Source organism: Triticum dicoccoides, chromosome 5B (genome assembly GCF_002162155.2).
Source record: "Triticum dicoccoides isolate Atlit2015 ecotype Zavitan chromosome 5B, WEW_v2.0, whole genome shotgun sequence".
Lineage (NCBI taxonomy): Eukaryota > Viridiplantae > Streptophyta > Magnoliopsida > Poales > Poaceae > Triticum > Triticum dicoccoides.
The window spans coordinates 493,439,529-493,583,707 of NC_041389.1; the positions used below are offsets into that span (position 1 = coordinate 493,439,529).

The 144,179-nt window shown below is 47.1% G+C and overlaps 2 protein-coding genes across 2 annotated transcripts; both read left to right on the plus strand.

Moving 5' to 3' along the window:
- Positions 1–5,775: 5,775 nt before the first annotated feature.
- Positions 5,776–63,358, plus strand: LOC119309849. Its single transcript, XM_037585752.1, has 8 exons — positions 5,776–5,995; positions 60,432–60,628; positions 61,485–61,557; positions 61,647–61,720; positions 61,820–61,889; positions 62,176–62,339; positions 62,414–62,486; positions 63,014–63,358. The coding sequence occupies exons 1-8, from the start codon at positions 5,776–5,778 to the stop codon at positions 63,316–63,318; spliced, it is 1,176 nt and encodes a 391-aa protein (XP_037441649.1). The 3' UTR covers positions 63,319–63,358.
- Positions 63,359–69,891: 6,533 nt separating this feature from the next.
- Positions 69,892–73,024, plus strand: LOC119305878. The gene is made up of 7 exons (XM_037582281.1): positions 69,892–70,210; positions 71,063–71,135; positions 71,225–71,298; positions 71,398–71,467; positions 71,755–71,918; positions 71,993–72,065; positions 72,633–73,024. The coding sequence occupies exons 1-7, from the start codon at positions 69,953–69,955 to the stop codon at positions 72,809–72,811; spliced, it is 891 nt and encodes a 296-aa protein (XP_037438178.1). The 5' UTR covers positions 69,892–69,952; the 3' UTR covers positions 72,812–73,024.
- Positions 73,025–144,179: the final 71,155 nt, after the last annotated feature.

Sequence of the window (144,179 nt, forward strand, 5' to 3'; positions counted from 1 at the left end):
TTTCATTCCGTTTGTAATCCGTTTGATATTCCTTTTCTTCGAAACACTGAAATAATCAAAAAAACAGCAATACAGGCTGGGCGTCCGGTTAGTAGGTTAGTCCCAAAAATGATATAGAAGTGTAAAGTAAAGCACATAAACATCCAAAACAGGTAATATAATAGCATGAAACAATCAAAAATTATAAATACGTTGGAGACATATCAATTGTGCCCTCCTTGGCCCACCTCCGGTGCCCCTCTTCTGGTATATAAGTCATTTTGACCTAGAAAAAAAATAAGGAGAGGACTTTCGGGATAAAGGGCCGCTGTCTCGAGGCGGAACTTGGGCAGGAGCACTTTTTATTGAGAAACGTTGCATGGAAAACAAAAAAAATTCTACCCACACGCAAGATCTATCCATGGAGATGCATAACAACGAGAGGGGAGAGTGTGTATACGTACCCTCGTAGACAGTAAGCGGAAGTTTTTGACAACGCAGTTGATATAGTCGAACTTCTTCGCGTTCCAACCGATCGAGCACCGAATGCACGACACCTCCGTGTTCAGCACATGTTCAGCTTGATGACATCCTCCGCCTTCTTGATCCAGCAAGACGGCTAGGTAGTGGATGAGTTCCGGCAGCACGATGGCATGGTGACGGTGACGGTGAAGTGATATCCACAGTGCTTCGCCTAAGCACTACGAAAATATGATCGGGGGTGTAAACGGTGGAAGGGGGCGCCGCACACGGCTAAGACAATGTTCTGGTGTGCTAGGCGCCCCCTCCCACACACACATATATAGGTGGGGGAGGAGGGAGCAGCCAGGAGGGTGCCCAAGTAGGCCGAATCCTACTTGGGGTCTCCTCCCAAGTGGCGCCCCCGCCATGTTTAGGTGCGGGGAAAAGGCAGGGGAGGCAAGCGCCCCCCTTTCCTTTCTCCCATGAGAAGGGGAAGGCAGGAGGGGCTAGCCCTCCCCCTTTCCTTCCCTAGGGCCGTCTGACTAGGAAGAGGGGCGAACCAGCCCCTTGTGGGCTGGTCTGTCCCCCTTGGCCCATTAGGCCCATAACACCTACCGGGAGTGTTGGAACCCCTTCCGGTGACCCGATAAGTACCCAGTGCATCCCGAAACTCTTCCAGTGTCCGGATACCATTTTACTATATCAATCTTTACCCCTCGACCATTTCGAGACTCCTCGTCATGTCCGTGATCTCGTCCGGGACTCCGAACAACATCGGTCACCAAATCATATAACTCATATAACACTATACCGTCAACAAACGTTAAGCGTGCAGACCCTACGGGTTCGAGAATAATGTAGACATGATCGAGACACCTCTCCAGTCAATAACCAATAGTTGAACCTGGATGCCCATATTGGCTCCTACATATTATACGAAGATCTTTATCGGTCGAACCGTTATGACAACATACACAATTCCCTTTGTCCATCAGTATGTTACTTGCCCGAGATCCGATCATCGGTATCTTCATACCTAGTTCAATCTCGTTACCGGCAAGTCTCTTTACTCGTTCCATAATACATCATCCTGTAAATAACTCATTAGTCACTTTCCTTGCGAGGCTTCTTATGATGTGTATTACCGAGAGGGCCCAGAGATACCTCACAAGCTTGGGGGAGGCTTCTCCAATTGCTTAATGCTTTGCCTGATCATCCTCTTAAGAAAAAATGAAATACTTGATATCTTCTATAATGGACTAACCGATGCTTCTAGGGACTTCCTAGATAGTTTTGCTGGTTGTGTTTTCAAGGAATGAACTGTTGGACAAGCTGAGGAATTATTGAATAATATATTGAAAAATTATGATGATTGGACTCTTCCTGAACCACCGCTTAAGCCCACTCCGAAGAAGAGGGGTATCTTAAATCTCAGTGCTGAATATATGCAAGAGGCAAAGAAAAGTATGAAGAAAAAAGGTATTAAAACTAAGGATGTTAAAAATTTACCTCCTATTGAAGAAATACATGGACTTGACACACCACCACCAAAGGTGGTAGAGGTAAATTCTTTAACGCAATTTGATGAAAGTGACATCCCTTACAATAAACATCCTAGTCAATGACTTTATGAGTTTGATAATTACATTAGAAAACAAGATCACTTCAATGAGTATGTTATGAAACAATTGAAATATAATTCCAATATGATTGCTTGTTTGAGTGACTTGTTATTTAGAATCTCCAATGATGTTAGAGGTGTAGGAAAACATGCCTCTACGGTTCAAACTCAACTAGAACAAGTCGCTAAATCTCAAAGAGAATTGCTTGATGAAATGAATAATAATATGAATGAGGATCATGCTATAAGAGTAGTCATTGGAGGAGGTAGAATTACTCAGGAACCACTTTGTCCTGAGGGACACCCTAAAATAATTAAACAAGACTCTCAAAGAATTAACACTGATGCACTTAGTCCTTGTAAAAAGAAGAAGAAAAAGAAAAATGATAGGACTTTGCTTACCTCTTGTGAACCTGAGATAGGAAAACCTCATGATAATAAGATGTTTCTATTTCTGATGCTGAAACTCAACCTGGTAATGAACATTCATCTAGTAATAATGAAAAAGATAATGATGATGTTCATGGAGACACTCAACCAGACAATGATAAACAACCAGATAATGGTGTTGAAATAGAACCAGATGTTGATCTTGATAACCCACAACTTAAAAATAAAAGTATGATAAAAGAGACTTTGTTGATAGAAAACATGGAAGAGAAAGAGAACCATGGGTTCAAAAACCCATGCCCTTTCCATCTAAATCAACTAAAAAAAGGATAATGAAGAATTTGAATGTTTTGCTGAAATGCTTAGGCCAGTCTTTTTGCGCACTAGCTTGACAGATATTTTAAAGATGGCCCCTTATGCAAAATATATGAAAGACATCATCACTAATAAGAGAAAAATACCGTAAGTTCAAATCTCCACCATGCTTGCTAATTATTCTTTTAAGGATGGAGTACCTAAATAACTTGGAGGCCCAGGAATACCAACTATACCTTGCTCCATCAAAAGAAATTATGTCAAAACTGCTTTGTGTGATTTGGGAGCTGGTGTTTGTGTTATGCCTTTCTCCTTATATAAAAGACTTGATTTGAATAAACTCACACCTACTGAAATATCTTTGCAAATCGATGACAAGTCAACTGCCATACCTATCGGTATTTGTGAGGATGTGCCCGTTGATGTCTACTACACAACTTGTTCTTGTCGACTCATGTTGGGCCTCCAAGCGCAGAGTTTTGTAGGACAGTAGGAAATTTCCCTCAAGTGGATGAACTAAGGTTTATCAATCTGTGGGAGGCGTAGGATGAAGATGGTCTCTCTCAAACAACCATGCAACCAAATAACAAAAAGTCTCTTGTGTCCCCAACATACCAAATACAATGGTAATTTGTATAGGTGCACTAGTTCGGCGAAGAGATGGTGATACAAGTGTAGTAATGATAGTAGATATTGATTTTTTTAATAGGAACAATAGAAAATAGGAAGGTAGCAATTGATAAAATGGAGCACAAGCGGTATTGCAATGCTTGAAAATGAGGCCTAGGGTCCGTACTTTTGCTAGTGCAATCTCTCAACAATACTAATCTAATTGAACCATATAACCATCCCTCAACGTGTGATGGAGAATCACTCCAAAGTTCTTATCTAGCAGAGAACATAAAAAAATTGTTTGTAGGGTACAAAACCACCTTAAAGTTATTCTTTCCGTTCGATCTATTCAAGAGTTCGTACTAAAATAACACAAAGTTATTCTTTCCGCTCGATCTATCCAAGAGTGCGTACTAATATAACACCATATGATACGCATCAACTAACTCTAATGTCACCTAGATACTCCAATGTCACCAGAAGTATCCATGAGTTAATTATACGATACACATCAAACTATTTCAGATTCATAATACTCGATCCAACACAAACAACCTCCAAGAGTGCCCCAAAATTTCTACCAGAGAAACAAGGACAAAACCGTGCATCAACCCCTATGCATAGATTACCCCAATGTCACATCATGAATCCACGAGTTGAGTGCCAAAACATATATCAAGTGAATCAATATAATACCCTATTGTCACCACAGGTAATCATATGCAATACATATATCAAGTGCTCTCAAATCCATAAAAATACTCAATCCGATAAAACAAAATCTCAAAGGAAAAGTCAATTCATCACAACAAGATAGAGAGGGAGAAACACCATATGATGCGACTATATTAGCAAAGCCCGTGATACATCAAGATCGTGCCATCAAGAACACGAGAGAGAGAGAGAGAGATTATACACATAGCTACTGGTATAAACCCTCAGCCCCGAGGGTGGACTACTCCCTCCTCATCATGGTGGCCGCCGGAATGATGAAGATGGACACCGGTGATGATTTCCCCCTCCGGCACGGTGCCGGAACGGGATCTAGATTGGTTTTTCGTGTCTACAAAGGCTTGCAATGGCGGAACTTCTGTTCTAGGGTTATTTCTGATGGTTTCTCTATTTATAGGATTTTTCAGCGTTTGAATCACATGAAGATGGTTCTTGAGGTGAGCACAACCCACCTGCACACGGGTTGGGCTCGAGGCGTGGCCTGGTGGGTTGTGCCCTCCTCGTGGCTCTTCTGGCCCTCCGATGAAGCTTCTAGTGTCTCTTTTGTTCCAAAAAAACATCAAAAAGTTTCATTGCATTTGGAGAACTTTTATTTCTGCACAACAAAAAACACCACAATAGTTCTGTTGAATACAGCGTCAGTCCGGGTTAGTTCCATCCAAATCATACCAAAACCATATAAAATTGTTGTAAACATGGCATGAATACTTCATAAATTATAGATACATTGGAGACATATCACCCATTGTTGTTGCAAATGTTACTATCTTAACTGACTTTGTTATACTTGAGATTCCCAAGGATGACAACATGTCAATTATCCTTGGTAGACCCATCTTGAATAGTGCAGGGGCTGTTATTGATTGCAATAAAAGCAAGGTCACTTTTGATATCAATAGTAATGAGCATACGGTGCACTTTCCGAAGAAACAATTCTAAGTGAATGGTATTAATGTTATTGAAAAATCTCCGACACTCACTATTGGAAGTTTTCAACTACCTCTACCTACTGCCAAAAATAAATATGGAATGCTTATTGTTTGGGACATGCATACCCCCTTTAGGTAAGTTAGTGTTTTACGAGAGTTCTTCGATTGCATGCTAATCAAAGCTGGTTGTTAATGAGACTTGATCAACCTTATTAATGGATCGTTTTTGAGAGGTATGAAGTTGATGAATTTAGTAAGCACAACCATTTGCCCCAAACTTTTGTTTTCTGTTTTTCTTAGTTAAATAAAATAGAAGGGATTTTTATTTCTGTGCCCCTGGTTCCTTAGCTCTACTCATTCATCCCCACTCTGTTAACTTTTGCTCACTTTTCCCCACTCCCTTGCCCGAAACCCTCAGAACAGGTTATACCGGACGTTGTCGTCGGGTCAATGCCTTTGACCATTAGCTGATGAGTGGGGCCGCATATACGTGGGTGCATGCGAGACCGTGGTCGTGGGGTAGCACATGTCCATGGACATGCCCGAAACATCCCATCATATAAAGAGGGTAACCACCTCCATCGCCCCTACCATTTACCCCCAAATCCCCTCCCTGCCGCATCGTCTTACTCTCCCCCACCGGCGTCGTCTCGCTCTCCTCCACTGCCTCCACCGCACCATCTCGCTCTCCCCCACCCCATCCTCTTCCTCACCTTCATCGCCTCCACCTGTAAGATGGCCGACGCTCATGGCGACACCGGCGCAGCAGCTGGAAATGTGGTGGAGCTACAGGGTCCAGGCGCAGCGACCGTGGATGTCGGCGGCGTCCATGGCGGTGCGGGGAAACTCGCAACCGCTGCGGATGTGGCGGGCTCTGCCTCATCACTGCAGAAGGTGAAGGCGTCGAGCGGCGCAGTCAATCCTGATGCCCTCGTTGCGCCGCCTGGAGGAGCAGGTATTTGCACTTGCTTAGCTTGCTCACTAGTTGCATTGGTTAGATTGTGATTCATATGGTAGTTCAGATGGTTAGAGTATTTGGTTTGACGGATGGGTGGGGGTTTTCTGTAGGGTATGGGTTGGGGGGACGGGGGGTTTTGTACTAGGGTTTGTTGGATAAATTCGTTGCAAAAATGCTATGTTGTGAACTATGATTTTAGGTGCTGCAACGATTGGGGTTTTTAGATTTGGATAAATTCGTTGCAAAAATGCTAGATGTTGTGAACATATTGGATTTTTTAATGCTATGATGCTTATTAGATTTGTTTTCAGTGCTCACAGATTGGCGTTTTTAATGCTAGATGTTTTTTAATGCTACTTAGATTGGGGTTTTGAATGCCATATGCCCAAATGGAATCCATTGATTAAGAAGTTATAATTTTGATTCAATGTGTGTAAATTTGTCATATTGGGGTTTTTGATTCATTAGTATATAAATTTTTAGCTCTGTTCTTCAATGTGTGTGCATGACCAATGATCAATGTGTTATTTGAATGTCATAATGGGGTTTCTGATCAACGTGTGTACAAATCTAATACATTGATATACTAGTGATGGATGTGGTTTTTGAATGCATAGAGCTAAGGGGCACAGAAATAAAAAACTCCACTTCTAAAACATTTCTGATATTGGGAGTATATTAGCCCTATGATCAATGTGTCATGTGTGCATATCTAAATTTTCAATTGGCTATTAGTGATGGATGTAATTGTATATTCAGGAGGAGGATGGTTGGGGGGGGGGGGGAAGAGGAAGCTGGCCGACTATGACCCATACGATGGGGAGTTTAGTGACGATTCTGAATATGAGGTAAGCATATCCCTTGTTCATTTAGTTCCTTTGACATGGTGTATATGAATCTAATGCAATTCATTCATGTGTGCAGTATGATTCTAGAGATGTGGCGATTCGCGGGGAGGACTACATTATCAAGGGGAAGCATGCCGCCCTCGCGAAGGCCCTGACTCCGACGTGATGTGATCGATGATGTGATGCTGTGTTAGTTTTAGTTTGGTTTGTTGAACTATTGGGTTACCTTTGGTTTTTTGAACTGAATGTCATTGGTTATGGTCTGTTGAACTGAATTTGGTTATGCTAGTAATCTGGTTATGCTATCTATATTTGTCTGTCCTTAAATTTGCATGTGGTATATTTGTCTGTCCTGAATCTATGGTTAGTTATGTTTAGATGTTGTGAACTATGATCTTAGGTGCTGCAATGATCACACATGTTGTGTAGGAAATCAAATGCATGCTCCAAATGAGATCATGTAAACCTTGGCAAACCTGGACAGTACAAATTCAAGAAAATGCAAAAACAAGTAAAACCTTGGCAAACTATCTATGTTTCTGTAGGAGATCATGTGTGCAAAATTTGAAGTGATTTAGAGGAGGTCAAATAAATTTGAATTTGAGAAAATGTGCTCCAAATGAGCACCCAAGCTAGGGTGAACAACCCATTTGTAATCAAGTTTTTTTTGAACCTACTCTAAATGAGCCAAATGTTTTTTATTAAGACATATTCACTTTCCATAGTGTAGATTCGAAGTCTCACTATTTTTTGAATTAATCTTCATATTTTTACATTTTCTTTTGAAAACATATGCTTTAATTAAAAAACTATTAAAAACACGTTTTGAAATATGAAAATGGAAAACTAACTTCATATCCTTCTTATTCGCTTTAAAATAAAGCTTTAGTGATTTCTTGTTTTTTAAAATTTTTCAAAAACAGAAGGTAACACCACCTCCTCTCCTTGAACTCTATGAAATCATGTACATGATAGCTCATATGTTTGAAGGTTTTCTCATGAAAATGACCATAGACCAAGTTTATGATTTTTGGTTGGTAACATGTCACATAAGACAACATTGTGCGCAGGTTTTATATTTTTGATCTTTTTACAATTAATGTTGCTCATTTGACCTTGATCATGCCAGCTAGGGTTTTTTCATGAAAATGACCATAGACCAAGTTTAGTATTTTTCCTCGGTAGTTTGTCTTATAAAATGACGAACGATGAAGGTTTCATATTTTTTTGATTTTTTAAATTAGTTATGCTCAGTCAAAGCCATCGAAACCCCGTTGACCAGCTCAAACCCCTCTAAACCCCACGGGGTTTCGCCTAACCCTAGCTCCCAACGTCAGTCATCCGATCATACCCTCGCACCAAGTGACAACCCTTAGATCTAGCCTTCTAGAAGGAACTAGGTGGGCTGGTTGTGTGCAGGCTCCGCGCCGTTGGATCACAAGGACGGCTCCACATCATTGGATCGTGGGGAGATCCGCGAGAGGCGATCCTATTGGTTGTGCTCGGCTGATCGCCCACCACTAACTCCGTGAAAAAAACATTGTTATTGGGCCCAAAAGGAAACCAAGCTCTGGTTGGGCCGTCGAATTGTGTCGTTTTTTTGCATCATTTGCTCTGTTTTTTGTGAACATGCTGGCTCTGTATTTTTGCATCGTTTACTCTGTTTTTTGTGAACGTGCTGGCTCTGTATTTTTGCATCGTTTGAAATCAATTGACATTGCGTAGCAAATGACCAATTTTTAAGGGCCAAATTTATTTTTATCATGCAAAATGGCCACAAACTGTTCAAAAATTGTCTGTTTTTGTTCATATAATATATATGACCATGGAATCCCACGCGTGCAATTAGCTTATTTTTCTTCTGCCTCTGCCAAATGGCCACCCGTGCAATTTATTTTTATCATGCAAAATGGCCACAAACTGTTCACACGGCCAAATAACACGTAGCACTATGGCAGTTTAAGCCAGCCTCTGCCTCTGCCATCCCTCATCCATCTCCCTTCTTGCTCTTCGACCCCTTATTCGTCTTCTGCACATCCCTCAGCCATGCAGTACACCAGACCAACCTATCGCTTCCCACCCACCGTGCCGCAGAGGCTCTACTCTACCGGCGTGTACGTTCATCGCACACTACATGTGTGGGCGATATCAAGGCTGTGGACCACAAGGAACTTCACCGAGTTCTTCCTTGCATCCGGCTACCACCACCTCCCGAGGGGATCTCCAACGATGTTCCGCGTCGAGGAGGTCATCCAAAACCTGGTGGTGGTTGCTCTCCTTGCCCACTTCACCAACACATGCGATGCCTTCTACCTCCTCGGCCGGGTGTTTTGGTGTGGCTCGGAGTTCATCGCTTTCACCACCCACAACAGGTTCACGGAGTACAACAACATCTTCCCCACCGCGATGCGCATGCATATTCTTCTGTACCCCATCGACAACGCCCCGGAGGAGCAGTGAAAAGGGCGCCCGGAGGAGGAGCGAGGTGGAGAAGGCGGCGGCTAGGGTTCTAAACCCTCTATCTTTTTAGTCTATGTTATGTTAAGTTGTAATTGAACTATGTTGGAGTTGCTATGGGCTTGTTGGCCCTTTTCTTAATTTCTATTATTAAGTTTTCTATCTATTCTATTATTAAGTTCTTCCTAGTTTGAGATATGTGATCGTGCTATGGGCTTGTTGGCCCTATACTGGGACTACATATTTGTTGATTATTTTCTTAGAGAGCTCGGCTTGTTAGTAGGGTTCCCTTGTTTGTAACCACCTAGTGCATGCAAGAAAGCTTTGTTAGTAGGGATGAATGAGTACAACTAAGAAAGGGAGTGGCTCCTTTTTTACACAAGCCACAAATATGTAGCCACCTAGCTAGAAGAGAGGAACCAGCGGCAGTGACCGTCGCTGCATCCGTGGCGGCTGGCATGCAAGAAAGCTGCTCGGTCAGTCCATCATGGCAGATGCATCGGCGCAAGCAGGCTCGGTTGGCGCATGCAGGCTCGATCGGCGCATCATGGGATCGTGGCATCGGCGCATGCAGGCTCGATCGACGCATGCAGGCAGGCTTTGTTGGGTGCATCCATAGCAGGCTTCTGTCCTGGCGGCGCGCGCAGACGTTTAATGCAAGGGACGGCCCAACGAAACCACGACCCAATGGTCGAACAATGACACCAACCAACGCGGCCCCACTTGTCAGGTTGAACGGACGACACAGTCCAGTGTGGCCCGACTAGTCAGAGTTAACGGTCAAGCCTTTGACCCGACGGCAACGTCCGTTGTGCCCAGTTATGAGGGTTTCTGGCAAGGGAGTGGGGAAAATTGAGCAAAAGTTAAGAGTGTGGGAATGAATGAGTAGAGCTAAGGAACCAGGGGCACAGATGTAAAAAACCCAAAATAAAATGCCATGTTTTATCGGTTCTCTGAATTTCCCGTGCAATAAAAAATGACCCAAAAATAAAAGTTCTCAGAATGCCCTGAAAATTTAATATGATTTTTTCTGAATATTTGATACAAATAACATGAGAGGGTGGTGCACCAGGTGGGCAAAACCCACCTGGGCGCACCAACAGCCCCAGGCGCGCCCTGGTGGGTTGTGGTTCCCACGTGGCCCCCCTCACTTATCTCTTTAGCCCATGTCATTGATACGTCTCCAACGTATCTATAATTTATGAAGCATTCATGCTATTATATTATCTGTTTTGAATGTTTATGGGCTTTATTATACACTTTTATATTATTTTTGGGACTAATCTATTAACCGGAGGCCCAGCCCATATTGCTGTTTTATTGCCTATTTCAGTGTTTCGAAGAAAAGGAATATCAAACGGAGTCCAAACGGAATGAAACCTTCGGAAAAGCTATTTTTCGAACAGAAGCAATCCCGGGAACTTGGAGTGCAAGTCAGGGAAGCGTCGAGGAGGCCACAAGATAGGGGGCGTGCCCTCCACCCTCGTGGGCCCCTCGAGGCTCCCCCGACCGACTTCTTTCACTTATATATTACCATATACCCTAAAAACATTGAAGCGAACAATAGATCGGGAGTTCCGCCGCCGCAAGCCTCTGTAGCCACCAAAAACCTCTCGGGACCCCGTTCCGGCACCCTACCAGAGGGGGGATCCCTCACCGGTGGCCATCTTCATCATCCCGGCGCTCTCCATGACAAGGAGAGAGTAGTTCACCCTCGAGGTTGAGGGTATGTACCAGTAGGTATGTGTTTGATCTCTCTCTCTCTCGTGTTCTCTCTATGGCACGATCTTGATGTATCGCGAGCTTTGCTATTATAGTTGGATCTTATGATGTTTCTCCCCCTCTACTCTCTTGTGATGAATTGAGTTTTCCCTTTGAAGTTATCTTATCGGATTGAGTCTTTAAGGATTTGAGAACACTTGATGTATGTCTTGCCGTGCTTATCTATGGTGACAACGGGATATCACGTGATCCACTTGATGTATGTTTTGGTGATCAACTTACGGGTTCCGCCCATGAACCTTTGCATAGGGGTTGGCAAACGTTTTCGCCTTGACTCTCCGGTATAAACTATGGGGCACCCTTTGAAGTACTTTGTGTTGGTTGAATAGATGAATCTGAGATTGTGTGATGCATATCATATAATCATGCCCACGGATACTTGAGGTGACAATCGAGTATCTAGGTGACATTAGAGTTTTGGTTGATTTGTGTCTTAAGGTGTTATTCTAGTATGAACTCTATGATAGATTGAACGGAAAGAATAGCTTCATGTTATTTTACTACGGACTCTTGAATAGATAGAACAGAAAGGATAACTTTGAGGTGGTTCCGTACCCTACCATAATCTCTTCGTTTGTTCTCCGCTATTAGTGGCTTTGGATTGACTCTTTGTTGCATGTTGAGGGATAGTTATATGATCCAACTATGTTATTATTGTTGAGAGAACTTGCACTAGTGAAAGTATGAACCCTATGCCTTGTTTCCTACCATTGCAATACCATTTACGCTCACTTTTATCGCTTGCTACCTTACTGTTTTTATAATTTCAGATTACAAATACCCATATCTACTATCTATATTGCACTTGTATCACCATCTCTCCGCTGAACTAGTGCACCTATACAATTTACCATTGTATTGGGTGTGTTGGGGACACAAGAGACTCCTTGTTATTTGGTTGCAGGGTTGTTTGAGAGAGACCATCTTCATCCCATGCCTCCCATGGATTGATAAACCTTAGGTCATCCACTTGAGGGAAATTTGCTACTGTCCTACAAACCTCTGCACTTGGAGGCCCAACATAGTCTATAAGAAGAAGGTTGTGTAGTAGACATCAGTCATCTCGTACCTCCAGAAAAAAAACCACCATAGCTCTCTCTCTCTCTCTCATGTTCTTGCTCTCAAACCCGCGGATTTCGATCTCTTTGCTCTAAGCTCCATTTTCGAAACTGTTTTAGTGGTTCATATTTTGAATAATTAGCTATTCTCGGTGCTGCTGTAGATGAGCTTGTATGTTGAATTCTTAGTGTTCTAAGTAGTTTGAATGCTTAATATGGCCTGTATGCACCCCTATGAGTAGTTGCTATCAATCTTGTGAAGGTTTGTTAACAAAAATTTTGTGACCCAAAAATTTCATAAATTTGTACGCGAATAAAATGTACCGTTTTGGAAGGAGTTCTTCGACGAGGAGGTCCTCGGAGGCATTGTCTAGTGGTGGCTCGGTACGCCGGTCTTATGTTGAACCAAGTGCAAGTTCAATATGGGATGCCGCTATCAAGTCATGCTTATGGTCGTGCGGCGATTTCATGGTGAGTGCAGGTATTAAAGAAGAATTTGAGCAATATGTTCACAACTCCGAGCTCGGTCCCTAGATTTAAGATAAGTGCATCTAGCATCTCAGCCTCACAGAAATGTTTACTAAAGCATTTAAATGTCATCCTCGTAAGTTCAGAGTTTCGTTTAAACTTTATGACCGTCCATTTACCATGCCTCTAGAAGTGTTTTGTGGTATTTGTAAAATTCCATTTTGGGGTTCGCTGGATGAGACACCAAGATCTGAGTATGAGTCATTTTTGATTAGCCTTTGCTACGATGAGGATAGAGGAGTGACACAGGGTAGAATAAAAAGTATTCATTTCCCATCAATTCAATACTTTATGCTCTTTAATGGCAAATGCATCATGGGCAAGCAACATTGTAGTACACTATGTGCTCCTGACTTGAGCCTCATACACACCGCTCTCACCGGTATTAAACGTTATAACCTTGGAGCGATTGTTGCACGCCGATTGCAACACAACACTGGTAGTGGTTATTTTTATGGTGGGATTTATGCTTCTTGTTTAGCTAAGGAGGTTGGTGTTACACCTCTGCCATATGACCCCATCCTACCTACTCAGTACTTAGACTTTGATGCCATGAAACGTCATAAGTTCCTTAAGGGCAAAATCACTAATTATGCTTATAACTTGAGGTTCAATAAAGAAACCATTGTGGATATTGCTTTCCTGCGCTTGCCCTTTTTGACTATGACAGAAAGGGAAGATATTAGGGTTAATTATCCTTTTGCCCTCAGTGGTGTCTCTATGCTCAGTTTTGCCCTCAGATGCAAATTGTGCTCAGTTTTGCCCCTAGTCCATGCACAACTACTATGACGAGGCCAAACGGCCATATTTGAGTCCATTCAGTCCGCTAGCGTTAGTGGTTGTGGGTCCGGAGCTTACACGTGGGACCGCGTGGACGTGGGTCCGGAGCTGACATGTAGGCCCGTGCAACTAAATCCCCAAATCATTCGTAGCTCACGCTGCCCATCCGCTTCCCCACCGGCCGGTTGACCTGCGTCGCCGCCGCCACGTGCGCCGCGGCCAGCACCTGCCCCACCACCAGCTGCACGCCTACTCCACCGCTTCTGTCCCGCGCCTATGCTCCACGGCTACCTGCGACGCCCGCCACCTTCCTGCGATGCCACGGGTGGGGCGCCCGCCACCTGCTCGACCCACGGAGTGGCCTCCTTCCGTGCGCCCGGCCGGAGCGCTCAAAGGTGGGGGGCTGCTGGAGCTATTTGAACTAGGAGGAAGAACCCTAGGGTGAAATGGAGAGCAGCGGCGACCCCGGAGAATTTGGCGAGGTAGGCATCGGTCCGGAGATCCGCCGCGTCCACGACTGGGATCCCGAGGGGTAAGTCCCGCCTCCTGTTTAGATTGAGCTTAGTTGTGCATTTGAACACTCGATTCGAGTAGGTTTGCCCAATTAGTGTGCTGATTGCGTCTCTGTTTTTCGCCGGTTAGGATGGAGTTGCGGTTTGCTTTCTTGATGCACATTAGAAGGGACCGGTACACGTTCAATGCAAAGGATCAGAAGAAATACCAAGGAGGTTTTGATTATCGGTTGCCAATGGCTAGTAATTGGAGTTTCAGACAATTTGGGGAGGTAATTTGTAGCCAATATCCTTGGGGTTTGCTTGATGAAGTGGTATACAAATACTATGATGGGGAAAAGAAATGGGTGACAATTAGTAATGATGAAGAGCTAGCTACCATGTTTGTTAGGCATAAAGAGAAAGATAATTGTCATGTGAGGCTGCAAGTTGATGTGCTTGAGCAGGCATTTGGACCTAGGATGATGGGTGCAACATCTCGGGGAGAACCAAGTCGTCGTAATGGCATCTCTAGCCAGAACAGTTCAGTTGGTGCACGGCGACGTGGTGGCTCGACAAGTGTGGGCAACAGCAGTAGGGTCCCCCTTGAAGTGGAGCCTGATGACTACAATTCTGGAATTGATGAAGAGAAGCTATATTCTGATGTTATTCGGAATTTACGACGAGCACCTCGGGCTGATAACCAAGATGAGGCTCACAATGCAGTCCATGTGGATGATGACACGGTGGGTGAGGACGAAGACCTTGCAGCTATTGAATGGGACCCTTTGAACCCTCATATGGAAGAAGTTACAGTTTTTGCATCCATGAATGAGTGTAGAAATGCACTTGTGACATACTGCATCAAGGTAGAACGTACATTCAAAGTTGACAAGAGCGATCAAGTACGTTACAGAGTGCACTGTCCGACTGAGGGTTGTCCATGGAGGCTGCTCGCATCTAAAATGCGAAATAGCACTAATGTTTAGGTCAAAGTGAACCCTTTTAAGCACACATGCCAGGAATCAACCCTTAGGAAGGATACAATCAGTAGAGCCAAGTCAAGATGGGTGGCAGAAGAAGTAAAGAAGTGGGTGAAAGAAAACCAGCAAGTGGGTCCAAAGGAATTGCAGAAGAACATCAAAGATAAATTCAAGATAGATTTACCATACATGAGGTTGTTCAATGGTAAACAACACGCTATGGATTCTATTTATGATAACCGGCAGGAAAGTTTTCAATTGTTGTATTCATTCAAAGGTGAAGTGGAGAGGACAAGCCCAGGTAGTATTGTAGATATTGATCACCACACCGTGGAGTACACATTCAGGGGAGTGACAAAGACCAAGGAATGCTTTAGGAGGGTTTTTTTCTGCTTTGAGGCTTGTCGCCGGGGTTTTTTGGCAGGTTGCAGGCCTTATTTGGCTATTGATGCAACTTTTCTCACAGGAAGGTTTAAAGGACAGTTAGTAGCAGCTTGTGCAGTTGATGCACACAGTTTTGTATTTCCAGTTGCCTACGTTGTGCTGGAGACAGAGTCTGAGGAGAGCTGGACTTGGTTTTTGCATAATCTGCGCCGAGCTATTGCACATCCCAATGGGTTGGTCATTCATACAGATGCCTGCAAAGGTTTAGAAGTGCCCGTGGACAATGTGTTTCCTGGAGTAGAGCATAGGGAATGAATGCGTCACCTTGCTGCAAATTTCATGAAGAAATTCAAAGGAAAGGTGTATACCGACAATTTATGGCCAGCATCTTTGACTTGCAGTGTGAAGAAGCACAACTACCACCTGAGGTAGTTATACATGAATCCCAAAGTGAAAGAATACTTGGAAACACACCACTCCAAGTTATGGGCCAGAAGCCAATTCAGTGAACTGAGCAAAGTTGACTATGTGCACAATAATCTAGCAGAGTCTTTCAACTCAACGATCCGGAAACTAAAGGGTCATTATGTGGTGGATTTGCTGGACAGGATAAGGATAGAATACATGCAGAAAATTCCATTATCATGTAGGAATAGCCGAGACAAAATTCATGGGCCACATTATCATCCATGCCGTGATGAATGAACTGAAGCAGAAAACAACAGGCTTGGAAATGAACATGACTCTTTGCTCGGGTACCACAGCAGAGATATCATATTTGGATAAAGAGAAGAGGGAATGGAGATATCCAATGGATTTAGAAGCTAGAACTTGCAGTTGTAGGCAATGGCAGATAACTGGGTTGCCATGCATTCATGCCTTGTTTTCCATCACTTCTATCCTAGGTCCAGCAGGGAACATTCAGCAGTATGTGCATGATTACTACTCTGTTGCAAGGTTCAAAGCCACATATGCTTATGCCTTGCCTGCTATGGAGGGAAAGCAACAATGGGACATGGTGGATCCTGGATTCAAGCTTTGCGCTCCAGTTCTGAAGAGAGCAGCAGGTAGACCAAGGAAGAGTCGAATCAGACCTTGCAGCGAAGGAGCTGGACTTGGAGCGAGGAAGCGTAAGTGCACAAGATGTGGTGGGTCTGGTCATTTCGGTAAGTACTATGATAACACAGTAGATCCAGCGTTCGGAGAGAGTTTTGATGAAGGCTTTGATGAAAATGTTGGTCAGCAGCCGGTTGCCTCAACAGATGATGAAAATGATGGACAACAGCCAGTTGCATCAGATGAGGATTTTGACGAGGTTCGAAATGATGATGGTCAACAGCCGCATGATTTTGACGATGATCCAAAATATCCTCCAAATAATGATTCAAGTGAGGCTCCAAATGATGATCCAAGTGAGGCTCCAAATAGTGATCATGGTGATCCAAGTGAGGCTCCAAATGGTGATCCAAATGATTATCATGGTGATCCAAGTGAGGCTCCAAATGATGATCCAAGTGAGGCTCCAAATGGTGACCAACCTTCTGTTGTTGTGAGTTCTGCTTGGTATGTAAATCTTGCAAGGGTCAAATACTACTGTACATTTATGGGTCACTTGACATGATCTCATTACCCTTTATGTTTTGCACAGCTCTGTGATAGGTTTGAAGAAGATGCACAAGGTACCGACATCCAAGAGGAGAAGAGAAGAAGCAATGAGCACAAGGTGCACGAGGAGCAAAGTGATGGCAAGAAGCTCAAGGAACAAATAGAAGCCCGAACACTATATATGAATAATTATGAAACATTATGAATAATGTTGTATTTCTGTTGGATGATGTTGGCCCTTTGTTAGAACTATGTTTGACATGATGTTTAAATGTGTTGGATGATGTTTGAATGAGCACATGGTTTTTCCTTTTTTTAATTTTTTTTAATTTTATTTTGCTCATTTGAATTCTGGTCAAACCTAACTTTGACCAAGATTTAAACAAGTCTAAAACATCAAAATGAATAACTAAGCCTGGATCCTTCTTAGTCAATCCAAAATGAAGCTGTGGTGAGGTTTTTGAAATTTTCATAAAAAATGTGCTAAAATGAGGGGTCCAAAGGTAGGGTAAACGACCTCATTTCTAAGCAAGGTTTTTATCGACCTTATCTAAATCAGCCAAATAACTTTCCAAAACATATATTCTATATATACAGACTATGTGCGCTGGGTTTTCCATTTTTTGATTTTTTTTAAATTTGTTTTGCTCATTTGAATTCTGGTCAAACTTAACTTTGACCAAGATTTAAACAAGTGTAAAACATCAAAATGAAAAACTAAGCCTGGATCCTTCTTAGTCACTCTAAAATGAAGTTGTGGTGAGTTTTTTGAAATTTTCATGTTTATTTCCCCAAAACACTTCTCTTCACTTCATACAAGAGAGTTTGAGATACTCGAGATATCATACAATACACATGAACTTATCGTTTAAATGTATGTAAACCTTGTTTATCAACTTAAATCGTTAGTATATGACATAAGAAGACTATGTGCGTAGGTTTTTTATTTTTCTGATTTTTATTTAATTTATTATGCTCATTTGATGTCTGGTCAAACATAGCTTTGACTGCTCCAAACCCCTCCCGAACCCTGCTAACCCTAGCGTTGAACCAGGACCGTTCATCTAACCCTAACGCTGAACAAGAGCCGTCGATCTAACCCTTCTAGAAGGAATCTGTGGGGAGGAGGGGGGTGATCCGCAAGATGCAATGTGATTGGCTGGGAGACTCTTTTTTTTAAAACAAATATCGGGCACACTGGATGGACCGTTGGGTCGTCTCGTTGTCTGGGCCTGAGACCGCAGTAATTAGCCCGTCTTAGCCTTTCCAGGCCTTGCATGCATGCATGGGAGGCGACGACGTGCATAGGCTGCGGCGTGGGTTTGCATGTGCGGGAGGCTACGACGTGCATGCATGCGAGCAAGGCGAGCGAGGCGTGCTAGGTGCGCTAGGCTAGCGAGGCCAGCTAGCTGGTTCAGGGCACCGAGTCAGATGAACTGTCCGGTCAAAGAGCTATGCAGTGATTCAAATGCACGCACGCGCCCCATGCATCGTTTTTGTGCAAAAATTTAAGAGTGCAAAGCGTAACGGATACGCACACGCGCTCGGATACCCACACGCGTTCGGATTCACACACGCACCATTCTCATCCTTTCCATCTTTCTCTCCCACCCACAGGCCTATAAATGGGGTGCCTATCTTCCTCTCCCACCCATAAGCCAGATCCGATCCATTCTCTCCAACTTCAAACACCTAATCGACCGAGCCCTCCCCAAGCAATACCATGCAGTTCAATGGGCCGACCTTCAGCCATCCGCCTGTCGTGCCGGAGCTGCACTACCCACTGGGCATGCTCGTGGAGAGGGAGCTCCGTGTGTGGGCTATTTCAAGGTGGAGGGGTTCCGTCGAACTCACCCGCACCTTCCTCAGAGCTGGCTATGCCCACCTCCCACGAGGCTCGCCGAGGATGTTCACCCTCAATGAGGTTCTTGACCGCGGCGGCATCCTCCTACTGCTCACGGTCACCTTCACCAACCCGTTTGACGCGCGCGAGCTCCTCGGCCAAGTCTTTTGGTGCGGCTGCGAGGCCATCTTCTTCACTGTCTACAACATCTACACCAACTACGAGAACATCTTCCCTACTCCAGCCGGGATGCACTCCCTTCCCTATGACGACGACGAGGAGGTCTGAAGATGAAGATGGCGTTGAAGGGGCGCGCGCGGCCAAAGTGGAAGGAGGAGGTCAAGATGAAGAATGTTTTTTATTTGTTGCTTTTCTATGTCGTATCGTGTCGTGTCATGTTTCGTCATGAGTCCGTGAACTGTCCGTGAACTTATTATCCTTATTGTAATGGTACTTGTGTTGCATCTTATCTAAGTTATTTATTAGGGTTTATTATGTGTGTTAAAAAATGTTCATGCCCAAACATATAATTTCTTCCCTAAACCAAGTCATGAAGCTCGAGAACTTGTGGTTTTCATTAATGAAAATCGGAGGGGGTGAGAAGCCCACCGTTTCATTCAAAAAAAAAGTCATCAACTAACATGCAAATTTATTCCCTTTAAATCCTAAACCAAGTGCCACTCTAACACTAAACCAAGTGCCACTCTAACCAAAATTTCCGTGCAAACATATGTTTTCAACATTCCAACCCTCCAAAAATTCAGTGCAAAACAAAGGAAAACCACTCTCACGCATGTGCAAACATTCACGGTCTCACTATTTTTTTGACAAATTTCACAGTCTCACTATGTATACCTTCCTTCCCTACCCATGTCAAACTCTTGCCATCTCTCCTAGCGGTTACCAGCGCAGCCCTAAACACCACAAACCCACGCGGTCCTGGGTTCGAGTCCCCATCCGCACCAATTTTTTGTGCATTTTCCACCCTTCATTTTTTAGACAAATTAGTTTTTACTCAATGTAATGCCCTTAAAAATGTTCATTTATTTTGGCACTAGGTGTAAACCTCTACCAGAGCTGGGCACATTTTCCATGACATTTTGGTCTTTGATTTAAATCACGGTGTATTCGAATTGGATTACTTAAATTGCTATTAAATATTTAACAGCTCCAAAAAATATCTAACCTTAATTGTTTGGCTCTGGAATAATTCATTAGCTGCATTTCATTGATCAAAAGTTTCTGAATTCCTCATATCTTCTCCTTTTTTCAACATATTTAAATGTTGATCACTTCTTCTTCTTTTTCAACATTTAAACAACTTTGACCAACATTTAAACTAGGTGAATTTCTCATACAATTTCAAGATTACAAATTCCTCCATAATTCATGCCTTTCCATACATTTTCAACATTACAACCAGTGCGATTACCATACCTACAAATGCCCAAAAGTATTTGCAAATGGGTATTGGTAGTGCTTGATCTTCAAGCTTCCTAACCTTCTTATTCAACATCCTAAGCTCAACAGCTAGCTCTCTGTCAGTGCGTGCTTCGCCCTCCATCTCTTCTTCCGGAGCTCGTGCTGCGGCCACTACGGTTCGGGGCAGCATGCGCAACCATTCTTCATGCTCTTCTTGCAGTTCATTTATCAGAGTCTTGGCCAGAGCATCGACCCAAAGAAAGAAGCATGTAACCTGCATGAACACGGAACAGATCAACCCATTGCTCAAAGATCCCGACCACGAAAATGGTGCAATTGCCCCGATTCTTACCCCATTCTCGCTGCACACGTAGAACGGACGATTATAGGTCCTCAGTGTGTGAGAAACCCTCCGATCAACGCTCGCCCGGCACCGCGGACAGACGAAGACAGGCATCTCCACACGCGCCCGGCTCTGCATCCGCAAGGTGGCGCGGGAGCTTGCGGAAGACATGGAGCTCGAAGCCGAACGGGATCTCAACGCCGCCGCGCCCTCCACAGCTAGCTTCCCACCGCCTCGCCCTCCACAACTAGCTTCCCACCGCCATCGTGCTCTCGCTCTCTCGCCATGGTCTAGGTCGTGCTCTCTGTCGCCATGGCCACCGCCGCTGTCGCCCGCTTATATAGCACACCCGCAATGGCTCTATGCTCAACGGATCGCTGCTGGGTCCCGCAAGCCACGCATGCAACGGTCTGAATAAAATTGGCTGCCTCTGCCGCCTGGTCCCACCTGTAAGGGCCAAGTCAAAACGTTGACCTGACGGAGACGCCAAAGTTCACAGAACGAGTCGGTGCGCACGGACTAGGGGCAAAACTGAGCACAATTTGCATCTGAGGGCAAAACTGAGCACAGAGACACCACTGAGGGCAAAAGGATAATTAACCCCAGATATTATGTTCTTGAGAACGAGGCCCGCTTGTACAAGGTGGAGATCGAGGCAGCTAGACGGGTTGAGGAGGTTACACCAAAAGCCTCCATGAGCTATCACTCCGACTACTATGCAGGTCACGGATGGTGATTACCAAGCTAGGCCAAAAGCCTAAGCTTGGGAGAGTACATATTCCCACTGACATTACATTTATGTTCACACATTTCATTCCAATTGTCGGTGTTCACATTTTTCATTGTATTATCCATGCTAGATTTATTTTCTCTCTTTCTTCTTGTGTGTTTTAAAAACTTTGAGAAAACCAAAAAATGTTTCTTGCTTCTTTTTGGGTTTTCTTTCTAGTTTAATTAGTTGTCGTATTAAAAAGAAAACCGAAAAAGATTTGTTCTTCTTTTGCTTCTAGGGAGCTCTCCCGTGTAAATAGTTTTTCTCGTTTTTGTTTTTCTTTCTCTTTAATTTGCTTTCTTCAAGAAAAAATAAAAACTCCAAAAATAGTGTGTTTCTCTAAAATTATTTTCTTATTGAGTCATACCAAGGAGAAGACCACGATGAAAATGTTGATTGGCTCTCATATTCATTTCTATTGATCTAACGAAGAGCCCATATTACCTTGTTTTCTCCTTTTGAATAAAATGTTTGCAGATTCCAGCTTAGTACACGACACTCTTGCACTATTATTATTTATACCATTCAGTCATGCAAGTGAAAGGCAGTAATGACGATATTTGATGAACTGGCTATGGCAGAGAGAAACGGGCATGAACTCAACTTGTTCTATTTTTGTAAATATGTTTAACCTGATGTCCATGATTCAACATATTATGATAAAACATGTTTGCAATGACAATTAGAGATTATAGTTTCTCATGCCATGCTTAAGTAGCTAGGAGTGGATAATAATTTATCTTGGATGTCAACATGCATTAAAATGATTGTGATGTAGTATGATGATATGGTATTCTCTTCTGAATGCTTCAATTGGCTTGATTGGCACATGTAGATGAATCAAAACCAACATAGCCTCTACGATATTTATGTTCATGATGTCCATATCCTCCTCAGACTAGTTTCCTATGTTAATTATGCATAATGCATGTTCATGGCCGTTTTTGCTCTCTAGCTGGCCGCTTCTCAGCCTATTTGCTAGCCTTCACCTGTACTAAGTGGGAATACTGCTTGTGCATCAAATCCTAAAACCCAAGTTATTCCAGATGAGTCCACCATATCTACCTATATGCGGTATTACCCTGTCGTTCTAAGTAAATTTGCATGTGCCACCTCTAAAAACTTCAAATAAATATCTGTTTTTGTGTGCCTGGATTGTTCATAGAATGACAGGGGGTTGTCAGTATCTTCTATGCTAAGTGGGTTATTCTCATGATGAGTGTTTATTCACTCGTCCTAGCACGACAGGGGCGGTAATAGGGATTCCCAATCCCAAAATCAAAAATTGCAAATGATTAAACAAAAATCCCCAGGACTGATGTTGGTATGGACGGTACCCATGGATTCAGCTAGCCGTAGAGTATGTTTGTTGGTGGAGGGGGAGTAAACCTTTACTTTTATCGCTTGGGAACTGCCACTAATGTGTTTAGCATGGAAAATATTGATAACTTTTGGTCATGATGTAACAGGAACGGTACATTTCTCAAAATTTCATTCATCTCTGTTTTAAAAACTTTGAGCTCTGGCACCACTGCAAATCCCTGCTTCCCTCTGTGAAGGGAGTATCTATTTAATTTGTGTTGAGTCATCACCTTCTCAAATAAGCGCCAGATCTAAGAGCACTATTGTCATCCTCATGCATTGTGTATAGTTAATGTTGGGTGCATCATGACTGGATCTTTTCTACCATAAATTACAATGTTTAGTCGCTGCTTGAACTTTGGAGGTGCTCTGCATTTATGTTTTGCGGTCTCAAAAAGGGCTAGCGGGATACCACTGTTGTTATATTATATCATGATTGTTTTGACAAAGTGTTGTCATTTGAGATATCTAATTATTGCTTGCTAGTTGCTTATGCCATTGATATGAGTTAACATAATTTCCAAGAGTTATTGTTGACATGGTTAATCATAATATTTGTTGAAAACATGGGTGCTACTTAAGCTTATTTATGTAAACAAGAACAAAAGAGTTTGTAAAAGTTTTTCTTTTTCACTTTCAGTTTATCAACTGAATTGCTTGAGGAGAAGCAAAGGTTTAAGCTTGGGCGTATCTACTTTTTCTAACGCGTTTGCTCTTGTTTTGGACTCTAATTTGCATGATTTGAATGAAACTAACCCGGACTGAGGTTGTTTTTAGCAGAACTACCATGATGTTGTTTTTGTGCAAAAATAAAAGTTCTCAGAATGGAACGGAACTTTTTGGAGAACTATTGTGCGATAAAAGAAAAATACTAGAGCCAAGAACCACCGGAGGGGGCCCGTGGGTGAGCACAATCCACCAGGACACCCCCCTCCAGGCGCGCCCAGGTGGGTTGTGCCCACCTGGTGGCTCCGCAGACCCTATCTCCGATGCTATAAATACCTATTTTCGGAGAGAAAAATCAGGGATGAAGAATTATCGCGTTTCACGAGATGGAGCCACCGCCACCTCCTGTTCTTCATCGGGAGGCCAGATCTGGAGCCCGTTTGGGGCTCCGAAGAGGGGAATCTTTGGTCTTTGTCATCACCAACCCTCCTTCATCACCAATTCCATGATGCTCCCCACAAGGAGTGAGTAATTCCTTCGTAGGCTCACTAGTCGGTGAGGAGTTGGATGAGATTCATCATGTAATCAAGTTAGTTTTGTTAGGGCTTGATCCCTAGTATCCACTATGTTCTGAGATTGATGTTGTTATGACTTTGCCATGCTTAATGCTTGTCACTTAAGGCCCGAGTGCCATAATTTCATATCTGAACCATTTATGTTTTCACCATTATATCTATGTTCTAGATCCGATCTTGCAAGCCATATTCACCTATTACATGTTATGATTCGTAAACCCCGGGGTGACAATAACTGGGATACTTTCCGGTGATGACCGTAGTTTGAGGAGTTCATCTATTCACTACGTGTAAATGCTTTGTTCCAGCTCTCTATTAAAAGGAGACCTTAATATCCCTTAGTTTCCTTATGGACCCCGCTGCCACGGGAGGGTAGGACAAAAGATGCCATGCAAAATTTTTTCATAAGCATGTATGACTATTTACGGAATACATGCCTACATTATATTTATGAACTGGAGCTAGTTTTATATCACCCTAGGTTATGACTGTTATATGACGAATATCATCCAACGAATTTACCGATCCAATGCCTACGAATTTTCCACATATTGTTCTTGCTAAGTTACTACTGCTGTTGCTACTATTATGCTTGCTACAAATCATTGCTATCACTGTTACCGTTACTGCTACTGTTACCACTACTATCAAAACTTATCATATTATTGTGCTACTAATCACCTTGCTGCAGATAATTAATCTCTAGGTGTGGTTGAATTGACAACGCAGCTGCTAATACCTACAAATATTCTTTGGCTCCCCTTGTGTCGAATCTATAAATTTGGGTTGAATACTCTACCCTCGAAAAATGTTGTGATCCCCTATACTTGTGGGTATCACAGGCTTTGAGAGGCCGGCTTTTGACAGCCGATCAAATTAAAAAAGACATGGGCCAGGCTCGGAGTTCTACTGCCTTTGTGGGAGATTGGAGGACACTGATCACATCCTCTTTCGCTGTCCCTTGGATACCTTACTATGGAGCTGCCATAGGGATTGGTTGGGTCTCTCTTGGGCTCCTTCCAACTTTTACACCCTTCGCTTGTTTCTGCCCCCTTTGGTTGGGCAACTCAAGAGAGATTATTCTGGTTTGGCTTCTTTGCCATGTGCTAGGTCCCGTGGACAACTAGAAACAAGTTTACTATTGAACAAGTGTTCCCTAACCCGGCAGCTAATGTCATATTCAAATTGTCCATATTCTTGCAGCAGTGGAAATCTCTGATTAAGGAGGCAGATAAGGCGGCTATGGAGGTCCTCATTGGTCGTGTGCGTGCTACTACAGCTTCTATCTCCGGGAGCTATCGGGCCAGGTCGCCGTAGTTGATGTTTCGTCTTAGTCTTCATCTGCCTCGTCTAGGTCTTTGCTTTCAATCGTGGCCTGCGCGCCCTACTTGCCGGTTGTAGCCGTCTAAACTTTTTTTGGTGCTCTCTTGTACTCTGCTTGGTTGCTACTATTGTTGACGTTTGGCTCTGTTAATTTAAAGTCGGGCTGAGGCCTTTCCTCTAAAAAGGGTGTGAACTTCAGTATGCATCGTCGTCTCTTCGTGCCTTGGTTATCTCTTACACGAGCCCTTTACTTATGCACTTTACTTTGTGATAGCCATAGTGTTTCATGTTATATATCTTGCTATCACTTAGTTGTTTATCTTGCTTAGCATAAGTTGTTAGCGCACATAGGAGAGCCTAGTTGATTTAGGTTTTATGCTTGACAAATTAAACGCTAGTTTTATTCCACATTTCTTCAAGTCTAAACCGTAATTATTTTAAAGCAACGCATTAGGCGTTGGAAGGAGTTTATTGTACATAGCAGTAAGTTGTGGTTGTGTGAGTTAACCTATTTTTGTTGTTTTTTACCTTATCTAATAAGGATGTCATCATGTGATAAAAAGTTTCATCTCATTTTGTGTGTGCAAGAGTTATGTGAAGAGGCCCACTTGGAATGTAGTATTCCTATAGGCTTTATAATCGAGATCCAAGATTATTTTTATCCTATTTGTATGACCATTCCTTTGAATCAAATGAATGAGTACGCGATGCCATGTCCTATGAATTCAGGAGGCATTATTGTTCAACATATTCAAAGCACAAATTTCTAACTCTACTTTGGCACTCTGAAGGAGGAGTTTCATACTACGATGAGTTTACCATTGATTTCTCGCAATATTCATAAGAAAAGCTCTACAATGAGTGCTTGTCGAAGGAAAGCCGACAACATTGTGGTTTCTCCTAAAGTTGGAGTTAACACTCATGGTCGAATGTCGAATGTAAATGATATGAATTCATTGGAACCAAATCAAACTATAGTTCCAAGAAGTATCTTTCTTATTTCCATGCCACAATTACCAAATATTAATTCTAGTGAAAATATTACATATACATTAATCTTATGGCACATAATAATATGCCAGAAAGTTGTTTGAAACCTACCTTGTCAATATGCATGGAGTTAGATGAGGGGGTTGATCTTTGTGTGGATCTAAATTCCGATCAACGAGAGTGGACTAAAATGTATTCACAAAAAATTGTGGATGTTCCTAGGGAGGCTCAACTTGAAGCTCCAACAAAAATGAACATGTAGATGGAATGGCTATGGAAGATGATATAGATTGCGGTGACATGTTACTAGTTCCTAGAAGGGCACAACCTGAAGTCCTAGTAGCAAATGAAGGGATGGAAGCAGAAGTTGTGGTGACAAGTTGGCACTTACTGGAGGGTTCCAATTCAGCCTTAGCAGTGAGAAACATGAATATCGTGTGACAAATGAACTAGTGGCCCAAGAAGTACTAATGGAAGAAGATATAGGTTGTGATGAGAATTTACCAGATTCTTATCAAGTGCCGGTCACACATGCCAATCAAGATACTGGCCTCACAAATCATTCTCCCGACGAGGAACTAAACCACAAATGCTCAACGCTACTGCCTTTGCTTCGGTAATTTCATCAAACCATTTATAGTACTATTTTCTACATTTGGTTCTAATATATAATTTACTTCCTTACATCAAAGAAATATTGTTGGGACCTTTTTCATCTACTTTTAATTATTGCCATGATATCACAATTTTCTTCCTTCCAAACTAAATATTTACTTGTTACTAGTAAAATGAAAAAGTTTAGCCTTTATTCTTCCTTATTAGATCCCTTCTTTTACTCTGATAGTATTGCGGATTGTTACTAGGTATGGTTGTTTGATCACTCTTAGAAAATGAAAAAAAGTGAAATAAACAAAAATGAAATACGACTTTAGTAGGAATTAACCATCTTCCGAACATATAGATCGTATACGGTAAAAGAACATGTATATGCTTCTGCCTCTCTTCCATGCGCTCGCACAACATTAACGATCTTTGTCCAGTTGTGCTCTTTTCGCTTTCATCCTTTCCCATCGCGAGCAAGCGCGTTCCCTGACCACCTAGCCACCCAACCACTGCGCCGAGCCCCCAAAACCCTATCTAGGTATTGAAGATCGAGGCGAAGATGGTGACGCCGCAGGCACAGGAGCAATGCTTGGCACAACCCCGGAGAAGCAGCTCATCGTTGTGCAGGAGGTGAGTGGATCACTTACACACGTATAGGTCGACTGTGTTCTTTTTGGTTGGATGGCTGGTAGATCTGATCGTGGTTTACACTACGTAAGGGTTGGGCCTTAGGGGTTCGGATGCCGTAGGAGGAAGTTCTTATCTTCTAGCACACACACTCATATTGCTTGGCTTTGGCAGCTCGATCTAGCAGATATTTTAATTTTTTTTGTTGGGCTGGCTGGTCAATCTGAATCTGATCGTGGTAGGGGATAGATTGACAATGCATCATCATACATATAGAACTGCTCGCGCGTGGTTAGTTTTGATTTGATGATTTCTTCATCGGTGCGACTATGGGTGGTCCTTGGCGTCTGAATTTTGTCGCCACAGTTTTGCTCGAGTGCGTCCTAGTTGTAGTTTGTCTTTTAGTGCATCTTGTTAGTGACGTCTGTTCGGGCACACCCTCGGCAGGTGGTGGTGGCCGAGTTGCGGGCGGCTTTCCTTCTCGGCGAGCAACAAGACACTAAACAGTAGGAAGCGGAGATGCATCGGGCGCATGAGGAAAAAGGTGGTGGCTTGCGCTAGCCATGCTGAGGACGAATCAACATGAACCCAAGGAGCTATGGCCTCTGCCCGACCCCACTGCCGCCCCAGCCCCAACTCCGGCTGCCTCCTCTCCCTCCAGCGCCGCCGCTCCACCCCTCTCCCACAACCCTCACCTTTATGCCAAGGGAGGGAAGGGAAGGGAAGGCCCAAATCCGTAGCGGCGATCCGAAACCTAGCCGCCTCCCAGGTCGCCTCCGCCCGGGCGACTCCGGAGGATCCTCCCCCGTCCCCTCCTACCCCCTTCATCAGCGTGCCCCTGGCCGGCGGCGCCCTTCTCGCATATAGAAAGAGGGGAGGAGAGTGCACTATGGCGGCGGCTCCATGGGTGGTTATGGAGTGGTGGCGGTGGTTCAAGGGCGGCACGTCTTGTAGCCGTGGCTTGAAGCCGAAGCGGCATCTTTGCGGCGAGTAGTGCGTAGCGTCGGCACCAATCTCTGGCGGTGCGGTGGTGCGTCGGATCAGGGCCTATGGGTCGATCTGGGTCGCCCACTGCCATGGAATGTGTGTGGTCGTGCACTGCGGTTGCCTTCCCTGATGCTGCTCCGACCGACGGTGTGGGGGCCTACTGATGTGCTTGAATAAAGGCGACGGTCCTTGGGTTCCTCTTGCGCCAAGACAAAGATCTGCCTGACACTTGTCCTTCTTGATCTGGCCGGAGTGGCGGGTTCCGGAAGGCTCCACCGGCGAACTCCCATGGGCGTGTTATGCCTGGAGAATGTTGGATCGGGTTGGATTCGGTCGTGTTCATTGGTTCTCTGTTAAGGAGTGAGTGGTGCGAAGCTCTGCTATCTGTTGGCATCAGGAGATATGTTTAGCTCCATGGTGAAGTCAAAGGCGAAGAATGTCATGGAAGCCGAGATTGGAGGACTAGTAATGTTGATTGGAGCCTACGGCATTGAGGAACTTGCGTGGAGTTTCGGGATTCATAGAAGCGGTATGTAAGTGGGCACGACAACACATGTGAAGTTCAAAATCTGGCCTTTCAGGGTGAAAATCCAAGGTCTGGCCTTAATTGGTTGTGCCTGGCAATGATCTTGTTGAAGGCATTGTTTTGAGAGTGAGGATTATCTCCTGGGTGAAAACCCAACATCTATGATTGGGCGACGATGGTGTTGGTGCACTGTTTCCTCCTTGGGGATGTCGCTTTTGGAGAGCCTGGACATCAGGTGTTGTCTTGGTAGTGGTTGTGCTGCTGCTGTAGCAGGACTTTCTTTTTTAGTTTCTTCTTTTTTTTGGATGTGTGCTTTCGTGTAACTAGGGCATTACGTTGTTGCAGAGGCTGGATGTAATTAGTAGAGTAAATAATATAAAACTACTTTTTACAGGCTAGGGTTCCAAAAAAACAATCGAATATTTTTTCTCTAATAACTACCAAGTCAGAGGTCGGCTGTTTCAAAAAACTCTAATCGTCCACTGATTTACTACTGACCGTGATTATGACAGCTGGAGCTCGCATGTAAGAAAACTGATTGTCTGACTATTTGTTTGACTGTTAACTGACATGTGGGACCCACATGTCGGTGTCTCTTTGTCATAATTTAATAAAAAAATCAATAAAGCAATTGGGTCCTTGTAAAATTTGAAAAAAGCAAATAGGTCCCTGCAGACTTAAAGAAAAAGCAATCAGGTCCCTCCCGTGCTCAAGCTCGAGAGGAGCTGCGCCACCGCAGAGTTCCCTCACGCGCCCGTAGTAAGGGCCGCCACGGAGCTCCAATCGGCCGCTGCCTCCTCCTCCCGGCAAGCTGCGCCTGGAGCCACCGTGAAGTCCCAGCCGCTCGGACTTTCTCTCTCCTCCCTCTTCCTGGGCGCGGTGGCCCGAGCCCGAGCCCCTGGCCATGGCGCTCGGCTCGCAACAGGGCGTGCTCCTAGGAGCGTCGGCCTGAACCCTGGCCATGGCGCGCGGCGGCCCTTGCTCCTTGCTCCTGGGCGCAGCTCCCGGCGCTCTTGGGCGCGACAGGCCATGCTCCTGGGTGCGGCTTGCATGGTCCTTGTTCGCCTTGCTCCTGGGCGTGGCTCACGGCGGCCCTTGCTCCTGGCCACGTCGCATGGTGGAGGTGGTCGTCGGTGAGTGGTGGTGGTGCCGGAGATGGGGCAAGGAGGAGAGAAGAAAGAGACAAGAGGAGAGAAGAAAAGGCAGGAGAAAGAAGAAACATCTTACATGTGGGTCCCACAATAAGTTAACGGTCAAACAAAATGGTCAATAAACAGGTTGTTTAGGAGCGGGTTTGACATGTCATAAACCGGTTTAAAATGTTACCAACGAGGAATTTGAGTTTTTTGAAACAGCCGACCTCTGACTTGGTAATTATCAGAGAGAAAAATATTCGGTAGTTTTTTAAAACCCTAACCTGCAGAGTAGTAGTTTTATGTTATTTACTCGTAATTAGTATCTTCAGTATATTAATATATACTCTTTACCGAAAAAGGAGCTATGGCCTGACGAATAGGCATGAGATCTGACGTGCAATCTAGCTAGCTTTGCATATGGTTGTGCTCCCCTTCTCCCACTTACCGTAGCAAGTCCTTGGGAAATAACTTCGATGGACAGAAAAAGGAAGACGTTAAGAGCGACGAATAGGCATGAGATCTGATGTGCAATCTAGCTAGCTTTGCATATGATTGTGCTCTTTTCCTCTAACTACCCGTACCAGATCAAACCGACCAGTCCATCAACAAACTAGCTTCCTGCTGCTCTTCCTCGTCCGCTTCAGCCCACATGCCGCCACATCGTGCCCCAGATCACCACTCGACACATACAAGCTGACCACATTGAAAACATTTTTAGGCAAATGCACGGATGGTCGAGCTTGGCTGTAGCGCTGCTGCGGCTGAGTGGCTCGGCCTCCGACGACCCCCACCACGCCGACACTCACGTTGTCTTGGACTGTCTAGAGGCCGCTAGAGGTACGACCAACCAGAAAAAAAAAAACGGTGTACATCAGTTGAACCGGTGGACAATACTAGATCAGGGGAGATAGAAACCTGGTTCAGTTTTTTCTTGAAAAACAACAGCAACTTTATTAAATAGAAATAGTTGTTACATCGTCTGTAAGAAGAGATACAATATATTCTATAGGCTCCTTGAATCAATCCCTTGTCACGGAACATTTCGCTAATCTAGCATGTTCATGAACTACTTTATTCGCTTTCCTATTATAGTGTTTAAAACTAGTAAGGTAAAAATCACAAGCCATAAATAACAATCATCAAAAACTAGCACCACCACTCCTGCAGAATGTCCTCGTTCTTCATGTGTCAATGACATTCATGTTATCCGACTTAATAACTAGCCGGTTGCAGTCCGCCCTTTGTAGTAGCACTAAGCCAAACCTAAGTGCCAACGCTTCCGCTGTCAGTACATCAACACATAAATCAATCTTCCAATTTTCGTCAACAATGAGTTTTCCTTTGTCATCCTTAAGTACGACACCGGCTATGCCCTTAAGCAGATCATGATCAAAGGAAGCATCCATATTCAGCTTAACAATCCCATAGGAGGTCTGCTCCATCCTCCATTTCTACAAGTTGCATTAGGGAACTAGGTATTTACATAGTTTGCCATTATAGCGCGAATCCCGATCAAGGTTTGATACTTCTCTTTCAAACTTTCCCTCATGAATCAGCTTACATCTATCCCATCATAAATATCAAATGGTTATAACAATCAATTCACGTGCATTCTGGAGGGCCAAGGAAGATAGTTCTTGATCTAACATAAGGAGTAATAATTCAAGTACTGTCTTTCCCGCACGATCAATAACACATGCTTTCTTAATCCCCTGATACATCCCCAACTTATCCCACACCTCTTTTGCCTTCTGACACACAAACAACACGTGTTTTGTATCCCCTGGCCTATTCAAGCATGATGGGAAAATTGGCAAAACTTTCATGTGTCTATTGACAAGTGTAACTCGACGCATGAGTATTCCATGTAAGGTACGCCAAATACAGATTTTTACCTTTGTCGGACAAGCTAATTTTCATATCTTATCCCAAATAGGATTGACCTTGCTTGTACCCATACCATTTGTGCATTGCAATTTCCTACCATGTTGTTGGTTCCATTCCTCCAAATAAGTTGATCGAACAGTGAACAAACCATTTTTGGTATAGCTTCAAGCAATGAAAACCCGACATATTATGCATAGAAATGGGAATCTCAAGGACTCGTTGAGCATCAATTGGCCACATCATTTTTCTCACCAAATCTTCTTCCCAAAAATTCATGATTGGATCAATAAGATCAGAAACCTTTGACAGAAGATGCCTCATCTTGGAGTAATAACTTTCCTATTCGCACAATTCGGGATCCCAGCATCTCTCTAGATATCAATACTTTCTCCATTTCGAACTCGCCATATATAACCATTTGTGAGAGAGTTTACTCCCGCCGTAATGATTTGCAAAGTAAAAGAGGAGTCCTTATTTCAACTTACGTTCATCAAATCACCCTCAAGGAAATACTTGACTCTCAAGATTATGGCACATAAATAATTAGCGTTATTAAGAAGACGCCAAGCTTGTTGAGCTAACAATGCCATATTAAAACAGTGTATATCTCTAAAGCTCATACCCCCTCGGTATTTTAGAACACACATATTCCACCATGCCATCCAATGCATCCTTTTCTGGTTGTCTTCGCCACCCCATAAAAATTGCGACATCGCGTCAATGATTCCTTTGCAAAAAATTTAAGGAATTTTAAAGACGGACATAGCATAGGTGGGCGTAAGTGCATCAAGTGCCCCTTAGTGATTTTGGTGTATTGAAGACTTATAGGTTAAGGGACTAATGTGTTTGTGAGTGTACACAGGTTCTATAAGTCGATGAGGAGTTTGATATTTATAGTGAAAGTCGACCGCTAAAAATGAATGTCTTCGACTGAAGACTTTGGTTCTCCTGAAGACTTTGAAAGTGAAGAAATTGGTGTGACCTTGAAGACTTGGATATTCATGCGAGGAACCTGAAGCCCGAAGACTTTTGTTTTCGTAATTTCATTTTCTCTTTCTTGAATCATAGGAAACACCGTACTGTTGAAGGGGGTTGAGGTAATACTAAGGAAACAGATTTCCAAGTGATGCTCATCTCAAAATCCTATACCTAACAAATCCTTTGAGTGAAGCCATTGGAAATCTCATATCAGTTCAGTCAATTTCTTCAGTGACAGAGACAAAGATCTTCTGATCTCTGAGGAATTTGTCCTGGCTGAGGAGTTAGGAATTCGCCAGTGCGAATTGCCTACACAGTGAGGAACATGATAGCCCTGAGGAATTCGAACCTCAAATCCGACCGTTGCTATTCCACACGCCAGCTGTCCCAAAATATCCTACCACCTAACGGTCATATCATTGAAGGGCATTTATGTCTTATCATGTCGGGTTGCTCCCTAGGCAATAAATAGCCGCCCTCCTACAACCACTAGCTGGTTGGCTGTTCCGAGAGAAACTAACACTTGTCATTTGAGAGCATCCCATCCTCCGAGGACTTTGAGCAAAAATCATCAAGTGAGGAAAACCCAAATCCCAAACCCAAACCGACAAACCCCAAAGTGATTGAGCATCACTGAAGAGATTGTTCTTGTGTGGAACCGACGCTTGTTACCTTTGAGGACTGTGTATCCTCCAGACGATTAGGCGTCATGGTCTGAGCATCCAAGAGGAATTGTGGATTGCCGAGTGACCTAGTCTGTGAAGGTTTGTATGTCACCTGTGAAGACTTACCACTACTGTTGGGCGAGGTCTGTGTGATCTTAGCTCAAGGAGAATACGGTGAGGACTGTGTGGCTGGGACTATGTGTCCTCAAGTTTAAATACTCAGCCGCTCCAACCAGACGTACAACTGTCACAACAGTTGGAACTGGTCTACCAAATCATTGTCTTTTACCAAGCCTACTGGTTCTATTTCCTCAGTTATGTGTTGATGAACCTGATCATTACTGTTTGAAGACTTTGACTGAAGACTTTCTCTAATTCCTCAATCCTATTTCTTCAGTCTATTTAGTCTTCATCCTGCTTATCCAGTGTTTACACTTTCTGTACTCTGTGTTTGTCTTTCATTTCATCATGATGACTATGCTGTTGCTCTATTATCCTTATACCTGAGTACTTATTCCGCTGCAAGTAGTTCTTCGCTTAGGAATTTCCTCTCCCTAAAATTCCTCAGTGAAGAATTCATAAAAATCGCCTATTCACCTCCCCCCTAGTCGACGTAACACACTTTCAATTTGTATCAGAGCAAGGTACTCCCTTGTTCTGTGTGATTTTGGTTTAACTGCCTGGAGTTTTAGTTATGTCGACCTCGGGAATGAAGAAAGTGACTTGCCCCATCTTTGAAGGTCATGAGTATCCCAAGTGGAAGGCCATGATGAAGAAGCGACTCATGGTGATGAATAGCAAACTATGGACCGTCACTGAGATTGGTCTTACCGATCTATGCAAGATGGCTGAGGCAAATGACATTCGCAAGTACACTCTACTCAACTTCACGGTGAAGGATGTCATCTGCTCCTGTTTGTCCCAAAATCAGTTCAGGAACATCATGCATCTCAATCATGTGAAGCTAATCTGGGACCGACTCTCTGAGGTCTACGAAGGCCATCGTAATCGTCATGATCCTTGGTTTGAGGATTTCAAGGAATCACTCAAGGAGATGACTTTCGCACCTGAATCATCATCCTCTTCACCATGCCTTATGTCAAAGGGTGCCAAGGTAACAGAATGCTACCTTTCCGAATCTAGTGATGATGAATCAGGTGATGAATTTGGACCTAGCTATGTCAAACTTGCTTCCCTTGCCACTAAAAAACAAAGGCTCTTGAAAAAGTTCAAAACATGCTTGATGAAAGCGATGATATGTTGGGTGAGGAATGAGATCGTACTAAGGCTTTGACTGGTAGCTTGCAAAAGCTTCAGTCTAAGTTTGACAACCTTCAAAATCATCATAACACTCTCTTAACTGATCATGAGAAGCTTTCTTATGAATTTCTTCAGAGAAAGCAAGATCTTGAGAAGTTAAATGTGAGTTATGAAGATCTTCAGAAGGAAAACGATTCATTGCTTGCTCAACAGATCAGTTCCGCTCAGGAAGAATTTATTCTACCATGTTTGAAATGCATTGAGCGTGAATCTGCTAATTCATCACCTGAATGTTCAAATGCTTCTATTGCTGCAAATTCTTCAACTGTCTCTGTGGTCACAAATTCCTCATATAAGGATACCACATGTATCACTGACAATAATGCAGGGCTGAAGGAATTGTATGTGACAGGCATTTACAAAAGCCTCAAAGGGCATCGGACTCTATGTGATGTGCTCAAAAAGCAGATCTTGAACAGGAACCCTAGGAAAGAGGGTATTGCCTTTGAGAGGAAACTCAATGCTGATGGGACCTACTGGAAACCTGAGCAGTATTCCAAAACCTCATGGGTTGTTGCGAAAGGACCTCCTGTAGATCCATGCACTTTATCTGGCTTTACCTGTGATTCTTCATATTCCTCGGATGAGTCATTTGACTCCAACTATAGACTGTTTAAGAATCAGAATGGTGAAGCATTTGCTTGATATGTTGGAACTAACTACAGGAATGGTCCCCCTATGAAGAAAATCTAGGTTCCCAAAAGGTGCCTTGAAAATCTTCAGGTGAATGTCATCATGACACCACCTATGAAGAATAGGAACCCCAGATCAAATTCTTCATATGGATCAAAATCTTCATATGGATCCAAGTCCTCATATGGACCAAATTCCTCACATGGATCAAAATCCTCATATGAACATCATCATGCTAACACTTCTGTTTCGCAGGGAAAGCCTAAGGGCCATGAATATGTGCATTATTCTTCAAACCATTATGTTCATAAGTCCTCGAAGAATTTCTCTGCTTATTCATATGCTTATCATAACCACTCTTCTGTGAAACAAAGTGCATCGGCTTCTATGCCATCTTTTTCTTATGGAGCTCACAAAATGATGAACTCTTTGCCACCCCTCCAGATATGGGTGGTGAAGAATAAGAACTAATCTCTTATGCAGGGTCAGGTCTCCAAACGAACTTGATCGTCTGAAGAATTTGCTGGAGACCTGAATGTGCTTGAAAGGATGCAAGCTAATCATGAAGAAATGAATTATTCATTTCTCACGTCCTCATACTGCTATATCTGTTACTGTTGATGAAATTGATATCATATTCTTCACTGATGAAGTATACGGGTTCGTAAGTTGTACTAATTCATCTGCAGGATGAACAACCCAAAGCTACTGAGTGGGTCCTCGGCAGTGGATGTACAAATCACATGACTGGTGAAAGGAACTTGTTGATGGACACTAATTTGTCACCATCTCATCTGAAGCATATCACCTACACTGACAAAAGGCAAAAGCAAGGTATTGGGTCTAGGTAAGGTTGCAATCTCAAAGGATAAACACACGGACAAAGTCATGCTTGTCGAGTCCTTAGGATTCAACCTCATGTCTGTCTTAATGCTTTGTGATCTTGATATGGTTGTTGTCTTTGGAAAATATCGTTGTCTGGCGCTAATGGAATCTGACAACTTTCCAAAGTCTTCGAAGGCTTTAGGAAAGGAGACTTGTATATTGTTGATTTCTCTGCAGGACCACAGCCTGCCACATGTCTACTTGCAAAAGCTTCAGAATGTTGGCTATGGCATCGACGACTTGGTCATGCTGGGATGAGGAACTTGCATACACTCGCGAAGAAGAAGCATGTCATTGGCATCGAGGGTGTCAAATTCCTCAAAGATCATCTTTGTGGGGCTTGTGAGGCTGGAAAGATCACCAGAGCCAAGCATCCCTCGAAGACTATCATGACCACTTCTCGTCCCTTTGAATTACTTCATATGGATCTCTTTAGCCCTACTCATTATGCCATGTCCTCTAGTTCTGCATCATTATATGGCTTTGTCATAGTTGATGACTATTCTCGTTACACATGGTGCATATCATCACTTACAAAAATGAAGTGCAGGAAGTCTTCAAACGATTTTCCTCAAGAGCTTCCACTAACTTCGGTGTGAAGATCAAGCATATCAGGAGTGACAATGGAACCGAGTTAAAGAACACTGGCCTCGATGAATATCTCGATATGCTTGGTATTACTCACGAATTATCTGCTCCTTATACTCCTCAGCAGAATGGCGTCATGGAGCGCAAGAACAGAACTCTTGTTGAGATGGCTCGCACCATGCTTGATGACTACAAGACACCTCAACGCTTCTGGCCTAAATCAATTGATACAGCATGCCACATCATCAATAGGGTATATCTTCACAAATTCTTGAAAAAGACTTCATATGAACTCCTCACTGACAAGAAGCCCAATGTAAGTTATTTCAAAGTCTTCGGTGCTAAATGCTGGATTAGATATCCTCACCATCACTCGAAATTTGCACCAAAAGCACATGATGGTTTTATGCTTGGTTATGGAAAGGACTCGCACACCTACAGAGTCTTCAACATCAATCATCACAAGATTGTTGAAACTGTAGATGTGTGGTTTGATGAAACTAATGGCTCGCAAAGAGAGCACCTACCTCCTGTGCTAGATGAAATGTCACCTAAGGAATCTATCAAGTTCAAAGCAACTGAGGACATCATCCCTACCGAACAATCTAATGAAGAAGTCATTTCGGATCGTGAAGAAAATCCCGCTGGTGCTGCTGAAGAAACTGGTCCTGAAGAAACTGTTGGGCCTAAGCAAAGTCGTCACCCCGCACATCCTCGTGTTGCAAACGAAGTGCAGATCAAAAATATCATCAATGACATCAACGCACCAGGTCCTCTCACACGTTCAAAAGCTTCACATCTATCTAACTTCTGTGGGCATTTTGCATTTGTCTCTAAGCCCACTAAAGTTGATGAAGCATTCATGGAATCTGAGTGGATTCAAGCCATGCAAGATGAATTGCATCAATTCGAGCTGAACAATGTGTGGGATCTTGTCAAGCACAATATCATCGGTACCAAATGGATCTACCGCAACAAACAAGATGAAAATGGCCTCGTGGTGAGGAATAAGGCTCGTCTTGTAGCACACGGCTACACACAGGTTGAAGTAAATGATTTTGATGAAACTTTTGCACCTATTGCTAGACTTGAGGCTATTTGCATATTGCTTGCTTATGCTAACCATCATAATATCATCTTACATCAAATGGATGTGAAAAGTGCATTCCTCAATGGTAAGCTTGAGGAAGAAGTATATGTTGCTCAACCACCAGGTTTTGAGGATCCAAAATTTCCAGATCATGTCTACAGACTCAACAAGGCCCTCTATGGCCTCAAGCAATCACCTCGGGCGTGGTATGACACACTAAAGGAATTCCTCATGAAGAAGGCTTCAAACCCGGTTCACTTGACCCAACTCTTTTCACCAAAACATATGATGATGAATTATTCGTGTGCCAAATATATGTTGATGATATTATCTTTGGCTGTAGTAACCAACGTTATAGTGATGAATTTGCCTATATGATGAGTGAAGAATATCAAATGTCTATGATGGGAGAATTGAAATTCTTCTTAGGTCTTCAAATTCGTCAACAATACAATGGCATATTCATATCTCAGGAGAAATACCTCAAGGATGTGTTGAGGAAATTCGGCATGCAAGATTGCAAAGGCGTCAAAATCACTATGCCCACAAATGGCCATCTATGCACTGATGAAAATGGTAAAGACTTTGATCAAAAGGTATACCGCTCCATGATTGGCTCTTTGTTGTACCTATGTGCATCTAGGCCGAATATTATGCTTAGTGTTTGCATGTGTGCCCGATTTCAAGCTACACCGAAGGAATCACACCATAAGGATGTGAAGCATATTCTTCGATATCTAGCTCACACACCAACACTTGGATTGTGGTATCCAAAGGGCTCTTCCTTTGATCTCATTGGATATTCAGACTCTGACTATGCTGGTGATCGGGTGGACCGCAAGTCAACGTCAGGTACATGTCATTTCCTCGGACGATCCTTGGTATGTTGGTCCTCGAAGAAGCAGAACTTCATATCACTCTCCACTGCAGAAGCTGAGTACATTGCTGATGGATCTTGCTGTGCTCAATTGCTATGGATGAAGCAAATCCTCAAGGACTATGGAATCAATGTGAAGAATGTGCCACTCTACTACGACAATGAGAGTGCTATCAAGATTGCACACAACCCAGTTCAGCACTCGAAGACAAAGCACATCCAGATTCGTCATCATTTTCTTCGTGACCATGTGTTGAAGGGCGACATCTCCATCGACCACGCAAATACTGAAGACCAGATGGCCGATATCTTTACAAGTATGAGAAGAGATTTAGCAAGTTGTGGTGTGAGATAAATATCCTAGAATCTTCGAATGTTCTTTGAAAAGGACACACATCCTAACACTTATGCTGACTTGATGACTTAGATGTGCAACACACGAAGTAACGTTTTTCTTCAATCAGTGAAGACTAACCCTCTAAGTGTGAAGACATTAATGAAGAAATTGATTCTCAGAACCCTACAACAATTGTAGGCGGTGCCTGAAATCAACTTTCTTATACAGTGGGTTACGCCATCAACCAAAGTTGAAAATCTTCAATTTGAGTTTTCTTCATTTTTGAAATTCCTCAGTTTTTCAAATTCTTCAACTTTGCATTGTCTTCACTTCTTCCATCGTTGTTCTTCATTGACTATACATATATATGAGTTTATGTCCTATACAGCATTCACTTATTGCTAATTCTTCAAGTTGACTTTTTCTGCTAAGTGAATGTGATCGAACCCTTTCCCCCTCTACGCTAAACTCAACCCAATCTGTTCACAAATTCTTCATGTGTGTTCATTTGAAACTCGTTCAAATTCTTCACTTTGTCCTTGTCAGCTGAAGAAATTGCGAAAGAAACATTAAAATATTCTTATCTGAATTTCCGGCTTTTGCCGCTCAAACCGTTACACCTCCCACGATATACTTATCTATTCACCCACGATCTCACACAATCGCCACCTCTCAGTACTTGGGTGACACATGTCACGCGAATGAGAAGGGTCAGGGGCACGTTGTCCAATTTCCTAGGACGAGTGGGTTTTCACCTCCGCTATAAATACTCCCCTTCCCTCCTCACTTCGTTTTTACTCCGCTCGACCTCACTCCCTCGCTCGAGCTCTCAAAACCTAGCACCGCCGCTACTTCCATCGTCGCCAGTGAGGAAGAGCTTCACTGCCTCGACCTCGTCGCCGTCGTACTCGTGCCGGCCGCGGACATCTTCTCTCTTCCGCCTCCGTAGACGTCTTCCGCCGCCAAGTTAGGGCGTGGAAGATCTGAGCCGACGAACTTCTCAATCTACACTTCCAGTTCGTTGTGTTATTCGTCAAGGGTAATTAAAAGTTACTTTTATTGCCTTTTTACTACTGATGATTTTCATCAAATCCTCAAAAGGTGTTTATTCCTCAACTTCTACACTCTAAACACCTTGCACAAATCTTCTGCTCTTGATATGTTTATCTAAATGACGTTTTTCTTCATGATTCCTCAATTGTGTGAGTCTCACAATCTGCACAACTCTGGAACCTAAGACAAAGAACGCTTAGTGAAATTCTTCAAGACACAACTGGTCAATTTCCTCAAATTTGTTCTATTTTACAAAAACTTCTGAGAACGCATATGACCTCTCCAAATTCCTCGCACCTATACTCTATTCATAGGTACACATGTCAGCTGCTAAATCACTAGGTTCTCATCAACTTAATTCATTTGCAGCGTTCCTCGAAGAAAAGCTGCATACTTCTTTACAGAACTCTATTGTTCAACTTCCTCAGCTGAAGAAAATAGCAGACGGTAAAAGGCCTTAGAAAGGAGGAAAGAAATTGGAAGTCAACACTGCCTTTGAAATCCCCGAAGACATTTACTCAGGGTACTACACGCCTGATGAGGCAACCCACGGCAAATAAACCCAGAATGAGCGCAAAGTGCGCATACAGAGGATTGAAAGAAGATGGGCACGAGAATGAAGGGAGTATAGATATGTCACTCCCAAATATATGAAGAAATTCACTCTTCATCCTCCATGCTCAAGACCTCCTTTGGCACCTGGCCAAAGAGCTGATCCAACAAGCCTTAAACATGGTGAGGATTATGCTGAAGATGGGCCAGATGGCAAGCTAAGTTGGCCAAGCAGGCCAAAGAAGCAGTGAAGAAATTCAATGAAGATTCTTCTGCTTCCGCTGCTGAGGACACCACGAGGAAGAAGGCTATGCCTAAGAAGCCTGCTCGCAAACCAACTTCCTCAGCAATGCCCTCACGGCCAAGTTCCTCAGCTATGCCCTCACAGCCAGGCTCTTCTGTGCCATCAAGGCAAATTCCTCAGGCTGCCCCAGTTCCTCAGGCTGCACAAATTCCTCGGGCTTCAAAACCCTCAGCTCCTCCTGCAAAGTCCTCAGCACCTGTGCATCTCGCCACGTGCCAAAGGACCACTGGCATCTCAATTGCCTCAGGAGCTTCAGCGAGTTCTTCAGCTCCTCATCTGTCTTCAAAGAGCCCAACTCTGCTGAAGACTAAGGCCACTACAGGACGAGGCACTAGACCTAGTCCTCACAAGAAACAAGTTGCTTTTCAAGTGCCCTCTGATGATGAGGCTGATGATGATGAATTAGCTGATATCATCAAGGACAGACAGCAGCGGGCCGCTAGAGCCAAAGGGAGTGATGTGCCCCTTCTACTGGATCCAAAGAAGATCCTGGATTTCATCGACCTCTGGCACAAAGATCCCAATGCTCCAATGCCAGAGCTGGGCCTCACTCCTGGACAAAGTCACATGATGATGGCATTCATAGCTGAAGAAAAGTGGAAATATGATCAAGCAAGAGTTGCTAAGAAAACCCAGTACAAGAAGCCACGCTTTTTGAAGGATAACATTCTGAGGTTATCGCCTAAGCAGCTCATTGCACTACAATCTGAGATCAAGAAGCTCAGTGATGAATTTGACGCCTACAAGGCCGAATGGCTGGAAGCCAAAGTCAGATTCGTCAAAATGGCGAAGAATTCACCCCCAATGTTGCTAATCCATCGCACATTGAGATTCCCTCAGTTGAAGCATCTGCATAGCCAACTGAAGGTCATGCCAGCACCACTGATGAAAATCAGGCTGCTGATGAAACTGCTAGTACCAGGGCTGAAGAAATACCAGCCACTGAAGAAACTGCCAGGGCAATCACTAGTGTTGCGCCTGAAGAACAAGTCAGGACAGCTGAAGAATCTAAAGTTGTGCCTGAAGAAGCTGCACAAGACAGGCCAACTGCGTCAGTTGTGCCTGAAGAAATTGATCCGATTCTCTGCTCCGCCTGCACCAACACCAAGTCCAATTCTTCCTTCTACTCTGGAAGTGAAGAAAACAAAAGCTGCAGAGAGAGCCGCTCTGAAGAAAAGGAAAGCATCTATTTCCTCAGAATCTTCTGCACCCAAGAAGGCAAAGATTTTGACGAGCTCTATTGAGAACCCTATCGATGTTGTTCCTCTCTCAAGCATGCCATCAAAGGAACTTGTTCCCTATGGTGAAGATTACGAGATTCCTGAAGAATCTGCTAAAGAAGATCCCTCTGCTGCTTCCACAAAGCAGATGGATGAAGAAATTGAAGTGGATACTATCACTTCAACTCCCCGGGTATCATCGCCAACGCCTCAGTTCACAGCTGAAGAGGCCGACGTTGAAGAAATGGAAGAGGATGAGGATGTGGACATTGGGAGCGCCACTCCAGTGATGATGATGATTCTTGGGATAGTCAACACCCCTACTCTCCTCTGTTCACACCACTCCAACAAATTCCTCAGTCCCCAGCACCAAGTGAAGTTCTGATGGGCTCTGAAGAAATTCATGCTACCCCTTCCATTCATGAAGAGATTCCAGCCACTAGTGCTGATGATAAAGATGATGAAGAAATGGAGGCCGAGGCTGCTACTGAAGCAGAAGCTGATATTCCTCAGCCTGCGGCTCCGGAGATTGAGATTTCCAATGGTTATTCTTCAACTGACTGACACTCCTCAGCCAAATCAGAAGAATCCCTTCTCTAAGACTCCAAAATTCAAGGCTGATGCTTTCTTCAATGAGCATGTGTTCTTCACTGACTATAATCCATATGACTCTACTCGTTTGAGAAGGAAGCGCTTCTGGACTGCTAGCCAAGCCAACTTCTATTCCTCAGTGCTCTTTAACAAAGACAAAGTCTTCGACCATGAGCATATTCCTCATGTTGATATGGAACAACTGCCTTGCTTCACACCAGTCCTCGCTGCTATTCATGATGCTGGACTGCTTAACTTTTGCATGGACATCTGTGATTGGAATGAAGAACTTATTCTTCAATTATATGCCACGCTACACATCAGTGGCAATGCTGAACGTGTGAACTCATGGGTGTTGGACTGGATGATAGAAAATACTCACTACAAGGCACCGGCCACTGAATTGTTTCGTGCCATGCCTGTCAGTCTTCCCCCAGAAGGTGCGCGTCTCATCTACTCTAAAACTCAGCTGTCTGATCACTTTATGCAAGTTCTGATGAAGCCATTGAAGCCTGGTCAAGTCTCAAGGACAAAGTTCCTTGTGAAGGAATTGCAATATGTGCCAAGGACAGTATACCACATTCTGACCAAGACTCTGAGTCCTATCAAAGTCCACGACTCAAATGATGAAGAAGTCGTTGGCATCATGAAGAATCTGCTTTCAATATCATGCATGGTATTCGAGTGAACTACCATGACTTCTTCATGAGGACTTTGGCAAATGTCGCGATGTCTCCCTTTGAGTTGAAGCCTTACGCTCCTTGGATTATGAGATTCCTCAGATCAAGGTCTTCACTCAACTACAAAGCTGACACACTCAACCATGGCAGTTACTTGCCCCTATTGAAGTACTCAAGCAGACATTTTCCTCAGCTGATGAAAAGGGCAAGGCCACTGCTATTATTGATGAGGGCAATCGACCACTGGATGGACAGTTCCGCAAAGTTGCTTCATATTCCACCAATGATGACTCTGCTACTCATGACTCTGCCGCCAATGCCTCAAAGCAAAGTCCCCAGGCCACAGCTCCAAGGGTGATGACTGATCGTGAGCTTCTCCTCAGTCTTCATTAGAAGGTGGATCGCAATCATAAATGGGTCAAACGTCAGTTTGGTTCAATTCTTCACAACATGACTGCCACATATAATTCAGTGAAGGAGAACCACCACTACATCAATGAAGTTTTTGATCGCACCTGGGCTGTCCTAACTCATCTCTACGGTGATGAAGATCTCAAGCAGATGGGCTTGAAGCAGGACTTCGGCCGGTCTAAGCCTCCTCCGAAGAAATTTAGGAAGGTCGAAGTTCCTCCTTTGGTGCCAAGCTCATATTCCTCATCCCATGAGACTGATGAAAATGAAGACTTGGACGACACTGCGGCAGGCCCTTCTCCAACAACCGACCCAAACAATGCTAGCGCTCCTCCATCGACTTTGTGATGAAATTCTTCAGGGGCGTTAGTCCTCACTTTTCGTCCCTTTTGGTCATTTGATGACAAAGGGGGAGAGATTTGAGTTAGTCTTCAAGCGGGTCTATATATATGGGCATTTTTTGTTAAGTTGCAACTCTCGCTCTTCTGAAGTGTTTGTTGAATGAGTTGTAAACTTAAGTCCGATGGTGACTTGATACTTTTGCTATTGTTTTTTGCATGCTATTTCCTCATTAATGTTATGCACGCAGGCTGAATTACATCAGTCACCATATTTCATCATGCAATTCAAATTCTTCATTCGATATGTTAACTGCGTGTATGAATTACAAGATATAGGGGGAGATCTCCATGATTCCACTCTTCAAATGTGCATTGCTTCAAAACCAAATTCCTCACTATGCACATCCTCAAGGGGAGTTCTTCTATATCTTGCAATCAAATTCCTCAATATTGAGCACTTTTAATTCATATGTTTATCCCCGTTGAAAACTTAACCTATATTGTCATCAATCACCAAAAGGGGGAGATTGTAAGTGCATCTAGTGCCCCTTAGTGATTTTGGTGTATTGAAGACTTATAGGTTAAGGGACTAATGTCTTTGTGAGTGTACACAGGTTCTATAAGTCGATGAGGAGTTTGATATTTACAGTGAAAGTCGACCCCTAAAAATGAATGTCTTCGACTGAAGACTTTGGTTCTCCTGAAGACTTTGAAAGTGAAGAAATTGGTGTGACCTTGAAGACTTGAGTATTCATGCGAAGAACCTGAAGCGTGAAGACTTTTGTTTTCGTAGTTTCATTTTCTCTTTCTTGAGTCATAGGAAACACCATACTGTTAAAGGGGGTCGAGGTAATACTAAGAAAACAGATTTCCAAGTGATGCTCATCCCAAAATCCTATACCTAACAAATACTTTGAGTGAAGCCATTGGAAATCTCATATCAGTTCAGTCAATTTCTTCAGTGACAGAGATGAAGATCATCTAGTTTCTGAGGAATTTGTCCTGACTGAGGAGTTAGGAATTCGCTAGTGCGAATTTCCTACACAGTGAGGAACATGATAGCCCTGAGGAATTCGAACCTCAAATCCGACCGTTGCTGTGCCACGCGCCAGCTGTCCCAAAATATCCTACCACCTAAGGGTCATATCATTGAAGGGCATTTATGTCTTATCATGTCGGGCTGCTCCCTAGGCTATAAATAGCCCCCCCTACAACCACTAGCTGGTTGGCTGCTCCGAGAGAAACTGACACTTGTCATCTGAGAGCATCCCGTCCTCTGAGGACTTTGAGCGAAAATCATCAAGTGAGGAAAACCCAAATCCCAAACTCAAACCTACAAACCCCAAAGTGATTGAGCATCACTGAAGAGATTGTTCCTGTGTGGAACTGATGCTTGTTTCCTTTGAGGACTCTGTATTCTCCAGACGGTTAGGCGTCATGGTCTGAGCATCCAAGAGGAATTGCGGATTGCCGAGTGACCTAGTCTGTGAAGGTTTGGAACTCACATGTGAAGACTTACCACTACTGTTGGGCGAGGTCTGTGTGATCTTAGCTCAAGGAGAATACGGTGAGGACTGTGTGTCCAGGATTGTGTGTCCTCAAGTTTAAATACTCAGCCGCTCCAACCAGACGTACAACTGTCACAGCAGTTGGAACTGGTCTACCAAATCATTGTCTTTTACCAAGCCTACTAATTCTATTTCCTCAACCCTTTCATTTCCTCAGTTATGTGTTGATGAACCTGATCATTATTGTTTGAAGACTTTGACTGAAGACTTTCTCTAATTCCTCAATCCTATATCTCCAGTGTATTTAGTCTTCATCCTGCTTATCATGTGTTTACGTTTTCTATACTATGTGTTTGTCTTTCATTTCATCATGATGACTATGATGTTGCTCTGTTATCCTTATATCTGACTATGATGTTGCTCTGTTTACGCTTTCTATACTATCCTCAGTGAAGGATTCATAAAAATCATCTATTCACCTCCCCCCCTCTAGTCGACGTAACACACTTTCAGTGGGAATAACTTGTGCAACAGATTTGAGCAAAAAATTCTTCCCTCCAGCAGATAATAAATTTTCTTTCCATCCAATAATTTTCATAATAATTCGATCAATCAAGAACTAAAAACAATCGCTTTTTTCAAACCCACATTGACAGGCGAACCCAAATTTGTCCATGAGGGCTTCAATCCTTATATTCAAAATAGTACAAATTTGCACCTTGTCTTCCACTTTTGTATTGGGGCTTAAAAATATGCTAGATTTTTTGACACTCGTTATTTGCCCCGAGGCGAAATAATAAGAATCCAAAACTGATTTTAAAGTCTCCGCATTCATGGCATTGGCTCGCATAAGCATTAAAGAGTAACTGGAAAAGAGGAAATTGAAAACTGAAGAGGCCTCTATGCCAGGGGTCACTTGTATTTCCCGTCACACCTAGAGCTCTTGTAAAGTGCTCCACCCTCTTAGTTTAGGCAATACAAACTTTTAATCATGATCGTCCATAGTAAAAGGCATAACTGAAACCACCTACAAGTGCTATTTGCCATTGCGAAGATGCCATTTGGTGGCCACGCACCATAGAGGCCGAAATCGTGCCGCCTGTCGTTGTCCTGATGAGCGCCATGCAGGCAGTCTGCTGCCGTATTTCAGCGTCGCACTCTTTTTAATATCCCATATTGCCAGTAAATAAATAGCAGCAGCTCATGTAGATGAATCGGCACAGCAGGGCCCGAACAGTTCAAAGGGAAGGAGTCACGAGGAAGTACATGGGATTGGTTCGGTCATCATGTTCCTGTGTGACTGCACAACACAAGATTCAGAAGACACCGAAGACAATCCGATTCACAAACAAGGAGTGCAAGGTTTACAAACCGAAATTGTTAAACTAGGCAACACCTGCTCACAACACCACAATTTTAGTGTATTACTGGGATCATAAGAAACTGATGTCAATTTGATTATGAAACAAGGCCCGGAAGATTTCCAAACTGAAAAAGTTAAACTAAACGTCACTTGCTCACAGCAACACCACAATTTCAGTGTATTACATGATATAACCAAGGACTCGACGATGGTGTCGCAACACGGAAAACAAATCGTTCTCTTCATTTTAGTGCAAACTCGATAAACGCGGATTTCGTTCAGTTAGCAAATGGAACTTTCAAGCAGAAGCAATTCCAAAATCATTCTTGAAAGTCTGCTTGGGGCGGGTTGGTGCAAGTGCTCTTCCTAACCTCGTAAGCTGCATCTAGAACATCGAAGCGAATTCCTCAGTGCCTTTGGAAGATATCCTCGTTGCCGACAAGTGGTGCTCTTGTGACCTTGACCTCTGCAGATAGAATAGAACCTGGACCTCTTAGCTGGTTGCTCATGTGGTGCTTTGTGGCGACTTGTGCTAGGGCATCCAGCTGCCTTTTCTTAGACGGTGTTGCAAAACTATCAGAACTATGCGAGGCACTCTGTGTTGGATTCGCTTGACCAAAATGATGTTTATGCCCTATCTCTGTTAAAAAAACATGCATGTGTTTTTCTTCATTTGCAATAGCTTCTTCAAGAAATCTAATACATAGAAATTCAACGCCGCTTATACTTCATGAGTGCTCCACTGCTTACTGCACACGTGCACACAATTTCCTGCATAAATTTTTTCAATGAAGGTTCAACCGGCTTTTAGCATACCTGGCGCTTTGCCAATACAGGGTTAACAATAGTACCAGCTTTCTTTTGTGCATAAGCACACATCTTTTTTTTTGAAAGATCCAGCATTACTGGCTTGTCATTGATTTAGCAGAGGAGAGTTAAAACAAAGTATAGAGGTGCTCTTTGACAAGAGCATGCCCGAAGGCAAAAGAAAAAAGGCTACGACTACTCTCTCCCAAACTGGGCCCCAGGAGGGTGCGCTAAGCATTTAGGCCCGGCAATATTCTAGAGCTCTAAATGAGTTGTTACACGTCTAATGACACTGTCCGAGGATGCAACTTTTCCTCTGAAGATGCAGTCATTCCTCTCCTTCCAAATTTCCCAGCAGATGAGCATGATGATCGAGGCCGCGGCCTTTCAAGCCTTGTCATTGCCGAATTTTTGCAGGCAAAGATGCACTCTTTGGGTTGAGTTGCCACTGTTGCTCCAGAGATCGGGGCTGAAGGGGGCGCAACCATTCCAAGTTGCCACCTTCCTCCAAATCTCCAGGGCGAGGGGGCATTCCCAAAAGAGATGCCTCGAGGATTCGAGCCTGCGGGTGCACAACGGGCAAAAATAGCCATTGGCCCAACCTCGGCGTTGCAGCCTGTCATTGCACCACAGGCGATCATGATGCAACAGTCACAAGAAGATCTTCAGCTTTCCGGGCGCCCAAGGTTTCCAGATGGAAGAGCAAAGATCGTCTCTTGTGGGTGATTGAAGCTGCATGTTGTAGGCCGAGCTCGTGGAGTACTTACCTGAGCTGCCCACTGTCCATGTGATCGTGTCATTGACAGCTGCTGTTAGGGTCACATCTTGCATCGCCAGCAGCCGCCAAAGAGAGAGTGCAGGGACTCAGCTTGGATTGCTTTCCCTCTCATCTGACGCTTTGCCAATCCTAATCCTGCAGTTTTTAGCCCATTGTTGCACACACATTTCAGCCATGTGTATCTAAAAAGCAGACGATATAACTAACTAATAATATTAATCCAGACACACCCCCAAAAACAAATTAAGGATAACTAACTAAATATTCCAAACCGGGTGTAATCTATCATCTAAGCACTATTTTTCTTTCATTAGCTTTAAAAAAAGATAACCCCGGGCCTCTGCATCTAGGCGATGCATGCAACCATTTTATTAATTATTCACAAAGACCTTGCAAAGTAAGACATTAGGTAGTCTGAAGCCACCATTTTGGCAACATATTTCACTGCTTCTATCCACTTGATGAAGGGGCACCGATAGTCCGAGCCTAATACCAAACATACATCACATCAAAGCCTAACATCTTGACCTAGAGGCCCCAACCAAGCCGCGTTGCTGGGGCACACACCGGTCCGACGCACTCACAAAGGCTGCTGTTGCTGCCTTCCACCGATCCATCTCTAGAGCAGACACTGACGCATCGACCATGCCAGGCCTACCGTCAACGCGACCACGGCACCAAACAACACCACCATCCTACATGTATCCATCCACATGCGCCCATCGCCGAAACTCCATAGCACCATGCCACCGAGATCCGCCGTCAGCCTAGCGGTAGATGTAACACCGCTCCTCCTCTAGTACCCTCCAACCAGCACTTGCTCCACAACAATGCCCCTAGGAGGGAGAACAACATTGAAGGCTCGCCATCGTCCGATCCGGGAGACCCAGATCTAGAGTTTCCCCCGGAGCATCCCGAGCATGATGACTGCTACGTCTGAGCTTGCGTTGGTTTTCCTTGAAGAGGAAAGGGTGATGCAACAATAGTAGCGTAAGTATTTACCTCGGTTTTTGAGAACCAAGGTATCAATCTAGTAGGAGGCTCCTCAGAAGTCCCACGCACCTACACAAACAAACAAGAACTCGCAACCAACGCATTAAAGGGGTTGACAATCCCTTCAAGGCCACTTCCGAAAGTGAGATCTGATAGAGATAATATGATAAGATAAATATATTTTTGGTATTTTTATGATATAGATTGGAAAAGTAAAGATGCAAATAAAAGTAGATTGAAAGCTTATATGATAAGAGATAGACCCGGGGGCCATAGGTTTCACTAGTGGCTTCTCTCAAGATAGCATAAGTATTACGGTGGGTGAACAAATTACTGTCGAGCAATTGATAGAAAAGCGAATAATTATGAGATTATCTAGGCATGATCATGTATATAGGCATCACGTCCGTGACAAGTAGACCGACTCCTGCCTGCATCCAATACTATTACTCCACACATCGACTGTTATCCAGCATGCATCTAGAGTATTAAGTTCATAAAGAACAGAGTAACACATTAAGAAAGATGACATGATGTAGAGGGATAAACTCATGCAATATGATATAAACCCCATCTTTTTATCCTTGATGGCAACAATAGAATACGTGCCTTGCTGCCCCTGCTGTCACTGGGAAAGGACGCCGCAAGATTGAACCCAAAGCTAAGCACTTCTCCCATTGCAAGAAAGATCAATCTAGTAGGCCACACCAAACTGATAATTCGAAGAGACTTTCAAAGATAACTTAATCACACATAAAAGAATTTAGAGGAGATTGAAATATTTCTCATAGATAAACTTGATCATAAACCCACAATTCATCGGATCTCGACAAACACACTGCAAAAAGAGTTACGTCGAACAGATCTCCAAGAAAATCGAGGAGAACTTTGTATTGAGATTCAAAGAGAGAGAAGGAGCCATCTAGCTAATAACTATGGACCTGAAGGTCTGTGGTAAACTACTCGCAACTCATCGAAGAGGCCTTGGTGATGATGTAGAGGCCCTCCGTGATCGATTCCCCCTCCGGCGGAGCACCGGCGAAGGCTCCAAGATGGGATCTCGCGAATACAGAAGGTTACGGCGGTGGAAATTGTTTCTCGTGGTCTCTTCTGATGTTTTCAGGGTACATGGGTATATATAGGAGGAAGAAGTAGGTCGGTGGATGCTCGAGGAGCCCACAAGGGTGGGGGGCACGCCTAGCCCTAGGGGGCGCGCCGGGGACCCTCGTGGCCACCTCGCTTGTTTCTTGACTTCCAGTCCAAGTCCTCTAGATCACGTTTGTTCCAAAAAGATCGCTCCCGAAGGTTTCATTGCGTTTGGACTCTGTTTGATATTCCTTTTCTTTGAAACACTAAAATAGGCAAAAAAAAACAGCAATTCGGGCTGGGCCTCCTGTTAGTAGGTTAGTCCCAAAAATGATATAGAAGTGTAAAGTAAAGCCCATAAACATCCAAAACGGGTAATATAATAGCATGGAACAATCAAAAATTGTAGATACGTTGGAGACGTATCAAGCATCCCCAAGCTTAATTCCTGCTTGTCCTCGAGTAGGTAAATGATAAAAACAGAATTTTTGATGTGGAATGCTACCTAGCATAATTCTCAATGTAATTTTCTTTATTGTGGCATCAATGTTCAGATGAAAATGATTCAAAATAAAAGTTCATATTGACATAAGAAATAGTAATACTTCAAGTATAGTAATCAAAGTAATCATGTCTTCTCAAAATAACATTGCTAAAGAAAGTTATCCCTACAAAATCATATAGTCTGGTTGTTGCTCTATCTTCATCACACAAAGTATTTAATCATGCACAACCCCGATGACAAGCCAAGCAATTGTTTCATACTTTAGTGATCTCAAACTTTTTCAACTTTCACGCAATACATGAGCGTGAGCCATGGACATAGCACTATATGTGGAATAGAATGGTGCTTGTGGAGAAGACAAAAAAGGAGAAGATAGTCTCACATCAACTAGGCGTATCAACGGGCTATGGAGATGCCCATTAATAGATATCAATGTGAGTGAGTAGGGATTGCCATGCAACGGATGCACTAGAGCTATAAATGTATGAAAGCTCAACAAAAGAAACTAAGTGGGTGTGCATCCAACTCACTTGCTCACGAAGACCTAGGGCACTTTGAGGAAGCCCATCATTGGAATATACAAGCCAAGTTCTATAATGAAAAATTCCCACTAGTAAATGAAAGTGATGACATAGGAGACTCTCTGTCATGAAGATCATGGTGCTACTTTGAAGCACAAGTGTGGTAAAAAAGGATAGTAGCATTGTCCCTTCTCTCTTTTTCTCTTATTTCATTTTTTTCTTTTTTTTTCTTTTGGGCCTTTCCCCCTTTTTTTATTTGGCATTTCTTTTTTATTTATTTATTTGGTGGGCTCTTTGGCCTCTTTTTATTTTATAAAGTCCGAAGTCTCATCCCGACTTGTGGGGGAATCATAGTCTCCATCATCCTTTCCTCACTGTGACATGTATGAAAATTATGAAGGTGGCCTTGCCACAAATACGATGTCAACTACATGATCATGCAAAGAGCAATATGACAATGATGATGTGTGTCATATAAACAGAATGGTGGAAAGTTGCATGGCAATATATCTCGGAATGGCTATGGAAATGCCATAATAGGTAGGTATGGTGGCTGTTTGAGGAAGGTATATGGTGGGTGTATGGTATCGGCGAAATTTGCGGGGCACAAGAGAGGCTAGCAATGGTGGAAGGGTGAGAGTGTGTATAATCCATGGACTCAACATTAATCATAGGGAACTCATATACTTATTGCAAAAATCTACAAGTCATCAAAAACCAAGCACTACGCACATGCTCCTAGGGGGATAGATTGGTAGGAAAAGACCATCGCTCATCCCCGATCGCCACTCATAAGGAAGACAATCAATAAATAAAATTGTGCTCCAACTTCATCACAAAGCGGTTCACCATACGTGCATGCTACGGGAATCACAAAATTCAACACAAGTATTCTTTAAATTCATAATCACCCAACTAGCATGACTCTAATATTACCACCTCTATATCTCAAAACAATTATCAAGTATCAAATTGATCATATCATCCAATTCACTTTCTATGATAGTTTTTATTATACCCAACTTGGATGCCCATCATTCTAGGACCAATTTTATAACCATAGCAAATATCATTCTGTTCTAAGATACTCTCAAAATAATATAAGTGAAGCATGAGAGATCAACAATTTCTTCAAAATTAAGCCACCGCCGTGCTCTAAAAGATATAAGTGAAGCACTAGAGCAAAAATTATCTAGCTCAAAAGATATAAGTGAAGCACATAGAGTATTCTAATAAATTCCAATCAAGTGGGTTTCTCTCAAAAGGTGTGTACAGCAAGAATGACTGTGGTGATCTAAAAAGCAAAGACTAATATCATACAAGACGCTCCAAGAAAAACACATATCATGTGGCGAATAAAAATATAGCTCCAAGTAAAGTTACCGATAGACGAAGACGGAAGAGGGGATGCCTTCCGGGGAATCCCCAAGCTTAGGCTTTTGGTTATCCTTGAATATCTTGGGGTTCCATGGGCATCCCCAAGCTTAGGATCTTGCCACTCCTTATTCCATAATCCATCAAATCTTTACCCAAAACTTGAAAACTTCACAACACAAAACTCAACAGGAAATCTCATAAGCTCCATTAGTGCAAGAAAGAAAAACCACCACATAAGGTACTCTAATGAACTCATTACTTATTTATATTGGTGTTCAAACTACTGTATTCCAACTCCTGTATGGTTCATACCCCTACATACTAGCCATAGATGCATCAAAATAAGCAAACAACACACAAAAAGAAGAATCTGTCAAAAACAGAACAGTCTGTAGAAATATGTAACTCTCGAATACTTCTGCAACTCGAAAAATCTTACCAAAATAGGAAATCCTGGGCACTTTTTCTATTGATCTACATAAAAAAGAATCAACGCAAAAGCACGTTTCTGTGAATTACTAAAATTATTTTCGTGCGCACAAAGTTTCTATTTTTCAGCAGAATCAAATTAACGATCACCATAGGTTATCCTATAGGTTCTACTTGGCACAAACACTAATTAAAACATAAAAACACATCTAAACAGAAGGTAGATGAAAAATTTATTACTAAAAAGCAGCAAAAAAATTGGGTTGCCTCTCAAGTAGCGCTATTGTTTAACGCCCCTAGCTAGGCATAAAAGTGAGGATAGATCTAAGTAGTGCCATCTTTGGCACTCAATTCATAAGTAGCTTGCATGATAGATTCATAAGGTAATTTAACTTTCTTTCTTGGAAAGTGCTCCATGTCTTTCCTTAATGGAAATTGGAATCTAATATTCCCTTCCTTCATATCAATAATCGCACCAATCGTTCTAAGGGAAGGTCTACCAAGATAATAGGACATGAAAGATTGCAATCTATATCAAGAACGATAAAATCTACGGGCACCAAATTCCTATTTGCAATAATGATAAAATCATTGATCCTTCCCATTGGCTTTTTAATGGTGGAATCCGCAAGGTGCAAATTTAAAGAGCAATCATCAAGATCATGGAAGCCTAGAATATCACATAAAGTTTTTGGAATCGTGGAAACACTAGGACCCAAATCACATAAAGCATAACATTCATGATCTTTAATTTTAATCTTTATAGTAGGTTCCCACTCATCGTTCAGTTTTCTAGGTATAGAAACTTCCAAATTAGGTTTTTCATCATAAGATTGCATCAAGGCATCAACAATATGTTTGGTAAAAGCTTTATTTTGACTATAAGCATGAGGAGAATTCAACACGGATTGCAACAAGGAAATACAACCTTCTAAAGAAAATTTATCATAATTAAATTCCTTGAAATCAAAGATAGTGGGTTCAATGCTATTTAAAGTCTTTACCTCTCCAATCCCACTTTTACCAAATTTATCATGAAGATCTAAGAACTCCGAATCGTTGGGACGCCTTTTAACTAAAGTTGACTCATATCAGTCTCATCATTATTAAGATTCATATTGCAAACCAAAGATTTGATAGGGGACACATCAATAACTTTTAGATCTTCATCATTATTTTCATGAAAATTAGAAGAACACGCTTTCACAAAGCAATCTTTCTTAGCACGCAATCTAGCGGTTCTTTCTTTGCACTCATCAATGGAAATTCTCATAGCTTTGAGAGACTCATCGATATCATGCTTAGGAGGAGTAGATCTAAGTTTCAAAGAATCAACATCAAGCGAAAGTCTATCAACGTTCCTAGCCAAATCATCAACTTTAAGCAATTTTCTTCAAGCATGGCATTAAAATTCTTTTGAGAGATCATAAATTGTTTAACACTATTCTCAAAATCAGAGGGCATGTTATTATAATTACCATAATAATTATCGTAGGAATTTCCATAATTATTAGAGGAATTACTAGGGAACGGTCTAGGATTAAAGTTTCCTCTATAAGCATTGTTACCAAAATTATTCCTACCAACAAAATTCACATCCATAGATTCATTATTATTCTAAATAAAAGTAGACAAAGTCATATCATTGGGATCAATAGGAGCACTCTTAGTAGCAAACAATTTCATAAGTTCATCCATTTTTTCACTCAAAACATTAATTTCTTCTATAGCATGCTCTTTTTTACTAGTAGATCTTTCGGTGTGCCATTGAGAATAATTAGCATAATGTTATTAAGGAGTTTGGTAGCTTCCCCTAAGGTGATTTCCATAAACGTTCCTCCCGCGGCCGAATCTAAAATATTTGTAGACGCAAAATTCAAGCCGACATAAAATTTTTGTATGATCATCCATAAATTCAAACCATGAGTAGGGAAATTGCGAATCATTAATTTCATTCTTTCCCAAGATTGGGCAACATGCTCATGATCAAGTTGTTTAAAATTCATAATATCGTTCCTAAGAGAGATGATCTTAGTGGGAGGAAAATACTTAGAGATAAAAACATGTTTGCACTTATTCCATGAATGAATACTATTCTTAGGCAAAGACGAAAACCAAACTTTAGCACGATCTCTAAGTGAAAACGGAAATAACTTCAATTTAACAATATCATTATCCGTATCTTTCTTCTTTTGCATCTCACACAGATCAACAAAGTTGTTTAGATGGGTAGCGGCATCTTCACAAGGAAGGCCGGAGAATTGATCTTTCATAACAAGATTCAACAAAGAAACATTGATTTCACAAGACTCAACATCATTAAGAGGAGCAATCAGAGTACTAAGGAAATCATTATTATTGGTATTGGAAAAGTCACACAATTTGGTATTATCTTGCGCCATAGCGACAAGCAATCCAACACACAAGCAAACAAAAAGGCAAGCGAAAGAGAGAGGAGATTGGGAAAGAGAGGGCGAATAAAACAACAAGGGTGAAGTGGGGGAGAGGAAAACGGGAGGCAAATGGCAAATAATGTAATGCGAGGGAGATGAGTTTGTGATGGGTACTTGGTATGTCTTGACTTGACTGAAGACCTCCCCGGCAACGGCGCAAGAAATCCTTCTTGCTACGTCTTGAACTTGCGTTGGTTTTCCTTCAAGAGGAAATGGTGATGCAGCAATAGTAGTAAGTATTTCCCTCAGTTTTGAGAACCAAGGTATCAATCCAGTAGGAGGATCCTCAGAAGTCTCACGCACCTACACAAACAAACAAGAACTCGCAACCAACGCAATAAAGCGGTTGTCAATCCCTTCAAGGCCACTTGCAAAAGTGAGATCTGGTAGAGATAATATGATAAGATAAATATATTTTTGTTATTTTTATGATATAGATTGGAAAATTAAAGATGCAAATAAAAGTAGATTGAAAACTTATATGATAAGAGATAGACCCAGGGGCCATAGGTTTCACTAGTGGCTTCTCTCAAGATAGCATAAGTATTACGGTGGGTGAACAAATTACTGTCGAGCAATTGATAGAAAAGCGAATAATTATGAGATTATCTAGGCATGATCATGTATATAGGCATCACGTCCGTGACAAGTAGACCGACTCCTGCATGCATCTACTACTATTACTCCACACATCGACCGCTATCCAGCATGCATCTAGAGTATTAAGTTCATAAAGAACAGAGTAACGCATTAAGAAAGATGACATGATGTTGAGGGATAAACTCATGCAATATGATATAAACACCATCTTTTTATCCTCGATGGCAACAATACAATACATGCCTTACTACCCCTGCTGTCACTTGGAAAGGACACCGCAAGATTGAACTCAAAGCTAAGCACTTCTCCCATTGCAAGAAAGATCAATCTAGTAGGCCAAACCAAACTGATAATTCGAAGAGACTTTCAAAGATAACTTAATCACACATAAAAGAATTCAGAGGAGATTCAAATACTTCTCATACATAAACTTGATCATAAACCCACAATTAATCGGATCTCGACAAACACACCGCAAAAAGAGTTACATCGAATAGATCTCCAAGAAGATCGAGGAGAACTTTGTATTGATATTCAAAGAGAGAGAAGAAGCCATCTAGCTAATAACTATGGACCCGAAGGTTTGTGGTAAACTACTCACAACTCATCGGAGAGGCCTTGGAGATGATGTAGAGGTCCTCCGTGATCGATTCCCCCTCCGACGGAGCGCCGGCGAAGGCTCCAAGATGGGATCTTGCGGATACTGAAGGTTATGGCGGTGGAAATAGTTTTCCGTGGTCGCTTCTGATGTTTTCGGGGTACATGGGTATATAAGAGGAAGAAGTAGGTCGGTGGATGCTTGAGGGGTCCACGAGGGTGGGGGCGCGCCGGGCACCCTCATGGACGCCTCGCTTGTTTCTTGCCTTCCACTCCAAGTCCTCTGTATCACGTTTGTTCCAAAAAGATCGCTCCCAAAGGTTTCATTCTGTTTGGACTCTGTTTGATATTCCTTTTTCTTCGAAACACTGAAATAGGCAAAAAAACAGCAATTCGGGTTGGGCCTCCAGTTAGTAGGTTAGTCCCAAAAATGATATAAAAGTGTAAAGTAAAGTCCATAAACATCCAAAACAGGTAATATAATAGCACGGAAGAATAAAAAATTACAGATACGTTGGAGACGTATCAATGACGCAAACTACAACGATGACGCCTCAACAAGGAAACGACATCGGAGATGCCGCCATCGTCTGCCAGGACCATAGTCGGCGTGATTTTCATCGGCAGCCACGCAACCAGGCTGTGCACCGCCGACGTCGCTGGTCCCTTCAGCTGGAGCAAACTCCAGAAACGATATCCTCAAGGACTACGACGTAAAAGCACTGCCATCGCACGACCCAATGAGATCTAGTATTTCCCCTAGAGTTTTCCGAGCATGATGACGCAAACTGCAACGACGATGCCTCAATCAGGAAACAACATCGGAGACGCCGCCATCGTCTACCATGACCGTAGTCGATGCGATTTTCATCGGCAGTCGCGCCATCAGGCCATGCGTCGCCGGCGTCGCTAGTCCCTTCGACTTGAAAAAACTCCAGAAACGATGGCCTCAAGAATGACTACGACGCTAACAAAAACACACCTCTATCTCTATCTCTACCTCTCTACCTCTACCTAATAATAAAAGGGTTATTCCTTCGAGTGGTGCGTCATTAAAATTGTCCCCAAATTTGCAAAATATTATGCACCCATGCCACCTATAAGTGATAAAAAATATTTTACACAAGGGAATCCCCGCCTGGGCCGGCCCATAAAGTAGGTACCTCCTATATTGCGCTCTGCATGCTGGGAGAACACGGCCGTTTGGGTCGGCCCATGTTCGGGCAGCCTGTTTTCCCCTTTTTTTCGTTTATGTTTTTTCTACTTTATATAATTTACGATTTCCAAAAAGTTTTAAAAATTTAAAAAAATAAGTATTTAAAAAATAAAATGTTTAATAAATCATAATTTTTTTGTGGATTCAAAAAATATTCGTTGTAAAAAATGTTTGCTTATTCAATAAAGGTTCAAATTTTGAAAAAAAATGTTCAGGAAATTAAAAAATGTTCATGACTTTTCAAAAAGTTTGTGTATTACAAAAATTAATGAAATTGAACAAACTTTTGCAAATTCAAAAGATGTTCATGAATGAAAAAACATCCTAAAAGTTCAAAAAACTATTCATGACTTACAAAATAGTTTATTCATTCATAAAATGTTCGCTAATTCAAAAAATGATCATGCATTTCAAAAAATGTTCATTAAATCAAAAAAATATTCGTGAATTTCAAACATTGTTCCACCAATTTCTATGCAAATGTTCGTTGATTCAAGAAAATTGTTTAAAAAAAGTTCACAATTTAAATAAAAGGTTTGCAAATAGTATAAAATGTTCAAGAATTCAAAAATGTTCTTGATTTTAGAAAATGTTCAAAAAATTGTATAAGTGCTCACGAATTTGAAAAATATTCATGATTTTAAATAAGTGCACGAGTTTAAAAAACAGTTCATGATTTGAAAAATTAATCATGATTTCACGAAATTGAGAGTGATACTGTATCTGGGTTATGCAGTAAAATATGATCATGGCCATTGCAGATTATGATTTTTGTTTTCTCCCATTAAAATGCACGGGTCCTTTTGCTAGTAGTAACAATGCATCATGTCGCATCGAGCGGCGGAACACCAAACGCTTGCAGTCATTATTTTCTAAATACAAAGGTGTGAAACACTAGAATGAATGTGTTACTTTGTTGGATTATCAGAAAATTCACAATTGAGTTTTGAGTTGTTTTTATCAAGAAATAAAACGTCATTTTTGCTACATTTATCATATTATTTGCATTGATTCAATTGACAACTCTAGAAGTTTAGCAAAAGGTTAACACATGCCGCAATTTCTTTAACAAAAGGTTGGTGCATTTGTACTTGTTACGTTCATGACATGCATAGTTCAAATGGAAATTTAACTGAAAATTAAAGATGACGTCACTCAGCACGCATGTAATTTTCTTGGGTAGGAAAATAGTTATTCTAATATCAACTGTCCTAATTCACAAAAGCAAAATATTAACTTTCTAGATTTGTCTATGACAGTATAAAGTCCATAATAACCTTTCGAAGGGCAATGATGGTACATTACTTCCTAGGAGATAATAGTTATGTCACCCTTAGAGATTCTATAACCGGACACCTTATGTGCGTGCCAAACTTCCGGAGGGCCTGCCCAGTCACAGTCCGGATGCAAAATTGCCACCCAACCGGACCCCTCGCATTCGGCCCAAATACGTCCACTATGGCCCACCCGCTGCGTCAGGACGACAATGTGTACAATCTGGCCCACTATGGCGCATCCGACCCCACATATATTCATCCATGTCTGCACTCCGGATGAAACCCTAGCCGCACTCCACCCTCCCCTCCACTTCCCTCCGCCCAAAAGCTTACTTCTGACGATCTCTGCCCTTCTCTGACATGGCGGGCCGCGGATCTGAGTCTTACACCTCCCCCATTGACTGCTGGGAGATGTCCCAGGCGACCCCGAGGAGGAGATGACCGTCCATGTTGCGCTCCGCCGCGCACGAGAGGAGTACGCCGGACAGCAGTCGTACTTCATCCACCTGAAATCCATTGCGTCCGCCGAAGTGGCGCATGGATCCGGCGGAAGGCGCGTCGCCGTTGCCTCGCCGGAGGCGGTGCAGTCCATCTGGCGTCCGAACACCGTGCCGAAGGTGCTTATCAATTTGGCACCAACTTAAAGTTTCTTTAAACAGAAGGTTAGGGGGGATGCGTGCCAGATGTGATAGTTTCTTCTTCTTTAGAAACAAGATGTATTAGTTTATTGGGTTAAAGATGGTGGGTTGCCTTAATTGTGTAGTAGTGAGCCTCGATGCGCATTTTGGAGGCCCAACCCGAACATGCACTCTTGCCTTGTCTATGTTCTCAGCGCTTGGTCTCGCCTCAAAAGGAAAATAAAGGAAATGTTAGCTAAGCGATGGAGATGGCGGCAGGGGCCTGATCTTGCCTCCTGTTCGGCGGTGGAGAAGGCGCATCACGTCGGAGCATGGCCCCGGGCGATGAGTCACATGGGCGCACATCGACGTACGCCCGGGCATCGGTACAGCAGTTGGGCCTAGGGATACGGTAGGCAACCACAACAAGCGGCAAACCCTGTCCTCCTTAGTTTGTGTGCTCGTCTTTTCAACTACAGCATATGGTACTTTTTGGTTTTCTCTGTCAAACTGTACTTGTTCATTCCCCTCAAGAAATACTATACTTATTCATATACTTACAAAACTGGGAGAACCCAGCTGCGCTCAAACCATTTTCTAAATGATGCAACCATAAGAATGTACCACCGAAATGTTCAACTATTATGTTCTTTAGTTGTTAAAAGTTATCCGTTGGTTTCATCTACCAACAATGTATGGCGATCATAACATTTTTTGGTGACCAAATAGCCACTATACTTTTTTTTGGAAAGATCACTTAGCTAATACTAGTTCCGTATGGCTTGTAGGTGATGGGCCAAGTTATTTATATGATTCATTTACTCTGATTCAACTTGAATAATGATTGTTGTACCAGGCAACACCTATTGATGCTGTACTGAAGGATGCTGCTTTGGAAAGCCAAATCATGGAAGTGCCTAAGAAGTCAGGTTGGGATCTAAACACATCTTGTCTTCCCTACTATTGGTTATTGATCCTCCAAGTTATTAACTTATGTAATTTCTAAATTTCTTTGAAGGCGACATTACTGAGAACAACAATGATCAGATGAATGATTTACTGCGACCAATTCTGAAAACACGGGATAATATTGTATGTCTTCTCTTCTATTTCAGGAAAAACTGTGCTTATTTTTCTTGTGTTTTGTTCTATTTGAGAATCTGATGTGAACTCATTCCTTTTTTGTTTCAGCTTCATAAGGAACACATACTTCAAGATCGAAGTGCTCAATGTGATATGGACATTCAGAATATCTTGAATGGTATTCTACCATTCTTAACATCTAAACATAGTCCAAGTGATACTCACATGTAGGATTTTTTATAGTTTTTTGGCAAACATTGTGGGTGTGTTTTGCTGGGAGCCATACCTTTCCCAAAGTTTTGTGTTAAATGGTGGTGTACCACACTTTTAAATTGTGGACAAATCGTCCGCCACTTTCTGACATGCATTCATCTGTCAGAAGTGTTGTTGTTTTTTTTTTGAAATAATTTATTTCCATATTTATTCTACATTTCCATTACCCATCATGTTTAAAAATTGCGCAGAAGGGAAAATGACACCTAAAGTGTTGGCAATAATGGAAAAGTATAAGGGAACTAGCTCAAATATGATGGAAGTTGCCAATCCATCTTGTTGTGGAGATGGTGACAAAACTAGGAGAAAAAAGAGGAAGACAATGAAGGAGGCACTCCTCCACAATAAGTGCCAGGTAAGAAACCTCGAGCTGAAATGCTGCATAAGGATGTTAAATTGCACATGTACCGTTGACACTTATCAATGCAGGAGCTCAACGAGATCTGCCGTGACATCAAGTGTATACCCCCAAGATACACAGTATTACCTTCACTAGAAGATGGTATGTATAAATATATTTACTTTTATCTATTTAATTTTCTACATGGACAAGCATTGGGTTCTTCGACCATATAGAAACAATAATTAAGAGTTTCATACAAATGGGTCTTATGCCACTTATTTTCAATGTAGCATCTATTGAATTCAATCCCTATAGTTCCCGGTTAGTTTCATGAATTGAAATAACAACATACATGGTGTACTACACTAATCATGCCTAAGAAAAAGAGTTTTCAAGTGGTCATGTCAATAGACAACCACTTTTAAAAAAAATAGACAACCACTTGTTGCTATGTTGTATTGTTAGGTTTATTTAACGCCATGGTTCTATTGAAGATTGCCAAATATTTTGTCTGTACCCTCGTAGGCTCTATGAGAGATCAGATCTATTCACTGTATTGCAATTAGTTGTCCGAAACTGAATATGTTCCAAGCTAGCAATAACAAATAATTGTTGTTTGATTGCTTATCATCTTCTCACACATTGTTTCAAGCACTTATTAACCAGTCCTTTTCATATCCGTTCAGGAATGTTCCATGCCCATGCACATTTTACATGCCCTGGTTATGACATGAGCATCACTGGTGGTCCTCATCTGACCCCAGATGGGGCAAGGTGCTCCGCAGCTGCCATTCTGATAACAGAGCTTCGCAAGAAGACAAGGAAGAAGAAGAACATGAACATGACACAAATATTCCTAGTTAAATTCCCAAAGTTGGGAACTAGCAGACACCCGGAACCACCAGCAGTCGTTGCACATTGTCTAAGCTATTTTACCTTTGAGAGATCGTGTTGCTTTAGTTGTTTGAGTTGTGGATTCTTACTAGGGTAATTTCGTGTTGTGGATTTTTATCAGGGCAATTTTGTGTTGTGGATTTCCTCTTGTTGTGAACAATTTTGCGACGTGCATGAACACAAATTATCGATTTAAATCACTGTTCAATTTTTTTCCGATTCATCGATTTATCGCTACTCGGGGGGTGACCGATAAGATTATGCCTTATCTTCACCATTTATCGTTTGGGACAATTTATAGCTCTGACAAGCGATTTACCGGGAATCTACCAATAAATCGGGCCTATTCATAGCACTATGTTTGCACAAACTATGTTTCTTTGTGTTTTGTGAACCTTGTTACATAATATGTAATGTTTTCCTATTTTGTTTGTCATTATACGAGTATTCAAAGGCTAGGAATCAATGTAACACTTCTGTCCAATATTGTTTGGTGTTGAATATAGCATATTTTAGTGTTGGGAACCTGGGATTTGCAAAATAAATGGTTGATTAATAGTCGGCCGATAAAATTGATTAATCGGTTGATTTCCGATTAATCTCTAATCCCCAGCTGACCGAGACGCTAACAATAAGCCATATCCTCAACATTGATTTAAGTATACACCTTTTCTATTATTTATCTATTGCTACCATTGCTCTAAGTTTAATATATGATTACTTGGTACAACATTCGTTCAAAAGTAGTTGAAGTTCTCGTTATCCAAAGTTAAACTTATTTGAAAACATATTAACATCTTGAACACCAAGTTGTTATCTTGACATTCTTTATGAAATGTATTTTTATATTATGGGTATTTGATATTGTAGGTCTTAGCATATTTTTCTATAGAGTTGGTCAAATTTAAACTAGTGTAACATAGGACAAATATAAAACTTCAATTATTTGGGAAGTGGGCATATGCGAGTTGATAGTAGTGTGAGTGTGTGTGCTAAGTCAAGTTCGAGAAGCTGGAATAGTGGGCGCTCTCTTCAGATAAGCATGCCTCTTCCTTTTAGATACTCAATACTACGGTTTGAATCTGCAAGAGTTCTACATCGGACCGATTTCAGGTCTTCAGCGAAATCAAGGATGAACACACCAACTCTTAACTATTTTTTCTGATGTTTGAACAATAAATTATAGGATCACTTTAGTGGTTGATTAATTTTACTAGTCGAACGCCGTGCGTTGCCACGAGCTTTTAATTTTTTTTATTGCCCCTATGAATACATTGCAAATCAAATTTGGCATGTATAGATTTTGTCTGGTTACGCATATAATGTATATTATATTCCGCATGTATAAAAAATATAGCCTTCAACAATTAAAAAATAATGGAAATCAACATCACCTGCAATGTACAATGTATATATGGCCATGTAATTATATGTTACAAACTAAGATCTACTTGATGCGATTAAGATATTCCCTTACATGATTAGGAATATTGTCTTTAGTTTTATTTGCATGGCACTTCAGCAAATGTAATAAAAAGTTATTTCTCAACTCATAACCATCTTGCACAACAATATATATAATTAGCATGAATATTTAATCAAGTTAACATGTACCTATGGATTTCTTGTGCACATCTGAGGTCTACTTTTTTACCAATAAATCACTCAACATCTTATTCTTTCTCCACCAACTATGTCCGCAGCCCATGTTCATGTCCACCACCTCAATTAGTGACATATCGGGCTCCTCATTCCCTCATTCCACCTCAATCAAAACACTTTGAATTTCAAACACGTAACTGTGCACTTGTGCTATATTTCACACTAAAGCTCTCTATCACTCCACTCTGTCTCATTGTAATATGCAAGTGCCCTCTCTCCTTACAACCTCACTTTCACACACACACACACACACACTATATATATATATATATATATATATATATATATATATATATATATATATATATATATATATATATATATCTGTCTCTCACCCCCTGTGTCTACCACCCTTCGTATCTCTCTCTCCCCTTCCCTCTCCCAAAATCGCTCACTCTTCCACCTTCTCCTCTCTCTCCCTCTCTCTATCTCTCTCACTCGCTCTGCTCGCTTGCACACACACACAGAGGTTATTTTTTCTCAGTGTTAACATTAGACGGCTATAGTATGTCCTAGAAGCTTATACATTAAAGGAAAATCTTAACCTTTACACGGGCTAAGACAACTTTTCGAACTAAATCATGGATCATTTACTCCGCTACTCTAGGGCACCCGAATTAATGGTTATACTATGTACAACTGACAAAAATGATCTCATAGGTTAAATTTTTAATCCACTGCTAGACTTGGCATTGGCACCATGGCAACAATTCGGATACTTATTCTTGTCTATATTATAACTTATTCAGAAAATTAGTCAAATTAACACTAAGATGAACACAGAAGGATGTATGACAGGAGATAGTATAAAATTACCTAGATTGCTGTTCGAAGCAAATAACAATTAGCAATTGCTGCACGTCAACCAATCATAAAAGTCAAGGCTCCCATTCCAATCGTCCTCCCGTCCTACTCTGCCTTGGTCCTGCCACACCACATTACCTGCCTCCCAGTACTGACACCTTTTTGGATACTCCCATTTCGGGCTTTTCTCTGTCTAGAACTCCTTGAGCTGATCCTTGTTAATGCCTTCCTCCGGCTCAATGTTGCTCTACAGCGACATGTCCCGAACAGCTTGTCGGCAAACTCCATGGAGTTATGTATGCTTTGGATTGAGAAGCATGCCCATTAGTCTGTGAGTTGTTAAGCATATATATTATTTTCTTCTCATGACATCTTTTTCTTTGGTGCACACTATAGTAGTTCATAGGAATTACTTTGACTAGTAGAACGCCCGTGCGTTGCTATGGGCTATAATGCGTATAAATGAATCACACAAATAATGAAGGTCGTCTTCAAGATCGAAACTTATTTGTCCCTCGTATATTCGAGCTTGTTTCGGACATTAAACATGCGCCCATCAGACTCCCCATAACGCAAACGTCTGGACAGTCCGGGCTCCCTCAAATCCAGATCATATATGGGGGTAAATGTGGTTTTCCGGACTATCCACCATGTTAACTCCAACATGTGGGCCCAGCACAAAACAAACACCTTGCGACCCACCCTTCCCTTTTCTTGTCGGACCCCCCCCCTTCGCTTGGTTTCCTGTCGTAGTGAGACATTTCTCGCTAGTCCTCTACCAACCTCCCTGCTCTCCACCCTAATCCCCTGCACACATGTTTTTGCCGATCCACCATCGCCATCAAGGGGAAGGAGAGGCATGCACCCCCGTGATGCCCCCAGCCAAGATGGTAGATCTGACGTCTTCTAAGCCATTTCCACGTTGTAATATACTGTTGAATGTCATGCATTACTACGAAAGGAAAATATGATGTCCGTTGTTCAGCATGCAACTGATACGTCACTGTGTCCTTTATTAACTCTTGAAGCAACCAACCAATTTATTTACCCTTCTGTCCAATCCAAAAAATTGTACAACTTGATAAACAAAATATATGAACCACTCATTCATGCAGTTTGTTACAAAACCATCTAATGAAATATAATTTACCCCATTTTTGAAAGTATGGGAATTATTCCGCTCAATCAACTGTAACTAAACATACCAACCCCAATCCCCATCCCCATCCACTTCCACATCTACCACATAATATAAGTGTGAGCTCCACTGTGTCCAAATATTTTTTGATGGGACAAGTGGACATGCCACATCCCACATAATCTCAAGTGAATGGTAGACTTAGCTAAACTGTTGTACCGAAACAAAATACTACTTCTCACACTTCAAGTAAACCTCCTCCACGATCCAGCAGCACCAACCTCACCTTGCCTCCCCACCTACCACACTCGCCACCCCTCCTCCGGCTACCAATATCACCTAGCTCTCAGGTGTCCCCTCTACAGTCCTGATGGTGTCGCCGCTCCAGTGTTGGCTTCCTCGAACTCCCTCTCCCCATGTTGCATCTCCACGATTATGTCACTATGTTACTTTCTGGTTGATATGAGGATACATATTCTAATTATGTGATAAAGTTGATCCGATCTGAACAAAGTGCATTCATATACAAGCAGTAATCGAATCTATGTTAAATTATCTCTAGGTCTACTCTTTCGATTGACTTGTATGCGGAATTCACTATAGTATATGTAGCTATATGCACAGGTTCATAACTTAGAAATAAAATGTTGCATTGTGTACACGACCGACAATTGAACTCAATGTATAACATTAGGAATTCAGAAATAGACAAAGTCAATTTCTCGTTCATAAATCAACACTGAGTTTGAAGAGGAACGCGGAGAGTGTGAAGCCGGCGTCAGAGGAGACGACATGGACCTTGACGATAAGTCACGTGACGACAACAGTCATGTGAAGCTGAACGAAAAACTCATGTTGATCTTGCTGATGGGCACCCGCCGCAGGTCCTGTACTACACCATTCGTGGTTGTCGCTAGCACTGGCCACCCGCCCCGCCACGGCCGGTTGTATATTGCGGTCCTAAAGATATCCTCAAGGACTACGACGTAAAAGCACTGCCATCGCACGACCCAATGAGATCTAGTATTTCCCCTAGAGTTTTTCGAGCATGATGACGCAAACTGCAACGACGATGCCTCAACCAGGAAACAACATCGGAGACGCCGCCATTGTCTACCATGACCGTAATCAGTGCGATTTTCATCGGCAGTCGCGCCATCAGGCCATGCGTCGCCGGCGTCGCTAGTCCCTTCGACTTGAAAAAACTCCAGAAACGATGGCCTCAAGAATGACTACGACGCTAACAAAAACACACCTCTATCTCTATCTCTACCTCTCTACCTCTACCTAATAATAAAAGGGTTATTCCTTCTAACGATGCGTCATCAAAATTTTCCCCAAATTTGCAAAATATTACGCACCCATGCCATCTATAAGTGATAAAAAATATTTTACACAAGGGAATCCCCGCCTGGGCCGGCCCATAAAGTAGGTACCTCCTATATTGCGCTCTGCATGCTGGGAGAACACGGCCGTTTGGGTCGGCCCATGTCTGGGCAGCCTGTTTTCCCCTTTTTTCGTTTATGTTTTTTCTACTTTATATAATTTAGGATTTCCAAAAAGTTATGAAAATTTAAAAAAAAAGAGTATTTAAAAAATAAAATGTTTAATAAATCATAATTTTTTTGTGGATTCAAAAAATATTCGTTGTAAAAAATGTTTGCTTATTCAATAAAGGTTCAAATTTTGAAAAAGAATGTTCAGGAAATTAAAAAATGTTCATGACTTTTCAAAAAGTTTCTGTATTAAAAAAATTAATAAAATTGAACAAACTTTTGCAAATTCAAAAGATGTTCATGAATGAAAAAACATCCTAAAAGTTCAAAAAACTGTTCATGACTTACAAAATAGTTTATTCATTCATAAAATGTTCGCTAATTCAAAAAATGATCATGCATTTCAAAAAATGTTCATTAAATCAAAAAAATATTCGTGAATTTCAAACATTGTTCCACCAATTTCTATGCAAATGTTCGTTGATTCAAGAAAATTGTTTAAAAAATGTTCACAATTGAAATAAAAGGTTTGCAAATAGTATAAAATGTTCAAGAATTCAAAAATGTTCTTGATTTTAGAAAATGTTCAAAAAATTGTATAAGTGTTCACGAATTTGAAAAATATTCATGATTTTAAATAAGTGCACGAGTTTAAAAAACAGTTCATGATTTGAAAAATTAATCATGATTACACGAAATTGATAGTGATAGTGTATCTGGGTTATGCAGTAAAATATGATCATCGCCATTGCAGATTATGATTTTTGTTTTCTCCCATGAAAATGCACGGGTCCTTTTGCTAGTAGTAACAATGCATCGTGTCGCATCGGGCGGCGGAACACCAAACGCTTGCCGTCATTATTTTCTAAATACAAAGGTGCGAAACACTAGAATGAATGTGTTACTTTGTTGGATTATCAGAAAATTCACAATTGAGTTTTGAGTTGTTTTTATCAAGAAATAAAACGTCATTTTTGCTACATTTATCATATTACTTGCATTGATTCAATTGACAACTCTAGAAGTTTAGCAAAAGGTTAACACATGCCGGAATTTCTTTAACAAAAGGTTGGTGCATTTGTACTTGTTACGTTCATGACATGCATAGTTCAAATGGAAATTTAACTGAAAATTAAAGATGACGTCACTCAGCACGCATGTAATTTTCTTGGGTAGGAAAATAGTTATTCTAATATCAACTGTCCTAATTCACAAAAGCAAAATATTAACTTTCCAGATTCGTCTATGACAGTATAAAGTCCATAATAACCTTTCGAAGGGCAATGATGGTACATTACTTCCTAGGAGATAATAGTTATGTCGACCCTTAGAGATTCTACAACCGGACACCTTATATGCTTGCCAAACTTCCGGAGGGCCTGCCCAGTCACTGTCCAGATGCAAAATTGCCACCCAACCGGACCCCTCGCATTCGGCCCAAATACGTCCACTATGGCCCACCCGCTGCGTCAGGACGACAATGTGTACAATCTGGCCCACTGTGGCGCATCCGACCCCACATATATTCATCCATGTCTGCACTCCGGATGAAACCCTAGCCGCACTCCACCCTCCCCTCCACTTCCCTCCGCCCAAAAGCTTACTTCTGACGATCTCTGCCCTTCTCTGACATGGCGGGCCGTGGATCCGAGTCTTACACCTCCCCCGTTGACTGCCGGGAGATTGTCCCAGGCGACCCCGAGGAGGAGATGACCGTCCATGTTGCGCTCCGCCGCGCACGAGAGGAGTACGCCGGACAGCAGTCGGACTTCATCCACCTGAAATCCATTGCGTCCGCCGAAGTGGCGCATGGATCCGGCGGAAGGCGCGTCGCCCTTGCCTCGCCGGAGGCGGTGCAGTCCATCTGGCGTCCGAACACCGTGCCGAAGGTGCTTATCAATTTGGCACCAACTTAAAGTTTCTTTAAACAGAAGGTTAGGGGTGATGCGTGCCAGATGTGATAGTTTCTTCTTCTTTAGAAACAAGATGTATTAGTTTACTGGGTTAAAGATGGCGGGTTGCCTTAATTGTGTAGTAGTGAGCCTCGATGCGCATTTTGGAGGCCCAACCCGAACATGCACTCTTGCCTTGTTTGTGTGCCTGGCGCTTGGTCTCGCCTCAAAAGGAAAATAAAGGGAATGTTAGCTAAGCGATGGAGATGGCGGCAGCGGCCTGATCTTGCCTCCTGTTCGGCGGTGGAGAAGGCGCATCACGTCGGAGCATGGCCCCGGGCGATGAGTCACATGGGCGCACATCGACGTACGCCCGGGCATCGGTAGCTGGGCCTAGGGATACGGTAGGCAACCACAACAAGCGGCAAACCCCGTCCTTCTTAGTTTGTGTGCTCGTCTTTTCAACTACAGCATATGGTACTTTTTGGTTTTCTCTGTCAAACTGTACTTGTTCATTCCCCTCAAAAAATACTATACTTATTCATATACTTACAAAACTGGGAGAACCCAGCAGCGCTCAAACCATTTTCTAAATGATGCAACCATAAGAATGTACCACCGAAATGTTCAACTATTATGTTCTTTAGTTGTTAAAAGTTATCCGTTGGTTTCATCTACCAACAATGTATGGCGATCATAACATTTTTTTGTGACCAAATAGCCACTATACTTTTTTATTGGAAAGATCACTTAGCTAATACTAGTTCCGTATGGCTTGTAGGTGATGGGCCAAGTTATTTATATGATTCATTTACTCTGATTCAACTTGAATAATGATTGTTGTACCAGGCAACACCTATGGATGCTGTACTGAAGGATGCTGCTTTGGAAAGCCAAATCATGGAAGTGCCTCAGAAGTCAGGTTGGGATCTAAACACATCTTGTCTTCCCTACTATTTGTTATTGATCCTCCAAGTTATTAACTTATGTAATTTCTAAATTTCATTGAAGGCGACATCACTGAGAACAACAATGATCAGATGAATGATTTACTGCGACCAATTCTGAAAACACGGGATAATATTGTATGTCTTCTCTTCTATTTCAGGAAAAACTGTGCTTATTTTTCTTGTGTTTTGTTCTATTTGAGAATCTGATGTGAACTCATTCCTTTTTTGTTTCAGCTTCATAAGGAACACATACTTCAAGATCGAAGTGCTCAATGTGATATGGACATTCAGAATATCTTGAATGGTATTCTACCATTCTTAACATCTAAACACAGTCCAAGTGATACTCACATGTAGGATTTTTTATAGTTTTTTGGCAAACATTGTGGGTGTGTTTTGCTGGGAGCCATACCTTTCCCAAAGTTTTGTGTTAAATGGTGGTGTACCACACTTTTAAATTGTGGACAAATCGTCCGCCACACTTTCTGACATGCATTCATCTGTCAGAAGTGTTGTTGTTTTTTTTTGAAAGAATTTATTTCCATATTTATTCTACATTTCCATTACCCATCATGTTTAAAAATTGTGCAGAAGGGAAAATGACACCTAAAGTGTTGGCAATAATGGAAAAGTATAAGGGAACTAGCTCAAATATGATGGAAGTTGCGAATCCATCTTGTTGTGGAGATGGTGACAAAACTAGGAGAAAAAAGAGGAAGACAATGAAGGAGGCACTCCTCCACAATAAGTGCCAGGTAAGAAACCTCGAGCTGAAATGCTGCATAAGGATGTTAAATTGCACATGTACCGTTGACACTTATCAATGCAGGAGCTCAACGAGATCTGCCGTGACATCAAGTGTATACCCCCAAGATACACAGTATTACCTTCACTAGAAGATGGTATGTATAAATATATTTACTTTTACCTATTTAATTTTCTACATGGACAAGCATTGGGTTCTTCGACCATATAGAAACAATAATTAAGAGTTTCATACAAATGGGTCTTATGCCACTTATTTTCAATGTAGCATCTATTGAATTCAATCCCTATAGTTCCCTTCAATGTAGCATCTATTGAATTCAATCCCTATAGTTCCCGGTTAGTTTCATGAATTGAAATAACAACATACATGGTGTACTACACTAATCATGCCTAAGAAAAAGAGTTTTCAAGCGGTCATGTCAATAGACAACCACTTTTAAAAAAAATAGACAACCACTTGTTGCTATGTTGTATTGTTAGGTTTATTTAACGCCATGGTTCTATTGAAGATTGCCAAATATTTTGTCTGTACCCTCGTAGGCTCTATGAAAGATCAGATCTATTCACTGTATTGCAATTAGTTGTCCGAAACTGAATATGTTCCAAGCTAGCAATAACAAATAATTGTTGTTTGATTGCTTATCATCTTCTCACACATTGTTTCAAGCACTTATTAACCAGTCCTTTTCATATCCGTTCAGGAATGTTCCATGCCCATGCACATTTTACATGCCCTGGTTATGACATGAGCATCACTGGTGGTCCTCATCTGACTCCAGATGGGGCAAGGTGCTCCGCAGCTGCCATTCTGATAACAGAGCTTCGCAAGAAGACAACGGAAGAAGAAGAACATGAACATGACACAAATATTCCTAGTTAAATTCCCAAAGTTGGGAACTAGCAGACACCCGGAACCACCAGCAGTCGTTGCACATTGTCTAAGCTATTTTACCTTTGAGAGATCGTGTTGCTTTAGTTGTTTGAGTTGTGGATTCTTACTAGGGTAATTTCGTGTTGTGGATTTTTATCAGGGCAATTTTGTGTTGTGGATTTCCTCTTGTTGTGAACAATTTTGCGACGTGAATGAACACAAATTATCGATTTAAATCACTGTTCGATTTTTTTCCGATTCATCGATTTATCGCTACTTGGGGGGTGACCGATAAGATTATGCCTTATGTTCACCATTTATCGTTTGGGACAATTTATAGCTCTGACAAGCGATTTACCGGGAATCTACCAATAAATCGGGCCTATTCATAGCACTATGTTTGCACAAACTATGTTTCTTTGTGTTTTGTGGACCTTGTTACATAATATGTAATGTTTTCCTATTTTGTTTGTCATTATACGAGGATTCAAAGGCTAGGAATCAATGTAACACTTCTGTCCAATATTGTTTGGTGTTGAATATAGCATATGTTAGTGTTGGGAACCTGGGATTTGCAAAATAAATGGTTGATTAATAGTCGGCCGATAAAATTGATTAATCGGTTGATTTCCGATTAATCTCTAATCCCCAGCTGACCGAGACGCTAACAATAAGCCATATCCTCAACATTGATTTAAGTATACACCTTTTCTATTATTTATCTATTGCTACCATTGCTCTAAGTTTAATATATGATTACTTGGTACAACATTCATTCAAAAATAATTGAAGTTCTCGTTATCCAAAGTTAAACTTATTTGAAAACATATTAACATCTTGAACACCAAGTTGTTATCTTGACATTCTTTATGAAATGTATTTTTATATTATGGGTATTTGATATTGTAGGTCTTAGCATATTTTTCTATAGAGTTGGTCAAATTTAAACTAGTGTAACATAGGACAAATATAAAACTTCAATTATTTGGGAAGTGGGCATATGCGAGTTGATAGTAGTGTGAGTGTGTGTGCTAAGTCAAGTTCGAGAAGCTGGAATAGTGGGCGCTCTCTTCAGATAAGCATGCCTCTTCCTTTTAGATACTCAATACTACGGTTTGAATCTGCAAGAGTTCTACATCGGACCGATTTCAGGTCTTCAGCGAAATCAAGGATGAACACACCAACTCTTAACTATTTTTTCTAATGTTTGAACAATAAATTATAGGATCTCTTTAGTGGTTGATTAATTTTACTAGTCGAACGCCGTGCATTGCCACGAGCTTTTAATTTTTTTTATTGCCCCTATGAATACATTGCAAATCAAATTTGGCATGTATAGATTTTTTTCTAGTTACGCATATAATGTATATTATATTCCGCATGTATAAAAAATATAGCCTTCAACAATTAAAAAATAATGGAAATCCACATCACCTGCAATGTACAATGTATATATGGCCATGTAATTATATGTTACAAACTAAGATCTACTTGATGCGATTAAGATATTCCCTTACATGATTAGGAATATTGTCTTTAGTTTTATTTGCATGGCACTTCAGCAAATGTAATAAAAAGTTATTTCTCAACTCATAACCATCCTGCACAACAATATATATAATTAGCATGAATATTTAATCAAGTTAACATGTACCTATGGATTTCTTGTGCACATCTGAGGTCTACGTTTTTACCAATAAATCACTCAACATCTTATTCTTTCTCCACCAACTATGTCCGCAGCCCATGTTCATGTCCACCACCTCAATTAGTGACATATCGGGCTCTCATTCCCTCATTCCACCTCAATCAAAACACTTTGAATTTCAAACACGTAACTGTGCACTTGTGCTATATTTCACACTAAAGCTCTCTATCACTCCACTCTGTCTCATTGTAATATGCAAGTGCCCTCTCTCCTTACAACCTCACTTTCACACACACACACACACACACACACACTATATATATATATATATATATATATATATATATATATATATATATATATATATATATATATATATATGTCTCTCGCCCCCTGTGTCTACCACCCTTCGTATCTCTCTCTCCCCTTCCCTATCCCAAAATCGCTCACTCTTCCACCCTCTCCTCTCTCTTCCTCTCTCTATCTCTCTCACCCACTCGCTCGCTTGCACACACACAGAGAGGTTATTTTTTCTCAGTGTTAACATTAGACGGCTATAGTATGTCCTAGAAGCTTATACATTAAAGGAAAATCTTAACCTTTGCACGGGCTAAGACAACTTTTCGAACTAAATCTTGGATCATTTACTCCGCTACTCTAGGGCACCCGAATTAATGGTTATACTATGTACAACTGACAAAAATGATCTCATAGGTTAAATTTTTAATCCACTGCTAGACTTGGCATTGACACCATGGCAACAATTCGGATACTTATTCTTGTCTATATTATAACTTATTCAGAAAATTAGTCAAATTAACACTAAGATAAACACAGAAGGATGTATGACAAGAGATAGTATAAAATTACCTAGATTGCTGTTCGAAGCAAATAACAATTAGCAATTGCTGCACGTCAACCAATCATAAAAGTCAAGGCTCCCATTCCAATCGTCCTCCCGTCCTACTCTGCCTTGGTCCTGCCACACCACATTACCTGCCTCCCAGTACTGAAACCTTTTTGGATACTCCCATTTCGGGCTTTTCTCCGTCTAGAACTCCTTGAGCTGATCCTTGTTAATGCCTTCCTCCGGCTCAATGTTGCTCTGCAGCGACATGTCCCGAACAGCTTGTCGGCAAACTCCATGGAGTTATGCATGCTTTGGATTGAGAAGCATGCCCATTAGTCTGTGAGTTGTTAAGCATATATATTATTTTCTTCTCATGGCATCTTTTTCTTTGGTGCACACTATAGTAGTTCATAGGAATTACTTTGACTAGTAGAACGCCCGTGCGTTGCTATGGGCTATAATGCGTATAAATGAATCACACAAATAATGAAGGTCGCCTTCAAGATCGAAACTTATTTGTCCCTCGTATATTCGAGCTTGTTTCGGACATTAAACATGCGCCCATCAGACTCCCCATAACGCAAACGTCTGGACAGTCCGGGCTCCCTCAAATCCAGATCATATATGGGGGTAAATGTGGTTTTCCGGACTATCCACCATGTTAACTCCAACATGTGGGCCCAACACAAAACAAACACCTTGCGACCCACCCTTCCCTTTTCTTGTCGGACCCCCCCCCCCCTTCGCTTGGTTTCCTGTCGTAGTGAGACATTTCTCGCTAGTCCTCTACCAACCTCCCTGCTCTCCACCCTGATCCCCTCCCCACATGTTTTTGCCGATCCACCGTCGCCATCAAGGGGAAGGAGAGGCATGCACCCCCGTGATGCCCCCAGCCAAGATGGTAGATCTGACGTCTTCTAAGCCATTTCCACGTTGTAATATACTGTTGAATGTCATGCATTACTACGAAAGGAAAATATGATGTCCGTTGTTCAGCATGCAACTGATACGTCACTGTGTCCTTTATTAACTCTTGAAGCAACCAATCAATTTATTTACCCTTCTGTCCAATCCCAAAAATTGTACAACTTGATAAACAAAATATATGAACCACTCATTCATGCAGTTTGTTACAAAACCATCTAATGAAATATAATTTACCCCATTTTTGAAAGTATGGGAATTATTCCGCTCAATCAACTGTAACTAAACATACCAACCCCAATCCCCATCCCCATCCACTTCCACATGTACCGCATAATATAAGTGTGAGCTCCACTGTGTCCAAATATTTTTTGACGGGACAAGTGGACATGCCACATCCCACATAATCTCAAGTGAACGGTAGACTTAGCTAAACTGTTGTACCGAAACAAAATACTACTTCTCACACTTCAAGTAAACCTCCTCCACGATCCAGCAGCACCAACCTCACCTTGCCTCCCCACCTGCCACACTCGCCACCCCTCCTCCGGCTACCAATATCACCTAGCTCTCAGGTGTCCCCTCTACGGTCCTGATGGTGTCGCCGCTCCAGTGTTGGCTTCCTCGAACTCCCTCTCCCCATGTTGCATCTCCACGATTATGTCACTATGTTACTTTCTGGTTGATATGGGGATACATATTCTAATTATGTGATAAAGTTGATCCGATCTGAACAAAGTGCATTCATATACAAGCAGTAATCGAATCTATGTTAAATTATCTCTAGGTCTACTCTTTCGATTGACTTGTATGTGGAATTCACTATAGTATATGTAGCTATATGCACAGGTTCATAACTTAGAAATAAAATGTTGCATTGTGTACACGACCGACAATTGAACTCAATGTATAACATTAGGAATTCAGAAATAGACAAAGTCAATTTCTCGTTCATAAATCAACACTGAATTTGAAGAGGAACGCGGAGAGTGTAAAGCCGGCGTCAGAGGAGACGACATGGACCTTGACGATAAGTCACGTGACGACAACAGTCATGTGAAGCTGAACGAAAAACTCATGTTGATCTTGCTGATGGGCACCCGCCGCAGGTCCTGTACTACACCATCCGTGGTTGTCGCTAGCACTGGCCACCCGCCCCGCCACGGCCGGTTGTATATTACGGTCCTAAAGATACATTATGAATGAATAATTTATTTCATGTTGTGGCTCTATACTGGTAGAAGAAAAATAATAGATACCAGAGGAGGCCATGCGGAGGGAGTAATCATTTTCTTTCTTTTTGCTCATTCTGCCATAACTATAAGGCATACAACATAGCAGCCAAAATACTTTAAATGCATTGAATTGGAACGCACCTGACGAGATGGTAAGCATGAGTAATCTCGTATAAGCTGTATTAATATGAATTGAGAATTTATATTTATTAAAAGCTTATAACTAATAAATAGTATATGTAATTTGGCACATATTATCTACTTACCTGACCTCAGTCCTCAATATACAACAATCCCCTTTGGAACAGTACAAGGTGCCAGGCAAAATTATATCTTTGACATTTCCATAATTCGAACTCCCGAAAAATATTCATCACTATCAATTGGCACTGCTTTAAAGCAAAACACATACACAATTATCTAAGTGTATAGACGATAGTATTCAGCAGACCTGGCTATACTTTTCAAGTGTTTACAATAATACTGAATTTATGTATTGCAAAACATTCAGGGATGACATGCATGTGTTGTAGAAAAACTTAAAAGATAAAATCTTGAACCTTATTCTACTCGAAAGTACAGTAAGAGGAATAGAGACCACGTATCTGCATGAACTGCTATCCATCATAACCTAGGAGTGGAGAGAATACAATGTGGCTCTTGCACGTGTCGGAAGAGTGGCCGGCTTCAAGTGCGACCTCGACGGTGATGAACTCAAAGGACAAGTCGTGAGCGTGGTCCTCCGGTGTTGCAGCTTGTCAATCTCCGCATGGCCTCCTCCATGGCAGCGCGAGGTCACGCTGTTAGATAATGAGCAACTATATTTCTTGAGGGCCAAAGGCCATTACATATACATGTGTGTCAAAGTGCAGAAAACCCCTTATACAACGGGGATATGCCGAAAAGGGACTATACACATCTAACACCCCCCCTCAAACTCATGGTGGATCAACAACACTGAGTTTGGAGAGGAAAAAGGTATGCTGCGCTCGAGTCTGTGCCTTCGTGAAGAAGTCAGCCAACTGTAACTCCGAGGGCACATAGTGAAGGGCGAGAGTCTGATCCTGCACAGCAGCACGCCCAAAGTGGGCATCCACACCGATGTGCTTAGTGAGCTCATGCTTCACCGGGTCACGCGCAATACTGACAGCACCAGTACTGTCTGACAGTAAGGGAGTCGAGGTAGTAGCCAACACACCAAAATCCTCAAGTAACCATCGCAACCAGATCACCTCAGCCGTCAACATAGCCATGGCTCTCAACTCAGCCTCTGTACTCGAGTGAGAAACTGCAGTCTGTTTCTTTGTCTTGCAGGCAATCAGAGAGCCACCAAGAAAGACACAGTAAGCAGACAGCGAGCGTCGATCAGAGGGATCACTAGCCCAGGTAGCATCAGAGTAAGCCTGGAGCTCAAAAGAACTGGAGCGGGGAAAGAAAAGGCGCTGAGAGATCGTGCCACGAAGATATCGTAGAACACGGAGGAGGTGACTATAGTGGACAGAGGTGGGGGCTGAAACAAACTGACTCAGGATGTGAACGGGATAGGAGATGTCAGGACGTGTAACAGCAAGATAGACAAGGCTACTGACGAGGTGACGATAGCGAGTGGGATTAGGAAGAGGGTCACCATCAGAGGCACGAAGCTGAACGTTGAGCTCCATAGGAGTCACAACAGTGCGGTCATCACTGAGAGTAGCTCGAGCAAGAAGATCCCGAATGTATTTTTCTTGAGAGATGTAGAAGCCATCAGAGGTGGAGGAGATCTCAATCCCAAGAAAATAGCGAAGAGGACCAAGATCAGTCATAAGGAACTGCTCGTGAAGGCGGGCCTTAACAAAGGCGATGTGATCAGTGTCGTCGCCAGTGATGATCATGTCATCAACATAGAGAAGGAGAATAGTCCGACCACGAGGAGACGTGTGAACGAACAACGCGGGATCATGGTCACTGGGCAAGAAACCAGCCGCGGTCACCACAGATGCGAAGCGCTCAAACCAGGCGCGAGGGGCCTGTTTGAGACCATATAGAGAGCGGCGAAGTCTAAAGACCATACCATCAGGAGCATAGTACCCCTATGGTGGCTGCATATAAACCTCCTCATGCAACTCGCCATTGAGAAAAGCGTTCTGAACATCAAGTTGAGAGATAGACCACTGACGAACAGAAGCGACAGCAAGAAGAGTGCGGACAGTGGTCATGTGGGCCACAGGAGCGAAAGTCTCATCATAATCGCGCCCCTGCTCCTGCTGAAATCCACGGGCCACAAGACGAGCTTTGTAGCGCTCAAGAGAACCATCGGAGCGAGTCTTAAGCTTGTAGACCCACTTGCAGGTGATGGGACGGACACCGGAAGGGAGGGGAACGAGATCCCATGTGCCAGAGCGCTCAAGGGCAGCAAGCTCCTCGGCCATCACAAGCTGCCATTCAGGCTGAGTCATGGCAGTGTGATAGGAAGTGGGCTCAGTCAAAACAGAGAGACCGTACCGATCAGGGGAGTAGCGATCAGGCGGAGGGCAAGGCCGAGCACGGAGGTTATGAACTGGAGGGGGTGTGAAAGGAGGTGCACCCGAGGTGGAAGGCTCGTCAGAGGCAATATCCTCAGTACGAGAACGTCGAGTATAGTGGAGCGGAAACGGTGAGAGAGGGCGACGGACTGGAGAGGATGGGGGAGAGGTAGAGGAGGAGGAGGGAGAAAACGGGGTCGGAGGTGAATGAGAAGGAAGGAGAGGTGCCGGAGGAAGAGGTGACAAATGAGGCACATAGCAGGGTGTATCGCGGAGAAGAAGGAAAGAAAGGTCGTCCGCAGAGAAGCTCGAGGAAGAAGAACGTGGGTAGTAAGAGCGAGACTCGTCAAAAGTCACATCACGCGAGATGCGCAAGCAACGACCCACTGGATCCCAACACCGATAGCCCTTGTGCTCATCACTGTAGCCAGGGAAAACACACTCGACCGACTGAGCAGTCAGTTTGGTGCGTTCGCGGGGGGCAAGAAGAACATAGCAGACGCATCCAAACATACGAAGAGCTGAGTAGTCAGGAGAGCGATCGGTGAGACACTCCATAGGAATGCCACCCTGCAGAGCAGTCGATGGCTGAATGTTGATGAGATAGGTGGATGCGGAAACAGTCTCAGTGTCACATCCCTAGCTGCTGGTAGTGCTCTAGGCTAGCTTCATGTTTGCATCATGTTTAAATTTTGCCTAAAATTGAAATGGGGATGTTCAAACCCTAGCATTAAATCAACTCAACTAGGGTGAATTAAAATCTTTTCAATAAACCCAAAAGGTTCCTAAGAAAAGTTCATGATTTCTGGTTAAGGTGGAAACCTCTGCCAAAAATGATGATTATATTCCTAGGTCATTTTTGGATTTTTGAATTAAATCATATTATATTTGACTTTGGGCATTTAAATACTATAAATAATTTAAATGCTCAAATAAATGTTGGAAATTGATAAGGGTCACTGAAATAATTCAGAAAGTACCCATAATTTTTTCCAGGATTTTATAAAATGATTTGATATTTTAAAACAAATCCTAAAACAAATTGCAGAAATAGAAAAATATAAAACAGAATAGAAATAAAAGAGAGGAGAGAAACATTACCTGCAGCCCACCTGGGCCACTTACCTGCTTACCAGAGCCGCCCAGTTCCCCCAGCCGGCCCAGCCCACCTCCTCCTCCCTTGTCCTCTTCCTCCTCTGCCAGGAGGACGAGCAGAGGCGAGGCGTGGCGCTCGCCGACGCTGCCCCGGCCACCTCCTGCTTCCCCCCCCCTAGCCACCTCCTGCTTCCTCCCTGGCCTCCCCAGCGACGCCCCGGACGACGCCACGCACCCCCTGCACCGCTCCCCTCTCCCCGTGCCCCTCTTCCCCCCCTGTTCGCCTCTCCCTCTCGCTCACCGAATGCGCCCGCCGCCACCGACGAGCACCACCGCACCCACCGTCTCCCCCTCGACCCCTCGCTGTGCTTGCGAGCTCCGCCTCGACCCCCTCCTTCCTCCCCACCGACCCACGGCCCCCCCGGAAGCCCCGCAACGCCGCCATCATCGCCGTTCCGTCGCCGGCCACCGAAGCTCGCCGCCGTTCGATTCGCCGCCGACAGGACATCCCCGAGCCCACTGACCAACCCTGCGGAACCGCTGTGAGCTCCTCTGCCGTTCGCCCCTTTTTCCCGTCGCTCCGCACGCTCCCTAGCGCTAGCGCTGCCGTGCCCGAAGCTCGCCGCCGCCGCGCCTCATCGCCGGCGTGGCTAGAGCCACCACAGCTCGAATCCGAGCACACCGCTGTGCTCAGAGAACTCCCAGGAGGCCGTAGCGGCCACCAGCCCCTCCTCCCATGCACCATAGCGCCATCTCCGCTGTTGCCCGAGCTCCGGCCGCCGCCGCGAGCTCGCCTCCGGCGAACCCCGGCCACCCCCGCACCTCCCGTTGGCCCCCCTAGATGCGCACGGGCACGGGCTACCCTCTGGTGCCCTTGGCTTGGCCCAAAACCCCTCGCAGCGCCACTCCGGCGAGCTCCCGCCGCAGTTTTGGTCGCCGCCGGCCGAACTCCGACGACTGCCAACGTGGCACGCCTAATTAACACTAATGACGCCTAAACACCCCCCCCACAGCCACTGACAGTGGGCCCCGTAGTGGGTCAAAGCCCGGGTCAACGCGGGATTAGCCCCTGTGTCACTGACGTGTGGACCCCACACGTCAGGTTTGACCCGAGCCGGCCCCTGTTGACTTGCTGACGTCATGCCAACGTCATGCTGACGCAGTAATGCTTTCTGGATTTAATTTAATTCAAGAAATTTCAGAAAATGCCTAAAACTTCTAAAAATCATAGAAAATTAACCGTAACTCCAAATTAAATAATTTATATATGAAAAATTATCAGAAAAATTCAAGGAATCCATCTGTACCATTTTCATGCATGTTAGAACAACTTATAGCTGCTGTTTAGCACAAATCATATAAAGGGCATTTAAATAATCACATATGGAGTTTAAATTTGAATCTTATATTCAAACCAACCCCATTTAATCTGGTTTTAGATGCATTAGCCCAAAACACATTCATTTTGCCATGTCATAGCATGCATCATATTGTGCATTGCATTGATCGTGCTTTTTCTGTATTGCCGGTATTTGTCCCCTCTCGATAGACGTGTACCGATGATGCGATCGTTGACACTGATGAAGACTCAATGCTATCTTCAGAAGTGCCAGGCAAGCAAAACCCCCTTGTTCATTCCGATACAATCCCACTCTCTCGCTCCTGCTCTCTTTTACTGCATTAGGACAACACCGATTCAACTGTTACATGCTGCGGTAGTTGAACCCCTTTATCCTCTGCATGACCTGTCATTGCCACAGTAAATAGATGAAACCCACTAGTATGAGTAGGAATTGTTTGAGCCCTGTTGTGCCTACTCATTCATGCTTGTTTTTCATGCCTGCTACTGCTTAGAGTTGAGTCAGGTCTGATTCATCGGGGATGAATCAGAGGCGTGTAAACATGTCCTACTGTGTGTGAGCTAAGTGTGTGAACACGATTTGGTAAAGGTAGCGGTGAGAGGCCATGTAGGAGTACATGGTGGGTTGTCTCATTGAAGCCGTCCTTAGGAACTGAGTCCTGTGTTTGTGATCCATGATTCAGCTACTACCATACATTGGGCCCTGAAATATGACCCCGCTCGACTTCTTATTCACCCTTGTCCTCTGTCCAGGAGTTGCAAGTAGTTTCTGGTGTTTGTAGTATGCTGGAGGACGTGGACAGCGCTGACCGTAGGGGTGGGCTGTGATGCGGTAGGCACGTGGCCGGGTATACCGGGCGCCCGTTTGGTGTCACGGAACCCTGTTCACATCGTTTGGGGCTGTGAGCGAAACTCCGGCCAGATCTCCTCATGGATGGAACCCGAATAGGCGATAAACCTGGACTAGAGACTTGAGTGTTTAGGTAGGTCGTGGTCTACACCCACGTCGGCTTTCGCTTGAAGTCTGCCGAGCACATGTCGTGTGCAGACGCTAAGTGGTGGAAACATGTATGAAGAAGTACACCCCTGCAGGGTTAACATCATCTATTCGAATAGCCGTGTCCGCGGAAAAGGACTTCTGGGTTGCTTATATCAGTTCATAGACAAGTGAAAGTGGATACTCTAAAATACGCAAGATAAGCGTGAGTGCTATGGATGGCGTTCTCGTAGGGAGACGGGAGCGGATCCATAGTGGTGTATTGATATGGTGAATATGTGGACTCGTGTGCGCCACCTCAAAAGAGTTACTTGCAGTCGTAGTTCAGGATAGCCACCGAGTCAAAGCTGGCTTGCTGCAGTTAAACCCCACCATCCCTTTGTTGATAATGATGCATATGTAGATAGTTCTGATGTAAGTCTTGCTGGGTACATTTGTACTCACGTTTGCCTACTTTATGTTTTTGCAGAGAGACTTCAGTCTCACTAGTAGTTCCACGTGGACTTCGACGTTTAGCTTGTTACCTCAGCTACGATCTTGTGCCCTCGGCAGGATCTGATAGATAGTCGGGCTTCTCGGCCTTTTTCATTTATAGATGTCTGTACCCAGACATGATAGCTTCCGCTTGTGCTTTGACTTGTATGCTCTGAGTGTTGGGTCATGAGACCCCTGTTTGTAATATCTCGCTCCTCGGAGCCTATTGAATAAGTACTTGTGTCGTAGAGTCATGTTGTGATGCTTCGTTGTATTTGCACATATCGAGCATATTGTGTGTATGCTACTGAAATGCTTGGTATGTGTGGGATCTGACTACCTAGTTGTTTATCTTTAGTAGCCTCTCTTACCGGGAAATGTCTCCTAGTGTTACCGCTGAGCCATGGTAGCTTGCTACTGCTCTGGAACACTTAGGCTGGCCGGCATGTGTCCTTCTTCGTTCCTGTGTCTGTCCCTTCGGGGAAATGTCACGCATTGAGTACCGGAGTCCTGTTAGCCCGCTACAGCCCGGTTTACCGGAGTCCTGCTAGCCCAGTGCTACAGCCCGGACCCACTTGCTGATGACCGACACGTTCGATGCTGGGTCATGGATGCCTGTCCCTGTAAGTCTGTGCCACTTTGGGTTTACGACTAGCCATGTCAGCCCGGGCTCTTTATCATATGGATGCTAGCGACACTATTATATACGTGAGCCAAAATGCGCAAACGGTCCCAGGCAAAGGTAAGGCGACACCGTGGGGATACCGTGCGTGAGGCCGCAAAGTGATATGAGGTGTTACCGGCTAGATCGATGTGACATTGAGTCGGGGTCCTGACACTCAGCCCAAAAATGGGGTGGAAGGGAAGCAGCAATCATCAACGCACGAGCCGTCTCAAGCAAATGACGATGCTTTCACTCGGCAACACCATTCTGAGCATGAGCACCCGGACAGGAGAACTGGGCAAGAGTACCCTGTTCCGCGAGAAAACCACGCAACAGCTGAGAGATATACTCTCCAGCGGAGTCAGCATGAAAAGTACGAATGGGCGTGGCAAACTGGGTGTGAACCATGGCAGCAAAGCGTTTGTATATAGGGAGAACCTCGCTACGAGATTTCATAAAGTAGAGCCAAGTGTAGCGAGAGAAATCATCAATAAACAGAACATAGTAGCGATGACCACCTTTCGAATCAAAGGGAGCAAGACCCCAGACATCAGAATGAACTAAGTCAAAAGGACGCTGAGATACAGACTCACTACTAGGATAAGGTAACTGAGTCCAATGGGTTAGTTCATCCAAATTGGAGATTCCAAGTTGGAAGTAGCAAGTAACATATATAGCAATTAGCTTAGATAGTCTGACAAATAACTTAACATATGTAGCAAGTAGGAAGTGTTCCAATTGGAATCAAACCAAAAGCAAATTGGAATCTCCAATTTGGATGAACTAACCCTAACCCTAACTCTGTTCCACCATTATGCACTTACAAATAGCTGCTGATCCAATGAAACCATGTTGATGTCCTCGTCCGAGCTGTCCTCGTCATACCAGGATGGCATCCTCACCTTTTACCGGCAGCAATGGCCGCGGCGGCGACGACGATAGGCTGACCTAGGTCAGAGCACCAGGGAGAGGGAGAGGGAGAGGATGGAGTGAGGACGAGTGAGAGCGAGCGAGGAGGAGGAGAATGAGCGGCTGAGCTCGCTCTCACTTATTGGCCCACCGACAGGCGCCATTCCGACAGCGGACGGGCCGTTAACGGCCGTCAACGTGCGGCGGCCGTCCGTTCGCCAGCGTGGCGACTGATTCGCGGGCCCAACCGGTCAGAATCGGGGTTAGCGCGGGCGAAGCGAGCGATTTCCCGAGTTGGTAGTTTTTTGCCACGGTTTAGTCCAAATTTAATAGTTTTTCGCACAAAAACGTAAAGTGATAGTTTTTCGTCACGTTTCCGTCAATTGTGGTAGTTTTTGGTTAAATACTTCAGGATGGCGGAGCTCGATGACAGACAGCCGTCAGGATCCTGCAGGTGCACATGGCATCCACGGGACAAACACGCCCAACACATCACATTTGCATGCCCTCATGGAGATCACGTATGCCCACTCGCACGCACATGCAGAGACGCACGCCATCGATCCAACACGGAACTGGAGAAGCTTGATGCAATGGAGGAGAGTGCAGACGCAGAAAAGAAATGGGCGTTGGTGTCGTCGTGGGAGGCTCTGGACAGCCGCCGCCGCCCCAAGTCGTATGTGCGCGAGGTAAGCGGTAGCGCTAGTTTTTTTCCGTTTGGTGAGGCGAGATGTGCGCCCAAAATTTTTCGCCGGTCTATATATTTCATGCCGAGATGCTGCTTTGGTAAAAAAGAGTGGAAAGAAAAATAAACAGGTCGCGTGGAGTGGGGGTGGAGGAGAGATGAAAAAAAACAGTGAAATAAAACGGTTGGAAGTCATGTAACAAAAAAAAATCGTGGATACTATCCAACCAACTCAAATATTAGGAGTAGAGATTAATTTAGTGGTTGTTATTTGTTTCCCTTACTAGGATTTGGTCATTTCCTACCGATGTATTTTAGGCATTCGGCACACCATCTCGGGAGCCCCGCCAACACTCTTACTGGAGTGGAGCACACCTCCGTCTTTCCTTGTTGTGAGACCTTGTAGCTGACCAATAGTTGCTGATTTTAATTAAGACCGAGCTAGGTGATTTGAATATCTCATAGGTTTTCTCATTTCAACTTTGATCTCAAAGTTATATATTTTAATCGTCATGTAAATGGGTATGCTTTTCTTTAATTAAGTAGTACCTCGAGATTAGTACTAATAAAATAAGGGATTTTTATTTCTATGCCCATGGTTCCTTAGCTCTACTCATTCGCTTCCCACGCTCTTAACTTTTGCTCACTTTTCCCCGCTCCCTTGTCCCAAACCCTCATAAATGGTCACAACTGAGGATGCTATCGGGTCAAACCATTGACCGTTAACTATGACGTGCGGGTCGCATTGAGACACGTCAGATGAGCTTGTCTGAGGGATCCCCTTGTTTGAACCTCGAGCCACTACAACACCACACCGCTCTGCCCCCTCCGCCGCCGTCGTGTAGCCTCCGCCTGTTGGTGAACGTAGCATGAAATTTCAAAAAAAATCCTATGCTCACGCAAGATCTGTCTAGGAGATGCTTAGCAACGAGAGGGGGAGAGTGTGTCCACGTACCCTCATAGACCGAAAGTGGAACAATTAGGTTAACGCGGTTGATGTAGTCGAACGTCTTCACGATCCAACCGATCCAAGTATCGAACGTACGACACCTCCGTGTTCAGCACACGTTCAGCTTGATGATGTCCCTTGAACTCTTGATCCAGTACAGGGTCGAGGGAGAATTCCGTCAGCATGACGGCATGGTGACGGTGTTGGTGATGTGATCCGTGCAGGGCTTTGCCTAAGCACTACGCCGCTATGACCGGAGGAGTAAATTGTGGAGGGGGGGCACCGCACACGGCTAAAAGAACAATTGATGTGCCTTTGGGGTGTCACGCCTAATATGCGACCCTATCCAAAAGGAACTCGAAGGTCCCACCAAGGATAGACCCGCATATTGGAACGCTTTTGCAAGGTGGATATCATTACATCAACATTACATAATAGATGGGGATACATACATAAGGCATACAATGCCACACGAATACAACATCACAATACATAAGAGCATCATCCGACTACGGATGGAACACAAATAGAAACTCAAACGACATCCACCCTGCTAGCCCAGGCTGCCGACCTGGAACCTATCCCCTGATCGAAGAAGAAGCAGAAGAAGAACTCAACGCAATCAAGCATCGCTCTCGCGTAAGGATTATCGCATAAACCTGTACCTGCAACTGTTGTTGTAGTAATCTGTGAGCCACGAGGACTCAGCAATCCCATTACCATGGGTATCAAGACTAGCAAAGCTTAATAGGAAAGGAAGGGGTAAAGTGGTGAGGCTGCAGCAGCGACTAAGCATATATGGTGGCTAACATACGCAAATAAGAGCGAGAAGAGAGCAAGCAGAACGGTCGTGAAGCTAGCAATGATCAAGAAGTGATCCTGAACTCCTACTTACGTCAAACATAACCCAAAAACCGTGTTCACTTCCCGGACTCCGCCGAGAAGAGACCATCACGGCTACACACGCGGTTGATGCGTTTTAATTCGGATCTGGTGTCAAGTTATCTAGAACCGGACATTAACAAATTCCCATCTGCCTATAACCGCCGGCACGGCTTTCGAAATATTATACCCTGCAGGGGTGTCCCAACTTAGCCCATGACAAGCTCTCGCGATCAACGAAGGATATACCTTCTCCCAGGAAGACCCGATCAGACTCGGAATCCCGGTTTACAAGACATTTCGACAATGGTAAAACAAGACCAGCAAGACTGCCCGATGCATCGACAATCCCGATAGGAGCTGCACATATCTCGTTCTCAGGGCAACACCGGATAAGCGAAGTGTACAGGAACCGACGTAACCCTAGTTGCCAAGGGATGGTCCCGCACGGTGCTCTACTTTGGACCAACACTTAGACAAGCATTGGCCCCGGGGGGGCTGTAATAAAGATGACCCTTGGGTTAATTACTCCCAAGGGAAATATAGGTGGTGGTGAGGCAAATGGTAAAACCAATGTTGGGTCTTGCTGGAGGAGTTTTATTCAAAGCGAACTGTCAAGGGGGTCCCATAAATCACCCGACCGCGTCAGGAACGCAAAATCCGGGAATATAACACCGGTATGACGGAAACTAGGGCGGCAAGAGTGGAACAAAACACCAGGCATAAGGCCGAGCCTTCCACCCTTTACCAAATATATAGATGCATTAATAATATAAGTGATATTGTGATATCCCAACCAAAATCCTGTCCACCATGGAGAAATCTTCAACTTCACCTGCAACTAGCAACGCTATAAGAGGGCTGAGCAAAGCGGCAACATAGCCAAACAACGGTTTGCATAGGAAATGTGTCAAAGGTTAGAGGTTCATGGCAATATGGGAGGCTTGATAAACAGGTGATAGGTAGCGCAGCAAAGCGATAGAACGAAGCAACTAGCATAGCAATGATAGTAGTGAGATCCAGGGTAGCGGTCATCTTGCCTGAAATCCCATAAGGAAGAAGAACGAGTCCATGAAGGAGATGAAGCCACGAAGACGAACCAAGCGTAGACGAACGAATCCTCACGATCGTAACGAAACAGGAACTATCGAGAAGAAGCACACAACATTGTAAACACACCACACATGAACAAGGCATGATGCACAACAAGCATGATGCATGAAAAAGCTACATGAAGCTACTCACGGCAAGAGATGATGCAAACAAGAACAATACATCAAGGCAAGTTTAAATGAGGCCGGGAACAACATATAACAATTCCGGTAAGTCCTCATATGCATATTTCGAAGTTGGTCCAGATCTGAATACAACTTATTTTCAAGTTTTTAAATAGCAAGTTAAGATGCAACAAGATGATCTGCACGAGATTCTAGTCAAGTTACATATAAAGTTCATTTAGTTCGGAGCTACGACCTAGAAGATATGAGCAAAACAAGTTAAACATGGCATTGATGCAAAATGCATACAAACATCAAGCAAACACCTCAAAACAAGGATGCAACATGATAATATGAAGCTACATGCAAAATCAAGCAAGTTTCATATAGAGCACACTCAAAACGGAGCAACGGTTCAACACACACACATGGAACAAGTTTAAAGGACAAGCTGTCCAAAACAGCCACTAGGAATATTGCAAGCATCAAAACAACATGCTACAACATCTCAACATGAAAAAAAAGACATGGACATGATGTACAGGTAAAGCATTACAAAACATGAACACTGAGCTATCTCCAGAAATCACTAGAACATGCTCAAACACACATGGCAAGATTGCAAATAATAACAATTTCAGACATTGCAGAAAATAACATCAGGTTGCAATGTTCAGAGCAAGTTATCAACGTGCTACAGGAACTTATAATAGCAAAACAAGACATGGCATAATTATACTCAAAGCATAGATCAAAAGTCCCTTACTGACCATAAGCCAAAAAGGATCAGAAGATATGATGGCACCCATGTAAACATGGCAAGTTATATTACAGATTCACACATGGCAGGAACAGAATTATGAAGGCATGTAGATGAGCTTGTAACACTCACCACAGAGCAATACATGGCATGGCAAGGCACCCAATAGTAAGAAGGCATGTTTGTGAAGCTAAGCATGGCAAGAGCAAGTTCTTAGGGTGCATGGATCACTAACAACAATCATGATAACAACTGAACTTAATGTTAAGAGGCTGACAACAACATTATCAAGCAACTTTGGAGCAAGATATGAACAAGTTACAGCAAGCTATAAATGCAACCAGGGGCATGGATGGATATAGAATGACATGTAGAACAAAACATATTTAGTGAACATCTCCAGATTATGCATAGAATGATTTGTAGAAGCATGTTTACATAGCATCACGAAATAGCAGATTCAGCCTAGCAAAACAGCAACAGCAAGTACACTACTTAACAAGCTCGATTCACTCACCACAAGTCATTGCATGACAAGATAAGCATAGCATCATCAAGAAGGCATGTTTTTTAAACATACCAAGGCAAGAACAAGTCCATAGCATGCAAGGATCAACTACAACAACCTCGGCAAAATTGAATAACATGTAAACAATCTGCCAGGAAACATTTTGAAGCAAAAGTAGAGCACGAAAATGACATGCTAGAATACTCCATAATTGCAACCACGGGCATGAATGGATAGAGAATAAACCTATGTTCAAAACACCCTTACTGAAGTATCTCAAAATATGCATGGATCTCTCTATAGCATCATGTATACATGGCATCAAAATAACAGCAGAACAGGGACTAAAATCAACAACATCATGATGCCTGGTTTGCATGCTTGTGCTAGTCACCACATTGATCACAAAAATACATGGTAAGCACCTCTGTAAAGAAGACATGACATAGTTCAAAACACATGTAGACATCAGCCTCATAGGATGCACACATCAATCATGGCAAAATGACAAAAGAGCTCGTTATAACAGTTTCAGCAGATTAACATCATGAAGCACTCTTGCAACGATAATTTAGGCATCAAGATGGACTCAAATGAACATGATGCAATGGAATGAAATGATGTACTCATTGGGACAAACAATTTGACATATTACACGCACGAAACGGAGCTACGGATGCAGAGATACAGCAGGTCAAAGTATGTAACATATTTATGAGTTTCTGGGGACTTGGCAGTTTTTCACCTCGCGAAAAAAACTAGCAGGTCGGGGAAGATCCATTCCTCGTACAGAGCAGCCATGGCGGAAGTCAACACCGACATGGAGGGTGCGTGGGACTCCGGTGGGCGTCAGGAAGGCCCTGAATGGGTAGATCGGGCACGGGGCAACCCATTCCCGGCGTTGAGGCGGCTTGGGGCGGCGCGAGCGCGGAGATCGGGGCGGCCATGGAAGCTCCTGGTACAAGGAGAGAGAGAGAGAGAGAGCTGCATGAGGGAGAGAGAGAACGAGGGAGAGAGAGAACAGACGGGAGAAGGAGAGCGGGACACGGGGCCGACCTGGGAGGTCATCCACGGGGCTGACGACGACGAGGAGGAGAGTCGCCGGCGGCGGCTGTTGGCGGCAAGCTCTTGGATCGGGGATGCTCGAGGGACTCCTCCTCTCGGGTGAGCTCGAACGGGGGAGCAGGTGGCTCAGGCGCGGAGCGGGCGCTCGGCCCGGCGGCGGCGGGGATCCGGGCCCGGACGGGCCGGATCTGGGCCCTGCGGGTCCGGCGCGGTGGAGGCGGCTGGCTGGCGGCGGAGGAGCTGACGTGGCGCGCTCCGGTTGGTTGGGAGCGGCCGCTGGGGTGAGGTGGCACGCGGGGATTGGTCGGGCGACGTGGCTGGTGGCGGTGGACATGTCCGGGTAGGGAGCGGACATGTCCGGCGGCGCGAGGGGAGCGGGGCTAGGGTTTGGACTGCGAAAAATGGAAGGGGAGGGCATATTTATAGGTAGAGGGAGCTAGGGGAGTCCAAATGAGGCACGGTTTTCGCCCACATGATCGTGATCGAACGACCGAGAGCATGGAGAGGAGTTAGATGGGTTTTGGGCCACTTTGGAAGGGGTGTTGGGCTGCAAAGAGAAAGGGGGTTTCGGGCTGCGCGGTTAACCGTTGGAGTATCAAACGGACTCCAAATGGCACGAAACTTGACAGGCGGTCTACCGATGCTGTACCAAGGCCGCTTGGCAAACCTCGGGCCATTCCGAGAAAGTTTAACACCGGCACATGAAACAAGGTCTGAGAGGGGGCGATGGGCGCGCGCGAATGGTCCGGACTCCGAATGGACAACGGAGAGAACCGGGAGAACCCGAACGGATGCAAGTTTTGAAAAACATGCAGATGAAATGCAGATGATGACAAGGCAAAATGCAACACGCAAGCAAATGACATGGCAATGACAGCGAATAACTAGCAGACACCTGCGCATCGAAACCGGGGCGTTACAACACTCCTCCACTAACAAGAGATCTCGTCCCGAGATCTGAGGACCAAGATGGAAGAGAAAAGGGATGAGGTGAAACAAGAACTCAAGAGAAGAAGAAAAAAATCACGAGCATTTGAGAAGATGAGAGGAAGGACGAGAATGACGAGAATCAAAAGCTCACGGAACCAGATAGACTATGAAACCACTCCGGTTAGAACTAGATAAGAAACGAATAAGACTGAAAGGATTTAGGCAGCACTCTGGTAGAAAATGGAAGGAAAAGAACATGAACTCCACAAGATGGGATGACACTTGACGAGATGAACAACGCAAAGCCTCCGGAATAATTGAAATAGAAATGAAAAGAACTTAGAAGGAAGGATTGAATGGATTTGAATATCTGAGAAGAACGAAGAAATGCAAAACTCCAATTCAAAAGAATACGGAGAATTAATTGCACTTCGAGACGCGAGAAGAAAAGATACTTGAACTCCACCGACAAGAATCTTGATGAACACTTGAATAATGAACTAAATCATGAAGAACCACCATGAAGAACTCCGGTGACAAAAGGATGATGAGATAGAATTGAATAATGAAAAGAATAAGATGAGCCTTGCGATGATTAAGATGGAGGTTCTGACAAAATGGCTAAGGAAATTGAACTCCAGAAAAGAAAGGAGGAAAACACTTGGAACTAGAATTTATTCATCAAGAAGAAACTCCGAAGGAAGGGATTAATCACTCTGATGAAATAAGAATAAGATTTATTGTATGCTTATCCGTCATCAAATTAAATTGATGACAGGCAATGGATTTTGCATACTACTTAAACTTCTTGAAAGAAAAATTGAGAAGGGATAGCACAAAACATGACAGAGTCTTCATGAACCACCGGTATGAATGGAAAGAACGAATGGATTAAATATGATAATAAAAGAAAAAGAATGTTGAATGAACCACCGTTAGAATTCGGAAATGACTGATGAAAGAGAAGGAATCACTGGGAAGAATTAGAAGAACCAATATGCTCGAGGGGATTTAGATGCAAAAGAACACGGAGATCATGAGCTGACTAAAGAACGCTTGAACGGAGCACCGGGATAATTAGAGAATGATAACTGCAATGACGGCCTCCAGTGAAAAGAGATGGAAAAACAACTCCTGACAAACTCCGGATGGTTGAGAAAAGGAATATCTGACAAATGGAATATTTTGAGAGGGTAACAAGAAGCTATACCCACGAATATTCGGAAGAACGGGAAAGATTTAGAGGAAAAACTCTTCTGCGATCTTCAAATGACGATGAGAAACACCACCAAAATACTGAGATTCTCCGGTAGAATGGAAAGCGAAGAGGTTGAGCCAACCATGAAAATGATTTGAAATTGATCTTGGAAAAGGCATGTGACTGATGAAATCCATTCTTACGTCACACTTGAAAGGAATTGAGAATAACTCCGGGGGAATTAGAAGAGTCAGGTAAGATCCTGGGAAATGACCTATGGGTTAGGGCCCACTGAAGAGAAAACACTGTTGAAAAGGATGATGAATAGATAGATGAAGCACCGGAACAATTGAATTATTTGAATGAGGTGACAACCTCGAATTAATTAGAACACAGATGAATCTCCTGAGATGTCTTACGAACTCCGGAAGGATAAACTGGCGAGAGGCGAACAAGTAGGGAAAATACTTGACCGAAGGGAAAGAATGCGATCACCCGAAAAACTTGAATTGAATCCACCGGAAAAAGAAAAGGGATGAAGAATGTCAAATGAGACGAGAATTCACCGGTTGAGATAATTGACGAAAGACTGAAGGGTTCCGCACACATGAAATAGATTGTCGAGAGAGACTCAGACTCCGGGAAGAGAAAGGGTGGGAGGGCGGGAAAACAAAGGCAACTTGGAAGGGGAAACGACGAATATCTTGAAGAGAAAAAACTGGTTGAAAACATTGAAGAAAGAAGGAAAGGACTTCGCACGAGTAGGATGGATACTCGATCACGGACTCCGGTTCCGAGAAGAAAAAGGGGAGGGTGGGTGGGAAAGAAAACAATTGAGGACTGAAATCAATGATGAAGAGGCTCGAGTCGACTTGACGAGAAATGCACCGGATGAAAAGAGCTGAGGAACAACGATCGGAAAACCAACTGCGTGACCCTAAGGAAAAATTTGAAAGGGAAGAGGAGTAATTCAAAACACCTACGTTAAGATTCCTGACCAGAGCGACGAAGGGGCTGAGGAGTAAAAAGAATTCCTACTCTCCGATATAACTAGACTCTGAAAATAGTTTTCTTCTCGACTCAACAACGGCCAAACTACACGATCAATCAAGGGGGCTCCTAGGGTTGGTCGAGGCTCTGATACCAACTTGTCACGCCCAATATGCGACCCTATCCAAAAGGAACTCGAAGGTCCCGCCAAGGATAGACCCGATTATTGGAACGCTTTTGCAAGGTGGATATCATTACATCAACATTACATAATAGATGGGATACATACATAAGGCATACAATGCCACACGAATACAACATCACAATACATAAGAGCATCATCCGACTACGGATGGAACACAAACAGAAACTCAAACGACATCCACCCTGCTAGCCCAGGCTGCCGACCTGGAACCTATCCCCTGATCGAAGAAGAAGCAGAAGAAGAACTCAACGCAATCAAGCATCGCTCTCGCGTAAGGATTATCGCATAAACCTGTATCTGCAACTGTTGTTGTAGTAATCTGTGAGCCACGAGGACTCAGCAATCCCATTACCATGGGTATCAAGACTAGCAAAGCTTAATAGGAAAGGAAGGGGTAAAGTGGTGAGGCTGCAGCAGCGACTAAGCATATATGGTGGCTAACATACGCAAATAAGAGTGAGAAGAGAGCAAGCAGAACGGTCATGAAGCTAGCAATTATCAAGAAGTGATCCTGAACTCCTACTTACGTCAAACATAACACAAAAACCGTGTTCACTTCCTGGACTCCGCCGGGAAGAGACCATCACGGCTACACACGCGGTTGATGCGTTTTAATTCGGATCTGGTGTCAAGTTATCTACAATCGGATATTAACAAATTCCCATCTTCCTATAACCGCAGGCATGGCTTTCGAAAGATTATACCCTGCAGGGGTGTCCCAACTTAGCCCATGACAAGCTCTCGCGATCAATGAAGGATATACCTTCTCCCAGGAAGACCCGATCAGACTCGGAATCCTGGTTTACAAGACATTTCGACAATGGTAAAACAAGACCAGCAAGACGGCCCGATGCACCGACAATCCCGATAGGAGCTTCACATATCTCGTTCTCAGGGCAACACCAGATAAGCGAAGCGTACAGGAACCGACGTAACCCAAATTGCCAAGGGATGGTCCCGCACGGTGCTCTAGTTTGGACCAACACTTAGACAAGCATTGGCCCGGGGGGCTGTAATAAAGATGACCCTTGGGTTAATTACTCCCAAGGGAAATATAGGTGGTGGTGAGGCAAATGGTAAAACCAATGTTGGGCCTTGCTGGAGGAGTTTTATTCAAAGCGAACTGTCAAGGGGGTCCCATAAATCACCCGACCGCGTAAGGAACGCAAAATCCGGGAACATAACACCGGTATGACGGAAACTAGGGCGGCAAGAGTGGAACAAAACACCAGGCATAAGGCCGAGCCTTCCACCCTTTACCAAATATATAGATGCATTAATAATATAAGAGATATTGTGATATCCCAACCAAAATCCTGTCCACCATGGAGAAATCTTCAACTTCACCTGCAACTAGCAACGCTATAAGAGGGCTGAGCAAAGCGGTAACATAGCCAAACAACAGTTTGCATAGGAAATGTGTCAAAGGTTAGAGGTTCATGGCAATATGGGAGGCTTGATAAACAGGTGATAGGTAGCGCAGCAAAGCGATAGAACAAAGCAACTAGCATAGCAATGATAGTAGTGAGATCCAGGGTGGCGGTCATCTTGCCTGAAATCCCGCAAGGAAGAAGAACGAGTCCATGAAGGAGATGAAGCCACGAAGACGAACCAAGCGTAGACGAATGAATCCTCACGATCGCAACGAAACAGGAACTATCGAGAAGAAGCACACAACATTGTAAACACACCACACATGAACAAGGCATGATGCACAACAAGCGTGATGCATGACAAAGCTACATGAAGCTACTCATGGCAAGAGATGATGCAAACAAGAACAACACATCAAGGCAAGTTTAAATGAGGCCGGGAACAACATATAACAATTCCGGGAAGTCCTCATATGCATATTTCGAAGTTGGTCCAGATCTGAATACAACTTATGTTCAAGTTGTTAAACAGCAAGTTAAGAAGATCTACACGAGATTCTAGTCAAGTTACATATAAAATTCATTTAGTTCGGAGCTACGGCCTAGAAGATATGAGCAAAACAAGTTAAACATGGCATTGATGCAAAATGCATACAAACATCAAGCAAACACCTCAAAACAAGGATGCAACATGATAATATGAAGCTACATGCAAAATCAAGCAAGTTTCATATAGAGCACACTCAAAACGGAGCAACGGTTAAACACACACACATGGAACATGTTTAAAAGACAAGCTGTCCAAAACAGCAACTAGGCATATTGCAAGCATCAAAACAACATGGTACATCATCTCCACATGAAAAAAAAGACATGGACATGATGTACAGGTAAAGCATTACAAAACATGAACACTGAGCTATCTCCAGAAATCACTAGAACATGCTCAAAAACACATGGCAAGATTGCAAATAATAACAATTTCTGACTTTGCAGAAAATAACATCAGGTTGCAATGTTCAGAGCAAGTTATCAGCGTGCTACAGGAACTTATAATAGCAAAACAAGACATGGCATAATTATACTCAAAGCATAGATCAAAAGTTCCTTACTTACCATAAGCCAAAAAGGATCAGAAGATATGATGGCACCCATGTAAACATGGCAAGTTATATTACAGATTCACACATGGCAGGAACAGAATTATGAACGCATGCAGATGAGCTTGTACCACTCACCACAGAGCAATACATGGCATGGCAAGGCACCCAATAGTAAGAAGGCATGTTTGTGAAGCTAAGCATGGCAAGAGCAAGTTCTTAGGGTGCATGGATCACTAACAACAATCATAATAACAACTGAACTTAATGTTAACAGGCTGACAGCAACATTATCAAGCAACTTTGGAGCAAGATATGAACAAGTTACAGCAAGCTATAAATGCAACCAGGGGCATGGATGGATATAGCATGACATGTAGAACAAAACATATTTAGTGAACATCTCTAGATTATGCATAGAATGATTTGTAGAAGCATGTTTAGATAGCATCACGAAATAGCAGATTCAGCCTAGCAAAACAGCAACAGCAAGTACACTACTTAACAAGCTCGATTCACTCACCACAAGTCATTGCATGACAAGATAAGCATAGCATCATCAAGAAGACATGTTTTTGAAACAAACCAACGCAATAACAAGTCCATAGCATGCAAGGAGCAACTACAACAACCTCGGCAAAATTGAATAACATGTAAACAATCTGCCAGGAAACATTTTGAAGCAAAAGTAGAGCACGAAAATGACATGCTAGACTACTCCATAATTGCAACCAGGGGCATGAATGGATAGAGAACAACCCTATGTTCAAAACACCCTTACTGAAGTATCTCAAAATATGCATGGATCTCTCTGTAGCATCATGTATACATGGCATCAAAATAACAGCAGAACAGGGACTAAAATCAGCAACATCACGATGCCTGGTTTGCATGCTTGTGCTAGTCACCACATTGATCACAAAAATACATGGTAAGCACCTCTGTAAAGAAGACATGACATAGTTCAAAACACATGTAGACATCAGCCTCATAGGATGCACACATCAATCATAGCAAAAATGACAAAAGAGCTCGTTATAACAGTTTCAGCAGATTAACATCATGAAGCACTCTTGCAACGATGATTCAGGCATCAAGATGGACTCAAATGAATATGATGCAATGGAATAAAATAATGTACCCATTGCGGCGAACAATTTGACATATTACACGCACGAAACGGAGCTACGGATGCAGAGATACAACAGGTCAAAGTATGCAACATATTTATGAGTTTTTGGGGACTTAGCAGTTTTTCACCTCGCGAAAAAAACTGGCAGGTCGGGGAAGATCCATTCCTCGTACAGAGCAGCCATGGCGGAAGTCAACGCCGACGTGGAGGGGGCGTGGGACTCCGGTGGGCGTTGGGAAGGCCCTGAATGGGTAGATCGGGCACGGGGCAACCTATTCCCGGCGTTGAGGCGGCTTGGGGCGACGCGAGCGCGGAGATCGGGGCGGCCATGGAAGCTCCTGGTACAAGGAGAGAGAGAGAGAGCTGCGTGAGGGAGAGAGATATCGAGCGAGAGAGAGAACAGACGGGAGAAGGAGAGCGGGAAACGGGGCCGGCCTGGGAGGTCATCCACGGGGCTGACGACGGCGAGGAGGAGAGTCGCCGGTGGCGGCTGCTGGCGGCAAGCTCTCGGATCGGGGCTGCTCGAGGGACTCCTCCCCTTGGGTGAGCTCGAACGGGGGAGCGGGTGGCTCGGGCGCGGAGCGGGCGCTCGGCCCGGCGGAAGCGGGGATCCGGGCCCGGACGGGCCGGATCTGGGCCCTGCGGGTCCGGCGCGGTGGAGGCGGCTGGCTGGCGGCGGAGGAGCTGACGTGGCGCGCTCCGGTTGGTCGGGAGCGGCCGCTGGGGTGAGGTGGCACGCGGGGATTGGCCGGGCGACGTGGCTGGTGGCGGTGGACATGTCCGGCGAGGGAGCGGACATGTCCGGCGGCGCGAGGGGAGCGGGACTAGGGTTTGGACTGCGAAAAATGGATGGGGAGGGCATATTTATAGGTAGAGGGAGCTAGGAGAGTCCAAATGAGGCTCGGTTTTCGCCCACACGATCGTGATCGAACGACCGAGATCATGGAGAGGAGTTAGAGGTTTTGGGCCACTTTGGAAGGGGTGTTGGGATGCAAAGAGTAGGGGGGTTTCGGGCTGCGCGGTTAACCGTTGGAGTATCAAACGGACTCCAAATGGCACGAAACTTGACAGGCGGTCTACCTATGCTATACCAAGGCCGCTTGGCAAAGCTCGGGCCATTCCGAGAAAGTTTAACACCCGCACATGAAACAAGGTCTGAGAGGGGGCGACGGGCGCGCGCGAATGGTCCGGACTCCGAACGGACAATGGAGAGAACCGGGAGAACCCGAACGGATGCAAGTTTTGAAAAACATGCAGATGAAATGCAGATGATGACATGGCAAAATGCAACACGCAAGCAAATGACATGGCAATGACGGCGAATAACTAGCAGACACATGGCGCATCGAAACCGGGGCGTTACTTGGGGTGCCCCCTGCCCACGTGTATAAACGAGGGGGAAGAGAGGCCGGCGGCCAGGAGGGGCATGAGGGAGTCCGGGATTAGGGGATCCTCGGACAGGCAGACTATATGCTTATGTCAGACTGTTGGACTATGAAGATACAAGATTGAAGACTTCGTCCCGTGTCCGGGTGGGACTCTCCTTTGCATGGAAGGCAAGCTTGGCAATTCGGATATGTAGATTCCCTTCTCTATAACTAACTCTGTGTAACCCTAGCCCCCTGTGGTGCCTATATAAACCGGAGGGTTTAGTCTGTAGGATAGGAACAATCATAATCATAGGCTAGCTTCTAGGGTTTATCCTCTATGATCTCGTGGTAGATCAACTCTTGTAATACTCATATCATCAAGATCAATCAAGTAGGAAGTAGGGTATTACCTCCATAGAGAGTGCTCGAACCTGGGTAAACATTGTGTCCCCCGCCTCCTGTTACCATTAGCCTTAGACGCACAGTTCGGGACCCCCTACCCGAGATCCGCCGGTTTTGACACTGACATTGGTGCTTTCATTGAGAGTTCCACTGTGTCGTCATGATAAGGCTTGATGGCTCCTTCAATCATCGACAACGAGGCGATCCAGGGTGAGGTTTTCCTCCCCGGACAGATCTTTGTATTCGGCAGCTTCGCACTGTGGGCCAACTCGCTTGGCCATCTAGAGCAGATCGATAGCTACGCCCTGGCCATCAGGTCAGGTTTGGAAGCCTGAACTACACTGTCGACATCCGCAGAGACTTGATCTTCGACGGATTCGAACCCATCACAGGTGCGCCCTACAGTCGCGATGAGCATGACCTAGATCTGTCATCAGACGGTGTTCAGGAGATCGCGCCTGCAACTGCCCTGGCTTTAAATCCGGAGCAGATCGTGCCATCCGAGGATGGGTGGATGGACCCCTCCACGGAGGCCGCGCACTCAGCGACGATAGAGCCAAACACAGATCTCACTCCTAAGAAGATCTGTGTCTTTGGACCCTCGGACTCGTCTCCGACTAGGGGCTCCGAACCGCGTGCATCCGTGCCCATCGAATCTCACTGGGCACCGATCTTGGAATTTAGCTCCACGGATATCTTTCAACACTCGCCCTTGGGCGCGTGCTAAATTCATTAAAATCTCTCTACCTGTCAGGAGACTCTTGGCCAAACTATGTCCGACTTGAGTGGGTAGCGGACGACGAAGAAATTCATTACCCACCCACAACCCACTTAATAGCCACTGTCGACGACTCAACCGACATGCTTGACTTCGACTCTGAAGACATCGACGGCATGAATGACGATGCCGGAGAAGAACAGGAACCACCGCCCATAGGGCGCTGGACAGCCACCTCATCATATGATATATACATGATGGACACACCCAAAGGAAACAATGGCGAGGAACGGAAGGATGCAATGGAGGATAATCCTCTTGAGAAGCAACCATAGCGCCGACGTCAGCGGCGTCGCTCTAAATCCCGCCACAGCAAAAACAGCGATAACAGCATAAGAAAGAATAATACCCCAGACGACTCTAAAGGTAACAATGACCACATGGACCCAGCGATGGAGCAGGATGAGCAAGGGGAGGGCGAACATAGTCCGGGGCCGCTATCCGATCACAATGATGCCGAAGATAAAACTTATAAACCTGTCTTCGGAGAGGAGAACAGCCCAGACGATGATGCACTCACCATCCCGAAAAAGCACTTGGAACAAGAGAACCTCCACAAAAGGCTTATCACCACCGCGAGGAGCTTGAAGAAGCAGAAGCAAAGGCTTAAGGCCGCGCAGGATACGCTCAACCACAGATGGAACAAAGTGCTCGACACTGACGAAAAATACAGTGGCAATTGCCACACAAAGAGCTACCCAAAGCGCAAGATGCTACCCAAATTCGACGACGAGGCCATAAAGCCCATCCTGCCGAAAAAATACGACCGATCTGCCGGACCGACCACCCCGTGGCCGAGACAGAGCGGCTAATGACGCCACACACAAATCAGCACACGATCTATGTGAGCACCTGGACAAAATAGCCGGTATGGCCAGGTCCATCTAAGAATGTAAGAAGCGCGCTCCCACGCAGGATCACGGCAACCAAAACAACTATATTGATCGAATTCCAGCTCGGAATCAACACCGAACACTACATCCGTTGGAAGAATGCCACGACACATCCCAATACAGGGGTGCCCTGCACCCCCTGTGCTTCACCAACGAGGTGCTGGATCATGAATTTCCAGAGGGATTCAAACCCGTAAACATCGAGGCATATGACGGAACGACAGACCCTGTAGTCTGGATTGAGGACTTTATTCTTCACATCCATATGGATCGCGGAGACGATCTCCATGCCATCAAATACCTGCCCCTCAAGCTGAAAGGAATAGCTCGGCACTGGTTGAAAAGCCTCCCCAAAAACTCAATTGGAAGTTGGGAGGAACTTGAGGATTCTTTCAGGGCTAATTTTCAAGGGATCTATGTCCGACCTCTGGATGCAGACGATTTAAGTCACATAATCCAACAACCCGGAGAGTCAGCTCGTAAGCTTTGGAACATATTTCTCACCAAGAAGAACCAAATCGTCGATTGCCCGGATGCGGAAGCCTTAGCGGCTTTCATACACAGTGTCCGGGACGAATGGCTCGCTAGACACCTCGGCCAGGAAAAACCGAGGACAATGGCAGCCCTAACAAGCCTTATGACCCGCTTTTGCGCTGGCGAGGACAGTTGGCTGGCCCGCAGCGGCACCAACGACCCAGGCACATCCGAAATCAGGGACGACAATGGGAAACCGCGACACGATAAAAACAAGCGTCGAAATAATGAAGACAGCCCAGACAACATAGCGGTAAACGCCGGATTCTGGGGCTCTCGACCCGGTCAACAGAAAAAGCCATTTAAAGGCAGCAGAGATGGACCATCCAACTTAAACAAAATTCTAGACAGATCATGTCAGATTCATGGCAGCCCCGAGAAACATGCGAATCACACCAATAGAGAATGCTGGGTCTTCAAGCAGGACGGCAAGCTAAACGCCGAACACAAGGGAAGGGAGCCGCCAAGTGAAGACGAGGATGAACCTCGCCAGCCGAACACTGGGGGACAGAAAAAATTTCGACCAGAGGTCAAAACAGTGAACATGATTTACGCAACCCACATACCAAGGAGGAAGCGCAAACGCGCACTCTGAGACGTATATGCCGTAGAACCCATCGCCCCCAAATTCAACCCACGGTCGGCCTGCCCAATCACTTTCGATCGCAGGGATCATCCGACCAGTATCCGGCATGGAGGTTCGGCTGCCTTGGTGCTCGACCCAATAATTGACAGATACCATCTCACCCGAGTCCTCATGGACGGCGACAGTAGTCTTAATTTGATATATCAATACACTGTCCGCAAGATGGGGATAGACCCGTCAAGAATCAGCCAAAGCAATGCTACCTTTAAAGGAGCAATACCAGGCATAGAGGCCCGCTGCACGGGCTCTCTAACACTAGAGGTTGTATTCGGTTCTCCCGACAACTTCCGAAGTGAAGAACTAATCTTCGACATCGCTCCATTCCGAAGCGGCTACCATGCACTACTCGGAAGAACGGCCTTTGCTCGTTTCAATGCAGTTCTGCATTACACTTATCTTAAACTTAAGATTCCCGGTCCATGTGGCGTCATCACAATTAGCGGAAATATAGAGCGCTCCCTGCGTGCGGAAGAATATGTGGTGGCTCTAGCAGCCGAACCACTGAGCTGCCTCTCCAACCCAAGCAACTAATCAGTCGTCGAAGACCACGGACACGACTAGACATGTTCGGCGCACCACTATTTGTAGCAGCCCAGATAAACCTAAGCTTGACTAACGGCTATATCCCCATATGTGGTGCTAGGGGCTGTCCGCACGAAAAGAATCCATAGTTCGGCTGGATCCTATTTACACTCAAGAAATTGAATTCTCATGGTTCATTAAGAGTAACCAACTTTCCTCACGGTCACACCAGATTCTTTCACCTGGGCTTTTCCTTTTTTCTTTACAGATGACTATCATGCTATACCCTTCCAGGATACGGCACAATGGAGACAAAGGCGCAGACGTGCAGCAGGGACTCGTTCCAAGGTTTCTTTTTAGATTAAGACCCTGTGTAAACCTTTTTTACTATCTCTTGTTGGCTCACACCCCCTGGTACTTAAAACGACTAAGAGGGATACCGTCATTATTGGCAAACTTATTATTTGCCGATCTAAAATGGACGTTACAAGGGCATCATCCAATGTGTTTTGGGGATTTATGCCCTTACCACGGCTGCTCTTTCGTCACGCCGAATTTATGCACGTATCCGGAAATTCGGGGATCATTATCGAGGGCGGTACTCAGCCCAGTATATGTTGTAAAGTCCGAATACCTTCGGGAGTGTTCGGCGTTGCCAGTTTGGCCTTATATGCATCAGCTCCGAATCATGTCTTTGGTCAATAGTTGGGTTTTCCCGGCTCCCGTGTTTTGCTACCTTACGTTCCGCTCTATCGGCTAAGGTGGCACCGGGAGAACTACTACGCTTGTGCTCTGGTTCACCTGGATGAGCACCTCAGTAGAGAAAGCTGAAAACTGACTGTCATGATAAAGCGAGAGATTGGTCAACCACTCGATGACCTAGCGGAATCTTCGCGATTCCTTCGCATTAACGAAGGACTGGTTTCCCGGTCACGTATGTACACGCACCGTATTCGGATGAGCACGGACATACCAGGGGCTATATAGTAGCCCCACCGTCAAACTCCTATGGCTAAGTGAAAGTGTTAAAGCTATATAGTATGATTGCCTTGTTCGCTGTGCTATCACCTCCTTGACGGACCAAGATGTTGGATCAAGTGTGATTACACGCTTTGCCGAACACTCCCGCATTATATGCGTGGGGGCTGAAGCCGACGACTGCAAACTTTCAGGTTATATACATACATACATAAACGGCCGCACAGGAGGCACTACAATACTTTACGGGCAAAAGTATAAAATATAGCCTTTATTATTAAAAGCATTGTTTTTACAATCAAGATACATGTCACTGGAACATGGTATTCTTTGAGCACTGAGCCTCTATTAAACGGGCACCTTCTAGGACTTCTTCAAAATTGTGCTCGGGCGAGTCCTGACCCCCGGCGGACCCCTGGTTGCAATATCGGTGGCCTCCATCTTCGCCCAATATGTCTTAACACGGGCAAGAGCCATCCGCGCACCCTCTATGCACACCGACCTCTTAACAGCGTCGATATGCGGCACAACACCAAAAAATCGTTGCACCAAACCAAAATAACTACCCGGGATCGGTTCCTTCGGCCACAAATGATCCACGACAGCCTTCATGGCAAGCCCAGATAACCTATGGATCTCGGCACACTCGGCCATTTGCTCATTCAACAGCAGTGGACGCTTTGGAGCACTGATCTACGACCAGAACAACCTTTCCACCTCATGATCTTTCTGATCCTTGAAATTCTCCATCGCATCAGCAACACTCTTTGCTAAATCCAAGTATGCGTTTGCAGAACTGCACAATTGATCAAGAGGGGCATATTTCGGATCGTCGAACTTCGTTCGCAATAAAAAGGGCTTCCTAGCCGCGATATCACCGGCTTGCCGAAGCTCCTCCCGCGTCGCTCTGATTTCAGAACGAGTTTCCTTTGCTGCTTGCAAGGCCTTCTCCAGGTCAGCCGTTTTCGTTTGGTTTTCCCTTTTGAGAAGCTCATATCCGCTGGCGGCATTTTGTAGCTCAATAGCCATGTTGGCTATTTTATCCTCACTTTGGCGATGAGCAGCCTGTTCGGCTTTTAATTCTTCGGCTGCCTTCAGGGCGGCCGCATCACTTCTCCTGGCTTGCTCCTTGGCTCGAGCAAGTTCTTCCCGAAGGGTCTCCACGGCGGCAGCTCCATCTGCAGTCAAAGCATACTATAAATACTAGCATCATGCTGTTCTTACTATTTGCTGACCACCCGTATATACATACCCTGTGCCTCATCAAGCCACTTGTTCACAAGCGTGATGTCCGCATCCGCCACGTCAAGTTGCCGCCTCAATTCGGCAAATTCAGCAGTCCGGTCAACCGTCGGATCTGTAGCCGCCTGCGCACAAAAGCATCGCTATCATTACCTGAGACTATGATCCTCTGCTCGCCTTGTCTGGACGGCAACCAGAGTCTCAGGGGCTACTATCTATACAAAGTACACCTTGTGTGTGCGGTACAGTCAAAAATATATATCACTTTGCATACCTCAAAACCTCTTAGCAAGCTCGTAAAAGCTTCATTCAACTCGCTTTTTGCGGATGAAATCCTCTCAACCACCATACCCATTAAGGTACGATGTTCCTCTGAGATAGCCGCTTCCTCCAGAAGACCCATCAATGTGTCCGGTTGTACACCGGACAATCCCGAGATTTTTCTGTTGGTCTCCTTAGGAGTCGAGAACTCTGGACTGCGGGCGTCCAAAGAGTTACCTTATGGCCTTTGCGGATCAGGAGAAATCCTCCCGGACGACACCTCAGGGTTGTCCGCCTCATGAGGAAGGGAAGCAGGAGGAGGCATTTCTCTCTCCATCATCTCTGGAAGAAGATCCCTCGAGGACGAACATTGTTGAGAAGGGCTATGAGCCGGACTGCAAAACATATGTCTTGGTTCTTATTCTCAGGAAAAAAGCAGGACATATTTACTAAAGTGCCTTTGTTCACATCGACTCGGTTGACGGCTGGCTCCCTTGTGGGCGCTGTGCGGTAAGGATGCCCTCCGGGGCAGGGCCCCCTATTGAAGGTTTCTTTCCTCGTTTGGGAACCTCCGTTTCCAAGTCTTCAGGGGCGGTCCTTTTCTTCCCATGGGGAGAGGGGATTCTAGATTCACCTTCCCGATCATCCTCCAACACAGAGGCACTAATTCCCCCGGTTAGGATGCGTAACGTATGAAGCCCGCTTTTGGCTTCTCTATTGCTCCCTTCGTCTTCTCCTGATGGCACTTGATAAGGTGCATGAGCCAGCATCCTGGATAGTACAGGATCCGACGAGCCTTCGGGAAGAGGGGCCGAACACCTGATCCTCTGCCTTTCTTATCCAGTCCTGGACGAGGGTAATTTTTCAGAATAATGTTGTAACAAATATAATGATAGCATGTTCGGTCGCGGAGTTACTTACGTGGGTATCTGGACGGTTGCAGTTGAGACCTGCATCCTCGGTGGTGTCCGGACACTTTATTCGTGATCCGAAGAATAATCGATACATTCCTTCGGGCGTCACGCCGAAGAAGTGTTGAATGGTTCGCGGTCCTTCCGGGTTGAACTCCCACATACGGAGAGATCGACGTTGGCATGGCAGGACCCGACGAACTAACATTACTTGATTTACTTTGACGAGACTGATGTCCCTCTTGAGGAGATCTCGGATGCGGCTTTGCAATGTCAGCACATCATTAACTGGTCCCCAGTCCAGCCCCTTGTTGACCCATGATGCAAGCTGTGGCGGAGGGGTAGATCGGAAGGCTGGGGCGGCCACCCACTTTGTGCCTCGGGGTGCTGTGATATAGAACCACTCCCGTTGCCATAGGTCGAACACCTCCGGGAAGGAACCCTTTGGCCATAAGGCATTGGCACTGAGGGAGTCCTGGACTAGGAGCTGTCCGGATAGCCGGACTATCATCATCGGCCGGACTCCAAGACTATGAAGATACAAGATTGAAGACTTCGTCCCGTGTCCGGATGGGACTTTCCTTGGCGTGGAAGGCAAGCTTGGCGATACGGATATGTAGATCTCCTACCATTGTAACCGACTCTGTGTAACCCTAGCCCTCTCCGGTGTCTATATAAACCGGATGGCTTTAGTCCGTAGGATGAAAAACAATCATACCATAGGCTAGCTTCTAGGGTTTAGCCTCCTTGATCTCGTGGTAGATCTACTCTTGTAACCCACATCATCAATATTAATCAAGCAGGATGTAGGGTTTTACCTCCATCAAGAGGGCCCGAACCTGGGTAAAAACATCGTGTCCCTCGTCTCCTGTTACCATCCGCCTAGACGCACAGTTCGGGACCCCCTACCCGAGATCCGCCGGTTTTGACACCAACATTGGTGCTTTCATTGAGAGTTCCTCTGCGTCGTCACCGATAGGCTCGATGGCTTCTTTGATCATCAACAACGACGCGGTCCAGGGTGAGACCTTCCTCCCCGGACAGATCTTCGTATTCGGCGGCTTTGCACTGCGGGCCAATTCGCTTGGCCAACTGGAGCAGATCAAAGGCTACGCCCCTGGCCGTCAGGTCAGATTTGGAAGTTTGAACTTCACGACTGACATGCGCGGGGACTTGATCTTCGATGGATTCGAGCCACAGCCAAGCGCGCCGCATTGTCACGATGGGCATGATTTAGCTCTGCAGCCGGACAGTACCCTGGAGGCCGCACTCGAGCCCGCTCCGATCTTCGATTCGGAGCTGGCTGCGCAGATCGAGGACGGATGGCTAGACATCGCCTCGGGGGCTGCAACCTCTACGGCGATAGAGCCGAACACTGATCTTGTCCCTCATGAAGATCGTGACTCCGAGGTGCCGGACTCCTCGCCGGACTCCGAACCTCCCGCGCCCCCTCCGGTCGAATCCGATTGGGCGCCAATCATGGAGTTCACCTCGGCGGACATCTTTCAACACTCACCTTTTGGCGACATCTTGAGTTCGCTAAAGTGCCTCTCGTTATCAGGAGGGCCCTGGCCGGACTGTGGTCAGGATGGTTGGGATGCGGACGACGAAGAAATTCAAAACCCACCCACCACCCACTTGGTAGCCACTGTTGATGATCTAACCGACATGCTAGACTACGACTCCGAGGACATCGACGGTATGGACGACGATGCCGGAGACGACCAAGAACCAGCGCCTACCAGGCACTGGAAAGCCACCTCTTCATATGACATATACATGGTGGATATCCCAAAGGATGGGAATGGCGAAGGAATAGCGGAGGATGACCCCTCCAAGAAACAGCCCAAGCGCCAGCGTCAGCAGCGCCGCTCTAAATCCCGCCACAGCAAGAATGAAGATTCCGGCACCGGAGATAATAACACCCCAGATAGTGCCGAAGACAACCCACTCCAGCAAGATTCAGCACAGGAGGACGGAGATGCCAACCCTCATGAGAGAGCGGCAGAAGAAGAGGTAGAGGACTACATGCCTCCCTCTGGAGACGAGGCAAGCCTCGACGACGACGAATTCGTCGTGCCTGAGGATCCCGTCGAAAAAGAGCATTTTAAAGGCAGGCTTATGGCCACGACAAACAGCCTCAACAAAAAGCAACAACAGCTTAGAGCTGATCAAGATCTGCTAGCCGACAGATGGACTGAAGTCCTCGCGGCCGAAGAGCATGAGCTCGAACGCCCCTCCAAAAGCTACCCTAAACGTAAGCTGCTCCCCCGATTAGAGGAGGAGGCATATGAACCCGCATCACCAGGAGACAATACGGCTGATCGACCACCCCATGGTCAGGACAGAGAGGCCTATAGGCCCTTCACCAGAACCGTACCCCGGCATCGCTCGAAAAGCACAAGGCCACAGGGGAACGCTCCGGACTTGCGGGGCATATTGGAGGATAAGGCAAGACAATCAAGATCGATCTACGGATCGCGTGGGCGCCCCATGATACGTGACGACAACCGTCGCGCCGGACACAGTAAATCCGGCCGGGCCGAACAAAACAGACAAAGCTCTTTTGAGCTCCGTCGTGATATCGCCCAGTACAGAGGCGCCGCACACCCACTATGCTTCACAGATGAAGTAATGGATCATCAAATCCCCGAAGGGTTTAAACCCGTCAATATTGAATCTTATGATGGCACAACAGACCCCGCGGTTTGGATCGAAGACTATCTCCTTCACATCCACATGGCCCGTGGTGATGATCTTCACGCCATCAAATATCTCCCCCTCAAGCTTAAAGGACCAGCCCGACATTGGCTTAACAGCTTGCCAGCAGAGTCAATTGGGAGTTGGGAGGACCTGGAAGCCGCATTCCTCGATAACTTCCAAGGCACGTATGTGCGACCACCAGACGCAGATGACCTAAGCCACATAATTCAGCAGCCAGACGAATCGGCTAGACAATTCTAGACACGGTTCTTAACCAAGAAAAACCAAATCGTCGACTGTCCGGATGCCGAGGCCCTCGCGGCCTTCAAGCATAACATCCGCGACAAGTGGCTTGCCCGACACCTGGGACAGGAAAAGCCGAAATCCATGGCAGCCCTCACATCACTCATGACCCGCTTCTGCGCGGGTGAGGACAGCTGGCTAGCACGCATCAACAACCTCAGCAAAAATTCTGGCAGTCCGGATATCAAGGACCGTAATGGTAGGTCGCATCGTAACAAAAAACAAACGCTGCATTAACAGCGACAACAGTGAGGACACGACAGTCAATGCCGGATTCAGAGGCTCTAAACCCCGTCAGCGGAAAAAGCCATTCAAAAGAACTACTCCGGGTCCGTCCAATTTGGACCGAATACTCGACCGCTTGTGCCAGATACATGGCACCCCCGAAAAGCCAGCTAACCACACCAACAGGGACTGTTGGGTATTCAAGCAGGCAGGCAAGTTAATTGCCGAAAACAATGACAAGGGGCTGCATAGCGACGACGAGGAAGAGACCCGACCGCCGAACAATAGAGGACAAAAGGGTTTCCCCCCACAGGTGTGGACGGTGAACATGATATACGCAACACACATACCCAAAAGGGAGCGGAAGCGTGCACTCAGGGACGTATACGCGATGGAGCCAGTCGCCCCAAAGTTCAACCCATGGTCCTCCTGCCCGATCACTTTTGACCGAAGGGACCACCCCACCAACATCCATCACGGCGGATTCGCCGCATTGGTTTTAGACCCAATCGTCGATGGATTTCACCTCACCAGAGTCCTGATGGACGGCGGCAGCAGCCTGAACCTGCTTTATCAGGATACAGTGTGCAAAATGGGCATCGACCCCTCAAGGATTAAACCAACCAAGACAACCTTTAAAGGCATCATACCAGGTGTAGAAGCCAATTGTACAGGCTCAGTTACACTAGAAGTGGTCTTCGGATCCCCGGATAACTTCCGAAGCGAGGAGTTAATCTTCAACATAGTTCCATTCCGCAGCGGCTATCATGCTCTGCTCGGACGCACCGCGTTTGCAAAGTTCAACGCAGTGCCGCACTACGCATACCTCAAGCTCAAGATGCCAGGCCCTCGAGGAGTCATCACGGTCAACGGAAACACTAAACGTTCTCTCCGAACGGAGGAACATACAGCGGCTCTCGTGGCAGAAGTACAATGCAACCTCTTAAGGCAATTCTCGAGTCCGGCCGTTAAGCGACCGGACTCGGCTAAACGAGCCCGGAGCAACCTACAACAAGACCACCTGGCACGTAACGATCACGCGTAGCAGTGCGGCCCCAACCTCAGCCCCTGCAAAATTTCAAGACAGGTCCTTCGCGTACACCATTACGCTTCGAAGATACCATGTGCATGAGGAAGGGGCACGGTCACGACAGGCCCAAAATGCGGCTTAACCGCACCAGGGGCCCCCAAGTATGTCGATCTTTTTTTTTCTTTTTACACAGGACTCCGTTCATCAGAGGCCCTATCCGGCAGCAGACCTGCCGAACTCACGATGCAACAGCCAGGGGAGGAGAAAGGCTACAACGGATATCCAGGTGGCCTCCATTATGAGCTTTAAATCTGTTTGATACTCCATTATGCAGCCTACCCCTGGAGGGGGACATGTTAAATAGTCCCAACCCTTGCTTATCGCACCGTTTGTATCGTTCTGCATTCACAACAGTTTTTATTGAATAAAGCAATGCAGCACCTTTTTGCTTCCAATTGCATTCCTTTCTTATACATATGTTCATTTACGACATGTTGCATCCGTACACTTTGGTACGGCTAAAATACACCAGGGGCTTATGTTTCCCTCATTATGGTGTGATAAGTCCGAACACTTTCACAAGTGCGGCACCCCGAACTTATAGCATTATATGCATCGGCTCCGAATCATGTTCTTGGGTCAATAGTTGGGTTTGCCCGGCTCCCATGTTTTGGTACCTTACGTTCCGTTTTATCGGCTAAGGTAGCACTGGGAGAACCACTGCGATTGCGCCCCAGTTGAGCTGGGTTAACGCCTCAGTGGAGAAAGCTAAAACTGACCATCATGATGAGGCAAGAGCTGGTCGCTGTTCGAGATGTTTTTTGTGAGTCCCTAAAGACTTATGCCGCTTAGAGTGAGGAGCCGGATTCTGTCCGGCCCAGGCATGGATAGCGCCCCAAATTCGGCCTTCCGAATACTAGGGGCTTCGCCGAAATTTAAAATTATAGAATTCTATGGCTAAGTGAGAGTGTTCAAGCATTATAAGTCCGGTTGCCTTGTTTGCTGTGTTGAGCGCCTCCCTAGATGGACCCAAAAATGGGAACAAGAGCGCTCAAATTTATCTCGAACACCCCAGCACTCGCGGCATGGGGGCTGAAGCCGACGACTTGCCATCTCTCAGATTTGATAAACAGCCGCACAGAAGGTAATATTTTAAATTAACAAGCGTTGCTTAGTGCATATGAACTAAGTTTTCAAGCGCACAGGATAACAAAACGCGAGTCTACTCAAAAAATTTCTTCTTTGGAGCACTCACCCGCAATAATGCGGGCACCCTTCAGGACAGTTTTATAATACATTTCGGGCGTACGATGCTCCTTGCCCTGCGGTGGCGCGTCCGTCACAAGATTCTGGGCATCCATCTTGCCCCAGTGCACCTTTGCGCGGGCAAGGGCCCGACGGGCACCTTCAATACAGGCGGAGTGCTTGATGACTTCAACCCACGGGCACGCATCCACCAGCCGCTGCACTAGGCCGAAGTAGCTCCCAGGCATGGCCTCCTCAGGCCACAACCGAACTATGAGGCCCTTCATGGCCTGTTCGGCCGCCTTGTGGAGCTCGACTAGCTGCTTCAGCTGGTCGCTAAGGGGCACCGGATGTCCGGCCTCAATGTACTGAGACCAGAAGACCTTCTCTGTCGAGCTCCCCTCCTCGGCCCAGTAGAAAGCAGCAGCATTGGACACGCTTCGACGAAGATCTGCGAACGCTCCTGGAGAGCTCCGAATTCGGGTAAGCAACAGGTAATTAACACTCACATGCTTACTTTGCATGAAAAATTCCTTACCCGCTGCTATTTTCTTCAACTCATTGATTTCCTGGAGGGCCTTGTAGGCTTCGGCCTTAGCAGCTTTGGCACTCTCAAGAGCCGTTGCAAGCTCGGACTCTCGAGTCTTCGAGTCACGCTCCAAACCCTCATGTTTTTTCATGAGAGCCTGGAGCTCTTGATGTCCCTCCGCCACCCGTGCCTCCTGCTTCTCTCGCTCGGTGCGCTCCGCGGCCGCATTGCGTTCGGCCGCGGCCACCGCCTCTTTCAGGGTCGCCACCTGGTTAGCGGCCCCTGCCATATCCACGTTATCCTTGTCATCTTTATTGCAACCAAATCCTTTTCTGTAAGGTACAATTTTAATAAGGTGTTACTCACCTTCCTTGTCCTCGAGCTGCTTCTTGGCACGGCCGAGCTCGTTCTCGGACCGCTCGAGGTCTTCCTTCAAAGTATTGACCTCCGCAGTCAGTGCGGCAGAGGTCAGCAGCACAGCCTGCAATCCCATATTGACATATTTTTTATGACTCCTGCATATATCTTTTTAGATCCTCGGTCCGGCTTTTCTTTCCGAACACCGAACCAAGCATCAGGGGCTACTGTCTATGCGGTACTATTTTTACATATATCAAACTTCTTACCTCAAAGCCTGTTAGAAGGCTGCTGCAGGCTTCGGTCAGCCCGCTCTTGGCGAGCTGAACCTTCTGAATCACCGCACTCATAACAGTGCGGTGTTCCTCTTCAATGGAGGCGCCGTTGAGCGCCTCCAGCAATCTATCCAGCGCCTCCGGTTGGACGGAAGCTGCCGGCGTCACGGTCTTGCCCTTCTTACGAAGGGGTCGCCCGCCGGACTCCGGAGCCACTATGGGCTCCGGGGCCGAGTCCGGTGCAAAGTCCGGGAGGTTGTCCTGCGACACCTCCGGGGCCTTCTCCTCCTGGTGGGTCCCTTCCCGGGATCCCACCTCGGCATCGTCCGCGTCACGAGGGGAGGAGGCAGTCGGAAGGGAATCCATATCCGACGCACCTAAGGACCCGCTCGATGAAGCGGGAAGATCATCCTTAGGCGGACTGCAGGGTTGTATGCGGCATTAGAAACACACGGTGTGGCGAAAAGAAAACCATAAAGTTACTCAGGAGCTCGGATACTTACGATCTCGCCAGGGGCTTGGTCCTTGGAGGCCAGTCCTCGTCGTCATCACTGGCGTTGGTAGAGTAGTCCGGGGGAAGGGTTTTCCCCTTCTTGGATCCTTCGGCCTCCCCCGTAGGAGAAGCCTTCCTTTTCTTCCCTCCCCCCGCTGGGGGAGAGGCTTTCTTCTTCTCCTCCTCGCCTTGGTGGGAGGAGTCGGCCTCAGAGTCATCATCCGATAACACCTGAAAACGGGAACTCTTTCGAGTACCCGTGGCCTTCTTCTTGGCCTTTTTCTCCGGCACCACATGGGGTGCCGGAGCCAGCAGCCCCGTTAGACGGGCATCCGCTGGGTCCTCTGGCAATGGGGCCGGACAGATAGTCTGTTCGGCCTTCGCCAGCCAGTCCTGTCAAAGGAAAGAGGGAGTTTTAGATCCCGCATAGAGGCAAACTATGGCAAACGAGCATTCTGTAAAGGATGAAATCACTTACCTCGTCAGCTGGACGCTGCGAGCTGAAATCTTCGGTAGCGGATGCGGGAGCCTCGGCGCCCTTGAACAGCACCTTCCAGACCTCTTCATACGTAGTGTCGAAGAGCCCGCTCAGGGTTTGGTGCTGCGCCGGATCAAACTCCCACATGTTGAAGCCCTGTCGTTGGCATGGGAGAATCCGACGGATGAGCATGACCTGGATTACGTTGACAAGCTTGAGCTTCTTGTCCACCAGCTTTTGGATGCAGGCTTGGAGTCCGGTCAGCTCCTCCGAATCACCCCAGATCCGGCCACTCTCTTTCCAGGAGGTGAGCTGTGTGGGGATGCCAGATCTGAATTCGGGGGCCGCTGCCCATTCAGGGTCACGCGGCTCGGTGATATAGAACCACCCCGATTGCCAGCCCTTGATGGTTTCCACGAAAGTGCCCTCAAGCCAAGTAACGTGGGACATCCTGCCCACCATGGCGCCTCCGCACTCCGCTTGGCTGCCCTTCACAACCTTCGGCTTGACACTGAAGGTCTTGAGCCACAAGCCGAAGTGGGGCTGGATGCAGAGGAAGGCCTCACACACGACGATGAACGCCGAGATGTTGAGGATAAAATTCGGGGCCAGATCATGGAAATCCAGGCCGTAGTAGAACATGAACCCCCGGACAAAGGGATGAAGCGGGAAGCCCAGTCCGTGGAGGAAATGGGGAAGAAATACCACCCTCTCATGGGGCCTGGGGGTGGGGATGAGCTCTCCCTCGTCGGGGAGCCGGTGTGCGATGTCGCTGGACAAATATCCGGCATTGCGCAGCTTCTGGATCTGCCCCTCCGTGACGGAGGAGGCCATCCACTTTCCTCCCGCTCCGGACATGATCGGAGAAGGTTGAGGTGAGATGTGCGGGCTTGGGCGCTGGAGCTCGGGTTCGCAGAGATGGATAAGCTAAGGAGGAAGAAGGCGCAGGTAAGAGGGTTGGATCTTTATCCCCTTATATGGGTGGACGAAAACATGCGTCCCCACCGGCCTGATAAAACTCGCTTATCCCCCAAGCGCAACAATCAATGGCGCGGTTGGGTTACCCACGTCCGTATTGATGGGAATCCCGAAATAAGGGGAACACGATCTCTGCTTCGACAAGACGTGCCAAGGAAACTGCTTCGCTAAATGCGCTGAGGTGGTACAATAAAAACGATTCGAGTAAGGGCTTGGTTGTGGTGTGACGTCACACCATCAAATACGTCAGCAGATTGAACTTGTGTAAATATTATTCTCTCTATGGTGGTATGTGGAAATTATTTTTGCAGAGCCGGACACTATCCTGGTGTTCACAATCTTCTATAAATTATTCGGAGGAGGAACCCTCCTTGCAATGTCGAAGACAATATGCGCGCCGGACTCGTCGTCATTGAAGCCTGGTTCAGGGGCTACTGAGGGAGTCCTGGACTAGGGGGTGTCCCGATAGCCGGACTATCATCATCGGCCGGACTCCAAGACTATGAAGATACAAGATTGAAGACTTCGTCCCGTGTCCAGATGGGACTTTCCTTGGCATGGAAGGCAAGCTTGGCGATACGGATATGTAGATCTCCTACCATTGTAACCGACTCTGTGTAACCCTAGCCCTCTCCGGTGTCTATATAAACCGGATGGCTTTAGTCCGTAGGACGAAAAACAATCATACCATAGGCTAGCTTCTAGGGTTTAGCCTCCTTGATCTCGTGGTAGATCTACTCTTGTAACCCACATCATCAATATTAATCAACCAGGACGTAGGGTTTTACCTCCATCAAGAGGGCCCGAACCTGGGTAAAAACATTGTGTCCCTCGTCTCCTGTTACCATCCGCCTAGACGCACAGAACGGGACCCCCTACCCGAGATCCGCTGGTTTTGACACCGACAGGCACCTTTGCTTATTATAGCGCCTCCGCACTCTGCGTGTCGCCCGTCAATCATCTTTGGCTTCACATTGAAGGTCTTGATCCATAACCCAAAGTGTGGGGTAATGCGGAGGAAGGCCTCGCACACGACGATAAACGACGAGATGTGAAGGAAGGAATCTGGAGCTAGATCATGAAAATATAGCCCGTAATAGAACATGATCCCTCTGACGAAGGGATCAAGACTAAAGCCTAGCCCTCGGAGGAAGTGGGATATGAATACGACACTCTCGTCGGGTTCGGGAGTGGGGATAACCTGCCCTTGAGCAAGTAGCTGATACGTCTCCAACGTATCTATAATTTTTGATTGTTCCATGCTATTATATTACCTGTTTTGGATGTTTATGGGCTTTACTTTACATATTTATATCATTTTTGGGACCAACCTACTAACCGGAGGCCCAGCCCATATTGCTGTTTTTTTTGCCTATTTTAGTGTTTTGAAGAAAATGAATATCAAACAGAGTCCAAACGGAATGAAACCTTCGGGAGCGATCTTGTGGGTAAAGAGTACACCCTCTGTAGAGATTAAACCTATTCGAATAGCCGTGTCCATGGTTAAGGACTAGAGTCTGGAACGGGTCAAGTGTCGGTCTTAGTGTCGGTCTTCGGAGGTGATAATGTTAAACCAGGACAGGAATCACGACTTGTGATTTGTAATAATTATGATTATTATTTTTATTGTGGACTAACCCATGATATTATTGGTATTATCAAATATCCCTGGGATGGTTCTACCTCTGGGATATTTACCATGATTGTTTCTTTTAAAGCCCTTTATGTGGTGTCGCTCAGACGCCCGACTGTGGCATTTCTTTTACAGCCCTTTATGTGGTGTCGCTCAGACGCCCGACTGTGGCATTTATTTTAAAGCCCTTTATGTGGCGTCGCTCAGACGCCCGACTGTGGCATTTCTTTTAAAGCCCTTTATGTGGTGTCGCTCAGATGCCCGACTATGGCATTTCTTTTAAAGCCCTTTATGTGGTGTCGCTCAGACGCCCGACTGTGGCATTTCTTTTATAGCCCTTTATGTGGTGTCGCTCAGACGCCCGACTATGGCATTTCTTTTAAAGCCCTTTATGGGCTGGGCTCCCTGGATAGATCCGCCTCCCGGTGACCTTTGGCACCTACGATAACTTCCGCACGGAGCTGATCGACTTTGACATCGCCCCCATCGGTCTCCCGTACAACGCCATCCTCGGCAACCCAGCCCTGGCCCGGTTCATGGCCGTGACTCACCCGGCGTAGAACCTCATGAAGATGCCCGGGAGCAACGGCGTCCTTACCATGTCCGGAGACACCGGGGATCCATTGCAAGCGCTCGAGCTTGCTTTCAAGAATACCGCAGTGGCGCAACCTGCCAGCTGAGTCGCCCTGGAGCCCAAGGGGGCTGCACCAGCCAAAAAGAAGCAGCTATTCAGCCAAGACAAGGCGGAAATGAAGCAGGTACCGGTCGACGAAGATGAGCCCGCCGGTGCTACCTTCACCATAGGCACCAACCTTGAGCCTGAACAGGAGGAGGCCCTGGTCAGGTTCCTGCACGCGAACAGTAAGGTGTTTGCATGGGAGCCTAATCAGCTAGCGGGAGTCCCGAGGGATGTAATTGAGCATCATCTCAATGTGTGCCCCAACGTGCGCCCTATGAAGCAGAAGGCAAGGCGACAGTCCACTGAAAAGCAGGCCTTCATCGTCCAAGAGACCCGCAAGTTAGAAGCAGCAGGGGTCATTCGCGAGGTCCGCTACCCTGATTGGATGGCCAACCCTGTTGTCGTGCCAAAAAAGGGAGGAAAGGAACGCATGTGTGTCAACTTCACCTACCTAAACAGAGCCTGCCCACAGGATCCATTCCCACTCCCTCGCATTGACCAGATTGTCGACTCTACCGCTGAGTGTGACCTACTGTGCTTCTTAGATGCCTTCTCGGGCTATCATCAGATCAAGATGGCGGTGGAGGACGTGGAGAAAACGGCCTTCCTGACCCTGTGTGGGGTGTACTACTATACCTGCACAATGCAGGCGCAACCTTCTAGCGATTGATGCACATCGCTCTGGGACGACAGCTCGGGAGGAATGCTGAAGCTTACATTGATGACATTGTGGTGAAGTCTCGGGAGGCGAAAACCCTGATACAGGACTTGGAAGAAACCTTCGCGAGCCTCAGCGAAGTGGACCTGCGGCTCAACCCAGAGAAGTGTGTGTTTGGAGTCCCCTCGGGCAAGCTCCTGGGCTTCGTCGTATCCCACAGGGGCATTGAGGCTAACCCAGAGAAGGTCAAGGCAGTCGAAGACATGAGTCCGCCGAAGACCCTCAGGGAAATGCAGAAGCTCACCGGGCGTGTGACCGCATTAGGACGTTTCATCTCCAAGCTGGGAGAGCAAGCGCTGCCCTTCTTCAAGCTGATGAAGAAGGAAGGCCTCTTCGAATGGACTGAAGAGGCCGACAAACCATTCGAAGACCTCAAAAGGTACCTTACCAGCCCCCTGACAATGGTGTCTCTGCGCCCTCGGGAGCCCATGGTGCTCTACCTTGCAGCCACCCCTTACCCCACTAGCGCAGCCCTAGTGGCAGTTAGGAAGGAGCGCCAGGCCTCAGCCGCAGCCGCATTCCCGACCAAGGCAGAGCAAGGATAGGAAGGCCTCACAAGGACCACGACCACGGCAGAAAAGGATCAGCCTCGTCAGGGGAACGCACCTGGAGCAGAGGAAGTCCCCTCAGGCGACCAAGGACTAAGGGCCACGCCGCCTCAGGAGGCACCTCAACCTCCAGAGCACGCGGGCCGCGCCAGCACCCTCAACCTCGTCGAGCACCCGGTGTATTTCGTCAGTACAGTGCTGCGGGACGCGAGGGCGTGGTACCCAATGCCCCAAAAACTCCTCCTCGCACTGTTAGTGGCCTCGCGCAAGCTGTGGCACTACTTTCAAGGCCATCCAATCAAGGTCGTCTCAGCCTACCCCCCGGAAAGGGTACTCAGTAGCCCCAATTCAGTAGGGAGGGTCACCGAATGGAACATCAAACTGCAAGCATTCCAACTAGAATTCAGCACTACCAGGGTCATTAAGGGAGCTGCACTCGCGGATTTCATGGCGGAATGGACAGAGGCCCCAGGGCTCAAAATGGGTGAGGACCGGTCGCTCTCCCCGGGGAGTGAAGCGCCGGACGGTTGGGTAATGTACTTCGACGGAGTGCTCTCATGGCAGGGCGTAGGGGCTGGCGCAGTGCTCATATCCCCCACTCAGGACAGGCTTTACTATGCCGTGCAGCTCTGCTTCCAGCATGGGGAGAAGGTCTCCAACAACATAGCAGAGTACGAGGGCCTGATAGTGGGCTTGAAGGCAGCCGTGGCCTTGGGGGTAAAATGAATCACCATCAAGGGCGACTCGCAACTCCTCGTCAACTTCTCCAACAAGGTGTACGAGCCAAAGGACGAGCACATGGAAGCGTACCTCGTGGAGGTCCGCAAGATGGAGAAACCGTTTTGGGGGTTGGCGTTGCAGCATGTGCCTCGCGGCACCAATCAAGAGGTTGACAACATCGCCAAGAGGGCATCCAGGCGGCTGCCTCAGGAACCTGGCATCTTCGAGGAGCGACTCTTCAAACCCTCGGCGGCACCGTCGCTATCGAGCATAGCGCAACCTAGGGAGGAGCTCCCTCAGTCGCCCGCCTCGGGAGCCCCGGCCTGCGGCCCGGCCTCAGGGGCATGCCTGCTCCTGGCGTTGGAGTCTCAGGAAGGATACTGGATGGCAGAGCTCAAGAACTACTTGGCGCAAGGGACCTTACCGGAGAAGGAAGAGGACACAGAGCGTGTGGCGCGGCAGGCCATGGCCTACTGCATCATGGATGGGAAGCTCTACCGGAGGCGACCAAAGGACGTGTCCCTATGTTGCATTCCCAGAGAGCAAGGGAAGGAGCTGTTGGCGGACATACACGGTGGAGACTATGGGCACCACTCATCCTCGCGAACCCTCGTTGGCAAGGCGTTCCGCAGCGGGTTCTACTGGCCCACAACACTCAATGACGCTGTCGAGCTGGTGAAGGCTTGTGAGGCCTGCCAATTCCATGCTGTCGGCATTCTGGAACGGGGGTACCCAGACTTGCCTGCCTACGGCCTGCAGCGTGGCTCAAGGAGTGGCCCAGTACGGCCCATTTTCGTCAACAAAAGCTCAAGACCCTCGCGAGGTGCCAAGCCTCGCGGGGCGGACAACAGGAAGCTTCCTCAGGCACAACCTCGTCAGGCTGGCTCACAAGGAGGCGGAGAGATCAAGGCGGGGTACCTCACGAGGTGCCCGTGATGCAAGCCATGACGACCGGAGCCAAGCGGGCGCCAGGTGGGCGCCGGCCTGGGCAGTGTCCTTATTTCCTCTTTGGTGCAAAGGGGGCAAGCGCAGGCCAAGGTATCAAGCAAAGGCTACCATTTCGGTGCAACGAGACCAAGACTAGCAGAATGGTAGGATGGAGGTCATCGTGGAGCCCAGGAAGGCGTCATCGTCAAAGTCTTTGGTAGGCGAGGACCAACTTTAGTCAGGATAAGTGTACTAGATGTTCCCCTTCAAAATGGCCAATTGTTGGCGCCCTTCTCACTCAATATTTGGGAAGAGGGCCAGGGCCTCGCTATATAAGTAGGACTAGCCACTCTCAAGGAGGGGATCGACCGATCGAACCTTAGCCAGAACCACCAACGCAAGAACATCCCTCGCGAGGCTGTCCTTCCCTTGTAATGTTCATCATCAGCCCCTGAGGCAATCCACACACCACACACTGGAGTACGGTATTACACCACCATGGTGGCCTGAACCAGTATAAACCTTGCGTCCCTTGTGTTGCCCTTAGTTTAACCTAGATCCTTTGCGAGGCGACGAGACGTGAGTTGGTAGAAGGGTGATCTCCGCGTGCACCCCAGAGTTCGAACCTTAAGGGTCTGCCAGAACCCGAAATCCGGCATTTGGCGCGCCAGGTAGGGGTGCGCCGGAATCACGCCTTCCGCCGTCTTGTATTTCACCGTCCATCGCATCCATGTCTGACGCTCGTCGAGCCCGCGCCGAGCGCCGGGCTTCCCTCGCGGCCCATGTTGCCCAGGCGGCCCCCGTCGGATGGCCTCCCCGTCGTTCCCCGTCGCGTGCCGCCCACGCCGCCACCGGTCTGGTGGGGAACGAGCAGCAGGCCTCGTCCCTGCATCCTTCAGTGCGGCAAGAAGGCCACACCGCCACCCCGTCGCTGACTCCAGCAGGCTCGTCGTCGCACGCCCATCGCGCCCCTGCGGACGCGCACGCCGCGTTGCTCCTGGCACGAGAGCTCCTGCACTACCGTCCCGTCGACAACCTCTACGACGAGTGGCTTGCCCGCATCACCGAGCTCGTCAGTGCCGCAGGGGGCTCCCCTACACCATCCCTCTTGCTGCATCGCCCCCTGCCCTGCGCGGGCAACGCAGCTCGGGAGGCGCCTCAGCCGCCTCCCCCTCAAGAAGGTGCCCTGGCCCCAAGGCGCGCTGCCCCTGGACGGGACCCGCTACGTCCAGCGCCTGCGCAGCAAGAGAAGAGCTACCAAGAGATCCCTCGTCCTCAAGAAGTTGCCCGTGTGCTCCCCGTACCGGCACGTCATGACCGCGCTCCTGCTCCAGCGCGCCAAGACCTCGCGCTGCTCCTGGCGGCGGTGCGCGGAGACCTCCAAGATCAAGCCCTTCGCCACCAAAGGCCTCTAGTGGCCACTGCAGGCTGCCGCGCCTTCACCACCGAGCTGTGCAGCGTGGCCTGGCCGGGCAAGTTCAAGCCAGATCTGCCCCCGCGCTACGACGACACGGCTGACCCTGCGGAGTTCCTACAGCTCTACGAGCTGGGCATCAAAGCCGCCAATGGGGACGAGAAGGTCATGGCGAACTGGTTTCCCATGGCGCTCAAGGACGTTGCCCGCACCTAGCTCATGAACCTGGCTCCTGGCACGATCTCCTCCTGGAACGAGATGCGCACCCGCTGCATCGCCAACTTTCAGGGCACTCGTGACCGGCCCCCGGCCATGAGCGACGTGCGATGCATCAAGCAACAGCCAGGAGAGACCCTGCAAAAGTACATCCAGCGCTTCAACAACGCTCGCCTCAAGATCCCCAGGGTGACTGAGGGGGCCATCATCTCGGCCTTCTCTGACGGTGTGCGCGACATCAAGATGAAAGAGGAGCTGGCAATCCATGAAGACCTGTGCACATCCCTGGAGCTGTTCAACTTGGCGACCAAGTGCGCCAGGGCTGAGGAAGGGCGACTCTCCCTCCTCGAGCTTCCGGCTGCCGATCCAGAAGAGAAGAAGCCCAAGGTCAAGGAAGTGAAGCGCAAGGGGGCTGTTGTGCTTGCAGCAGAGCCACACACCAAGCGAGGCAGGGACCAGCCTGAGTCATCCAAGGGCAGCCGGTACTGCGTGTACCATGATCTCCACACCCACAACACCAACGAATGCCAAGAGCTCAGGGCTGTGCGAGATGTGCGTACCGGACAATGCCCCGAGCGCAACGACTGGGGCTATGGCCGAGGAGGAGGAAGAGGTGGAGGACGATGGGAAGACCGTGGCCCTCGCCAAGGGTGGCGTGACCGACCTCGCGAGGACCGCTGGCAGGACCAGCCTCGCGAGGGAGGCTGGAGGGATCAGCCTCGTGAGGAATGAAGACCATCATCAGGACGAAGGGGCTGGGGGCTTCCAGGAGCCGCGGGCAATCGCTTGCATCTTGGGCGGCGCTCAGGCCCCAGCCTCTCAGCACCTTCAAACAGTTTGCTCGCGAGGTGAATGCGGTCCTCCCCAAGCTTGAGGCCACACGCCCTCTCAGGTGGTCAGCGTGCGCTATCACATTCAGCTCAGTGGATCAGCTCAAGTGCGCAGCCACGGCCGGAGTTCTCCCGATGCTTTGCTCCCCGATCATCAGCAATGTGCAAGTCACCAGGACCCTCATCGATGGCGGAGCATGACTCAACGTCCTGTCCGTCGAGACATTCAACAATCTCCAAGTGTCATACAATCAACTTCAGCCAACCAAGCCTTTCTCAGGAGTCACTGATGGTTCCACCGTTCCGATAGGGCAAGTTCGCCTTCCTGTCACCTTTGGGCAGCGCGACAACTACCGCATCGAGCTCATTGACTTCGACGTCGCTCACATTCGCCTGCCATACAATGCCATCCTTGGGTACCCAGCCCTGGCCAAGTTCATGGAAGTGACTCATCATGGCTACAATGTCCTCAAGATGCCAGGAAGCGGTGGAGTCATCACGGTGCCTTGTGAGGAGAGGGATGCAGTGTGTTCCCTTGAGCGTGCTTTTCAAGCCGCGGCAATCGAAGACCCAGAGCACAAGAGCGGAAGACTTCCCGAGGCAGCCCCGAAGAAGAAGATGGCATCACCTGGTCCGAACCCTCGGGAGGCAGGCCCTTCCAGTGGTGTTGTGCCAGGATCCACGCCCGTTCGAGGGGCGCCTCCTTCTGTCGCATAGGGAGGCGCGCCCAGCGCCCTCCTTGGGCAAGGCTTGGGGGCTCTCTCCTGAAGGGCCATCGACTTTGCCAAGATCATGAGGGAGGCGCTCGGGCACCACTTGGAGGAGTGCTTCAAAGTGCGTTTCCCTCAGGCAGGAACAAGTCAAGGAGGGCCAAACCCTCGGGAGTTCAGCAGCGAGATCATTCAGGAGCTGCATGAGTCAAGGGTCATGAGTGGCAGCCGCCACGTACCCACCATAGCTCCCCATCCGTGCGAGGATGGAGGGTTGCGCGTCTGCATCGACGTACCAGGGCTCAATCGGGCCGCCTCTCAGGAGCGCTTCTGGCCCTCGCGCGTGGGATGTTGCGAGGGCCCGCCTCACAGCTATGTTCGCATGCCTTTTGGCCTGCCGAACGCGGTGGCCGCACGTCAGCGTCTTATAAGGAGCATTCTGGAGGCTCAGGAGGTCAGGCATTCCGCAGTCCTGGCGGAGATGGAGATGGTCCTCGAGGAGCCGCATGTGCCTCCGGAGCCCCCCGAGGCTCCTGGGCCTGGGGGCTCATGAGGGACGGTCTCCGCAGCGCGTGTCGTCAGCTACTTCAGCATCCTTCATCTCCAACATCATCAGGTGACATCCTTCGAGTTTGATTTTCAGCTGGGAGCGCCCCTAGGGCTGCATCATTCCCAAGCCGCGTGGGTCCGTCCCTGCGGCATGTATCCCAATTGTTTATGCCTTTAGGTTACTTTGTGGGGGGCTCACCTCAGGCTGCATTATCCCCAAGCCGCTCGGGCCTGACCGAGCGGCATGTATCTCTCTCGCGTTTATTCAGGTCGTGCATTTGACCCGCCATGATTATTACTTGATGCCTATGATGGCGCCCTTCTTCCCTCATGCCAGCCACTTGCACGTTAAAAGGGGGGGGGGTACCTGAGCATCGCGACTCATGGACTCTTACTGGCTCTCCAGCCCTCACCTCCTGGCCTTGTCCACGACATCGTGACCTGGCATACCAGCCACGGCTGAGCTCGCTCGAGGGCCGGGACCTGAGGACGTAGAGCGTCGGTATCTAACCAAATTTGTAGGAGCATATTATAAACAAAGGCCGAGAGCCATGCCCAACCCGCCTTGAGGTAGGGCCCCGTGAGTCCCGCGCTGGCTCATGGGTCCCCAGATACACCTCGTCAAGCCCTACCATGCCAACCACGAGTCAGGGCGGGGCTGTACACGCCCCGGGGGCTCCTCCCGGAGGGGAGCCCCCTCCCACGCACTAGTGGAAGCACCATGCTCCGTGCTGGCCGACACTACCGAGGAGTGGCTATGCCCGTACACATACGGAAGCGCTATGCTCCACGCTGGTGATAAACAATTGAGGGTGGCCCATGGCCGCATCAACCTCAGGGAGCCCAGAGCTTAGTGTCCGGACCTATCGTAATGCCTCCCCTCGGGAGTGCCACGCGAGGGGGCTGGGCACGGGGGCCACGCCCAGGCCACGCCCGGGCACACGCCACCTAGCCAGGCCCCTCGGGCCTGGTTTGTCGCGCGCCCCTCCCCGAGCGGAGCCAAGGTACGAAGGCCGTTTGAGCGTCAAGGGGGGCTCCTGAGCATCGCGACTCAGGAGCCTAACTGGTCACGTAGCCCCTCACTCCTTGGTCCCGTCCTGGGCTAATGGCGGTTGAGGTATGCGCGGGGCCGGGCCCTGCCGACATAGAAGGGTAGATCCTCTCCTATGCCTCCCCTCCCTACTTGTTCGTGCGTCAAGGGGGACACCTGAGCATCGCGACTCAGGAGCCTAACTAGTCATGCAGCCCCTCACTCCTTGGTCCCGTCCTAGTTTCCGGTTGGCGCTAATGGCGGCTCACGTATGCACGGGGCCGGGCCCTGCCGACGTAGAACACAGGCAAGCAGGAAGGAAAAGCGCAAATCTCAAGGAATTCAAAAGCAAATATTACAGTCCATAGGTTGTTTTCACAACGCCAAACACAAGTTGAAACGCCTCCACGAGGCATGATGCATGTTGCAGAAACCAAAACAGGACAAAAGTCATGGAGGGGTCACTTTCTGGCGGTGCCATCGCTGGTGGTGGAGTTGCGCTAGGCGTCTCCACCTCCCGAAGCCCCAGGATTGACAGCATCTCGCCTTGGCTTGGTGCTGAAGGCACGGAACCTCGCCAGCAGGGCTTCCGCTCGACCCTTCACTGCCTCAGCAGCGGCAGCGGCAAGCTCGCAGCTCGCAGGCTCCAGCAGGCTGTCAAGATCGACATTGGGGTCGCGAAGATAGACGTGGGTGAAGACACGCGCCAGTGCTGCAGAAGGAAGGACACGCGCCTCGGCCTCGGCCGTGGGGCCAAGGCCATTAGCGACATCTTCAAGTGCGCGCACCAGGAAGGGAAGCAACTTGGCGGGGCCATCCTCGGCGCCAGCTAGCGGCTTTTCCAGGCCGCCATCATATAGTGTCTTCAGCGCCAGGCCCCTCGGGCCTGGTTTGTCGCGCGCCCCTCCCCGAGCGGAGCCAAGGTACGAAGGCCGTTTGAGCGTCAAGGGGGGCTCCTGAGCATCGCGACTCAGGAGCCTAACTGGTCACGTAGCCCCTCACTCCTTGGTCCCGTCCTGGGCTAATGGCGGTTGAGGTATGCGCGGGGCCGGGCCCTGCCGACATAGAAGGGTAGATCCTCTCCTATGCCTCCCCTCCCTACTTGTTCGTGCGTCAAGGGGGACACCTGAGCATCGCGACTCAGGAGCCTAACTAGTCATGCAGCCCCTCACTCCTTGGTCCCGTCCTAGTTTCCAGTTGGCGCTAATGGCGGCTCAGGTATGCACGGGGCCGGGCCCTGCCGACGTAGAACACAGGCAAGCAGGAAGGAAAAGCGCAAATCTCAAGGAATTCAAAAGCAAATATTACAGTCCATAGGTTGTTTTCACAACGCCAAACACAAGTTGAAACGCCTCCACGAGGCATGATGCATGTTGAAGAAACCAAAACAGGACAAAAGTCATGGAGGGGTCACTTTCTGGCGGTGCCATCGCTGGTGGTGGAGTTGCGCTGGGCGTCTCCACCTCCCGAAGCCCCAGGATTGACAGCATCTCGCCTTGGCTTGGTGCTGAAGGCACGGAACCTCGCCAGCAGGGCTTCCGCTCGACCCTTCACTGCCTCAGCAGCGGCAGCGGCAAGCTCGCAGCTCGCAGGCTCCAGCAGGCTGTCAAGATCGACATTGGGGTCGCGAAGATAGACGTGGGTGAAGACACGCGCCAGTGCTGCAGAAGAAAGGACACGCGCCTCGGCCTCGGCCGTGGGGCCAAGGCCATTAGCGACATCTTCAAGTGCGCGCACCAGGAAGGGAAGCAACTTGGCGGGGCCATCCTCGGCGCCAGCTAGCGGCTTTTCCAGGCCGCCATCATATAGTGTCTTCAGCGAGGCGTGGGCCCTCTCCTCCAGCTGAGCGAAGGCCACACGGTCCTTGGCCAGGACCCTCGCCTTGCCGTCCAGCTTGATCCTCTCCGCCTCCAACGCCCGCTCCAGCGTCTCCAACCGACCACGATGTTCATCAAGCTCGGCGTCCCGGTCCTTGATGACAGTTTCTCGAGTCCCTATCTCCTCCTCCCTCTCCTAGCGGTTATGGACCTCCTTGACGAGCTTGCTGTGCAGGCCTTGCAGCTCTCTCTCCAGCGCCTTGAAGCGGCCCCGGACATCCGCAGCCTCACCCAAGGCAGCGTCGTGAGCGGCCTTGGCTTGAAGGATGGCCTGCTTCTCCTCGTCGCAGGCCGTCACGGCATGGACCAGCGCCGCCCGAACGGAGGCATCAGAGCGGACCCAGCCAGAGGCCAACTCCATGCGCCCGGCCACCAGGAGGGGATCGGCGCCCTAGAGATCTTCTCGCAGCCAGTCCAGCTCAGCGGCAGCACGATCCAAGAGAGTAGAAGGAGTCAGAGAAACGACAATTGGCGGAGTAGGAGGAGAAGACGGCAGCGTGATCACAACATCTAGCGTCGGGACCTTCTGAGCCCCAGTGGCCGCAGTAGTGGCATCAGACATGGACGCCTCGGGAGTCGCCTGGGCCACGGGGGCTGGGGCCACGCCAGCACGCCCCACCTGGCCTCGCGAGGATGACCGGGCAGGGGAGGCTCGAGCCTTGCCACCTCCTTCTCCCGCAGGTGGAAGCGTTGCCCCAGGCGAAGCCTCAAGGGCCCCTTTCAGCCTTTTCGCCGCAGGCACCGGCCTAGCCAAGGAATATGGACGTCAAGCCTCAGCAGCAGAAGCAGGAAGCGAAACAAAAATCAAGCACTTACTGGTCACCATCCACGGACTCAAGCAGCCTTCGGTCGAACTTAAAGCCCGAGAGCCGACTGTTGGGGTCGGCCTCAGGAGGCTCGGAAGCAGGGGGCACGTCAGAGGAGTCGAAGCTGGCTTCAGGCCGCCTTGAAGCCAGAGCAAACCCACGGGGAGCCAGCCCCGTCCTGTCCTTCCTCAGGACTAGGGGCGAGCTCTCCCCGCCACGCTCGTCGCCGGCGTCGTCGTCCAGCATGAGGCGGAGGGCACGAGACCTGCGCCGAGGGAGGGACCTCCCCGACTCTGCGTCGGTCGCTTCAGAGTCGGACTCCTCTTCCTCCTCCTCTTCTTCCACCTCCCTGCTAGAGTCGCTGGAAGATACGTTCACCGTCGCCAGAGTTGCCAGATCCTCGGGAACCTCCGTAGGAAATAGCCCCTCCCCGTTGAAGGAGGGCATGGATTTCACCACTTCCTCCCAATCACCACGAAGGAATAGGGGTACAGGAGCACCCTCGAGTCTCGCCACTTTCCCTCCGACCAAGGAATGGAGGACCGCCGCCAGATCTCCGTCGGCCAGAGCTGCGGGGCTCATGCGGAGGGCGGCATCGGCTTCCCCGAGCCTCCACATTGGGAGCGAGTGTTCCCGAAACAGAGCCACCCGGTGCTCCAGGAACTCCCTCAGGAGCATCGCCCCGGTCAGCTTCACCGTTGCCAGGTTTCCTGGCCACAGGTCCGCGTCCATCCTCTCTAGCACCAGCTTCGCGCGGGGATCGACGAGCTCCGCACGGGACCAAGCGTCAACGGCCTTAGGCTTCCCCGTGGGCAGCACCAGCCGAGGGTGGATGCGCCCAACGTCCACCATGACCCACTTGCTCCGGAAGCCCTCGATTCTCTTCCCATGCTGTGAGATGGCATTGGAGATAGAGTATGCGACAAAGCTCGCGCATGCGGTGATGGGGCCGCGAGAAACCCGGAGGTAAAAGTAGTGGCGGAGCAAGGCCACTAAGGGCTTTACCCAACGTGAGCCTCACAATAATAGGCGAAAATTGCCAGCAGGAGGACAGAGTTGGGGTGGAGGTGCAGTGCCTGCAAGTTGTATTGGCAAAGAACAGCAAGGAAAAACTCGGAAAAGGGAGGCACCAGACCGGCGATGATGGCACTCACGAAGAGCGGGTAGAAAGTGCTCCCCTTGTCTTCGGGCAGGGCGGAGTCGACCTTGAGCACGGACGCCCCCTCGTTACCTTGCGCCGGCATCATCTGGCGCGTGAGGGCGAGGTTCTTCTCCGACACGTTCGGAGGATCCAGAGCGGGTGAGTACCAGGCCTCGACCGAGGTCTGGTGAGGCACCATGGTTTGCCAAAGGTGCGGGATTGAAGCAGATCTGGAGGATTTCGGAAGCAAGAAGTAGGAGAGCAAGAAAGGGGATCTGGGACAATGACTGATGAAGGCGGAGAGGGTAAGCCTGGCCCGGGGCCGCCCTTTTGTGAGGCAAATAGTTGCCGAGGCGTCATGGGGAAGCGGGGACGCCCACGTCCAATCAACCGCCACGCGGCGCCCAAGGCCGCAGGCTATTGGGGTCGGCGGCGCTTCGCACTTGCCCCTTCGCTTCCCTGCTAAGCCAAGTCCGGGCGCGCCTTGGGCCCGGGGTCTACTGTAGGTGTTCTGGATGGGGGTACCCAGACTTGCCTGCCTGCGGCCTACAGTGTGGCTCAAGGAGTGGCCCAGTACGGCCCATCTTCGTCAACACAAGCTCAAGACCCTCGCGAGGGACCAAGCCTCGCAGGGCGGACGACAGGAAGCTTCCTCAGGTGCAGCCTCGTCAGGCTAGCTCGCGAGGAGGCGGAGAGATCAAGGCGGGGTACCTCACGAGGTGCCCGTGACGCAAGCCATGACGACCGGAGTCAGGCGGGCGCCGGCCTGGGCAGTGTCCTTGTTTCCTCTTTGGTGCAAAGGGGCAAGCGCAGGCCAAGGTATCAAGCAAAGGCTACCATTTTGGTGCAACAAGACCAAGACTAGCAGAACGGCAGGATGGAGGTCATCGTGGAGCCCAGGAAGGCTTCATCGTGAAAGTCTTTGGCAGGCGAGGACCAACTTTAGTCAGGATAAGTGTACTAGATGTTCCCCTTTAAAATGGATAATTGTTGGCGCCCTTCCCGCTCAATATTTGGGAAGAGGGCCAGGGCCTCGCTATATAAGTAGGACTAGCCACTCTCAAGGAGGGGATCGATCGATCGAACCTTAGCCAGAACCACCAACGCAAGAACATCCCTCGTGAGGCTGTTCTTCCCTTGTATTGTTCATCGTCAGCCCCTAAGGCAGTCCACACACCACACATTGGAGTACGGTATTACACCACCATGGTGGCCTGAACCAGTATAAACCTTGCGTCCCTTGTGTTGCTCTTAGTTTAGCCTAGATCCTTTGTGAGGCGACGAGACGTGAGTTCATAGAAGGGTGATCTCCGCGTGCACCCAGAGTTTGAACCTTAAGGGTCTGCCGGAACCCGAAATCTGACACACGCCAAGCAGATCCACCAGCTGGTGGGGACACTGCAGACCATACCCCTCTCGTGGCTATTCGCAGTTTGGGGGCTGGATATTCTGGGCCCGTTCCCTAGGGCGCCAAGGGGTTATCGCTACCTCTACATCGCCATGGACAAATTCACCAAGTGGGTTGAGGTGGAAGCTGTCCACACCATACCCACGGGCTCAGCAGTCAAGTTCATCAAGGGCCTCGAGAGCCGATTTGGGGTGCCTAACCGCATTATCACCAACAACGGTTCGCAGTTCACCAGCAATCTCTTCAAAATGTACTGTGCTAACCTTGGAACGCAGATATGCTACGCCTCGGTAGCACACCCCCGGAGCAACGGCCAGGCCGAGCGAGCCAACACGGAGGTCCTGAGGGGCCTCAAGACCAGGACCTTCAAGAAGAAGCTGGACGCCTGTGGCGGGGGCTGGTACGATGAGCTCTAGTCCGTGTTGTGGTCTATCCGCACGACCGCGGCCAAGCCGACTGGCGAGACCCCGTTCTTCCTCGTCTACAGAGCTGAGGCCTTCCTCCCTCACGAGGTCAGGCGTCATTCCGCATGGGTCCTGGCGTTCGACGAGGCGCAGCAGGACGCCATGCGGGGGACGGACCTCGTGCTGGGGGAGGAACGCCGTCGAGAAGCCGCGCTGCGAGCGGCAAGGTATCAGCAGGCGCTGCGGCGATACCACTGCCACAACATCTGCCCCAGAACTCTTGAGGTAGGGGACCTCGTGCTCAGACGGGTTCTCTCCAAGGAGGAGCTGCACAAGCTCTCTCCCATGTGGGAGGGCCCATTCAAGGTTGTTCATGTTTCCAGGCCCGACTCCGCGCGCTTGGAGACCCAGGAGGGTGTACCCGTCCAGAACGCATGGAACATTCAACATCTCCGAAGGTTCTACCCGTGAGCAAGGCCCGGTGCCTGTGAAGAAGGCGAATGCCTGTGAAGCTGCCGCATTTTGGAAAAGGCCCGGTGCCTGTGAAGAAGGCGAATGCCTGTGAAGCTGCCGCATTTTGGAAAAGGCCGGGTGCCTGTGAAAAAGGCGAATGCCTGTGAAGCTGCTGCATTTTGGAAAAGGCCCGGTGCCTGTGAAGAAGGCGAATGCCTGTGGAGCTCGCCGCCCGTGACACTCTCACGTAATAATGAGTGGGGCTGTACACGCCCCGGAGTCTCCGGAGTGCCGCCCTTGGGCATTGGGGGCTCCCGCCCACGCCTAGTGGCAGCACTTAGCTCTGCGCTGGTGACAAGATGTCGAAGACTAGATTAGGTGCTGGATGCGGCTTTTTCATTTGCTTTCTGCAGTTGGCTTGTTCGTTCCTATTTGAAGTTTTATTAGAGTTGCTGCCATCTCTAGTTTGTGACCCTTTGTCTTTTTCACTCACTTGCATTGTTTTCTCTCGCGCATGTCTCGTGAGGGAGGTACGCGGGCACCCTCGCGAGTGTTTTCTGCCCCGGTCGTTTGAAGCTTTCCTATCCGAGTCCGCTGCGGGAGCACTCCTCCCAGTCCGTGCCCCACGGGCATGGCGATGTGAGCACGGGACCTAGGTTGGTCGCCCCCGCTACCGAGGTTGGAAAGTACCCCTACCGACTAACCCTTGCAGGACATGAAACGCACGGCGAGGCCCCGGCCTCGGGAGGCGAAGACCACGACAAGCCTCCCCGAGCTAAGTAATTTCCGCACATGAGTAGCGGCACGAAGGCATAGCACAGAAATAGCAGAAATTGCATGATAATTAACAGCAACAGTTCAGCACGCCCCCGCGGGGCCCCAGACTACCTTCTTTTTGCGCAGGGAAGGAAGAAAAACAAAATAGGCGTGACTTGCTTGGCACTAACTCGCGGCGAGGGCTCGTACTGCCTCCGGGGCTCAGCTGGATCCCATCTCCCGCTTCACTAGGGCGCGGCGGCGGACCGACCCACTGCCTTCCCCCAGGCAGGTGCGACGGCGCGGGGGCTGGTCGAGGCCACCGCTGGAGGAGCTGCCGTCTGAAGGATAGTCACTGAAGCTTGGCGGGCCCCGGGCACCGCTGCCCACGCGCCTGCCGCCGCCTTCATCCTGATCAACACCGGGCTGGGCTCACGGCTGCGGTCATCATCTTCGGGGCAGCACCCAGCACGGCGGCCCTCTTCCCTGAACACCCTCACATAGAGGGTGGCATCGCCGTCGAACTTGAAGTGCAGGGTGCACCGCCGGCTTAGGCCGCGTGCGCGGGCAAATGTTTGCCAACCCCGGGTCAAGGCCGCCTCCCCGGTGACGGAGACCTCCAGCGAGGCCCAGGAGGCCATGCTGCAGCAACCATCCGCCTGAAGCCAGAGGCCGCCCGGAGCACCGGCCGGAGGTTCACCTACAAAGAAGTGGGGGAGCTGGAGCCAGGTGCTGGTCAGGTCCGCCGACCACACGACAAACTCCGGCAGCACCTCCGCTGAGCGGAAGCGTGTCCTGGGGGGTTGCGCAGCCACATCGTACCTCCCATCGATAGCCGGGCGCTCATCGCCGCGCAGAGGAACGCCCCCACGACTACGGGAAGCCACCACGGGGGCCGCAAGATGCTTGCGAGGGCGGCCCCGGCCACGCTTGGTCGAAGAAGAGTCAGGCCCTTCCTGACGAGCCTTTCCCTTCTCCACGGCCGAGAACCTCTTCGGCGGAGCCATGGGGATGGCTAGTAGCCGAGATGGAGAGAAAGGAGTAGCAGGAAGGAATGGGCTGAAAGGGCTCACACCGGTCCGCACTATAGCCGGAGAAGGCCAACCGCCGGCCTCCACGATCACAGGTAATTATGACCCACTTTTGCATGGAGGGACTTGTCAAGTCATGCGGTTGCCAAGGCATCATGGGGAAGCAGAGACGCCCACGTCCCATCAACCGCCACGCGGCGCCCAAGGCCGCAGGCTGTTGGGGCCTACGGCGCTTCGCACTTACCCCTTCGCTTCTCTGCTAAGACAAGTCCATGCGCGCCTTGGGCCCGGGGGCTACTGTCGTTGTTCTGGGAACTGGGGTACCCAGACTTGCCTGCCTGGGGCCTGCAGTGTGGCTCAAGGAGTGGCCTAGTACGACCCATCTTCGTCAACACAAGCTCAAGACCCTCGCGAGGGGCCAAGCCTCGCGGGGCGGACGATAGGAAGCTTCCTCAGGCGTAGCCTCGTCAGGCTGGCTCACGAGGAGGCGGAGAGATCAAGGCAGAGTACCTCACGAGGTGACCGTGATGCAAGCCATGACGACCGAAGCCAGGCGGGCACCAGGTGGGCGCCGACCTATGCAGTGTCCTTGTTTCCCGTTCGGTGCAAAGGGGGCAAGCACAGGCCAAGGCATCCGGCAAAGGTTACCATTTCGGTGCAACAAGACCAAGACCAGCAGAACGGCAGGATGGAGGTCATCGTGGAGCCCGAGAAGGTGTCATCGTCAGAATCTTTGGCAGGAGAGGACCAACTTTAGTCAGGGTAAGTGTACTAGATGTTCCCCTTCAAAATGGCCAATTGTTGGGGCCCTTCCCGCTCAATATTTGGAAGAGGACTAGGGCCTCGCTCTATAAATAGGACTAGCCATTCTCGAGGCAAGGGGGGATCGACCAATCGAACCTTAGCCAGAACCACCCACACCAACACAAGAACTCCTCCCCTCGCGAGGTTGTTCTTCCTTTGTATTGTTCATCATCAGCCCCAGAGGCAATCCACACACCACATACTGGAGTAGGGTATTACACCACAATGGTGGCCTGAACCAGTATAAACCTTGCGTCCCTTGTGTTGTTCTTCATGTAGCCTAGATACTTTGCGAGCCGACGAGACGTGAGCGGGTAGTGGAGTGATCTCCGCGCGCACCCCAGTGTTCGAACCTTAAGGGTCTACCGGAACCCGAAATGCGACACCGAGTTATATTATGATAGTGTCCTGGAAGGATCCCGCCTTGTGGTGGAGCAATGCGCCAAGGACATTATATTCCCATGAATATAGTCATGTTGTCCTTTGTAATGTGAAACAAGGTCATTTCTATTATTTATTTCCCGCTATTTGAAAGTTTTTCCTCCTATGCGGCCGTTTTATATATTAATCCAGAGAGTTGGCCAGTCATCGGCTTCTGCCCCCACATAGGAAGTACGGGGGTGTTCGGGGAAAACCTGAGCACTCTTTACCCTAGTTTTGGGTCCTTGAAGGAGGTGTTCAGTGCAACGAACCAGGAAATCGGACAATAAGGCTTTATCACTCTCACTTAGCCATAGGATTTTGACAAAAGAAGGGTAGGCGCAGCCCCTGGTGTTCGGAAGACCGCACTAGGGGCTTTATAAGCACCTGATCGGAAGAAAAGCCGATCCATCGCACGCTGCATTAGTTATCGCATAATGCAGAAGAAATCCTTAAAGATTTTGCAAACTCTCGAACAGCTAACCAGCTCTCGCTGTATCATGACAGTCAGTTTTCGGCTTTCTCTACCGAGGCGCTTGATGAAGCTATGTACCTAGGGTAGGGTCATGGACCTGTCCAAACTACCCTACCCAAGGACATCTCTAGAAGAAACCACCTGTCAATCGACTCAGAAGTGTTCCATTCGACAGACTCGAAGACACTCGACCATGAAGCCAACCACTCGACCATGAAGCCAACCACTCGACAGCCAGGAGATCTAAAGTCACTCTGCACGCAAACGGTCGGTCATTAAGTAGCTTTTATGGTCATCATAGCACTTTATTTGTAGCATTACCAGTAACACCCGATCTTAATGTATCTTAAACCCTGCATAACTGAGGGTCGGAGGGGTCTGGCGAACTCTATATAAGCCACCCCCCTCCTCAGTGTAAAGGGTTCGGAACCCTGTAACTCATACGCATATAATCCAGTCGACCGCCTCCAGGCTCCGAGACGTAGGGCTGTTACTTCCTCCGAGAAGGGCTTGAACTCGTAAATCCCTTGCGTATACAACTACTCCATAACTTGGATCTTGCCTCTCCATATCTACGCCCTACACTACTGTCAGACATAGAACCACGACAGTTGGCGCCCACCTTGGGGCAGGTGTCTTAGCGACTTATTGGAGAAGTTGCGATTTTTTCCTATCTCCTTCATCATGGTTTCAGGCGGAGTTTTGGTTGAGGGCCGCGAGATCCGTCTCGGCGCACTCATGTTCATCGCCGACGACTTTGCTTGGCTTCAAGAGGCTCCGCTCGACGTCGACGCGCTCCCTGTCCGTGGAGCGACGCACTTCGTGCGTGCGTCCGCGGCATCCTCCTGCGGCAATCGTCGACCCAGTATCAGTCGGTCCTTGCGTCATCCTTACCCCCTGTTTCCGCCAGCGCAAGCACTCCGGTCGGTTGAGGCTTCAGTGGTGGGTGAGACACGCAGTGGCTTGCCAGTCGGCCACCCCCCAAGTCGCGGCAATCGAGACCGACGAATCTCTCTACGGCCTATTCGACTGGCTCCGCAGAGACTGCATCCGAGTGTGACAGCAGTGATCCAGCGGCAGAGGTTCTGATGGTCGATGGGCCACGCGGTCCTCCCGGTTTTTCCCGCACCAACGGAGGCGACGGCGGAGGCGATCCGTCGCATGCCCATGAAGAGTATCTTCTCGAGCCCCTCACTTCGCTGCAGAGGGAAGATCTTCGCCGCTGGAACATGGATGCACTACACACTCCTATCGTTGGAGAAAGCCCCGAGGCTCGTGCCTTAGAGGACGCGCGCTTGGCCAACTTGGCTGAGTGCACTCGACTGGAGAACCTTCAGCGAGCACTCGACGAGCGTGTGCAGCAATGGGTTCCGGATTCCAGTCGACGTCAACTCTTTCCACCACCGACTCAGGTATATCGAACTCCGATTCAGAATTTAGCAGTTGCAGCCCATATAGCAGAGTCAATTTAGCCTTCCCAGTCAGAGGCTGGCAGAGGCTTGTTACAGATCAGATGAGAACGCCAATCTGAAAGCTTCTCTCGACGCGGCCAACAAGGAGGTCAGTCGTGTGAAGAATGACAAGATAGCTCTGAGTGACAAGGCTAGTGAACTGGCGGGGAAGAAGAACGATCTGGATATGTTTGTTTTCCAACTTAGTATAACGAGCCACAAGCTCGCAAGATTTCTGCGAAGAGTTAGTCGACAGACATCAAAGAGAGGTTGCTTCCGAGTGACTAAGAGAAAAACCGTAACATTTCTAAGACTACAGTCGAATCAAAGTATTCAACAGTAGCCTCGGGGACTACACCCAGTGGGTGCACTCAGCGTACCCCCACTGGTTTTACCGACTTGGTCCAATCAGTCGGCCGAAAAGAGATAAAGAGGTTATGATCCTAAAACTATAGCCCTATAGCTAACTACCAGCAGTCAGCCTTGGTCTCATCATGATCTACCAAAAAATAGGTTATTCAGACCACAGTCGACTGCCAGCAGTCCACCATAGTCTCGGGGACTACACCCAGTGGGTGCACTCAGCGTGCCCCCACCGGCTCCAAGATTCCGTTCGACATGGTCCGACCAGACCAAGTGAAGAAGTTAGAGTGAAGAAATTTAAAATGCGAAGACTATAGTCGAGTGCCAACAGTCCACCATAGTCTCGGGGACTACACCCAGTGGGTGCACTCAGCGTGCCCCCACCAATCCAACAATTCAATCGACACACCCAGTGGGTGTACAGATTCAAAGATCTTTGGAAATAAAGTGTTCAGATAGCATATCCTAACAGAACAAGCGGTGACCAACTAACCTGGACATTGCTCTGAAGGGCTGAGCTAGCATCATAAGCCGCTTGGCTGGCTTCCCGGATCACCTTCACCTGCTCCATCATGATCCCCGCCTGGCGTATAGCCTCCTTAGCAGCACCCGCTTGGTCCTTTGGGATGTGGTGTGTGGCGAAAAGGGAGGGCAGGTCAGCAATCGACGACGAAGGCCGGGCACTCGTTAGTGGCACAGGAAAGGACACGGAATGCCGAGTGACATCGCCACCTTCTTGAATCAATGCCTCAGACGCTGACGCGATCTGAGTGGTCTTGCCAGCCGACGCCTTTTTATTCCTCCTCGCCCTCAGTGGCACCTCGTCGTCATCATCAGGGAGATCAATGACATGAGGAGGAACTACAGGAAAAATTCTAAGTTAAAAACGAAAATCCAATCGACCAAAAGTGAAACTACAGAGAGCGAACCAAGGTTAGAGGTGGCAGCGTCTTCCATTTCCTGGTCTTCGTTCTTGGTGGAGGTCTCAGAGGTAGCAGCACTGCAGATTTCAGAAACCAGTTGGTTAATCAATGAGTCGACCAAGAGTTCGTCCGTGCTAAACGAGAAGACACAAGTTCTGCCATTACCCGGAAATGGTGGGAATGGCCATTCTCATCTTGGGCAAGGCCTTCTGCAGCTTTGATGGCGCCGCTCGTGGATGCTTTGGCGCTTTTTCAGTCGGCACCGGAGAAGCCGCCCAAGGGCGCTTTGACGATTGCACAACGGACGCAATCGCTTTGTCGCGCTCGCTCGCGGGGTCGTGGGCGAGCTTGGATCACCTTTCTGTACGAGGAGGATATACTTCCTCCTCCTCCTCTTTGCTGGAGTCGTCGTCATCCTCTTCCCCCTCACCATCAGATTGCCACTCCTCGTCACTTTCACCTCCGCTCGCCTCTCCCTCCTCAGCCTGTCCTTGCGCCCCGTTGGGCATCGAGTACATCTCAGTCGTGGCCTAGAAGACAACAAACAAGACAAAAGTCAGTCGACTGATTTTGAGCAAACAGAATGAAGAAAGCAGGATCATAGTCGAAGATGCAGAATTGGACCTTGTCTACTTCGTATGATTGGTCGAGTGGAGGAATCCTCCTAGCTCCTCGGGGGTTGTCTTTGTTCCTTGTGCTGCTCGCCAGCCACCTCTCCAGCGTGGCATCGTCAATCTCCTCCGGGTGGATCCGAGTGGTGTCTTAAGTGCCAGAATACAACCACATCGGATGGTCTCGAGCTTGAAGCGGCTGGATGCATCATCGGAGGAAGACCTCCAAGAGGTCCATGCCGGTCGCCCCGACACGGATAAGCTGGACGACACGCTCGACCAGCACCCACCTTAACCTGCGCCTCTGGGAGCGACAGGTGAAGATGTGCTTGAAAAGACCCCAATGAGGCCGGCAACCCAAGAAATTCTCGCACAAAGACACATAAGCAGCGAGTTACACGATGGTGTTGGGTGTGAAGTGGTGGAGTTGCGCCCCAAAGAAATTCAGAAATCCCCGAAAGAAAGGGTGATGCGGCAAAGAAAACCCACGGTCGACATGGGTGGCCAAGAGAACGCACTCACCATCCTGAGGCTGCGGCTTAGACTCCTTCCTTGGGAGCCGCGCCAATCCATGGGGGATCAGTCCTCCATCGGCCAGGTCGTCAAGATCTGCTTGACGAATCGTCGAGTGGATCCAGTCGCCCTGGATCCAGCCCTGCGGCAGGCCGGCCCTCGATGAAGATCCGCCTCGACTGGTCGCCCTTCCCTTCGCCTTCGCCATTGCTTTCTTCGCCCACTCCAGGGCCGCCGTCTTCTCTTTGACCATCATCGCCGACGAGACGCGCATGGGGCAGCGGCGCTGAGGTGGAAGCGAATGCGGCGGATAAGTCTGGAGAAGAGAGGAGGAAATGAGAACGCACTGTTCAAAAAAACCCCGTCCGGCGCCTTATATGAGGTTACTTCCGAGTGACTGACTTGTAGGCCCGGGCGATCCTGTCAAATCCCGCAACAGTCGCGCATGCGATACGTGGCAAAAAAGGTGGTGCGGAGATTGAGGCGTCCCTGCCTTATCCCATCCGATTACCGCGGCCTCCTCCGCCCTGCGCGCTTCCCAAAATACGAATCCCGCTAAATCCGCGGGTTGCAGAACAACTCGTCAGACGAAAGATCTCCTCCGCTCTGTCGCTCGGAGCTCTCCAAGTAAAAACTTCACTCGACGGATACAAAGAATGGATCAAGGCGACTAAAAAAGAAGTTGGTGCCATCACCTAAAGTTCATTGATCCAGAACAAGACATACTCATAGCATGAGAAATGGGTCGGAAGAGTTCTCAACTCCTTCCCCACTCAAACCTCGATCCATTCGGGGGCTAATAATGAAGCTATGTACCTAGGGTAGGGTCATGGACCTGTCCAAACTACCCTACCCAAGGACATCTCTAGAAGAAACCACCTGTCAATCGACTCAGAAGTGTTCCATTCAACAGACTCGAAGACACTCAACCATGAAGCCAACCACTCGACCATGAAGCCAACCACTCGACAGCCAGGAGATCTAAAGTCACTCTCCATGCAAACGGTCGGTCATTAAGTAGCTTTTATGGTCATCATAGCACTTTATTTGTAGCGCTACCAGTAACTCCCGATCTTAATATATCTTAAACCCTGCATAACTGAGGGCCGGAGGGGTCTCGCAAACTCTATATAAGCCACCCCCTCCTCAGTGTAAAGGGTTCGCACCCCTGTAACTCATACGCATATAATCCAGTCGACCGCCTCCGGGCTCTGAGACGTAGGGCTGTTACTTCCTCCGGGAAGGGCCTGAACTCGTAAATCCCTTGCGTATACAGCTACTCCATAGCTAGGATCTTGCCTCTCCATACCTACCCCCCTACACTACTGTCAGACTTAGAACCACGACAGCGCTCGACCGGAAGAACCGGGACACAATCGTAGTAGTTCTCCCTTTACTACCCTAGCCGATATAGCGGAACGTAGGGTAGCAAGCACAGGAGCCGGGCAACCCAACTATTGACCCAAGACATTATTCGGAGCTGATGCATATAATGCTATAAGTTCGGGGTGCCGAACGACCGTGAAGGTGTTCGGACTTTATTGCCGTATTATGGGTACAACGAGGCCCCTGGCATATTAAGGCATATCGTAGTGTACGGATGCCATTTGACAAAGAGTGTCAATAAGAAACAACAGCAGATAAGCGTCATATAAAGCCACATGTCGTAATTGAATAACACGTCGATGCGTACGAGTACAGGTAATGTGATAAAAAGAAATATGACTTCAGATGGTCATCGAGGGGAATATCTAAGGATTCCCTTATGCGTTCGAGTTGTTTCCCCTCTTGGTATATTCGTCCCTACATGGGTTTGGTCTCCATGTCGCCAGTCCTGGCCCACGCATAAGTGGACCTGCAAAGAAAAATGCAAAAACGTTTGTGTGCTATGGAGCGGTTAAGACGCATTGTGTGGCCTATCCTAGATTTGCCTCCGTCTACTGCCGGAGTGTTTAATTGAGCTCGTGACGAGCTGGGCTATCCTGTCGTGTAGTAGTTCGGACTCCTTTGACGGTGTCCGAAAGCTTGGCCGTCGACTCAAGGTTTGATTGAAAGATGCCACTCTTTGCTTCTACTGTTAAGGCGGCGGTGTACTCTTCGGCACGGAGGGAGCGTTCGTCCTTGCCATTAACTGTTATGATACAGCGCGGGCCGGGCATCTTGAGCTTAAGGTATGCATAATGTGGCCCCGCGTTGTATCGAGCAAACGCGGTTCGTCGGAGTAGTGCATGATAGTTACCGCGAAAAGGGACGATGTCGAAGATTAACTCTTCGGTACGGTAATTATTCGATGGTCCAAAGACTACCTCCAGAGTGATGGAGCCTATACAGCAGGCCTCCACACCTGGTATAACACCTTTAAAGGTGGTTTTATTGTGTTTGATCATTGAAGGATTGATAACCATCTTACGCACTGTGTCCTGATACAACAGGTTTAGACTGCTGCCTCCGTCCATAAGGACTCGTGTGAGGTGGAATCCGTCAATTATTGGGTCCAGGACTAGTGCGGCCGAATTGCCCTGACTGGTATTGGCCGGGCGATTCTTACGGTTAAAGGTGATCGGGCCGGACGACCATAGGTTATATTTTGGGGCGACTGGCTCCGTTGCGTCGTCATCCCTGAGAGTGCACATCCGCTCCCGCTTTGGAATATGGGTGGCGTTTATCATGTTCACCATTTTGATTTCCAGGGGAAATTTCTTTTTCCTCCTGTGTTCAGTGGCCGGGGCTCCTCGTCGTCGTCATTGCTTTATGACCCCTTTTCCTTGTTTTCGGCACCTAACCTGCCGGCTTATTTGAAGACCCAGCATTCTCTGTTTGTATGATTGGCTGGTGTTCCTGGGGTGCCATGAATTTGGCATGGACAGTCGAATATGCGGTCCAGACTGGACGGGCCCGGTTTGTTCCTTTTGAATGGCTTTTCCGCTGACCGGACATAGATCCACTGAAATCGGCATTGACGGCCGTGTCTTCGGCGTTATCGCCATTATTGCAACGCTTGTGTTTGTTGTGTCGGGGCTTGCCGTTGCTATCTCTGGCGTCTGAGGTGCCAGGATTTCTTGTTGTGCTGTCGCTACGAGTGTCGGCGTTCTAGGAATGGGGGTCCCCAAACTTGCCTGCCTGCGGCGTGGCTCAAGCAGTGGCTCAGTACAGCCCGTCTACATCAACCCAAGCTCAAGACCCTCGTGAGGGGCCAAGCCTCGCGGGGCGGACGACGTAAGGCTTCCTAAGGGGCGGCATCATCAGGCGGGCTCGCGAGGAGGCAAAGAGATCAAGGCAAGGAGTACCTCGCGAGGTGCTCATGACGCAAGCCATGACGATCGAGACCAGGCGGGCGCCAGGCGGGCGCCAGCCGGTGCAGTGTCCTCGTTTCCTCTTTGGTGCAAAGAGGGCAAGCGCAGGCGCGGAGTACCGAGGCATCAAGCAAAGGTTACCATATGGGTGCAACGAGACCAAGACCAGTAGAGCGGCAGGACGGAGGTCACCGTGGAGCCCAAGACACCGTCATCGCTGGAGTCTTGGGTAGTCGAAGACCAACTTTAGTCAGGATAACTTATACTAGCTATCCCCCTTCAAAACGGCCGTTGTTGGCTTCCTTCCCGCTCAATATTTGGGAAGAGGACCAGGGCCCCTATAAATAGAGATAGCCACCACAGTAGAAGGCATCTAGATCTCACCTAGAGCCAACAGAGATGGAGCTGTTCCTCCCCAGGCACACCACCACAAGAACACTCCTCGCGAGGCTGTTCTTCCTCTGTATAGTTCATCATCAGCCCCCGAGGCAATCCACCAAACCACACACTGGATTAGGGTATTACACCACGACGGTGGCCCGAACCAGTACGAACCTTGTGTCCCTTGTGTTGTTCATCGTGTAGCTTAGATTCACGGCGAGGTGTTGGGACGTGGATCGATAGGGAGTAGATCTTCATGCGCACCCCAGAGTTTGAACCTTAAGGGTTTTTCCGGAACCTGATATCCAACATTTGGCGTGCCAGGTAGGGGTGTGCCAGAATCTTTTCTTCAGCTGTTCCGCGTTCCATCTTTTTTGTCGTATCCATGGCGGACGCTCGGCGAGCTCACGCCGAGCGTCGGGCTGCTCTCGCCGCCCGCGTCGCCCAGACGGCTCCCATCCTCGTCATTCCTCGTCGCCTGCCGCCAACGCCGCCACCGGACCGGCGGGGAACGAGCAGCAAGCATCATTGCTGCATCCCTCGATGCGGCGGGAAGGCTGCACCACCACTCCATCGCTAACTCCAGCCGGTTCGTCGTCTCACGCTCGTCGTGCTCCTACGGACGCGTACGCCGCGTTGCTCCTGGCACGTGAGCTCCTGCACTACCGCCCCGTCGATGACCTCTACGAGGAGTGGCTCGCTCGAATCACCGAGCTCATCAGCACCGCAGGGGGCTCTCCTGCGCCGCCCCTCTCGCTGCCTTGCCCTCCATCCTGCATGGGCGATGCAGCTCAGGAGGCACCTCCGCCACCTCCTCCCCAAGAAGGTGCCCTGGCTCCAAGGCGCGCGGCCCCTGGACAAGACCCGCCGCGTCTAGTGCCCGCACGACAAGAAAGGAGCTACCAAGAAATCCCTCAGCCCCAAGAAGGCGCTCGCGTGCTCCCTGCTCCAGCACGTCAAGACCACATCCCTGCGCCAACACGTCAAGACCCCGCGCTGCCCCTGGCGGCGGCACACGGGAATCTCCAAGAGCAAGCCCCGCATTTGCAAAGGGCTCCGGTGGCCACCGTAGGCTGCCTAGCCTTCACCATCGAGCAACGCAGTGTCGCCTGTCCGGGCAAGTTCAAGCCAGATCTGCCTCCTCGCTACGACGGCACCGCCGACCCCGCGGAGTTCCTGCAGCTCTACGAGCTGGGCATTGAGGCGGCCAACAGAGACGAAAAGGTCATGGCGAACTGGTTTCCCATGGCGCTCAAGGACGGTGCCCGCACCTGGCTCCTGAACCTACCTCCCGGCTCGATGTCCTCTTTGGACGAGATGCGCAACCACTTCATCGCCAACTTCCAGGGCACTCGCGACCGTCCTCCGGTTGTGGGTGACCTGCGCTGCATCAAGCAGCAGCCCGGAGAGACCTTGCAGAAGTGCATCCAGCGCTTCAACAGCGCACGCCTCATGATTCCCAAGGTGACCGAGGAGGCCATCATCT

Coding starts and splice junctions, on each gene's coding strand:
- LOC119309849 (XM_037585752.1), top strand. CDS start 5,776: ATGGCCGACGCTCATGGCGACACCGGCGCAGCAGCTGGAAATGTGGTG. Junction 5,996..60,431: donor TGCGCCGCCTGGAGGAGCAG/GTATTTGCACTT, acceptor GAGATGTCCCAG/GCGACCCCGAGGAGGAGATG. Junction 61,721..61,819: donor TGAAAACACGGGATAATATT/GTATGTCTTCTC, acceptor TTTTTGTTTCAG/CTTCATAAGGAACACATACT.
- LOC119305878 (XM_037582281.1), top strand. CDS start 69,953: ATGGCGGGCCGTGGATCCGAGTCTTACACCTCCCCCGTTGACTGCCGG. Junction 70,211..71,062: donor GTCCGAACACCGTGCCGAAG/GTGCTTATCAAT, acceptor TTGTTGTACCAG/GCAACACCTATGGATGCTGT. Junction 71,919..71,992: donor TCCTCCACAATAAGTGCCAG/GTAAGAAACCTC, acceptor TTATCAATGCAG/GAGCTCAACGAGATCTGCCG.